At 36.7% G+C, this 144,179-nt stretch overlaps 5 protein-coding genes and 1 long non-coding RNA gene across 10 annotated transcripts; 3 read left to right on the top strand and 3 right to left on the bottom strand.

Annotated features, from left to right (window-relative positions):
* Window positions 1-600: 600 nt before the first annotated feature.
* LOC115921460 lies at window positions 601-14,084 on the bottom strand. Its single transcript, XM_030978959.1, has 3 exons — window positions 13,679-14,084; window positions 2,837-2,967; window positions 601-964 (listed from the first exon to the last, which is right to left on the bottom strand). The coding sequence occupies exons 1-3, from the start codon at window positions 13,740-13,742 to the stop codon at window positions 842-844; spliced, it is 318 nt and encodes a 105-aa protein (XP_030834819.1). The 5' UTR covers window positions 13,743-14,084; the 3' UTR covers window positions 601-841.
* Window positions 14,085-25,166: 11,082 nt separating this feature from the next.
* On the top strand, window positions 25,167-27,777 carry LOC115920902. Of its 2 annotated transcripts, none has more exons than XR_004062604.1 (2): window positions 25,167-25,819; window positions 26,120-26,214. XR_004062604.1 is itself a non-coding variant. In XM_030977650.1 (2 exons), exons 1-2 carry the CDS (start codon window positions 25,657-25,659, stop codon window positions 27,718-27,720), a joined length of 1,440 nt encoding a protein of 479 aa, XP_030833510.1. In that variant the 5' UTR covers window positions 25,167-25,656; the 3' UTR covers window positions 27,721-27,777. The 2 variants fall into 2 exon arrangements, 1 of the variants encoding a protein (XP_030833510.1); XM_030977650.1 differs by lacking the exon at window positions 26,120-26,214 and adding an exon at window positions 26,444-27,777.
* Window positions 27,778-34,527: 6,750 nt separating this feature from the next.
* LOC115920901 lies at window positions 34,528-37,148 on the bottom strand. Of its 2 annotated transcripts, none has more exons than XM_030977649.1 (2): window positions 36,500-37,148; window positions 34,528-35,865 (listed from the first exon to the last, which is right to left on the bottom strand). In XM_030977649.1, the coding sequence occupies exons 1-2, from the start codon at window positions 36,660-36,662 to the stop codon at window positions 34,589-34,591; spliced, it is 1,440 nt and encodes a 479-aa protein (XP_030833509.1). In that variant the 5' UTR covers window positions 36,663-37,148; the 3' UTR covers window positions 34,528-34,588. The 2 variants fall into 2 exon arrangements, 1 of the variants encoding a protein (XP_030833509.1); XR_004062603.1 differs by lacking the exon at window positions 34,528-35,865 and adding an exon at window positions 36,096-36,200.
* A 16,585-nt stretch (window positions 37,149-53,733) lies between these two features.
* On the bottom strand, window positions 53,734-57,140 carry LOC115920903. 2 transcript variants are annotated; one of them, XR_004062605.1, is made up of 4 exons: window positions 57,018-57,140; window positions 55,148-55,314; window positions 54,332-54,460; window positions 53,734-54,055 (listed from the first exon to the last, which is right to left on the bottom strand). It is a non-coding gene; the product is annotated as an uncharacterized LOC115920903 (long non-coding RNA). The 2 variants fall into 2 exon arrangements; XR_004062606.1 differs by lacking the exon at window positions 54,332-54,460.
* Window positions 57,141-59,760: 2,620 nt separating this feature from the next.
* On the top strand, window positions 59,761-65,054 carry LOC115918416 (centrosomal protein of 164 kDa-like). 2 transcript variants are annotated; one of them, XM_030977652.1, is made up of 6 exons: window positions 59,761-59,860; window positions 61,929-62,020; window positions 63,362-63,476; window positions 64,038-64,257; window positions 64,531-64,591; window positions 64,679-65,054. In XM_030977652.1, exons 2-6 carry the CDS (start codon window positions 61,957-61,959, stop codon window positions 64,921-64,923), a joined length of 705 nt encoding a protein of 234 aa, XP_030833512.1. In that variant the 5' UTR covers window positions 59,761-59,860; window positions 61,929-61,956; the 3' UTR covers window positions 64,924-65,054. The 2 variants fall into 2 exon arrangements, with proteins under 2 accessions (XP_030833512.1, XP_030833511.1); XM_030977651.1 differs by having other exon boundaries at window positions 64,531-64,585; window positions 64,673-65,054.
* Window positions 65,055-65,700: 646 nt separating this feature from the next.
* LOC100892989 (centrosomal protein of 164 kDa) lies at window positions 65,701-109,396 on the top strand. Its single transcript, XM_030978507.1, has 25 exons — window positions 65,701-65,805; window positions 66,777-66,839; window positions 68,425-68,502; window positions 69,757-69,852; window positions 71,468-71,584; window positions 72,255-72,394; window positions 74,344-74,583; window positions 75,275-75,406; window positions 78,185-78,356; window positions 80,076-80,198; window positions 81,174-81,293; window positions 82,439-82,561; window positions 84,060-84,221; window positions 86,104-86,238; window positions 88,273-88,445; window positions 88,786-89,027; window positions 91,229-91,445; window positions 95,787-96,003; window positions 96,968-97,075; window positions 97,463-97,595; window positions 98,678-98,827; window positions 100,798-101,184; window positions 102,437-102,515; window positions 103,677-103,844; window positions 108,000-109,396. Exons 1-25 carry the CDS (start codon window positions 65,701-65,703, stop codon window positions 108,133-108,135), a joined length of 3,816 nt encoding a protein of 1,271 aa, XP_030834367.1. The 3' UTR covers window positions 108,136-109,396.
* The last annotated feature ends 34,783 nt before the right edge of the window (window positions 109,397-144,179 follow it).

Consider the following 144,179-nt stretch of genomic DNA (forward strand, 5'->3'; position numbering starts at 1 on the left):
TTAATTATTATTTTGTTATTAATTCTTATGTTTTTTTTATTTGGTTTCATGCGTCCGCTAATTTGTTGTTGTTTTTGTTTTCAAAATTTTAAGACCATTCTTTGAAACAGATTTGTGGGTCGGTGGAATTGTGTGGACGCGGTAACTTTGGGTAGGTCTATAACACACTCGGTTATGCTTCGTGTGTTTAAATCATGCCCAAAGTTACCTTGAGCAAACGATTCGGGATTTCAATAAGTAATAAGGAAACTGAAAAAGAGCAAAAACAAATGACAAACAAATTAAAACTAGTGCCAAACACAGAATCATATTAACCATGGTAGTACCATGGTAGTACCATGGAAGAACAGTAGTACCATGGTAGTACCATGGTAGTTCCATGGTAGAATCATGCTTACCATGGTAGTACCACGGTTATTATGGTAATACCATGGTAATACCATGGAAGTACGGTAGTACCATGGTAGTATGGCAGTACCATGGTAGTACCATGGTAGTACCATGGTAGAATTATGCTTACCATGGTAGTACCATGGTTATTATGGTAATACCATGGTAATACCATAACAACCATGGTAGTACCATGGTATACCATGTGTTTTTTTTTGTAAGGGTATGTGTGAATGTCTAGTCCCCCTCCTCCCCCTGTATCTCTTTCTTTCTCTCTCTCTCTCAAATAATCTATCTGAATCTCTTTTAACCGCTCTGCATATCCATGCTTTTCCCCATTTCTTCCTGCATCTTTGATGAACAAATATTATTTCGAACAACGACTTCATTGTTAGCATACAGCGAAAGTTTTAAGTAGAAATTAACATCGACTCTACATGGCCAATAAGATCTAATCAAGTACAAATGTGATACAGCACCTGAAATAGACATCGCCGATGATATCGCCTTGAGACCTACAGAGGATATCAATGAATGCTGAGTCAGTGAAAATATACCCAGCAGTACCAGATACCTGCATGTCAAGACAAAATAGTATACAAATAGTGTAATAGTATGAAAGAATAACAAATTATTTTACATACAAGCCTCTTTTCTCCCAGAGAATATAATCATGTAGTTTATTCCCTTTTATTGGTCGAGTTCAATATTGTCATCATATTGCTTTTCCTCCGTACAACACGTCACTCCACCGATGGACAAACGGCGTGCATTATCTTTACAATATTGCATGCTGAGCGTTATAAGCATGCAAGTTTTGATGGACCATGTGACGTCGCAATGTTTATCAGTTTTTTTTTTGCCTTAAAGTCGACTTGCTTCAGTAAATTGCTAAGATATTATCTGAATACGAGAAAAGACATATAACTTAGTCAAGTAAAGTTCTAATTAAAATACAAACTTAATGTACCCCTGGGGGAAAATACACAAACGGGGGCTCGGGGCGAATTAGCCCCCAAAATGCCCAAAAGAGCACACGAAAGTAACAAAAGAGCCCCCCTAATTTGCATAGAGTTCAATGCAAACAAATTAAAGAATGTTATTTTCATGCAAGCAAGCTTGAAATGTAGCCCCCGAAATTTTTTTATCAATTGTTTTCCTGACGTACCCACTGAATTGAATAGAACCCCATTATATAAAAAATGCATTGTTAGTATTGCGGAGATTTTTTCTTCCTTCTCATTTTGAATTGCAAAATTTTGCTTTATAAGACCAGCCGAGACACTGTTGGAATATGATTTGATAAATTGATCTTTTTTTAATCCATTAGATTTCACTGTAGTTTGATTTGTTTTATGTATATGATACCGGTAATAATAATAATAATATTGACTTTCTTTCTTGGCATATCAAACATGTATATATTGCATTCTGCTAGTATAGGAATGCAATATATATGATATAACACTCAAGGACAGCCTATTAATATATATATATATATATATATATATATATATATATATATATATATTAGGGCTGTGCAAAACAGTGTAATGAGGTACTCGAGTACACTCCCAGGCTTACAAGCGAATACTTGAATATTCGGACGCCATGTTTTTTTATAATTTTTTTGAATTTTTTTGCGGCCGAATATTCGAGTACAAGAAATCGTACTCAAGTAGTTGTCAACGGTGCGGGTACTCGAGCATTCGACTTCTCGTCACAGCCCTAATATATATATATATATATACATAAATGTGAACCGAGAAAATGCAGTATCTGCCCAGTGGTGTTATATTTCACTGAGGCCGCAATCCTAGGTCGAATTATAATAGCACAGGGTAAATTCTGGATTTGGAGGTCAATATATGTTATATTGAACAATAAAATGCATGCAATATTTGTCATATGAAATTAAGGGTATCAATTTTGTGACCCTTTGGATTTAGGCCCTCTCGATTACATACAGCAGGGAGGTGGGAGGGACTCCTACATTCAGGTTGCCTTCACCTCGGATGCGCACGGCTAAGACAATTAAGGGTATCTATTTTGTGATCCTGTGGACCCTCTTGAGTACACTACATTCAGCAGGAAGGTGGGAGGTTACGCGCATTGAAGAGATGTGGGCAGTCTAATTTACTTTTGTACACGTCATACCGTGCAAAAAAGGTGTGTTTGTGGGCAAAGTGGGTGTGTATGACAATAATATATGCAAACAATTCCTTACATCGAAACAGAACAATCAGCACTCCATGCCATGATGCATATTGACCCCCCCCCCCCCCACACACACACACTTGACTTTATAAAAACAAAATCAAATGTTGAGAGGAGGAGAGAGAATCAAGACGCGTTAAATGGCATTCCGGAGAGTGGGAGGCAGCTAGAGAACGTGGTTCCATATTATTATACCATTAGCAATGAATGAAGTCTGTAGTAAACTTACAAATATTGTGCTGTAGTTCTTCCCGTTGGTCTTGAAGGGATTGGTCAAAGAGATCGGTTTATCCACATTTAGATTAACAATCGTCGAGTCGGTAAACTCTGCTGAACTCTCATACTGGAAGAAGAAGGCGCCTACATAAAATGCAAATCAGAGGATAGAGAAATATATACTCCTAGAAACAAACAAACAAATGCATTATTTTGCAGTACGTCTTACAGTACCACTTTACCGACATCCTATATGGTTAATTAATGCTTAGAAGATTTTCTTTTTGTCCCAAGACAATCTTTAAATTCTCCAAAGTAACGGGAAAACAATAGCAGTTGCTCCCTAGCTCTCCTCCATCACATCCCCGGCAAAATAAAAGAAAGACAAGTCAAGAAGAAAGAGAGAGCTCGAGGGGGGGGGGGGTGGGAGAGGGGACATGGAAAATGGGAGAAAAGATGATAACTATCCTACACACTCTCCCTCGACTGGATGGTCTTGATTCTATATACACGTTTACTGACCATCATAACTTAGAAATAAATTTGTACCATTAAACATTTTGTTGCCATTAAAAAGAAAATTAATAAGCCCTTTATGTCTTGATGAATTCATAATATTCTGGTATGATACTTTTTTTTTTAAATTTATCAAACTTGGATTTTCAAACATTTTACGCAGATCAATGTTTCAAATTAAAAGTAGAAAAGCCACTTGGCTATATTGCAAATTTCAACTCGACGTAGATTAAGACATGATATCAAAAAATGATTAAGTCGCTAAAGCCTGCATAAAACCTGGTTACATATCGTATTTTCCTAAGGTTGATCTGAAAATTTGTTATTCCAAAGGTTCGTAGTTCTGAAAATGAATGGAATCATAATCCCAAAGGTTCATAATTCCGAAAATGAAATAAGACCTTAATAAAGGTACATATTTTTTTCTTTTTTTTCTTCGGAATTACGAATCTTTGGAATAACCTTTGTCTATTTTCGGAATTATGTACCATATTTCATTTTCAGAATTACAAACTTAAGAAATTGCAAACCTTTGGATAAACAAGTGCCTCCCTAAAGGAGTTATGCTTTAAATAACTTCAGAATCAATGCCATTATCCAAGTATTCATTTATGAAACAAATAACACTTGAAAGGATGCACAGGTATGAAATCATCATAACCAGAAGATGCAGGTTGTGCAGAACTCAGCAGCTCGTCTTATTTATCGTATTAGGAAACATGAATCTGTGTCTCTTATTTTAAGAGACTTACACTGGCTACCCATTCACTCTCGCATTTTATTCAAAATATTGTTGTTAGCTTATGAATGTTTTTATGATTTTGCGCCTCCTTATTTGATTGAGCTATTAACATTGTACACACCTTCTAGAAATCTTCGTTCTAATAAGAAAAAATTGTTTGTTATTCCACCAGTGATGACCAGGTCATATGGTGAACGCAGCTTCGCTCACACTGCCTCAACTTCATGGAACAATCTCCCGGAACATCTAAAAAACATTGACTCTATTGTTAAGTTTAAGATTGCTTTAAAGACGCACTTATTTAACATTTAATTCATCCATTTTGTCCGTTACCCAGTATGTCTTGTCTTTGTATTCTGTTATGTTTTTTTCTCTAGAGCGCATAGGGACATTTTTTAATACTATGTTTTATGCGCTATACAAGAACGGTTAATTATTATTATTATTATTATTCTGTATCTCAATCAACAAACAAACAAATGATGGAAAATGCCGGTAGATTATGCCACAAGGGATGATAAATAAGAGCCAACAATGATGAACGACAAGTGGCGGTGCCTGGATTGTTAAAGTTGAGATTGGAGCAAGTTCAAGGGAATGAACAAGAATTTTGTTTCGGGAAAGAGCAAAAAATAATTCAGAATGTTTTCTCCATTTCACAACGATGCAGGCCTTCTGGATTTATTTTGTTTATAAAGATTCTTTTTTTGAAGTGAAAGTGGTCTTGAAGAGGGATAATCATGCCAAAAACGTTTTTCGTTTTTTTTTTTTCTTCTTCTTCTGATATTCGGCCAAATGTTTTTAAAGAACCCCTTTTCCGAAATAAACGGCCCCTCTAAGCTATTTTTATCCTGCACCAGTCCCCCAAATGTCCATAGTGTTTGGACTGAGCAGAGGCGAATATGGGGATGCAAGAGGAACAATCCGATGACAACCCTTGAATGGACACAACAAGGTGCAAAGGGTGAAGGAGCCATAGGCTTTGATTTCCTCTCTCGTGTTAGGGGGTTTCGCCCCTCGCCTCCCCTCCCTTAAGTTCACTGCCACAGGGTCACAGGGTAAAGTTTTTACTCCAGTGCTTCTTAAATTGAAAACTGACAACATTTTATTGGAGATTTTGATATTAATGAAGGAAAGGGTTAAATATGAAAGCTGAACAATTTTGCAATGTTTGGGTATGCAGCAACTAACCACTTCACCAACATTGTGGAACTAAAAACAACTACCTCTCGTATAGACCATGTGTAATTGCGTATATACCAGCGTTTTTTTTTACTGGGGTGCCGCCAGAGAAATTTAGTAACATCAAAAATTTATCTGAGCAACGTCGGTTTCGTTTTCTATGAGAAAATAGCATATTAAAGACAAAAAAAGTGTATTTCTTCCAAGCTTGCTTCACTCGCTCGCATCATTTAGAAGCAGGCAGATTGCAGGTAGTGAAGTGCCTGAATAGCTACATATTTGGCAAGGAGTTGTCTGAACCTCATTTTATATGACAGCAAAGATATGGTATAACTTCTACATAACAATTATATTTTTACTGCTCGCAGAATTTAGAAATGAAATAATTCCGGGCAACGGGATGCCCTAAAATTAGTTTTTTCCTAACATGCAAATTTTTGTCGTTATAGCCTAATCAATTATGCAAAATGCTAATTTTATGCATTTTACAGAAAACTCTACATATTTGTCCGTAGACTTGTGAAGAATCTTGAAAATGTATTGAATTTTATGATATTTGAAAATTCATAGGTTAATTTGCATAAATTATGAATACGCAAATTACGCATTCATGAATATCAAATCTGGAACTATATTTAGGGAACTAGAATCATTACAAAAATTGTCAGACTCCACTTTTTGAATATTGAAACTCATTATTCATATGAAACTTCTTTTCTAACACAAAATAGTTATTTGATGTAATTAATAATGATAATTTATGCAAATTTGATGCGATTTTCAACTATTTATTTACTTATGTATTTTATTGTTGTTTATTTCTTATTATATCTATTGTTTTATTTCTAATGTATTATTTTGTTCTGGAATACATCAAGTTACTCTGAGAAACATATAAAAGCAATTTGATATCAATTCATATCTTCACATTTCTGCTTGTACATGAATATATGCAATTATAGCATTTTTTTTATGACATGCGCATACTAATTGTTATGTAACACCTTACAGGTATATCCGATTTTGACGAAAATGGTATCAAAATGTGCGCAAGACTTGAGGGAAAAAAGTCATGAAACGACAATTCAAAATTCCAAGCGATTGCGGCACGATCTCTGAAAATGTCGAGGGGGGCCTCCCAGGCCCCCCCCCACCCCAGTACAGTAAGGGTTAATATATTAAAGATGTAATGGGGAGGGGGAGAGACTCTAATAAAAAAATAAGTATGCCCGTTAGTATGTACATGAAACTTGACGAGTTTCAGGGTGATGTACAAGTAATATAATCTGATGAATTCGGGATTAGGGTAACGCGAAACCATTTATTTCCGAAAAGGCCGAGGTGATTGCCCCCCCCCCCCCAAAAAAAAAAAATAAATAAATAAAAAAATAAAGGTTGAAAAACGCTGGTATAACAAATTCTTTTATTCATGCAGGAGTTATAATATAAACTGATATTTCAGATCATTTTCCTATCCTTGGTGCCTTTGAACATCTTACATGTATGAAGGCTAGTGTATCGTACCTTCATACATTTTTATATTAATACATTTCAGAAAGATCTAGGTAAAATTGATCGTGATTATGTAAGAGGTTGTACAAAATGTATTGAGTCATACTCTGTATTTTACGAATTGTTTGCGCAAGTCTATGACAAGCATGCAACAATGATGTCACTAACTTCGAAGAATCTGAAAAGGGGGGGGGGGGGGGGGAATGGGAGTAAAACCGTGGATGACTAATGCTGTTTTAAAATCGGACGACAAGAAGCACAAGTTTTTATTCTGAACTAAAGGCATCAAAGTTCAACAGAAAGACGAGGAAGAATACAAAAGAGTGCAGAAATGTTCTAACTGCAGGCCTCCAATTCATTGAAGAGCTTTTCTGTAGTACGAAATAAGAGCGATAATATCCGATAATAGGTTAATGCCTCATACGATATCGTTCCATCAGACCTGTAAGAATGATTTGAAAGAGTACTCGTTCGTCTATGCTAATACATGCTGGATCGTGCAAATAACAAATATGCTAAACGTGGTTTCATGTACACGTCTACAGACCATACCATCTTACAAAAAAAAAAGATTATACCATTACAAATTTCTTGTCATTCATAATGGAAAATCAATAAGCCCTTTAAGAATTTAAAAAAAATTATGATAATCCGGTAACACACAATAATTATATTTTTTATCATACTTAGATTTCTAAACATATTTGAGAGATTCATGTTTCGAGTTAAAAGGTAAAAGACGCCATTCGACCATATTGCATATTTTCAACTCGTAGACTTAGACATGACACACACACACAAGCTGAATAAGTCGTTTAAGCCTGCATAACACCCTGTCACTTTTTCTATTTTCCTAAGGTTAAAAATGAAATACGGTTCGCAATTTTGAAGATGAAATATGGTTCATAATTTAGAAACAAGATAGGATTCATAATCCCGAAGGTTCTTAATTCCTAAAATGACATAGAAACTAGATGCGGGCCTATTGTCTTCCGGAATTACGAACCTTCGATCACTGAACCCTTTTTCGGAATTATGTACTCTATTTCATTTAAAGAAACAAACAAACGTGTTTTGGGGCGGTACGCCAATACAGTACCGCCTTACCGACTTGGTTGGGTAATCTCTTTGGCAGCTCACTCAGGAAGCTATACTGGGATGTATCTATAGGGTTCATTAATCGTTAAAAGTCTTTCGATTTAATTTCCCAGATAATCTTTAAATTCTCCAAAGGAAGAAGCGAAGTAACAGAGACTCAGAGGCAGTTGCCTACTTCTCCCCCATCACTTGGCAAAATGAAGAAGAAAAAAAAGAATAGAAGATAGAAGACCTAGAAATATCGCGATGCGTATCCCCCGGCAGAGGCAGCGAGTTTGTGTCATCCTTATGGTCGAAGGAGGGACAAAGATCCCCTCTCCCCTCCCTGAAAAAAGGGTGACGTAGAGATCGCCACTAGAGGTTCAGACTATTGTCAAGACTATAAGAGCAGCAACACCAAAACAATATGTGTGTAGATTAGAGTATGATGCATCTCTGTAGAAAATTTGAAAGAAATCTGTCAAGAAATGTGGCAGTTAGAGCGCACAAAAGACAGCGACCAAAATATGACTAAAGATGTGTCATACATCGACTACTTCAAAAAAAAACCATAGATATCTTCGTGGTTTGAGAATGTGTTCAGGATTTTTTGCATGTCAGAGGGTTAGTACAGTAGAAGGAATATAGTAAGTAACATTTTATAAAAAAAATTAAGCAAATTTTTTCACCAACCTTCAATAATGTTACCACGTCACTTTAAAACAAGTTTTGAAAATATTAGAGTTGATATAATTTTGTTTCTTATTAAAGGTCATTTTTTAGTCCGTTATACTTTCATCATGCTTAAAATTCCATCACGATTGTTTTTTCCTTTTTCAATGATGTTGTATTTCCAACCGTGTGACCTCACAAATCTATAACTTTATTGTTCGCTCGCTTGGATCGCTCATAAATGAACATTCAGACCATCATACCCAACTGCAAAGTAATATCTTGGACCGAGTTAAGAGAGTAACAAATATTAAAATCATTCCTGATAATGATATAACAATACCAATGTCTACAAAATGTTTGCATTCAGTTTTTCCCTTGGAGTATTGGAGGTGCCATTTTCCCCCATAAACTCCCACTTGGGAAGACACCCCCCCCCCCTCTCTGTCCCTGTTTGTTTGTTTATCCAGTAATTTGAATTCATTGGAATATTAGATGCTCTCTTTCAAATACACTCAAGACTGCCGAGCCACCGATTATCTACTGCTTCTTGTCCTAAAACCAAAGTGTGGTTATAGAGCGCTACTTGCAGCGGGCCTCGCTATGTCCAATTTGTACAGCATTCAAGATTTCCTTCTAGCCAGTTTTAAATCATTTTTTTTTCTTCTAATTTTCCCCAAACCTTTTCAATCAGTGTCAAGATTACTTTTTGTTGCTCAATCTCTCTACCGTCCCATCCATACATTTTCCAGCCTAACTGTAAACTATTTTACAATGTGCAAACAATGAGAGTCAGACAACTTCATGCAAGATGTAAATTTTCATTAATTTTTTGTCACAACATGTGACAACGAAATGTTGTGTGGCCCCGCAAAAGATTGCCCAATTTGGCAAACTTGGTCTCAAAAGTTGCGAGACCCTTAAAAGGAAAAATAACGAAAAGGCAATTCGCAATCTGAAGCAGTTTTGCAGCAGTCGTGGATTTTGTAAAGTGCGGTGGGCAGGGGGGGGGGGGTCAAAATACCCCTCAGTGAGAATAGAATCAAAGAGTATCTGAGGGTTTGCGTCATATCACCATATGGTAATATAACAGCTTCGCCAATCTTCACACGTTGATAGTGGAAAACACCCAAATACCCTATATATAGTCATCTGGGTGTAAACCCTTTGTTGTTTGAAGGCTCGCAATGTTTTGTGCGTGAAGCCGTGAACGTGGGAAGAAACACTGGGAAGCAAAAAAAAAAAAAAAAACACATGTTCTTTTATTGTTCCCTCACAAAAGTGAGTACACAATATTTGTCTGTGTCCACATTTCAATCAAAATTTCTTCTAGACATTGCACTTTAAAGATACTATGTCCCTTTTGCAGCCAACATCCAATTCTGTAGAACTTTGCAGGAATTATGTACCGTACATGTATATGTCATGTATGTCGTATCCGTGAAATTTAAACATTAGCAGCGTCCTAGCAGGGATATGTGAATTTAACTCACATATCCCTGGTCCTAGTATTCAAATTATGCAAGGATACCTGGTTACCTTCTAGACTTTATTGTCTGACACTATTGAGTGACCGACTAACATTTCTTTTTCTTTTGTAATAACATAAATGAACTGTTACGGGTACATGATCATTTGTCTACATCAATAACCCACTACTTGTGATGGCCAACATAACTTTGAGCAGCACAAAGCGTGCAACCTTTCGGTACAAGCGTCTGCAAATCAGTCGATTTGAAAACTACATGTAATAGTCGTTATTATCCCACTAAAAGCCATTTTTCAAGTACTTTCGTTTGAAGGGATGTTCTAAATTAGCATTGTCTTTCAAATGCCGTTGGAATTTAACCTTTTCATTTGTTTGGCCTGCAAATGGGACATAATCCTGACTACAAAACACAACAACAAAACCAGTTTAAAAGGATTATTGACTTTTCTGTCAAGACTCAAGGACAAATGATAGATTCATGCGAAGTGATCTAGATATGAAATTATAAACTTTTTAAAGAACTAATTTAGAGAAAAAGGTCATATCTTGAAGTATCTAAATCCAAAAAAGGGGGCGGGTTTGGCCAGACACGATGGAGCTACGGCCACAGAAAGAAAGCCATTTTTAGGACCTCTAAAAAATTACCCCCTTAATGACAATTCCCCCTCTCTGGACAACCAAGGACAACCATCCCCCGGGACACTTACAGCGTGTCCACACACAAAATAATTTATCCCGAAACTCTATAACGAAATGTCGTATAAAGAATCATCCTATAACTTTCAAAGTGTCCACACACAAGAAACGTCGTATAAATAATCATCGTATAAATTCCAGGATGTCCACACACAGAAGAAAGTAATCCTGAAACTCTACAGCGAAATGTCGTATAGGTGCGCAGTTTGCTACTGCGGTCATGAAATGGAAGCGAAAATGAGAGGTCTGGTCTCCTTTTGCTCGAGGTCACGTTAAGCCCCGCCCAGTAAGTTACACTAGTTACACTCCCCCTGTCCACACACAACATTTTCCGTGATTAGGCGTGATTCTTTATTGAGTTTCAGTTCGAAACGATGCCCAAACCTGCGTTTCGTTAGACTAGTTTCGTTATACGACGTATCGTTAGTGAGCGTCCACACACACAATTTTCATCGTAAAACTATTGCGAAACTGTATCACTATCGCGAAACGGTATAGCTAATCACGCCTAATCATGGAAAATGTTGTGTGTGGACAGGGGGTTACTCCTCCCCCTTCCCCCAAGCATCGCCAAGGACAACCACCCTCTCCCCAAAAAATTACCCTCCCTGTTCATTAAAGGGGTAGTCTACCCTGATAATAAGTTGGTTATAATACAAGTCATTTTCTTACTGGGGGTAATTTTCCAAGGGGAGTGGGCGGCTGATTGTCCGTGCGGTTAATTTTCAGGAGGGCGGGCGAAGGGGGGGGGGGGGGGGGCTAATCAAAGGTTTTTTAATCATTTTATACATAGTAAAGTGTGTTTAATAATGGTCTTGTCGATAAAATGAAAATGTAATTAATACTGAAATATAATTTACCTTTATCCTAGTATCTTACAGTGACTAATAAGTGTTTGGTATTAAGACCATGCTTTTTTGTATGAATTGTTCTGTTTTTACCATCCTCACCATGTGCCACAGATTCATCGCTTCAAATAAGTAGATTCCATTTATGGGCATTTTCTTTGTATGTCACTAACTTTTCCGAGCCAATTTATTGAAAAGCTTTTAATGTAGTACGAAATATGAGTGGTTAGTATCCGGTTATAGGTTAATGCCTCAAATAATATTTTCCACCAAACTAATTGTACAAAAGTTTTTAAATAGAACTCATACTAAATGATGCTACATTGTGGAAATAAAACACATGCCAAATGTGGTTTCATTTACACGTCTACTAACCATACCATCTTACAAAAAAAAGATTATACCATTATCAATTTCTTGTCATGTAATGGAAAATTAATTAGCCCTTTAAGTCTTAATAAAATGATAATAATCAGATAACACATCAAATTTGGATTTCTAAACATACTTGACAGCTTTATGTTTTGACTAAACCATATTGCATTTGTTCAACTCATAGACTTAGACATGACACACAAACAAAACTGAATAAGTCGTTAAAGCCTGCTTAAAACCAGATCACATGTCGTATTTTCCTAAGGTTAAAAATGAAATACGGTCCGCAATTATGAAGATTAAATAGGGTTCATAATTTCGAAACAAGATAGGATTCATAATCCTGATGGTTCATAATTCCTAAAATGATATAGAAACTAGATGCAAGCCTATTGCTTTCCGGATTTACGAACCTTTCGATCACCGAAACTCTTTTCCTTTTCAGAATTATGTACTCTATATTTCATTTTAAAAATTATTTAAGCATTATGCTCCTAGAAACAAACAAACGGCTTTTAGGCCGGTATGCCTTAAAGTACCACCTTACCGACAATCTATACGGTTAATTAATCTTTAAAAGTCTTTCTATTTCATTTTCCAGACATTCCTGAAATTCTTAAAAAGGAAGCAGCAGAGTAAAAGAGACTCGATGGCAGTTGCCTACTTCTCCCCGATCACTTGCAAAAAATGAAGAAAAAAAAAAAGAATAGAAGATAGAAGAAAGAGAAACAGAGAGAGGGGAAGGGAGATGGGAGATGGGAAATGGAACATGGGAGAACAGATGATAACATACACTCTCTCCCGACACGATGGTCTTGTTGATTCGTATTTCAGCCAATTATTAAGACTGATGTCCCACCCCCAGCCCCATGACGGACTCAGGCAACGGCACTATATATTATATATATGTCACCAATATCGGACACTTCTTAATACTGGAAATGTCAAACATGTTTCCATAAACACGTATACTGACCATACCAACTTACAACAAAAAACAGTTGTACAATTAAATATTTGTCCTCATTTAATTGAAAATTAATAAGCCTTTAGGTCTTTGTAAAATCAAGATAATCCAGTATTATACATAAATTAAATCTTCTATCAAACTTGGATTTTTAAACACTTTAGGCAGTTTTATGTTTCAAGTAAAAGGGGGAAAAGCCATTCGGCTATATTGCAAGGTTTAACTCGAAGACTTAGACATGACACCAAAGTGATTAAGTCATTAAAGCCTGCATAAGACTGTACGATTGATCTGAAAATTAGTTATTCTGAAGGTTCTATAATTTGAAAGGTTCGTATTTCCGAAAGTTTGTTCTTCTGAAGGTTCGTAATTCTGAATATGAAATAGGAATCATAATCCCAAAGATTCATATAATTCTGAAAATGAAAAAGAACCCTGATTCAGGCCTATTCTTTTTGGAAATTACGAATCTTTGGAATACCAAACCCTTTTAAATTTTGAAGTTATTTACCCTATTTCATCTTCAGAATTATTTTGAACCTTCGGATAAATGAACCTTTATTCTGAATATTGAACCCTATTTTATTTTTCGGAATTATGAACCCCTTTGCACAGGAAAATTTTGTTGCAGAATTACAAGCCTTGGGAATAACGAACCTTTGATAAATGATTGCCTCCCTAAATGTCTTTAAACTTTAAATAAATAAAGAATCAATAGCATTAAACAAAAATTGGATTGAATCATTCAAGTATTCCCTTATGAAAGAAATAACACTCACCATTATCTTCAGCAATGACAGCAATGGTGAAACAGGAAAGAAGGATGCACACGTATGAAAACATCTCGACCGTTCTGTACCTCGACAAGCAAGCAAATGATGCAAAATGCCAGTAGAATATGCCAGATGGGATGGTAAAATGGAAGGAAAATATTGATCCACGACAACTGGCGGTGCCTGGATTTTTAGAGTTGAGGTTGAAGCAAGTTCTAGGGAAAAAGCATGATATTTTTAGTGAAAGTGCAAAACTAAATCAATGTTTTTTCTCCCTTTCGCAATGACGCAGACCTTCTAGATTTATTTTGCTAGTCAAGATTTGTTTTCTTTAAAGTGTAAGGGGGCTGTAATAAGGATACGGTAATCATGACGAAAAGGTTCTTTGTAATAACGGGTACATGAGCATTTGTCTACATCAATAACCCACTACTTGTGATGGCCAAAATTAAATTAATTGAAACTTTGAGCCGCAAAAAACGTGCAATCATTCGGTACAAGCGTATGCAAATCAGTCGATTTGAAAACTAATAGTCGTTATTTTCCCACTAAAAGCCATTTTCAAGCATTTTCGTTTGGAGGGAAGTTATAAATTAGTGTTGTCTTTCAAATGCCGATGGAATTTAACGTTTTCATTTGTTTGGCCTGCAAATGGGACATAATCCCTTTAATAACAACAAAACACAACAACAAAACCAGTTTAAAGGGATTATGAACATTCTCTGTCAAGACTCAAGGACAAATGAAAGATTCATGGGAAATGATCTAGAAATGAAACTAAACTAGAGAAAAAGGGCATATCTCGAAGTATCCAAATCCACAAAAAGGGTGCGGTTTTGGCCAGACACGATGGAGCTACGGCCACAGAAAGAAAGCCATTTTCAGGACTTTAGAGGGAGCTATTTATATCATGCGTGACCATTGGAACTTGAAATTCAGTAGGATTGTGTGCTTCTATAAAAACAAGATACTGTAAGGATGTGAGACAAAACGGAATTGGTATCAGTTATGGCAATTACGTTTTTTAGCGTTCAATTGTTAAACAGTCATAGTGATTTTTGACGGATTTAATTTCGGATTTGAAGTTCCAGTATGAAGATGGAATTTTTAAGGGCCTGTTTTTACATGGCAGATGAAATAATAATCTCTTAAACTATCTGGAGGAATTTTATAAAAGTCTGTAGCATCAAGGATAGTGGAGATACGAAGGAAGAATGAAATGCCTTAAATGGACCAGAAACAAACAAAACGGCGACTGGATGGTTACGTATCAGTCACGGTGATCTTGGAAAACGAAGACTCAGGTGCCCTAGATTAGATATCAGAGATTACGACTACAAAATTTGAAAGGAATTGGGTTGGAGAATGGGACCTAGATTAGATTCAAAAGCGCTACGTGCAAAATGAAAGGGATTTCGGGGGAAAAGAAGAAGACTAAGACTTGAACTGCAATTGTATCAGAACGATGTGCGTGCATTGAAGCCTGCGTTTCTTCATGTTAAACAAAGAAGCATCTCTCAGACTATCGAGAGCCATTTGTTAGAAGTCTGTAGATCTTCTATGAAAGTGGAGATAGGTAAAAGAGATAGGTAAAAGAGAAAGAAAGGCCTCACAACGGCCCGAAACGGACAAAATGGCGCCTGGACCATCACGCAAGAGTGGTTTCGGAATAAGAAGAGTTCAGTGACCTTAATGGGATGCTAGTGTCGTATTCTAGCTTATGGGGGGGGGGCACTTGTCAGGACACAGGTCGCACACCATGAAGCCAAAAAAATAGAATTTTGTAGGACAAGTTGACTTTATTAGGTAGAATAAGAACAGAACAGAAAAACCATGCAAATACAAAACAAAATGACAATGCATAAATATTAGATCATTCTGTATAATTTAATCAAAGAACGACAATTTGCATCTACTACAAAGATAAATGATGAAACAGCAATGGAAAGAACAATAATGTGACTACTAACAATGACTCATACTCCTAGTAGTGAGCAATTATACAAAACAATGAAAGACTACATGTGTATATCGACATTTACATAAAAATAATAATTAGCTACTTAAATTTTCGCTTACATCGAAGTTAAAACAAAACTACCAATAGAACCTTTGTCTTTTACCAACACATTCACATAAAAGACTAAATCATCCTCAGCTGTGATCCAGCTCAACAACTCAGTAACGTACTGCTAACTGCTAGGAATCACTGAACACAGGTCTAAAATACTGCAGACCCCTAAAGATACATATCAATCATTTTGTATGTTCATTTAGCCAATACTAACTGGTTTGCTGAGGACAAAAAGACGACTCTCTGCACGAAATTGTATTATGGCGTTGATTTGTACTTTAATCAAATGACAAACGATGTGAGTCAAATGTCGTCGAACAACGCAGTTCAGATGTTGAAGAATATATAATTCAATTTGCATAAAAAGAACAAACAAATTGAACCGGAAATTAGACATGTACCTTCAGTACCTTGATTAACACTGAATACATATTTGTCTAGACTATGAAGCTCTGAATTGAACTTCTTATACAAATAATAAACTTGACTGAACCATCAAAACATGTCTCTCTGTGTCATTATTGAATAATAACTGTTGTATCCTATCTTGCATCATGACCACTAGTCATCAGATACATATGTAGTCTAAATCATAATTATCTTCATGAAATATCTGCAATAATTACCTTGCAAATATTAAAGTTTAAACTACTCCAGTAATCCTTTTGTATTGGAAAATAAATCTCAAGCCATGTATATCAAGTTCAACTTGAGCAAAATTCAACTTGCACTGTTATAATGCACATCACAACTCTTGCATAACTTTTCTCTAACCAAGTTAAAATAACCTAGCCCAGTTTGATTCATTTCAGACACTCAGTTAACATATAAATCCCTCATGCCTTTTTGATTTCTCCATTAATAATTGTTGTACAGATTTATAAGCTTTCATGAACATAAGCCTCTGACAAAAACACTCATTGATGTAAACAAACCAAAACTGAAGTTAGCACATCAATTTTTTTTTTCAGGCGCGGATGCAAGGGGGGGGGGGTGTCGAGCAGGCCTTGCCCCCACCCCCCCCCCTCAAAAAAAAGAGAGAGAGGAGGAAAAGAAGGGAAGGGGAAAAGGAGAGGAAGGGAAAGAAAGAAGAAAAGAAAAAAGGAAGAAGGAGACTAGGGGCGAAAGGGTCTTGCGTCACAGGCTGTTGCCTCTCCACCCCCCCCCCCCCCCTCATAAAAAAAATAAGAGACAAGGAAGGAAAGGGAAAGAAAAAAGGCAAAGAGCAGATAAAGGGAAAGAAATAAAGGAAGAAGAAAAGTAAAGAAGGGGGATATCAGTTGCAATTTTTTCGCTAACAAGTTGTGGGTCGGGGGGTGGGGCAAATGGCCCTTGCCTCCCCCCCCCCCCCCGCCTCCACTAAAAAAAGGGAGAAGAAAGGAAAAAGGAAAGAGGAGAGCGAAACGGGAACAAAAAAGATGAAGAAGAAAAGAAAAGGGTGTAAAGAAGGGGAGATCAGTAACGGTTATCCCGCCAACAACATGTGGATCGGGTGAGGCCGAAAGGCCCTTGCCTCCCCTACCCCAGCAAACCTAAAAGAGAGAGAAGGAAGGGAAGGGAAAGAGGAGAGAAAGGGGGAAAAAAAAGAGAAATAAGAACGGTAGAGGAGATCAGTTGCGATTTTTCCCGCAAACAAAGTGTAGATCGTAGGGGGGGGGGGTGTGGCACTGACGTACCGATAGGGGAGGGGGGACTTGGTATAAATAACATTCAAACGTTTATTAACGTTTATTAGCTTATCAACACTAGTGTGGCTAGGAGGGATTAGACCACACCGCGAGGTCACTGACAGGTGGCTATCTCATCAACTCAGCTCTCAAATAACACAAGAAATAGAGGATCATGAGGGACCAATAGGCACCGATTGGGGAAGTTTTCTATATAGAGGTACCACCGTTATTTCCATGACGGTGATTTACAAATAATGCTGAAATGACATCATTTTCGAGAGTTTTCCTCACTTTTTAGTAAATTATACTTTTTTATGCGTTTGATGGAAAATGGCAAATTCCGAAGTTTGCAGTCAGGCAAGAAATATGCTTTTTGAGATGCCTACATGTCAGGATCGGAAGCCTCGAGCTCCCCCCCCCCCCCCAACTTATTTTAAAAAAAAGTATATTGAAGGGAAATAGGAAGAAACAGAGCAAGAAAGAAAGAATAGTTATCATCATAAAAAGGACAGGGCCAGCGTGAGTTGGAACTGTGTGCGGATCATGGTTTAATTTGAAATAATTTTTTGTTTTTGTTTTTTGTAGACTATGACTAATATTATATTAAAATGAGATTGGAAAAAGAAAGAAATACAAAATAACTTTACCAAGTCATTAAAAGAAAGAGATGCGATGAAATTGGCAACAATAGTCAAATTTGACTAATAGCCATTATAATACCAAACGAAGAAGAAGAAGAAGAGACTATATGAATACGAATTTAGAAAGGAATCGGATTAAATGGAGGGGCCTAGACAGGACTAGCAGGCATTACGTGCAAAACGAATGGGATCGTGATGAATGATGAACACGTCATGGCGTGACCTGTTGCACTATATAACGCCCGTCCATACTAGAATAATCATAAAAAAGAGTGGCGTCTTATCCCTATTTAGCCCGGGGGGGGGGGCTTTAGAAGCCTCCCCCCTCGACATTTTTCGCGATAATTTTTTAACGCAAGAAAAGCTTGCACTGAAATTTTGTGACTTTTTTCTTTCCAGTCTTGCGCATCTTTTGACAGAAATTTTTCGAAAATCGGACCTACCATTACAAAGTCACGTGTCCTTTTGTCTTTGCATGTCAGCCCGTCAGCTCATTTTTGTGATTTGTGTACAAAACATATGGATATCTCATTTTTCAAATAAAGAGATAAAGCATTGGTTATTTGGTCTTGTTTATAGTTGAGGTGTTTATTTTGGGGTCAAAATAGTTGAATTATAGTTGGAAATGAAATAAAACAACAAAAATAATGAAATACATAAGTTAAAAAACAAAGAAATACATTAGAAATTATCAAAACAATAGATAACATAAGGAATAACCCTGGTTTTTCAATTTGTTGCGTTGTATTATTATTCCAAATGGTCTAACTAATGTATGTAGTGAGAAAGAATGCTTAAATATGAATAATGTCTGATTTATGGGCAAAAATGTGAATTGTATGACCTTATTTGCATAAATTACCATAAATATGCAAATGAGTGATTTTTCAAAAAATTGAAATTACCATAGTATTCTATACACTTCACTTGACATGTTTGCAAATTTTCGCGGCGATCGGGCGTTTCACGGCCGAGATCATAGGGGGGGGGCCTTAGAAGCCCCCCCCCCCCCCCCCCTGGGCTATGCAGTTTCAAAATAGCCCGGGCTAAATAGGGTTAAATGGCCCCCTTGACAGATTTTTTTTTAAATCCGGCTTTGACATGCCCTGTGGTTGGCTATTAGTCGTTTGCACAATTTCAAAGCGAAAAAATGACGGAAAGGGGGTAAAAAGCAGTCTGAAAATGACGTCCTAGCCGATGCGTGATATAATTTGGGGGAAACTTGGCAAAATTCGTATATTGACCTTTGTTCCAATGTGATTGACTTAAAATTTTCTGTGATATATCAGTCCAAGGGACAACTCAATATCAATTTACCAGTGGACAATAGTAAGAAGAGTTGTATTAAGTTGTTTTAAGTTGTTTTGTTATGCTGTGTCCGTAGCATAGCATTGCTTGTTATTTGTGTTCAATGTCATTATATCATTTGTATCCATATTGTATCGATTTTTGTAACTGTATATTCACTTACAAACAAGAGCAATTTCCAATATGGACAATAACTTTGAATTGAATTGAGTTCTCAGCTTATGTCCACATGCCTTACCCCACGTTACCCACCAGTAATTATATTTAGTATGTAAGCTCCATAGAGAACAACAAAATATTACACCAGTTTACGGTTGTGTGCGCCATTTAAACAAAGCCAATGGCCTAGAGGTCATGTATTTATGCGTAAATTAAGATTGCGCCCATGCAAATTATAATGATATCACTGCCTACGCGCTGCAATGACAATGACAATGACAATGACAATGACAATGACAATGACAATTTATTCTCATGTCAGATATGGTGTATCGGGTACTGCCTTGAATTGGTTTAAAACCTACTTTATGAATCGTTCACAATCTATTGTCATTAATGACTCATTATCCAAACCTCATGTTCCACTTGAAGGTGTTCCTCAGGGATCCGTCATCGGCCCTTTATCATTTACTCTGTACACTGCACCACTTGAAGATATTATTGAAGCGCATGGTTTAGGCCGAATGATATATGCAGATGACACCCAAGTTTATGTTGTTTTGAAACGTGATTCCAACCATTCTGTTATTACTAAACTTGAAAGATGTATAAATGATATCAAAGCTTGGTCCACTGCTAATGATTTGAAGTTAAATGAGGATAAAACCGAGGTTATACATGTAACATCTCGATTCAGAAAGTCCTCCCATTTACCATCTGTCGAAATTGCTAATGTTCCGATACAACCTGTCAAAAGTGCACGTAACCTTGGTGTCATCTTTGAAAACGATCTTAGGATGGATGATTATATAAAAAATATTTGTCGCTCAGCTTCATATGCCTTGTACAAGATAGGTGGTATTAGAAATTTTCTTGATAAAAAATCTACCGAAACGCTTATACATGCATTTATTACATGCCGTCTTGATCAATGCAACAGCCTTCTTTATGGCCTTCCGGAGTCGCACATTGCAAAACTCCAGAGAATCAAAAACTCTGCTGCCAGGCTTGTAACACGCACACGTTCTTGTGAACACATCACCCCAATACTTCGCGAATTGCATTGGTTGCCGGTGACGTACCGCATTATGTACAAAATCTTAGTTTTAACTTATAAATGCATTCATGAATTGGCACCAATTTATCTGCAAGAATTAATCGAGGAATACAAACCCTCACGCAATTTACGGTCATCTTCACAATTAAACCTCGTATCTACTTCTGTGTCAACTCTCTCTTATGGTAATCGCTCCTTTCGCAAAGCTTCTGCTGAACTTTGGAACAAATTACCTTTAAATGTAAAAAACTGTCAAACCGTTAACCTATTCAAAACTAGTCTCAAGACATATTTATTCAAAATTGCGTTCGATGATTAATTATCTCTGTTCACTTTGATGTGTATTCCATATGTATTGTTATTTGTAGGTTTATTTGCATTTTTAGTTTTGTATAAGATGTAATTGTATATCAGTCTATTTTGTGTGTATAGCGCTTAGAGACTTCGGTGGTAAGCGCTTTATAAGTAACGTTTTTATTATTATTATTATTATGTCACCCACATTGGGGTATTGGAGAAGTTTACAATCAGTTTGAATTTGTCAATTAAACACTGTGAAATATACAATACAAATATAATTAATGTTAATCCATACAAAATAACACTATCGACAATAGTGAGAAAAATTATGATGATAATGATAATAACAATATTGATGATGATAATAATAATAATAATCAAAAACAAAACGATAATATTAATTAAAACGATAATTAATGACGAAATTAATGGAAGCAATTGAAAAAGAAATTTACTGGCACCAGTAAATTGATATCTGAATTAATGAATTACTGAAAATATTCTTGATATCAATTTAATAAATTGATATAAGACAAAAAAGAGAAACATAAAGTTAATATTGAACTCATAACATGTTTTAGCACATTCTTAAATTAATTGTGCGCGCACATCATCATTTGCATGGGCGCAATCTTAATTTACGCATAAATACCACTGACCTCGGGTCATTTGCTTTGTTTCAGGGCCAATGACCCGAGGTCAACTGTCTGCGCATGCGCACTGATACAACCGTAAACTGGTGTATTGATTTATTAAGTAAAAGTTCAAAGTCACTGAACTTTCCAGATTGAAATGAAGTATTTTTCTCCTGAAGAATAGCCCATTGATTCGAAGTGTTATATTCATAATAAAAACAAAAAAATATTGTAGTATCTTAAAATGTATGCAATGTTGTAAAGTGGAGTCATAATTTCAATTGCATACAATTGAATTGACTGTGTTTTTGTTGTTACTTTTATCTCATTGATTTTTCAATTAAAAGAATAATTGCAACTTGTGTACCACAGCCATGTAGGCGTTTAAAAAAAAAACTAAATCAAGTTAGACCTATTTGAAGTGAAATTGCGAGTAATAATTTCTCCATAGCAAAAGGTTGCCAAATGCATTGCCAAGTTAGCATTTGTTAAGTGTTTGATCTGTAACCTTTTGGCAAATGATAAACCACACTTTTAATATGTTATTCCATCAAATTGCACATTTTAATCCACCATTCTGCGGATGAGGATGTAACATTTGTTATCTGTAACTTTTTCCAAAATGGTAATTTAACATTTAATAAAAACACACAAAAGCTAAACCTTGGCACAAGGTAAATTAAATGTTTGGAATGTTATTTCAACATATTACAAATTGTATTTCAACATTTTCAAAATGTTACACTTTTTAACAATTTCCAAATGATACATTTAACACTTTCAATCTAACATTTTCTGAAATATTAAATTAACATTTAAAAGGTTGTCACTCCTCCAACCTTTGCTTAACGTTAAATCTAACATTTAAAATGTTGGATTTAACATTTCAAAAAAATATAAAAATAAAAATGAATAAATACATTTAAAAAATTACATTGCAACTATAATTATAGTTGCAATGATAATTTTTTTCTCGTTTTGTTATGCTGTATCTGTAGCATAGCATTGCTTGTTATTTGTGTTCAATGTCATTATATCACTTGTATCCATATTGTATGTTATCGATTTTTGTAACTGTATATTCACTTACAAACAAGAGCAATTTCCAATATGGACGATAAATCTGCATGAAGCCTCGTCACACACACACACACACACACGGGTGTGGCCACTAATTGCAGACGACAGGCCTGTAGGTTTAACATAAAAGCACGCGATGTGGCACTATGGGGCATGGGAACCTGGTTTAGATAGAAGGATGATGCGTTCAAAAAAAGGAGATGAAGGGAATCAAATATTAAAAAAAAGAAAATGAAGGAAAAGCAATCTTGACATAAACAAGGAGGATCAAAGACAAGGGGATAGAGAGAATACAGTCAAACCTGTCTATAACGACCGCCCAAGGGAAGCACAGAATGGTCTTTGTAGACAGGTTCCTTTAGTACATGTCTCGATGAGAAACCATTTTCAAGGGAAACAAGAAATATGGTCCTTTTAGACAGGTGGTCACTAACGCAGGTTTGACTGTATATAGAAATACGTATGATGGAGAGGCCGGGAGCAGGAAGGGAAGCAGAGGGAGAAATAAGATCGGCAAATGCAAAATAATAGCTTGGATACGAAGAATTTATAACGAATTTATTGACGGTATGTGTTTTAACTCTTTTCCGAGCTCTGTTCCATTCTCAGATTGTAATTTTTTCCTATACGGTTATAGTTATTTAGAAAAGTATATCGATTTGATAATGAATCCTTTTTGGAAGGATGTAGTTTCTTTGTGGTGTGTTTTTGGAAGAGGAAATAGATGCTCCAGCAAAAAAGAGTTCGGCTCTGAATTCTTTTGCCACAATAAAGACATTGTAATAAATAAAACCCTTGTTAATTGTAGACAATGGAACTAGAAGGGTGTATATTTGTAAATGACTTAATTGGAGTAGATGATCAGGTTTTAAGCAGACAAAAAAATTACTGAAACTTACAATATTTCTATTGACTACCTAACATATTTAATTATAAAAGGGGAGATTGATGAAAAGTTGGAAAAAATTTCACAACCATCAATGCGTTTATGAAGTTGACCAACCCACTTAGACCATTATATTCTTAGTATTTTGATGAAGCAAAGACAAGGATGTAAAAATATTTACGTTTCAATGGTAAAAGGAAGGGTATCAGCTAATGTAAAAAGGAAAGAAAGATGGAAAGAGAAAGTCGGCAACAAATCTCATTCAAGAAATGGCGATGTTTTAATTCTATACCATACCAAACAATACAAAACGTTTCACTCAGATGGTTCCAATATTGCTTGATTAATTAAATTACTCCAACAAACTCTTATCTGTGTAAAATACAGGTTAAATCAAGCAGCGCATGTACATTCCGTTTATTGCATGCATGAAGAAACCATTGAACACCTATTTTTTTAATGTCACATAGTGAGGAAAGTAAGGGAATATTTCGAAAAGAAATTGTAGGAAAGGTGTAAACTTGTGTTGAAATTAACAGTCGAAATGTTCTTTTTGGGAATCACACCCAATAAACTTAATAAAGCTTTAAATTCACTTCATTTGGTTAAATTGGTATTATCTATAATAATACAAATTGGCTGGAATTCGCCTTTTACCATAAAAAGTTTTAAACGAGCTATAGATTTATTTTGGTTTTGAAAAAACAAACAAAAACAAACAAAAAATCTTTTGTGAAAATATGAAATAAGATTCATTTGAAAGATGTTGGCCAGGTCTTTATGATTAATATGTTTAATCAATGGTATGTTATGCGATGGCAGTGGCTGCACTCATGCCGCGCTCGGCAGGGGAGAGCAGTGGATAGTTACCGAGCCTGAACATCTGGACCGGATCTATTGTTCTTGTTTTTTGGGTGTTTGGAGTGTGATTGGTGGGTAGTCTGCAAGCACAAACCCTGGTCAGTCGTAAAAGTGAGTCTGCACTAAAAGACTACCATAGGCCATGCACTATAGCTGCTTCTGATACAGCCAATAGGTAGCTGGGCTAGGCTTCTCTCAAGGCACAATGATTTTTGGATAAAGTGACAAATTAGGGTCTGTGCTTGCAGACTAGTCGGTGGGTGCTGGCTGGTACTGCATCTTAGGTCATCTTACAATCTGTTATGTGTCTTATTATTACGTGTTCAATGTTGTATCCAGTCAATGTATGCAACAACGTTTTTTTAATGATAGCTAGATTGTCTATAAAGCACATTTTCGTGGAGATTTGTTTAATGCCCCACAGACTTTTGCGCATGAACTTAAGAATAACGGGGTCTTGAAAATGTCTTTAAGTGGGAAAATAACGACTCTGTAAGTTGTCGAATCGACTTAGGAGCTATAGAGCTAATAAGTAATAGTCTTGATTTTCAGACCATTGTACCGAATGGTCGTACATTTTATGCTGCGCAAAGATTCAATCAATCTAATTTTGGTCATTACAAGAAGTGGATTAATGATGTAGACAAATGCTCATGTACCCTTTACAGCTCATTTATGTATGTTATTGCCAAAGAAGACAAAAGCCAGTCAGTCACTCAATAGTGTCTGACAGTAAGGTCTAGCAAGTAAACGGGTTTCCTTGCATATTTTGAATATTAGGACACTGCTGACGTTTAAATTTCACAGAGAGGACATAAATGACATAAGAAGATAGGTACCCCTATATAGGAAGTGTTAATTGGCATTTCCGGTTAATTAGTTAATCCTTCCGGTTAATTAGTTAATCCTTCCGGTGACTTCCGGTAAACAATAGGGGAGTGTTAATGAGTTAATTGGGGTGTCCTTCCGGCGGAAGTTACGTAATGAGGGTACATCCCCTGGAGGAAGTTCTTTTGTTTACATCATTCATTCATTCATGGAGAGGTGGAGGATGGACGTGTGTAGGGTACGAGGGACAAGGACCAAATGACCAAACAATGGGCCACCCGGCATGTATGTTGAATGTGTGTGTTACCGACCAATGAGAATGCGAGGATTTTTTTAGAAAGGAAGTGACCCAAAGTTGGTACTTGTTTGTGATTGGACGAGAGAAAATGGTGAACCTATGGGCAAGTATCATATGACATCTAACTGTCGTTGAGTCAACATCGCTTTGTTTTTGTTGTAATACTGGCCAGATTCTATAATGTACCATGATTTCTACATGTGATTTAATGCACAAGCTTCGGGCATGTACATGCCTGGAAGAAGTATCGAGTTTTCGTGAGGAATATTATGAAGACCTTGAACCAGAACAACATGCTTTGGTATTTGCAAGGTCATCCTACTTTTTGAGTTTGCAGGACTTGGAAGATGGTAAGTGCTAATCATATTTATTTATTTATTTTCATATTCATAATTGAATAATTTTGTAGTGTTACCATATCGGGTTTGCATCTGGAATTCAAGAAGGAGATTAAGCATCGAAAATCCATAATAGGCAACGATGTGACATAATGAGTGTTTTTTTTTGTTCAATGCAAATTAAATAATGATTGATATCTCCATTTGAAACATAAACTCACGTGTAAGCAACAAAAAAAAAAGATTTATAAAGTATTATAAAGTATACGTTCAAATTATAAATTTAATTAAATTATTCAATTATACTTGTAGGGATTACCGATGATGATTTAGTGGATGTGTTCGTCGAGAACCAACAGCCCCCTCTGCCCCTAGCAACGCAGCACCAGCAAGGTCTTCCACATGACGCAGCTACTCCATGGCAACCAAATTTGGATGACGGTTAGTGTATACTTCATTTATATATACATCAATGCAAAGGATCATTGGATGAATGTTCATTTTTTTTTTTTCATGTATGAAGACAACACAATACATTGTAGCGGTTGAATGAAACTTTTTATCCGTTCTTATATATTTTTTATTTTTTTTTTTTTTTTTTTTTTTTTTTTTTTTTTTTTTTTTTTTATCTCATAGGCATTTCCGATGACCATTTAATGGAGATGGACATCAATACAAATAAGCCATGTGACGCAACATCAGTACCTGGCCCCTCTAACCGCCAACCAGCAGCAACAGCAGTGGCTGGACCCTCCCGCCATCCAGCATCAGCAGTGGCCGGACCCTCCCGACAACCACCAGCAGTGGCTGGCCCTTCCCGTCAACCAAGAGCAGTGGCCGGACCCTCCCGACAACCACCATCAGTAGCCGGGCCCTCCCACAGTCAACCAAGAGCAGCAGCAGTAGCCGGACCCTCGTCTTTTCATGTTGGGGGATCTAAGAAACGTGTTGTAGATGCACCGCCTGCAAGAGAACCCAATCTCCCTACTCATCACGTGACCAAAGTGAGTCAAAAACATGTACGCAAATACAATGCTAATGTAACTGATTACACCGTTTCTTTCCAACCCATAGAAAATAACGGTCCCATGATAGAAATGATGCCACGCGTAAATGAGATGTTTGAAAATATCATTGAAGAGATGGTTGAGGGGGTAAATGATAGAGATTTTGTTAGGATTGTTTTCATTTCCCCACAATTAGATAGACCCGTTAGTATGCCATTTGTAAGGAGGGATCAAATGAATCACGAAGCATTTGCAACCAAACTTGAGAATACTATTCAATCGAATGATAAGGTAAGCTTGGACGAAACAGTCTCTTTCAACATATTACACATGGCTATGCCAAATGGTGGTGGTTCCAATGTGAAGTGCTTAACCATCGAAGAGACATTGTCCAGAAAAAGATGCATCATCAGGATGAAGAATAAAGATAACATGTGTTGTCCAAGGGCTATCGTAACTGGCATTGCCCGGATTGAAAAACACCCTAATTTTGAGTCGATCAAACGTGGTTACAAACAGCAAAGGGAATATGCCATTGAGCTGTATAAACAGGCCAAACTTCCAGAAAATACCAAATGTGGCATCGAAGAGATTAAACTCTTCGAAAAGACGGAATTCATGGCCGGTTTCAGGGTGGTGGTTGTTTCAAAAGAGCACTTAAACTTCATTACGTATGCTGGCCCCGAAGACAGGCAGCATACCATTTATCTGTATGTTCATGACAATCACTTTGATCTCATTACATCAATGGCCGCCTTCTACAACAAGTCATATTTTTGCCACGAGTGTTTGGTAGGATACGACAAGAAACTCAGACACGACTGCATTTTCCGCTGCAAACTTTGCAAGGGAGATGACTGCCCCGCCTCCAATGACCCCGATTCCTACAAATGCATTAGCACCTGACTTGATGTACAAAGAGCATTAGCGCCTTTACACCTTCTTATTTTGTTTTCTTTAAACAAAAAAACTTTTTTTATCATTACGTTTTTTCTTTTTTCTTTTAAAAGTTTCATAATATTATTATTTTTTTTTATTTTTTTATTTTTTTTTGGTAGATCATTTTGCACGAACCGATCATTTTTTTGTCCACTTTGAAGACTTGATTCTTTAAAGATGTCATTTCTTTTTCTTTAAAAAAGGTGTATAACATTTTCTTTATTAGATAATTTTGCACGAACCGATCTTTTTTGTTTCCACTTTGAAGACTTGATGCAAACAAAAAAGTGTTTACGCCTGTACGCTTTTTTTTCTTAATTTATATTAACATTTTTTTTTGTGTGTGTGTGTGTGTTAACTTTCTGTCAAGATGATATTTCTTTATCTTTAAAAAAGTTTTATAACTTTTTTCTTTACTGATAAGTTTGCACGAACCGATCTTTTTTTCCACTTTAAAGACTTGATGCAAAAAAGTCTTAACGCCTGTACGCTTTTTTAATTTGTTTTAACATTTGTTTTTTTGTTTTTTGTTTAAATTTCTGTCAAGGTGTTATTTCTTTATCTTTAAAAAAGTTTTAAAACTTTTTCTTTAAAAGATAATTTTGCACGAACCGATCTTTTTTTTTTTTCCACTTTGAAGACTTCATGCAAAAAGATGTTAACGCCTGTACGCTTTTTTAATTTGTTTTAACATTTCATTTTTTTTGTGGTTGGTCATTTTGCACGAACGGATCATTTTTTTTTCCACTTTGATTCTCTCAAGACATTATTTCTTTTTCTTTTAAATAAGTTTTATACTTTTTTTTTTTTTTTTAAAGATCATTGTTGCACGAACCAATCTTTTTTTTTCCTTCCACTTTGAAGATTAGATAGAAAAAAAAAGTGTTAACGCCTGTACGCTTTTTTACAAATTTGTTTTAAATTGTTTTGATTTAACTTTCTGTCAAGACGTTATTTCTTTTTTCTTTATAAGATTATTTTGCAAAACTCGATCATTCCCCCCCCCCCCCCACCCCTTTGAAGACTTGATGTACAAAAAAGCATCAACGTCTGTACACTTTCTTTATTCTTATTTTTATTTTTTTTAAACTTTCTGTCATTACGTTATTCTTTTCTTTAACATTTTGTATAATTTGTTGGATCATTTTGTACGAATCGATATGTTTAACCCTATTTAAAGACTTGATGCAAAAAAGTATTAATACCTGTACATTTTCTTACTTTATTTAATTTTTTTTTACTTTACGTCAAGGGCGTTATTCCTTGTTTCTATACAGACTCGACATGAATTTTTCTCTCGTAATAATGTACAAGTTCCGACAAGATTGAGAACAACTTTTATATGGTTGCATGTTTAAGAAACGATTTGTATATATATATTTTTTTTTTGTCAATTTTTTTTTTAATGCACTGGACGGCCCTTTCAATATCGAATAATGATCTTCCAAGGGGGCCCTGTCTTTATAGTTCAAATGCATTTATAATGAAAAAAACATATTATATAAATTATAATACAATAGAAACAAGAATAAAGTACAAAAACATTCAAAACTAAGATTTAGAACAATGACACAGCATAACTCCCCAAAAAAGGTTTACAAAATATGACAATACTGTCATACAATATCAATATAAATATGAATCAAAAGACAGAAATCGTTTCTCAGAGGGCATTCACAATACTTATCTGTTCATATTACATCTTCAATGATAATAAAGATAATTTACTTGTACGTAAATCAGGCGATAGGGTACTCCACATGAGTGAACCTTAGTAGTGAAGGGATCTTGTAAAACAATCAGTTGTAGGTCTTGTGATTAAGAGTAGGGAATGTTCCGCATGTCTCGTATAAATGAACACTGGTACAAAATTCTCGGAATAATAATTGTTTTCAGCTCCAAAGGTATACATTTTGTTGTGTGTGGATTATATGCATATTATAGACAAAATGTGGTACTCCATTCTCCGACAAACCGATTGCCAAGAATTTTCAGATAACATAAAAAAAACATGAGGTGTAGAAATCTGCGTTAAATACAAGTCTTGCATAGTTGGGGTTTGAAATGTTTGAACTCTTGTTATGTTACATATTGCACCCGGCACCTCGCCACAGTATTTTCACAGTAGTTAATGTACGATTTACAAAAGAAAAGAGAAGAATATTATTATAGGTCATTAATAAAACACGTTTGGGACAAGAGATATCGATTGTGTCTGATAAAACCAATAGTTATTGGCAATGCAGTACATGATCTATAAATGCGACATTTCCAAAGTAGGGAAGACTTAATGATCAATACAAGTCCTGATTTATATTCGTGTTTCACTTGTTCGAGAAATGATGATATTACTGCTTCAAAGGCTGTAAAATCAGATCAATGCAGATTGTTACTAATATTCGATATTCTAGCAAGTAGTAACTGTTTGCTTCGGCAGTTTAGATGACAAGGGGGGTGGGGGTATCAATGATGATGATTATTACAAGTGGAATCTCGAAGGATAATAACATTTGAAGTAGATTGTAAAGGGTTTTTTTTCTCCTTTAAATTGGAGTTCTGCTTTAGAATAGAAGTCAGTTGAAGAACTAGGTGTTCGATAAACAATAGCAATTAAACGAAATTGTGGATATTTAAATCTTCCTTCAAACCTTAACATTTCAAGGTTCTCATGTTTTAAATCATGTTTGCAGTTGTAAATCAAATTCTAATTTCTAGTTAATATAACAAGCAACAACACTACCTGATATATTGTTATCTTTTCTTACAAGATTGTAACTACTTAAATCAAGCTCAGAATCAAGGCTTCTTGCAAGTCAAGTTTATCAAAAGGATTGTTAAACAAATGGTTTATGTGGTTAAATTCCCATCTAGTGCTATGTATATGTAAGTGAGCTATTGTAAAAAAAAAAACCTTTCTATCAAAATCCAGATTTCCCGGCGAAACATTTTATTTTAGTTTGTTTAGTTTATCATTATCATAAAACAACAAGAATATCTACAGCATCATGTGAGTTAAAAGGCATATATTCCTTCACCATTAACCATACACTACTATCATCACGATCCGCGACATGAAGGTAGCCATGATTCATTGATAGTGTTGCGTTGATGAAACAAATGATCTAATTGACTGTTGCTTGTGGAATACCGTATTGTGATAATGTCAAAAACGTTGTGATTGGATAAGTATCTCGAGTCAAGTGATACAAATGTATTTATGTTTTTCTCCGTTTTTCAAATAATGCGCGAGTTTTGTGCTTGTACGACTTTCAGGGAACGTTATCAGATATATATTTTTTTTAAACAATATCATGTAAAAAACAACAACATGTAGTTCCTTGAGATGGGTCACGAAAGTAAACAAGTTTCGGCGAGTGGTCACATCTCGCACGTAGACTGCGGTTCGATGAGTCTACGATTCGCGAAAAGTGTCCACTCGCCGAAACTTGTTTACTTTCGTGACCCATCTCAAGGAACTACATGTTGTTGTTTTTTACATGATATTGTTTAAAAAAAATATATATCTGATAACGTTCCCTGAAAGTCGTACAAGCACAAAACTCGCGCATTATTTGAAAAACGGAGAAAAACATAAATACATTTGTATCACTTGACTCGAGATACTTATCCAATCACAACGTTTTTGACATTATCACAATACGGTATTCCACAAGCAACAGTCAATTAGATCATTTGTTTCATCAACGCAACACTATCAATGAATCATGGCTACCTTCATGTCGCGGATCGTGATGATAGTAGTGTATGGTTAATGGTGAAGGAATATATGCCTTTTAACTCACATGATGCTGTAGATATTCTTGTTGTTTTATGATAATGATAAACTAAACAAACTAAAATAAAATGTTTCGCCGGGAAATCTGGATTTTGATAGAAAGGTTTTTTTTTACAATAGCTCACTTACATATACATAGCACTAGATGGGAATTTAACCACATAAACCATTTGTTTAACAATCCTTTTGATAAACTTGACTTGCAAGAAGCCTTGATTCTGAGCTTGATTTAAGTAGTTACAATCTTGTAAGAAAAGATAACAATATATCAGGTAGTGTTGTTGCTTGTTATATTAACTAGAAATTAGAATTTGATTTACAACTGCAAACATGATTTAAAACATGAGAACCTTGAAATGTTAAGGTTTGAAGGAAGATTTAAATATCCACAATTTCGTTTAATTGCTATTGTTTATCGAACACCTAGTTCTTCAACTGACTTCTATTCTAAAGCAGAACTCCAATTTAAAGGAGAAAAAAAACCCTTTACAATCTACTTCAAATGTTATTATCCTTCGAGATTCCACTTGTAATAATCATCATCATTGATACCCCCACCCCCCTTGTCATCTAAACTGCCGAAGCAAACAGTTACTACTTGCTAGAATATCGAATATTAGTAACAATCTGCATTGATCTGATTTTACAGCCTTTGAAGCAGTAATATCATCATTTCTCGAACAAGTGAAACACGAATATAAATCAGGACTTGTATTGATCATTAAGTCTTCCCTACTTTGGAAATGTCGCATTTATAGATCATGTACTGCATTGCCAATAACTATTGGTTTTATCAGACACAATCGATATCTCTTGTCCCAAACGTGTTTTATTAATGACCTATAATAATATTCTTCTCTTTTCTTTTGTAAATCGTACATTAACTACTGTGAAAATACTGTGGCGAGGTGCCGGGTGCAATATGTAACATAACAAGAGTTCAAACATTTCAAACCCCAACTATGCAAGACTTGTATTTAACGCAGATTTCTACACCTCATGTTTTTTTTATGTTATCTGAAAATTCTTGGCAATCGGTTTGTCGGAGAATGGAGTACCACATTTTGTCTATAATATGCATATAATCCACACACAACAAAATGTATACCTTTGGAGCTGAAAACAATTATTATTCCGAGAATTTTGTACCAGTGTTCATTTATACGAGACATGCGGAACATTCCCTACTCTTAATCACAAGACCTACAACTGATTGTTTTACAAGATCCCTTCACTACTAAGGTTCACTCATGTGGAGTACCCTATCGCCTGATTTACGTACAAGTAAATTATCTTTATTATCATTGAAGATGTAATATGAACAGATAAGTATTGTGAATGCCCTCTGAGAAACGATTTCTGTCTTTTGATTCATATTTATATTGATATTGTATGACAGTATTGTCATATTTTGTAAACCTTTTTTGGGGAGTTATGCTGTGTCATTGTTCTAAATCTTAGTTTTGAATGTTTTTGTACTTTATTCTTGTTTCTATTGTATTATAATTTATATAATATGTTTTTTTCATTATAAATGCATTTGAACTATAAAGACAGGGCCCCCTTGGAAGATCATTATTCGATATTGAAAGGGCCGTCCAGTGCATTAAAAAAAAAATTGACAAAAAAAAAATATATATATACAAATCGTTTCTTAAACATGCAACCATATAAAAGTTGTTCTCAATCTTGTCGGAACTTGTACATTATTACGAGAGAAAAATTCATGTCGAGTCTGTATAGAAACAAGGAATAACGCCCTTGACGTAAAGTAAAAAAAAATTAAATAAAGTAAGAAAATGTACAGGTATTAATACTTTTTTGCATCAAGTCTTTAAATAGGGTTAAACATATCGATTCGTACAAAATGATCCAACAAATTATACAAAATGTTAAAGAAAAGAATAACGTAATGACAGAAAGTTTAAAAAAAATAAAAATAAGAATAAAGAAAGTGTACAGACGTTGATGCTTTTTTGTACATCAAGTCTTCAAAGGGGTGGGGGGGGGAATGATCGAGTTTTGCAAAATAATCTTATAAAGAAAAAAGAAATAACGTCTTGACAGAAAGTTAAATCAAAACAATTTAAAACAAATTTGTAAAAAAGCGTACAGGCGTTAACACTTTTTTTTTCTATCTAATCTTCAAAGTGGAAGGAAAAAAAAAGATTGGTTCGTGCAACAATGATCTTTAAAAAAAAAAAAAAAGTATAAAACTTATTTAAAAGAAAAAGAAATAATGTCTTGAGAGAATCAAAGTGGAAAAAAAAATGATCCGTTCGTGCAAAATGACCAACCACAAAAAAAATGAAATGTTAAAACAAATTAAAAAAGCGTACAGGCGTTAACATCTTTTTGCATGAAGTCTTCAAAGTGGAAAAAAAAAAAAGATCGGTTCGTGCAAAATTATCTTTTAAAGAAAAAGTTTTAAAACTTTTTTAAAGATAAAGAAATAACACCTTGACAGAAATTTAAACAAAAAACAAAAAAACAAATGTTAAAACAAATTAAAAAAGCGTACAGGCGTTAAGACTTTTTTGCATCAAGTCTTTAAAGTGGAAAAAAAGATCGGTTCGTGCAAACTTATCAGTAAAGAAAAAAGTTATAAAACTTTTTTAAAGATAAAGAAATATCATCTTGACAGAAAGTTAACACACACACACACAAAAAAAAAAATGTTAATATAAATTAAGAAAAAAAAGCGTACAGGCGTAAACACTTTTTTGTTTGCATCAAGTCTTCAAAGTGGAAACAAAAAAGATCGGTTCGTGCAAAATTATCTAATAAAGAAAATGTTATACACCTTTTTTAAAGAAAAAGAAATGACATCTTTAAAGAATCAAGTCTTCAAAGTGGACAAAAAAATGATCGGTTCGTGCAAAATGATCTACCAAAAAAAAATAAAAAAATAAAAAAAAATAATAATATTATGAAACTTTTAAAAGAAAAAAGAAAAAACGTAATGATAAAAAAAGTTTTTTTGTTTAAAGAAAACAAAATAAGAAGGTGTAAAGGCGCTAATGCTCTTTGTACATCAAGTCAGGTGCTAATGCATTTGTAGGAATCGGGGTCATTGGAGGCGGGGCAGTCATCTCCCTTGCAAAGTTTGCAGCGGAAAATGCAGTCGTGTCTGAGTTTCTTGTCGTATCCTACCAAACACTCGTGGCAAAAATATGACTTGTTGTAGAAGGCGGCCATTGATGTAATGAGATCAAAGTGATTGTCATGAACATACAGATAAATGGTATGCTGCCTGTCTTCGGGGCCAGCATACGTAATGAAGTTTAAGTGCTCTTTTGAAACAACCACCACCCTGAAACCGGCCATGAATTCCGTCTTTTCGAAGAGTTTAATCTCTTCGATGCCACATTTGGTATTTTCTGGAAGTTTGGCCTGTTTATACAGCTCAATGGCATATTCCCTTTGCTGTTTGTAACCACGTTTGATCGACTCAAAATTAGGGTGTTTTTCAATCCGGGCAATGCCAGTTACGATAGCCCTTGGACAACACATGTTATCTTTATTCTTCATCCTGATGATGCATCTTTTTCTGGACAATGTCTCTTCGATGGTTAAGCACTTCACATTGGAACCACCACCATTTGGCATAGCCATGTGTAATATGTTGAAAGAGACTGTTTCGTCCAAGCTTACCTTATCATTCGATTGAATAGTATTCTCAAGTTTGGTTGCAAATGCTTCGTGATTCATTTGATCCCTCCTTACAAATGGCATACTAACGGGTCTATCTAATTGTGGGGAAATGAAAACAATCCTAACAAAATCTCTATCATTTACCCCCTCAACCATCTCTTCAATGATATTTTCAAACATCTCATTTACGCGTGGCATCATTTCTATCATGGGACCGTTATTTTCTATGGGTTGGAAAGAAACGGTGTAATCAGTTACATTAGCATTGTATTTGCGTACATGTTTTTGACTCACTTTGGTCACGTGATGAGTAGGGAGATTGGGTTCTCTTGCAGGCGGTGCATCTACAACACGTTTCTTAGATCCCCCAACATGAAAAGACGAGGGTCCGGCTACTGCTGCTGCTCTTGGTTGACTGTGGGAGGGCCCGGCTACTGATGGTGGTTGTCGGGAGGGTCCGGCCACTGCTCTTGGTTGACGGGAAGGGCCAGCCACTGCTGGTGGTTGTCGGGAGGGTCCGGCCACTGCTGATGCTGGATGGCGGGAGGGTCCAGCCACTGCTGTTGCTGCTGGTTGGCGGTTAGAGGGGCCAGGTACTGATGTTGCGTCACATGGCTTATTTGTATTGATGTCCATCTCCATTAAATGGTCATCGGAAATGCCTATGAGATAAAAAAAAAAAAAAAAAAAAAAAAAAAAAAAAAAAAAAAAAAAAAAAAAAAATATATATATATATATAAGAACGGATAAAAAGTTTCATTCAACCGCTACAATGTATTGTGTTGTCTTCATACATGAAAAAAAAAAAATGAACATTCATCCAATGATCCTTTGCATTGATGTATATATAAATGAAGTATACACTAACCGTCATCCAAATTTGGTTGCCATGGAGTAGCTGCGTCATGTGGAAGACCTTGCTGGTGCTGCGTTGCTAGGGGCAGAGGGGGCTGTTGGTTCTCGACGAACACATCCACTAAATCATCATCGGTAATCCCTACAAGTATAATTGAATAATTTAATTAAATTTATAATTTGAACGTATACTTTATAATACTTTATAAATCTTTTTTTTTTGTTGCTTACACGTGAGTTTATGTTTCAAATGGAGATATCAATCATTATTTAATTTGCATTGAACAAAAAAAACACTCATTATGTCACATCGTTGCCTATTATGGATTTTCGATGCTTAATCTCCTTCTTGAATTCCAGATGCAAACCCGATATGGTAACACTACAAAATTATTCAATTATGAATATGAAAATAAATAAATAAATATGATTAGCACTTACCATCTTCCAAGTCCTGCAAACTCAAAAAGTAGGATGACCTTGCAAATACCAAAGCATGTTGTTCTGGTTCAAGGTCTTCATAATATTCCTCACGAAAACTCGATACTTCTTCCAGGCATGTACATGCCCGAAGCTTGTGCATTAAATCACATGTAGAAATCATGGTACATTATAGAATCTGGCCAGTATTACAACAAAAACAAAGCGATGTTGACTCAACGACAGTTAGATGTCATATGATACTTGCCCATAGGTTCACCATTTTCTCTCGTCCAATCACAAACAAGTACCAACTTTGGGTCACTTCCTTTCTAAAAAAATCCTCGCATTCTCATTGGTCGGTAACACACACATTCAACATACATGCCGGGTGGCCCATTGTTTGGTCATTTGGTCCTTGTCCCTCGTACCCTACACACGTCCATCCTCCACCTCTCCATGAATGAATGAATGATGTAAACAAAAGAACTTCCTCCAGGGGATGTACCCTCATTACGTAACTTCCGCCGGAAGGACACCCCAATTAACTCATTAACACTCCCCTATTGTTTACCGGAAGTCACCGGAAGGATTAACTAATTAACCGGAAGGATTAACTAATTAACCGGAAATGCCAATTAACACTTCCTATATAGGGGTACCTATCTTCTGACATATTCATAATTTCTGCAAATTTCTACAGAATTTGAGGATGGCTTCAATAGGGACAAAGTATCTTTGAATGGTGATAAATAAAATTAAGTTTTCACCTTGAAGAAACAAAGTATTGTGCATGACGATGATGACATTAACAGTGCGAAAATAAATAATCAAAATACGGATGATGACTGTGAAAATTATAATGGCAATGACGAAGAAAGAAATAATATTTATGTTTTCTGCGTACTACAGAAAACCTAAATGATACATTTCTTAATCAATATTTGTCTTCAAACACATTTTTTTTTTTTTTTTTTTTTTTGGGGGGGGGAATCTTTGTTGAAGTATGTCTCAAATGACATCCTCTTTCACATTATGATAGAATTGAAGTAAAATTTAGCCATCTAATTTATGGCAAATTTGGGGAATTGGAGAAATGCATTAAATGAATGAATTGAAGTAAAGGTTTAATTATCATTTCATTGCGTCCGGTGGCTAAATTGTGAAAGACTTACAATATTGATAAAAACATGCAAACCATTCAAAATGTACACACTTTAAAACGATTATAAAGACATAGCATAAATATGATAATAAATCTATAGTGTAATATCTTTTATTATCCTATAGGAAAAAGTATTATTCGCATTGAATATGGAGTTAATGAATCTTTTTATAAATGGAAATGTGGCATGAAACATAATTAAATGAGTTGATGACAAGATAAATTATAAACATTATGATTATTCATTTATAGACAAATTTAGGCTTTGATATACTACAGATAATCAAATATGGACTTTAAAGAAATCTTAGCATACTTTAGAACAAAAATGAAGATTGATATTAAATTGAAAACCTTTTACATAACACTTCATAGAATGTGTAAAATGAATTCAAAAGAATACTTTTAACCTTAAATTTAGTATTTTTCGTCTCAAAATTTCTTAATATTTCTGGATTGCGAAATATTTCATGTGCATGGAAAAAATGCAGTTTTATTAGTTCTGTTCAAGAAACACCATTACTTTACTTTATTACACAAATCTAAATGGACTTTTTTGAAAGCTTTTTCTGAAACCACACATCCACAGTGCCAGATAAAACAAAACCTAGCGGGAAAAAAGACCATCCAAAAGAATATCATATATATATATAACAGGCATCGAAGAGGAATAGGCATTACAATCAACTCCATATATGGTAGCGCTTCAGAAATCTGTATCGGTATACTAGGAAAGGGCGTTCCACATACACCATCATTTCTAGCTATATCAAAAAAGCAAACATGTGGATATTGGACAGCTTTATCCAATAAAAACAGGCATCGAAGAGGAATAGGCTTACAATAAACTCCATATTTGGTAGCGCTTTGCGCCAGAAAGTGCGCTTCAGAAATATGTATCGGTTTTATTTTGATTATTAACATTCGTAAGAGGCAATGATAAAAAATACACCATCATTTGCATATTTGACATTTGCATATTTGACAGCTTTGACAAATAAGAGCATTCATGACGTACGAAAGGGCGCTACCTTCATTTGCATATTAATCTAGTACAGCCGATTGTAGGTAGTAATGACGTCTTTGCTTTGATTGTATTTACATAATGTAAAATGATGCGAGAGAGGCTTTTAAGAGTTTGGAGGTTTTACTTTTCCGGCATATCTTCTTCGCCTTGGGTTGCGCTCATTCTTGGCTCACTCCCCATGTACCCACACCACACATGAAGGGATGATAATGGGGAATGTGTCTTTTTATCCATCCCTCAGCCTTTGTGGGACTCAATCCCTTTCTGTCTTCGTGAGACTACAATCTTGAACATGTCAAATAATCCTTAAACATATCTATTTCGTCAAGTGCGAAAAATACTGTCTTCATGGGTGGGGCCTGTGCCTTTGAATGTTCTTTAATCAGAAATCTGTCGCCATATAAACGGTGTAAATTGTCATTATCATCACTACCATCACCATCATCATCATCAACAACATCATCCCCCCTTTTTTTTTAATTTTTCTTTTCCCCAAGCTGATACGCATACAAGAAAACAAATGGACATAACCGGATAACACAAAATTAACATTTAAAAAAACCGGCGAGAATTCGACCTTATTATAAAACTTAAATGTTACCGATTGAGCTAACTTGATTAACAATCTATATCATGTCATTTCTTATCATATATATCATATCCAAATACTACATCATACATATTTTATATCATAGCACATATATCTAATATGTTATGACTGTTATCATAATATATCCATATCATATATTCTCATAGTAATTTATTGTTGCTATCATAATCATACCTTGTCACATCATTATTATATTACATCGTATCTTTTCATACTATATCATATAATAATAATTATTATATCATATTCATATCATTTGTTTTTCTTCATATAAAACATTATCATAGCATTCTTGCATCACATGCTATCGTATCTTATAATAAATATATTGTTATCATTTCGTGCAATGTTAGTCAGGTGATGTCACATGAATGCAATAACATAACGATATCGTATTTAGATCATGATCATAATCATTATGTAATTTATTATCAATCATGTCGATCATATGTATCTCCTTTCAATCATGATATTCATAACTCATACGATTGTAGGCCCACCGGTAAAGTATGTCTGTGTTGAGGGCTGGTGTTAAATGTCGTCTGCTGAATCGAGTATAGCTGTTGGTGTTGATGATTTACGTGTAATTTTCCCATTCACCAACACCAGCCCCTAGGGATTGGGAAATTCATGATTTCAAGTTCGGTGTTGGTGTTGGTGTTGCAGTATACCGCAGGTAACTAGATGCCGACATCTGGCACGAATGTCACGATCAAGCTAGGTAAAATCCATTTCCAGTCAAAACAACTGTAAATCATGGGAGCTATATATATTTTTCAAGAGAAATTATATTTTCTCTATTCATTTGCATATATGGCGTCAGATTTTATATTCTGTATGATGTAATTTATTGGAATTTCTGACTGGATTATGCTTTTATCGCAAGATTTTTCGCCTGTAGAGTAGCACGTCACTCGGTGTTGAGGCTGGTGTTGAGCCATCGATAACGCGCACGCGTGATCGGTATCGTCATTCTAAACTGACCGTCGGTGTTGGAGCTCGGTTCAGCAGCCTTTCTGCGCTCTCAACACCAACACCAACACCAATACCGAACACCATACTTGAAATCACTCATTGGCGTTCTTAGCCAGTGACCCTTGTTCGATTCCCAGGGGAGTCATTTTTTCCACATTAAATTTCGCAATTAATTCCGAAAAGGGATGACAGCAACTGGCGTGGGAAAGGATCATGTACCCTAGCTATTGTTCAGGGGAAAAACAAATCCAATATCCGTCAAATTATTGACGTTTGCACGTCAAAAACAGGGCATATTTCGATTAGAAGCCTTTCCATCATGATGAAGGGCAGTGCTTACGTAAATAGACAGTAAGGTGCCAATTTCCTATTGTCTGGTAGTACAAACTAAAAATTCACTAACCAACAGATGGAGCGTTCTCTTCAAACAAAAATGGTTTTGTTAAAGGAAACCAAAACCTTCATACTAAGTTACTTTTATTGTAAAGCTTAAAATATTTGAATAAAATCAGTGAAAATTTGAACAAAATCGGGCAAGGAATAAGAAAGTTAGAGTGTGTGTGTGTGTGTATTGGGTTTTTACAGACGTGTATCAATCAGATATGATTATTTACGTCTGGGACCGACCTTTAAACGTCACCATCCGAAAGACGTGACTCAGTTTCGAACCTGCGTCCTCGGCTGAATCAGTTTGTAACTTCCACTTTTTAGCTGGATTACAGGCGCACGCCACAACGCCTAGTTGTGGCGTTGTGAAATGACATTTTGAAATGACTAGTCACTAGAGGGCGGTATTCAATTTGATGACATCATCTGTGAACAACTCTCCATGCCTTTTGTACATAAAATTTCACAATTTTTTTGTTTTCTTCGTATTTATTTGTGTTCTTGATCCGACTTCATAACTTGTGAAGTAGAATATCATTTTGCATTCTATATCTTGCTTTCAGGGGAGTACATTATCTCAATCTCAAGAAAGAAGGAAAAACATGAAATTTGATGTACAAAAGGCATGGAGAGTTGTCCACAGATGATGTCATCAAATTGAATACCGCCCTCTAGTGACTAGTCATTTCAAAAAGCTCTTACTTCCTTATTCCTTGCCCGATTTTGTTCAAATTTTCACTGATATTTTTCAAATATCTTAAACTTTACAATAAAAGTAACTTAGTATGAAGGTTTTGGTTTCCTTTAACAATAAATACTGTCTGTGCAACCCTCTCACTCCCTTACTGCACCAGTAGCTGATCTGTGTATTTAAAAGGTCGTTGCAATTAAACAAACAAATATTTTCTAATTTCATATAGCCTTTCAGTATTTTCAAAGTGAAATATCAAACTAAAGTGAAATTCAACCTCTGTATAATTGAATATCATTCTATTGAGGCAAACAAATCGGAGATCAATGCCGGCTTTACAAATTTATATATACCATATTAAAAAAAAGTATTTAGATATAGGCCTAAGATATGTCACAATTATAATTAATAAATGACACATATTTGTAAAGCTTAGATCCTCTTCTTTCATTAAGATGCAACTCACTATGATGCATACTTCACGTATGAGTGATTAAAAACAATTTAAAGAGAGGGTACCAAAAAGTCATTTGGCGGGCGGTATCTGAATTTCAAAAAGAAAATCACATATCTAGAAAGTTCATTTTTTACCCTTTCACATGACACCACTTGAAGTAATGCTGGCATTTCCATAATTTGATTTAACGAATTCGTTTTCACTGGCTGTCTGTCGTAGCAACAAACAGAGTTGACAAAAGACTTAAAGGTAAAGACCAGTATTGGAAACGCCCCAATTTCAAAAAATGAAATGGAAGCTCTTATTACCAATCATGTGAAAGAATATGTTTTGAATATTACATGACGATAAAAATTTTGACGGGAAACCGCCTACTAATTGATTATTTGGTAAATTAGTATATCTATATACTGTTGAGAGATGCAAAAATGCACGTGTCGCGCACGTGTGTGTAGTCCCATCTTTCTGTGTACAGTGCTTCTAACTTTATGAAGACTTGGCCAAATTTCTTATAATTTTGATGATTCCAGAACCTTGCAGTACATCTATGCTAGATGATCAACCTTTTCTGATCGATTTCACAACGTTTCTTTCATTATGCAATTGCATGACCATAACTGGTCTTTAGCTTTAACTCCGTTTCTTGGACGCACTGTATCATACTTCTCCCATGCATTTGCTTGAGACTTGGACGCAGTAAAAAAAATGTAGTGCTCCACTACCCAAACCGCCTCCCCACCCCTACACTTTTATTCGGCTGGCTGGCTGTGTCGCCGCTAAATATCTTCTTACGAACAAAAAAGAAGAAGATACTGCCCCCCCCCCCCTCGGCCGGTCGGAAGAGTCGCAGTTAAATATTTTATCACGAATTGGGCCTCCTCCGTCACCGCCAGCTTGATCCGCCCCTACGGTGGCCTCTACACCCCCCCACTGAAGATATTCATTTCTGCTTCTTGTATTATGATTATGTACAGCTGCATTCAAAGTGAGCATTGATGATACTGATTCATGGAGCATATTCTGCTTATGTTTAAAAATTAATATTGCACAGTAGTAAGAGTTGAGTTGAAAAGCAGTACGAACATTAACATTTAACACATAAATCTTCAGTGTGGGCTTGTCCCCAAGAAAATGAACAGATACGATTAGCCCTTTTTTGCAATGTATACAATGGTTGCAATTTCGTTGGCGAAAAGTGATTTGAAAATTGGCGTCATAGCCAATTTGTGTTGGGCAAAAGGTCAAGCGAAATCTGTATTGTGACATTTTTTCAATTGGTTTGTGTAAACAAATATTATGTTTGGTATCATTCGAAAGAGCATTTCATTGAAGTCATTGCTATCTCCGCGTAATGAAATACATGTGCATAACACGCATATTTATGGAATGCATAGTAAATTCATCATGACATCCCCAAATTTTACCAAACCTGGCAGACAGGTGTCAAGTTCATACATGTAGATGCACATGTCTGCCAAGTTTCATAGACCTATGTATAAACTTAGTTATTTCAAAGGAAGATGAAGTTAATTCAGAATTTTCCTGAAAAGCATGATTTTCAACAGTATTTTCACAGTTGGTAAGTTGAAGGGTATATCCTTTTTAATTTGGCTGGAATTATCTACATCCAAAAAGGTACAGCTTAAGCCAGCCATATGGAGCTGTTTGTTTTCAATGATACTTTATACATAAAATAATCTGCATGCTAATATTATTATATAGAATATGATTTTTCATTCACATCTAAATAATACAAATGAACTTTTACTATTTACATCAAATAAAGCATGAAACATGCATGCTTGAAGAAGGCATGAACATAAAAAGACATTAGAAAAGAGAGAGAGAGAGAGAGAGAGAGAGAGAGACCTTTAGAACTTTAGAGGGCGATATTGATATCATGCGTCAGGGGGTCTCAACTCCGCTTCTGCATCTGTCTAGCCATGGGGAGATTTTGGAGGGTCAAAAGTGCGCGCTGCTTCCACTTATCGTGTATTAGCCTAAGAAGACGACACATTTTTAGTGCACCAACTAAATGGGGATTTTGGACTTGGAGGCCTTTCACCCATCCCCTCCCCCACATAGGGAGCGCACTTTGCGCGCTCTTTACGTGATTCGCTTGCTCAATACCGCCCCTCCCTAAAATAAGGTCCTAGCTACGCGCCTGGGTTAAAATATATAGCTATGATGCTTATTAAGTTGACGAAATAATTGTTATATTTATGTCGTCGACGAAAATGACCATTTGCGCATAACAATTTAGCCTTCGGCCCCGGGTTTATAGGGTTAAATATGTAGATATTGGGACATTTAATTTTGTCGGTAGTTGGTGGCTTGTTTTGTCGGTAATCGTTGGCCTCTATAACCCCCCCCCCCCGACCCCACTGAAAAAGGTCTAGCGACGCCCCTGACCATTATACATCATTTTCTAAGTAATGGGACTCAAAATAAAGAGTTCGCATCTTCCTGACGAAATACTCAATCTTTATGTTACTACTTGAAAGTGTGTCGTCTTATTTCGGAGTTCATTATAATAAAACACTACAGTTTGCAGCTGTCAGTATTTCGAAATATGTCCAATTCTTTTACTTTACGGTTGTCAAATTTGGCATGTGCGTGCATGCATGCATGTATAAATTTATGTACATATGTTTGGGTATGTGTGTGTTTGTTGTTTGTTCGTGGTGTGTGTGTGCGTGTGTGTGTGCGTGTGGTGTTTTTGTGTGTGTGTATTTGTTGTGTGTTTGTGCGTGCGCGATCGCGCGCGCTTGCGTAAATTAGTGTGGGCACGGTGTGCTCGTGCTCGTATATCGCCGATCATCCCCCCCCCCCCCCCATTTACGCCCCTGGACTTCATGCATGGCTGAGTGTCAACGAAACGGAGTTAAGTCTTTTGTCTATTCTGCTTTTTGCCACGACAGGCAGCCAGTGAAAACGAATTTGTTTGCTAAAATTATGAAAATGTAATGGCTACTTTAAACAAACAGAACTTTGTCATTCCTTGCTCATTTTTCCTGATTGAGGTGTCGTATGAAAGGGCAGAAACTCAACCTTCTTTGTAGGGGGGGGGGGGGGGGAGGGGGGGGGGTAAGGTCACCTTTTTTAGGTCAGCCATGGGCATATATATATTTTTTTTTTGTATAATTAAAAAAAAAAAATCAAAGGGGGGGGGGTTAGAGGGGGTTTACACACATAAAAATACCGAAGGGGGTTCAACCCCCAACCCCACCCCCTTTGGAGACGCCCCTGCCTGCACCAAAGAAAAAAAACGTGTTCACATTAACTCCAGACATGATATTGATAAACTATAGGAACTGTTCGAGGCGTAGAATAATTAAGTATCCAAGTATTATTTGCCGCAAAAATGTATATAACAACCAGAATGCACTCCTTTGTGTCGATTGTACCAACTGGTGTCACCTTATATGCTCTCATGAAAATATGGATGTATTTTTAAGTGCCGATGACTGGATGTTTAAAGTGTTACTTTAACGAACTCCCTGGAAACATTTTTACTGAAGAACAAAATTTGAAATCACAGGAAAAAAGCTCGGGTAGAAGTCACAGAGAAAAAAAATAATCAGCGATGATCAATTGGAATCATTTCACATTGAGAAGGGAATGAAAATAGCTTATTTGAATCGTATATCGTTAACAAAGAACTTCGATGAAATACGATTACTAATGAAGAAAACTGACATGGAATTAATGACTCTTAGTGAGACACATTTAAATGAGAATATTTGTGATACTGAAATCGGTATAGATGGATTCGATCTCATACGTAAAGATATAAATCTGACTGGTGACGGTATAGCTATCTACATAAAAATTGCAATAAACTACATAGTGCGGAGTGATATAGGTGAAGGCGATCTGAAACTGATTGTTTGGGAGATAAAAACCAGAGATAAAAACCAGAGCAATATAACACTGAGTTCCTATAGGAAATCGATTTATTTAGATGGTCATATCTCAGCCAATACTTAACATATTCAATTGGTTTTGACATTTGGACATTATTTTTGTTGCCCTTTCGGAAAACGAAGAGAAAATGAAGAAATTCCAAAAATAGATTTTTATGATGTCACAGCTTCGGTACTCTATAGAAGGTAATAGGACAGTAAAGAATATGTATTTTGTTCAAAGTTTGGCAAGTCCAGATGTATGTAAGTCCACCAGTGTCCACTTCTTTAATCATCAATCTAATATCACACAAATTGTCATAATTTGGGGTTCAATGCTTCTCTAACTGGTCTTAAATCAGGATATTTTCCTGAAACTACACTCTGAGCCCTGGCCCAGCGAAAAGAATCTGAGGAAATGTAAAAAGGTTCCTTTGTCTGTGATGATTCGTGATTACATAATCAACATTGTCGCGTGACATGAATGTCCTCATCATCAGGTTGCGGTGGACATGATGTGATCAACGAAAGACTCTCAATATTAGTCCATCTGTAGTAGGGTCCATGCTTATATCATCGTTTTTTTTTAGAACAACTAATGATTTGCTGCCAAAAAATTTTAAGACTATGTTTTTAAAAAATCGCTCTTTTCATCAACATTCAACTAGACAATCGGAAGAGTACCATTTGCCATTACTTCGAACTTCCTTCGCTAAAAACACTTTTATCTATGATGGCCCAAATTTGTGGAATTCCTTTACTGATTCCTTGAAAAATGCCCCTTCATTATATACATTTAAGAAAAGATTAAAAATATTTTTGTTCTTAAAGTATAAAGTAAATTAGTTTGATTTACCCTCCCCCCCCCCCTGACACCCACACACACACACTAATACTTACACATTATACACGATGCATCATTGTCTTGGTCATTTTGAGGAGAATACGCGCATACTTTCCCCTTATTTTCTCTTTAATAATTATATGCGCAGTTATCGATTTATACGGTCTTACTTTTTACTGATAATCTGATTTGTATTGACAATAGTATACGGAATGTAGAATAACTGATTTGTTGTTTTGGAAATGTTACGTCCACGTCTGTGCTGTATATTCGTGTTTTTTTTGTTATTGAATGTCTTTCTCTGTCTTACATTGTCTCTACTTGTTACTGTTCTGTCTTCGCGGGCTTGTCATTGTCTTTACTTTATTATTATTATTTTTTTTTTTTTTAAAACAAAGAGCAAACTTTCATATTAATATATTTGTGTTTTTTGTTCTGTATAAGCTAATTTGTGTAATGCTACTTTGTCATTTTGAGGGACCCATAATCTACAAGTATCCACTTTTTAATGGGTCCCTCCATTTCCATAGAAAATATCAATTTTTGTTTGTATTATGTTATTCAAATTTTGTTTATATGCAGTTTAAGTATTTGTAAATGATATTATTCACATGTTATCTTGTTCAATTTTTTGTTTTGTTTTAATGAAATATTGTTCTGATTTCTGTGGAAATGAAAAATAAACTTGAATTGAATTGAATTGAATTAGCGAGTAAACTTGGTTAAGATTCAGAAATATAAAAATAAATGTATTATCATACACGTGTATATCTACTTCAGTGGGATTTCTTCGTTCCATTAGGGCTTCGCGTATTCGGGTTACACGAATTTCCGTAAATTATCAAGCCCTAATTCCAGAAAATTACGGATGTAACGTTTGTGAAATCCCCCCCCCCCCCCCCCCCCCCCTTATCGCCAAAGTCTCGGGTCCAGCTAAACTGACACTTTCTATTTAAAAAAAACCTAAAGCAAATCTACGAAAACTCGCGTATCCGCGATCCAATACTTTTATTCGAGATAAATAATCACAAGAGTTCATTAAAAGGCCAGCGATCGACACTTTGTTATTTTCAGATTGCATGGGCATTTTTCCACAAAAATGTGCATGTAAAATATTTGCTTTCCTTCAAGGACCCTCTATGAAAAATATGTGATTATTTGCGTTCAGTATACCTGACTTTTCGTGAATATAGGGGCATGTTTTCACGAAAGATAGTGTAACGCGACAACCCGACCCGACTCCAAGAACTGATGGAACGAACTAAGCCATTTCAATGTTTTAAAACAAAATCAAATGATGACTACATTGCAGTATATCCTTTCGAGTCTGAAAACAAATAACAATGGCGGATTCAGGATTCTCCGGCTGGGTTTTGAAGTATAAGCAAAAAGGAAAGGGTTTCAGGGACCAACTAAATTTACTCCAAAATTCTCAGACAAAAAGGTAAATCGATAATGTTAACAATAAACAATCAAATTAAAATTTACCGATCTTAATTTGTTAAGTTTAGCGGAAACGGTTACAAATAAAAGTTGTGAATGCATTTGATTGCTGATTTGATGACTTTGACCGGGACAAAGGAAAGTTAGCAGTATATAAAGTGAGAAAAGCAACAAATCACTTACTTTTCGATATTTATACGAAGAAACGACGACGGATCGGCAAAGTCTCAGTGGGTCTTAATGTCGATACAGATCTTTCGCGTTAAACTTACTCGAATGACAAATAATCTTTGCGATTGCCTATTATACATCAGCGGATGAAGCTGATATCAATTCCAAAGCCAGACAAAAGTGAAACTACTATCTGTCATTAAAAAATAAATTAGTAATAAAGGAATTTTCAATCACATATCTAATCATACCATGCACCCTCTCATAACTAATGTATTTGCTTATAAATGATTCAACAATTATTTATAAATGAAAGTAAAAAGCGCATTATGTATAATTGTGTGAAATTTCCAATTACATAAAATATATATGACTGGAATAAGAAATATATATGTAGTCGATATCGTGTTATCATTATAATGGTCCATTACTGACAAAGAGCACCACTTAAGAATAGGAAGGTTTCTGTTCAAAAGGAAATTAAAAGAGCACTAGTTGAAAGCAGGCGCGGATCCAGGATTTCTTAGGGTTTGTGACACTGACTGGCGTGGGCGGGGGGCTAGGGGCGAAGCCCCTGCGGGGGTTCAGGGGTAGAGCCCCCAGAACCTCAATAGGTATAAGCATTTAATTACGGTCAGATGAGCATATTTTGATACTTATTTGTGACACTGACAGGACAAAAATTGGTGTGGGGTCCAGGGGGCGGAGCCCCGGAAGCTCAGGGGTTTTGGGCAATAATTACGGTCAGATGACCATATTTTTATACCTTATTTGTGACACTGGCACAAATAAGCATTTTGAAGTGCAAAATCTACAGGGCTATCGTCCTATCCACTCTCTCTTATACGGTGCGGAAAGCTGGACTCTCTACACAAGTCAAGTAAAGAAACTTCACGCGTTCATGATGAGACACCTTCGAGCAATCATGAGAATCAGTTGGAAGGACAAGGTGACCAACAAAGAGGTACTAGAGCGAGCAAACCAGTCCTTCCTTCTATGGAGGACCTGCTCATCAGGAAGAACCTACGATGGACAGGCCATGTCATCAGGATGCCCTCTGAGAGGTTACCAAAGCAAGTACTATTCTCGCAACTACCCGCTAGCGAAAGAGGGATTGGTCGTCCACGGCTTCGCTACAAGGACACGATCAAGAGGAACCTTAAGCGGAGGCAAATTGAAACCAAGACTTGGACAACTGCTGCAGGTCAGCGAGCTGTATGGAGAACAGCTGTAAAGTGAAAATGAAGGCGGTCATTGTCGCTTCGCGACAGACAGCTACTACTACTACTGTGACACTGGCAGGTCACGAATTGGCATTGGGTCAAGGGGGCGGAGCACCCGGAAGCTCGGGGTTTTTAGGCATTTCATTACAGTCAGATGAGCATCCCTGATAGCAGAGACTGGTAAATATCACGTCATATTTACGTCTTGTACTACGTCTTTAAGACGACATAACACGACGTCAAAAAGACATGATTTTGCACCCGCGCACGTCGTCACGAGGACGTCATATTTTGACGTGATTTTTACGTCTTATTAGTCAAAGAAAGACGTCTTTAAGACGTCAACTTGTACTATAGGAAGACGTCATATGGACGTCATATTTACGTCTTTTAGTTAAAGAAAGACGTCTTTAAGACGACATAACACGACGTCAAAAAGACTTGATTTTGCACCCGCGCACGTCGTCACGAGGACGTCATATTTTGACGTGATTTTTACGTCTTATTAGTCAAAGAAAGACGTCTTTAAGACGTCAAGTTGTACTATAGGAAGACGTCATATGGACGTCATATTTACGTCTTTTAGTTAAAGAAAGACGTCTTTAAGACGACATAACACGACGTCAAAAAGACTTGATTTTGCACCCGCGCACGTCGTCACGAGGACGTCATATTTTGACGTGATTTTTACGTCTTATTAGTTAAAGAAAGACGTCTTTAAGACGTCAACTTGTGCCATATAAAGACGTTGTATGGACGTCATATTTACGTCTTTTAGTCAAAGAAAGACGTCTGTAAGACGTCAACTTGTACCATAGGAAGACGTCGTATGGACGTCATATTTTGTCGTGATTTTAACGTCTTATTAGTCAAAGAAAGACGTCTTTAAGACGTCAACTTGTACCATATAAAGACGTTGTATGGACGTCATATTTTCTTTTTAGGTCTTATTGGTTAAATAAAGACGTCTTTAAGACGTCAACTTTCACCCAAGAAAGACCTGTATACGTTGTATGGACATCAAATTTTGACGTGATATTTACACCTTACTGGTCATTTCGATGTACCTTTTATCCTTACATGATCTTTACGTCTTTGTTGTCCTCTAAATAACATCTATACGACCACCTGATCAAGGAAGAAAGTGTAAAAGTCACTTCATGTACACATTCTGAACAATCACACAGTAAAATCAAAGCAACAAATATTGCATCACATAATATATATATACATGCCAAACAGAAAGTAATTTTCATATTTTTAATGTACACGTATATGGTATGAAAACGGATAACAAAAATATAAAATACGTATTTCTATACCTTCTTATTCTATCTAACTTTGTTTTCCATTGGTACAAAATCTTTTCATCACTATCCTGACACTTCTTCCAAAACATGCTGTATAAATACCTAGTGTATTTCTGTCAGTCTCATAATTTATTTTAAGAAAGTTAACAGGCCATCACAAAGATATCTGTTTCGTTATAAATTGTGCTACAAGAAACTATGACATATTGGCTAAACTTATAAGTCTTACGGTTGTGGGAAGCAGGTTAGCAGCATAGAGACTAGGTAAAGCTATACTGATACCCGCAGTATTTTAGTAGACAAGCAAACAGCACACTGGGGAAGTTCCTCATATTCAGCAAAACAGCATAGTGGAAAGCTAGGCATTCATCAGTGCAGCTCTACCTCGTCTCCATGCTGCAAAACCGCTCCTGACAACCCCAAGACTTTAATGCAGATAAAGACTATCACATAAAACAAAAGGTTGTTGGAAAGAATTTCTGAGCATGAAAGATCAATTCTTGTTACATACAAGGGGAATATCTAAGTTCATGGCAAGAATTCAGTATAAAGTATAAAACTATACAATCTAAATCACACACAGGAGAAAAATGGCACAAATGATAAACACATGGCTTAGCTAAGTTATTTCTTACACTCAAAAGGAACAAGTTGGCAGCAAGGGGAACAGGGAGAGCTTCACTGATACCTGCAGAGTTTTCTGATGATGGTTGCTTGCCCGTCAAAACCATGATGTTCACATTTGGCGATACACCATATTAGAAAACTGTGCAGAAATCAGCTCAACTGTACCTATTCTCTGTGCTAGAAACCTGCTTCTTACGGGCACATGACTTAAATATAAGAAAAGGCATTAGTGGCAACATTCATCTTTATAAATATCAAAAAATTAGTTTTGTTGCAAATACAGAAGCTGAAGTTCCAGTATAAAATACAATTTATATCAGATAACATTCCCGCCAGTACGATTGGCTCAGTTGGGCAATTCCAAGGTGACGGTGGAATAATTATTCAGAAGATATTTCCCAGTTTAAGATAAAATAGCAAACATGCTGAAAAAGTTTAGCACAAAGAGATATATTCCATTGCTAATGTCACAACATTCATTTGGCAAGTCCCAGGAGTTTCACAAAAGAATTAAAATTTAACTTAAATTTTAACAGCAAATTCAATATACATGTAGGTAAGCCATATTGTGCTTTCAAAATCACAGATACAATCCAAGAATTTTATACTTTTAACTACCAATTTTTTTTCAAACCACAAGGTTTTTATGGTTTTCATTGAAGGCGCTACTGTGTGTCACTCTTTAATAACAGTTAATTCTCCCAACAAAATTTTCAATTTTCCCCAACCGTTTTTCCATGAAAATAAGATATAAAACAGGCCTTTAAAAATCTTTCAACGCCTAAATTTGGAAAAGGTATTGGAGCTAATTCGTTGCTTTGTGATGATTAACACTCACTTCAATTTAATCAAATTATAAAAATATAGTTGGGAGAATTAAGGAATGGATTAGATCAGTTTTCCCAATTTTAATCATCAATAGTGGTCTATTTTTAACTCAAATGTTCAGATTATCTTTAAGTGTACATACAGTATAGCATTGAAGTCAATACCTTAGCATCATTTTCTCTCATATGAACAATGTTACCAAGTCCCTTTAAGGCTCGTTCAGATATGATGCTGCAAAACAAAATCTCAGAGTTTTTTTTAATGTTGACATAGAGTTCAATATGCTTTACATTTCTGTATATTATTTTAAAAAAAGAGCTCACTGAATATGCGCAGTCCAAAACATACAAAGACTTGTTGCCATTCGCTTTACACATAAAACCAAACTGCATCATTTTCGAAAATTGTTGGCGGTTCACGTTCCGTATCTGAACAAGTCTTAGTTGCTTAATAATGGAATCGATTTGTATTGTACACTGTTGGTCATAATGGTGGAATATTTATTTTTACCCCAGTTTAGGGAAGGATTTTTAAAAATTATTTATTTCTAATAGATCTAGATAATGGCATACATTCTCAGATTTTATTGAATATTAATTCGCGAGTGTTTGTTTTGCGTGACTGCTTAATCATATGTGTGCTACTATGCTAATCAGCTAAGGGACCTACGTCCTTAAGTCATAATTGACAGTAATGAGGATTAATGCCTCACAAAAGGGCACTAATATATAGCTGATCGACACGATTTTTATCCTGGGGCCTCACAGTAACGAGGCCATTGCTTAGCCCCTGAATCATGACTGTACGCAGTGTTTGCTAAGGTACGCGGCCCCTTCCACAAATCCCCCAAAACGAAGAAAATGCAATAAATTGTCGAAAATTCATTGCATTTCCCCCCGGCCCCCAACAGGAAAAATTCCTCTGTAGGGCCATGCATTATGGTTCAAGGCATGGCCACACAGAGGAATTTTTCCTGTAGGGGGTCGGGGGAAAATGCAATGAATTTTTGACAATTTATTGCATTTTCTTTGTTTTGGGGAATTTGTGGGGGCGGCCGCGTACCCTAGCAAACACTGCGTACAGTCATGATTCAGGGGCTAAGCAATGGCCTCGTACTGTGAGGCCCCAGGATAAAAATCGTGCTGAACAGCTATATTAGTGCCCTTTTGTGAGGCATTAATCCTCATTACTGTCAATTATGATTTAAGGACGTAGGTTCCCTAGCTGATTAGCATAGTAGCACACATATGATTTAGCAGTCACGCAAAACAAACACTCGCAAATTAACATTCAATAAAATCTGAGAATGTATGCCATTATCTAGATCTATTAGAAATAAATAATTTTTAAAAATCCTTCCCTAAACTGGGGTAAAAATAAATATTCCACCATTATGACCAACAGTGTATTTAACTCACTCAATTTTTCTCTATTACCAACTTAATTTGCAACAGGTTTTAAGAACTGATAAGAAGCGGATGGGGGTGGGGGTGAGCATGAGACTGAGCATATCAAGTCTACTACATTTAAGCATTATGAAACAGGTCAACCTCATAAATAGTAATTACAAATATATGCAAAATACTGGAATCTTTTACTCAAACTGTTATTATGTCAGTTCGTACACCCTGTAATTCATTAAAATTGTAAGTGACATGAATGGGAATTTCAGTTCCACAGCTTAGCCATTCAGGTTTGTGGCTACACCTCACCTCTCCCCCAATCTCTCTCTATAAATTATAATGAAGTGAAAAAAAAACCTTTTTTCTAGCAGTTTAACTATCGGGTGAGTGTAGATCTACATGTAATTTTGGACATATTCCTCTTCAGCTTGGACTCATGGGTTAGCTTTTGGGTGGAATCTCTGGCATTATGCACTGCTTTCAGATCCAGGGAACATAGACGCAAGGAATTCTAGTGCATGAATAAAGCAAAAAGAAAGGAATACAATTTGAGACAAACTTTTATATATTTTAAAACTGGAACGTAAACAATGAATTAAATAATGAATTATGTCAGAAAAGTACTGCTTGGTAAGATTTATCAGAAATAATTTCTTATTGCTCACAAACATAAAGTCAACACACCTTTGGATTTTAAACATTTGTGGGCAATGCAAAACGTGATTCAGGATTTCGTTTGGTAAATTATCAATACAATTGTAGTTTGCTGATGAGGGCCATGACTCACCGATCGGATTAGTGGAGCCATCGATTTGGAAATATTCCTCTTCAGCTTGGACTCATGGGTTAGCTTTTGGGTGGAATCTCTGGCATTATGCTTTGCTTTCAGATCCAGAAAACATAGACGCAAGGAATTCTAGTGCATAAATAAAGCAAAAAGAAAGGAATACAATTTAAGACAAACTTTTATATATTTTAAAACTGGAACGTAAACAATGAATTAAATAATGAATTATGTCAGAAAAGTACTGCTTGGTAAGATTTATCAGAAATAATTTCTCATTGCTCACAAACATAAAGTCAACACACCTTTGGATTTTAAACATTTGTGGGCAATGCAAAACGTGATTCAGGATTTTGTTTGGTAAATTATCAATACAATTGTAGTTTCAGGGATGCCAGTTAGAATTGATCAGAGGGCCTGAAAAATCACCTAGAATGTGCTAGCTTGTACACAAAAAACCTAAACTATGGTATGAAAATAACTCGCCAGGGCCTGAATTCAGGCTATTGCCTGAAAACTGGCATTCCTGTAGTTTGCTGATGAGGGTAGAATGAAAGCTCCTTGACCTATGCTGAAGGGTAAAAAAACACTGTTTGAAACTCACATAATATTGTCGGTTATTGCAACATACCTGCAGGTTTTAGTGATCTAAAATTAATTGAATTATAAATATATTTGAAACTCATGACAAATAACTGAAATAAGCCTTTCAAATGAAATGAACCATTATGTAGTGTCTAATTGGTCAGTGTCTCAGTGATCATGCACAATATGACAAATAAATGTACAGAAATAATACAAGTACATGTACACATTTACCGATAATGGCTTCAACTGTTTCAAGAGGCTGCTGATCCTTAGGGAAGTAGGGAACATCCACAAGGTTGAGAGAGAGTAGCATTTTCTGCATGGTTTCACATCAATATACTGAGGCCACAATGTGCTTTGAATCCACTTCTTTGACGAAAGATGTTAAAAAAGGATGCCTACAAATAAATGAGAAAATGAATAAAGAACAAAATGAATGGTTGATAATGTATGCATGTGCAACACATATACTACAAACTTCTTTGAACAGCCTGTGGGGAAAGAATTTTGTTTACCATTTACAGGTCTAACCGATTATTTCCAGATAAAGATTTCTGTATACGCGGTAGCCTATAAGATAAATTTGCTGTCTAAAGACTATAGAAACGACTTGTTTAAGGTTACATGTTTGTGACACAAGTCACTGCTTTATTCCTCTACGTATCGACACGTAATGCTCAATTTCCAGACATCTGGGCCCGGGCCGGTAGTACACTTTCTCACAGGTTTCACTTTCACTGCAAACCGCTGCACATTACAAGTGCATACCGATGGTGGTTGCGGGCGGGCGCACGCCTGTGTGAAGTTATCTACCGTACAATGAGGAGGTAGATCACTTCACGCAGACTTACGTGCCCCCGCAACCCTCCATCTGTATGCACTTGTATTGTGCAGCGGTTTGCCATGCAACCTGTGAGAAAGTGTATACTACTATCAATGTTTTTCCGAAAAAATACTCCCCCCAAAATAAGAAAATTGACCAGAAACAGGTTAGAAACATAACGACTTTTAAATCATGACCGGCATTATTTGAACATTTCATGAATATTTGCTTGATTTGGGGTAGGCCTAGACCGAATTTTCCGTCTCTTTCGTTCGTTAGCCTCTTATTGGGGTAGGGTCGGCCGACTCTCTCTTTAGAGACGGAAACCGTCTATACACATTCCCTTGATAACGCCACGGCCATTTCAGGTCGTAGGGTTATGCCCCCAAAATCCCCCAAAATGTCATTTTACCTCGTCCATATCCAATTGTAAATTAGGCCTAGGCTATAATACATCGGTTCCACTTACTAACTTGATTGAAATAATCCGTTTAATGGTCCCTTTTAAGGAAATTATGGGTCAAAATCGACATCCATGTTGAAAATCTTGCAAGCCGTGTTAAACTCTCGCTGCCGGAGTCATCTAAATCAATCTCATCCTTTCTAGTCTACGCCGAAGGCAAAATGATTATGAAGGAAAAACTGTGCGCCATCTAGACGTTCGTAATGGCGTTAATTTACATCTGATTTAGAAATCAGGAAATTAGATCTAAGTTAAACAAAGAAAATCGGGGAGAAAATGTCGTGGACGAAAATATGTACATAGCCACCCCCACGGTACGAGATCTCTGGGTTGCCATCTGTATTGGGGAATGACAACAAATGTCAGTTTTATTAAAGAAATGACCCAAATCAGATGGTTATTGCTGTCTAATCTAGACGAGTCTACCTAGATCTAGTGCCAAAGCTTTCATCAGTTTGCTTCTCTTATTTTTCTGCTTTCTTTTAGTTTTAGTCTTTTAGAGCAGTTGTATATTCGAGTTAGATTTCCCTTTAAAGCCATGCAGCCCATGTGTAGGCAAATGAGTAAACTGTTTTGCTTTAAATGATGCCCCATGCCATGCATACCTTCAATCAAGACCCTACATAAAAATACATATATGGGATCATACATTCCAAATCTTGTCACCAAGTGTTGAAAGTCCGAGCTCACTATCACTGACATTATAGTGACATAAGATCATACATTGAGTCTACATATCAACTTTTCAGAACAAAAAACAGTAACTATAGATTCATGTACTTTTTGTAAATAAATTAGGTAATTCTAGGACTTACCCATACTGTAAATTTGCAGGAGAAAACGAGAGTATTCAGGAGGATGATACTTGATGCAACGGCTTTTTTACTCTGAATTCAAATACATTACATACACATCGCATAGTGCATGTAGTCCTATACGCCTTGCATGCCTTGAGTACTATGCATCTGTACACACACGTACACACTCCCGTTTGAACTAGATGCGAGCATGTTTAGTCTTGATCGATATTGCAGACCTTGGTGCGTGTTAAGATGTTGCACAATCTATAATGACTAATGACATTTGAGGGGGGGGGGGGGGGGGGGGGGGGGAGTTGTTCCCTAATTTCAATTCTGATAATTGCCCTATTTACTTTGACTTATGCTCATATTAGATGTTGTAGTCTTTACCCGATTATTATCTTGGAAATGATTAGGCTATTAGAGACGTCATAATGACGTCGTTTTAACGTCGTCCTTACGACAAAAAATATCTTGGAAAAATAGTCTTTAAAAGAGGTCATAATGACGTCGTAATGACGTCGTCAATACGACAAAAAATATATTGGAAAAAATAGTCTTTTAAAGACGTCGTAATGACGTCGTCGATACGACAACAAGTATCTTGGAAAAAATAGTATTTTAAAGAGGTCATAATGACGTCGTAATGACGTCGTCAATACGACAAAAATTACATTGGAAAAAATTAGTCTTTTAAAGACGTCATAATGACGTCGTTAGCACGTCGTCAATACGACAACATTACATTGGAAAAATAAGTCTTTTAAAGTCGTCATAATGACGTCGTTAGCACGTCGTCAATACGACAACATTACATTGGAAAAATAAGTCTTTTAAAGTCGTCATAATGACGTCGTTAGCACGTCGTCAATACGACAACATTACATTGGAAAAATTAGTCTTTTAAAGACGTCATAATGACGTCGTCGATACGACAAAAATTAGCTTGGAAAAAATAGTCTTTTAAAGACGTCAAAATGACGTCTTTATGACGTCGTTAATACGACAAAAATTATCTTGGAAAAAATAGTCTTTTAAAGACGTCATAATGACGTCGTCGAGAAGACAAAAAATATCTTGAAAAAATTAGTCCTTTAAAGACGTCATTATGAAGTCGTTATCACGTCGTCAGTACGGCAAAAATTAGCTTGGAAAAATAGTCTTTTAAAGACGTCAAAATGACGTCTTTATGACGTCGTTAATACGACAAAAATTATCTTGGAAAAAAGAGTCTTTTGAAGACGTCATTATGACGTCGTCGAGAAGACAAAAAATATCTTGAAAAAATTAGTCCTTTAAAGACGTCATTATGACGTCGTTATGACTTCGTCAATGCGACAAAAATTATCTTGGAAAAAATAGTCTTTTGAAGACGTCATAATGACGTCATAATTACGTCGTCCATACGACGTACGACGTGTTTACCACTTTACGACCAATTTATGACGTCTTTAAGACGTCAGTCTGCTATCAGGGATAATGATACCTTATTTGTGACACTGGCAGGTCACTAATTGGCTTGGGGTCCACGGGGAGAAGCCCCAAGGATTTCATACATTATACTCAGATATAAATTATAGTTTATTTGTGACACTGGCAGGTCACGAATTGGCGTGAGGTCAAGGGGGCGGAACTCCCGGAAGCTCAGGGGTTTTGGGCAATAAATTCGGTCAGATGAGCATATTTTGATACCTTATTTGTGACACGTACTGGCAGGACACAAATTGGTGTGGGGTCCACGGGGCGGAGTCCCCAGAAGCTCAGGGGTTTGGTACGCAATGGTGACACCGACAGTGGCGAAATGAGCAAAAACGTTTGGGGACGGGCGGGTGGGGGGGGGGGGGGGGGTGGGGGGGGGGGGGGGGTAAACAAAAAAATCCGTACCACCCCACTCTTCGTTAGCCCCGGATATCGTGAATGTTATGATTGGACAGTGGGCTCCTTACTTCGCATCTGGCCAGCTGCGATACGCTCCATTGCGTAGCAATGGAATGATCAATTATAATTGATCATAGTGCAGCTGGGAAAGGATGACACACGCGAAAGTAGTGACAAGAAGTCTTAAAAGTTTGATATGAGAAAGAGATAGAGAGAGGGAGAGAGAAAATTGAGAGAGAGGGGCCGAGCAGCTATAGGTCATTACAGTCATGATCGGAGCTACGGTACTATACATGCGGCGCGCTATATGTAGAATATATAAATTGTATTTCTGGTGTAATTATTTCAAATATTAATTGGCTGTATAAGGCGGCGGGGGGGGGGGGGGGAGGTGTCTTCGAGTTAATTTAGCAATTCAGAATCTTGAAGATATATCATATAGCCGCGTATATATAGGGATATAGGAATTAATTGAAATAGCTGCCCCTATCCGTTGGAATTCTCTCTCTGTTTTGACCAGCATGCACGCACACACAATATCTCCCTAAGCCTATAAGGACACTATCATTTTTTTAAAGGTTTTTCAGTGAGGAATTACCCGTATTTCTTTCTCATTTTCGACGGCCGCGCGGCCGATATTCGGGCCCCACCTGGATCCGCTTATAAGTGTATAATTACTCTCAAGTAACTTTCTATTTTTATTTATCATCTATTGATTTAACGGGGTAAGCTTAATTCTTTTATACAATTTGCAGCCAAAATTAGTACATGAATTGGACGGTCACACATTTATGTGCGGGATGGAGGTAGTTTATCGAGGAGGCCGCGCCAAGGGCGGTAATTATGCCGGGATCATTGATGCGTACAGATAAAACTGGAGAAGAGGTTAACATTTAAAAATGAAAATGTAAACAGACGCGCACGGACTTCTACTGGCGAATAAAAAAATAATCAAGAATTTGCGTTTTGGGTCTTCTGTGGTAAGTTTACAGTTAAAGATGAGTATTTAATGAAGTCTTATGCCGAATTCTATCATTTTGTGCCGTTTGTTGTTGTAATTTAACTCTTCGTCTGCCCTCGAAAATCCTGGATTTTTTTTGAACGTGTGGGACTGGAGCTAGCTAGCTAACCAACCGGCCAAAGCCAAACGTCATTTCAGAATCTGATTTCGAAGAAATTCGATATTGGACAAGTGTCATTGCTTTGTATTGATGTGTAAGCATATGAGTGAATCAGTATATGCATCTTACGCTAATGTAATAGCTGAATCCCCTTCATTACATTTTTAAGGTTTTTTCCCTTCATTTTTTGTCTTTGTTTTTTAATTTGATTTTGAATTTTGTTTGTTGATATTAAGTTAGATCTAGGAATAACTGTTAGATTTAGTCTTCTGGCCTAGTAAATTCTATTCCTAATCCTATTCTAGACCGAATTTTCCGTCTCTTTCGTTTGTTAGCCTCTTATTGGGGTAGGGTCGGCCGGCTCTCTCTTTAGAGACGGAAACCGTCTATAGATCTAGATCTAAGTTACACATTCCCTTGATAACGCCACGGCCGGCCATTTCAGGTCGTAGCGTTTTGCCCCAAAAATCCCCCAAAATGTCATTTTACCTCGTGTATATCCAAATGTAAATTAGGCCTAGGCTATAATACATCGGTTCCACTAACTAACTTGATTGAAATAATCCGTTTAATGGTCCCTTTTAAGGAAATTATGGGTCAAAATCGACATCCATGTTGAAAATCTTGCAAGCCGTGTTAAACTCTTGCTGCCGGAGTCATCTAAATCAATCTCATCCCTTCTAGTCTACGCCGAAGGCAAAAATGATTATGAAGGAAAAACTGTGATAACGCCATTACGAACGTGTAGATGGCGCACAGTTTTTCGGGGAACCCTACACCTGCAGAATGTCTAAGAAAAAAGAGTTCCACAAAAATCTGTGGATGGTCCTTATTTTTTAGGACGTGTTTTGTCTGAGTATACAAGGAAATCCTTGTTTATGCAGACGATCCAAACTGTAGAACTTTCCGCATTGAGTGCTGCACAGTGAGTTTAGGCTCTCCCCATTGGTTGATCCGCTCAAGCGGCTTTGAATTTAATTGAGAGAGGGCCCGCTTCAGCAGAGAGCGCAATGGCAATGCCAATAAAAAAATGAACGTAATGAGCATGCGCTAAATGTAAGCTAAAGTTCTATGTGCGATCCTCATTATCGTACTAGCGACCCTACTGATCAACTAGCCTTAACTTTAAATCGGCACCCATGTGGAATATACCCCTTGCCCTGGGTAAAGAGGTAGGGTAAACAAAACCTAAAATGCCTTTGTAATCGCCCCTTCCCGCACCTGATGAACATTGCACACGGGCTTCGAAACTCGCGAGTGAACTCTTCTTTCTTCTTATACAAAGCACTTTGAAATAGGTCAAGAATTTAACAAAATTGAGAGATTTTAATACCGCTGTGATAGCGATTTGCTTACCTTCTAGTTCTATGTGTTCCCGATGAATAGTAGATGTATTATTATGTGGTTTACATTCCAAAAACGTTGCCCTCTTACGAGCGGTCGCTTTGTTGGTTCTGGCTGCAATGCAAAGACACCCGTTGTAGTTTGTACACAGGAAAAATATGTTTTTGCGTTGCCAATTTGGTACTTTTACGATAATAGCGATTATCGGTAGTGTAAAAATGCCTGTGCGCAGGGAGCACGCTGAATTCAGCAAACTCTATCCATCGCCGTTATACGTAACTGATCGATATCATTGTCATGTAGTAAACTTGTACCAAATTGGCAGCGCAAACATTTGTTTTTTGTGTGTACACTGCATGTCTTTACATTTCACAGCGGGACCAAAAAAATCAAACTCATGAAATAGGCCAGCATGTTAGCAATGTAAATTATCTAATTTCAGTTACTGGTAATTCATCTCCTAGCTGGGTCCTAGAAATAATACTCTTTTTTTGTCAGTAAACATCACATGCTTTTTGAAGTTTCAAAGGAAACCACCTACAAATTAACATATTTTCCATGTGCCTTTTCTTCTCTTCTGTAGATGGAGTGACCAAAGGCAGGTGGTCAAGATGATGGGAGATCAACTAATCCTAGAAGAGGATTATGATGAGAATTATAACCCCACAGAAGGAGGTAATTCATCTCAAATGTGATCAATGCTCTGAATATCCAATAAACTGGTAGTTACTAACGGATTCATAATTTACGCATATTGTTTAAAGAAAGGTTAATCTTGGCAATCTGTAAGCTTGCCCAATGCTTGCCCGACATGGCAACAAGTAATGTATGCAGACTGGATTCCAAGTATTGTACTTTATTTATTAATAACAGGTTAACTCGTCACTAGGTCCCCAGGAAAGAAGAAACAGCCGTAAATTTGAATATATGTTAGGAAAGCGGTCTAAGGGTACATAAGAACTTAACCTTTCTTTACTGATTCTGAACCTCGGGGAGTTACAAGTAATATTTTGGTTTTTCTCAAAATGGTACTCAAAAAGTGGTTAGAATATTAGAATCCTACTTCAATTATCCATATGATAATGAGATCTGTTCATCAGAGGTAATGGATGAACACTTTAAGGCAATTTAATCATTAAAGGGAAGGTCAACCTAGGTAGCAAACTACTCTAGAGGAAAGCAGAAAAACCAGAGAAGTAGACTGGTGAAAGTTTGAAGAGAATCGGACAAAAAGAGAGACAGTTTTGAATTTTTGAAAAATGTACATGGGTTCTTCAAATTGGCTGAATCAGTAATGTCCTTGTGATGTAGTGGTGGACAACTTTCCCATTTGTTCTAAAATTCAAGTTACAAAAATATCAATTTTTCAAATATGTATGACTCAGGATTGTCTATTCTCTTTAGGAGACCTAGAATAATATGCTATCCATAATATATTTTGAGTAGTGCCCCCAGGCCAAAGAAAAAGGCATCTAGGAGAAAAACAGAAGTTAATTATATTCTTGTACACGATTTGTACACTATATCTCAAGAACAACTTGAGGTATGAGCTTCAAACATTGTTATACATGTAGTTTGTATCATCATAGCATAAGAAGATGACCTAGTTAGATTTTAGGGTAAGTAGAACAAAGGTCATAGAGGTCAATTTGTTAAATTATAGGTATTACCCTTGTTATTCACAATATGTCAGCAACTTATTTAGGTGTGAGCTTCAAGCATGGTGATGGTATTATTATAGGAAGATGATCCAATTACATTTTTGGGCTTGTAAGTCAAGATCATCATCGTCGTCAGTTGACTTTTGATTATAGGCTTTTTGTTTTAATCGTAATATGTCACCAATAATAATAATAATAATGATAATAATAAGTCCATCCATTTCCTATACTACCTTTAGAGAGGCGACATAAAGGAGATGCTATTAGGTTTGTTTTGTTTAGCGAGATGTCATCATTTTGATCATTAAAAAAATATCAGATATTGTGATGGAATTTATTTATGTTCCAATTGCAGAGATTGTTGAATATGCCACCACAGTGATAGGCATAGACCCAGACACAGAACCTCATTTGATGTGGATTGCTAGGGAAGGCATCAGTGCACCACTACCAGCTGATTGGAAACCATGGTAACAACAACATCAATGCTTCCAGTTAAAAGGGGAAATGAAGAGTAGACAAAATGAGAGAAACAGATTCATGAAAGTTTTGGGAAATCTGAAAATAGATATTGAAGTTAAAGAATTGATTAGTCCAACACAAATTTGTCAACTCCATTACTCCATTACTGCTCTTGCAAGCAGTTTTTTTTTTATTTCTTGTCTACAGGTAATTTCATTTTTTTTTTAAAGAAATGTATGACCATTCATGTACCCAACAAATATAGTTGGTCACTTATTTTCATTACAGCTCCGTTTTGTAGCTTATCAAAAGTGAACCTGAACAAATTTTCCCATTTCAGATTATTATTGTGGACTGCTGCAAGACGGGGGGGGGGGGGGGGGGGGGGGGGGGGGGTCCGGACATTGCAATGATTTCAACCCTGAAACAATGCTTGTCCATTATCTTTTTTATCAATATTTTTGGACAATATTTAGGCAATAAATATGGGCCCTTATAAATTAATTGTGTTATTTAATCAAGATATTATAGAAATTGGTATTTATTTTGATAATGTATTTGTATTGCAGTCAAGACACATCTGGAGGGGACATCTACTATTTCAACTTCACCAGCGGTGAGAGTACCTGGGACCACCCTTGTGATGAGTTCTACCGGAAGATGGTCCAGGAGGAGAGGGATAAACCCAAAGCCACAGGAGGGGCGTCGACTGGAAAGAAGGAGGGGAAAAAGAAGAAGGAAAAGAAGGAGAAGAAAGATGGAGGAAAGAAGAATCAAGGCCTATCTTCCGTAAGTAGTGAATTCTTCTTGATATAAAGGGATGAATCTGACAAACGATGCTTTGGCATCATGCAGATGATAGTCTCTTTTCAGTTCACAGTTAAAGCCTATTCAGGAAGGCTGCGAGGAGTGCTCGCACTGTTGACAACTACTCGAGTATGAGCTTTTTAATGCGACTTCCCAGACACAATTTTATTGTATATTATATCTTTGTATTTGATGTAGTTAATGAATTGAACTGCAATTGAATGTCAGTTCTTCTCTTTTTGCTTTGCTTGACAGTCTCTTGGTCCCCTAAAGGACAGTGCTTTAGGATCCCCCCTTGGCAGTCTGAAAGGCACAGGTCATCTTAGTACTCTAGGGATAGGGACACTCCAAGATCCAGGAAGCACACTAGGTTCTACAGCAGGGGTAAGTCTGAAAGGCACAGGTCATCTTAGTACTCTAGGGATAGGGACACTCCAAGATCCAGGAAGCACACTAGGTTCTACAGCAGGGGTAAGTGGGAAAGGCACAGGTCATCTTAGTACTCTAGGCATAGGGACAGTCCAAGATCCAGGAAGCACACTAGGTTCTACAGCAGGGGTAAGTGGGAAAGGCACAGGTCATCTTAGTACTCTAGGGATAGGGACAGTCCAAGATCCAGGAAGCACACTAGGTTCTACAGCAGGGTAAGTCTGAAAGGCACAGGTCATCTTAGTACACTAGGGATAGGGACACTCCAAGATCCAGGAAGCACACTAGGTTCTACAGCAGGGGTAAGTCTGAAAGACACAGGTCATCTTAGTACTCTAGGGATAGGGACAATCCAGTAAACCCTTTCAGGACAGGATTATATTTCTATGGCTCAATGGATCACATATTCTTCTTCAAATTGACGACAATGATATTTTCTCTTTTATTGCTACAATTATAGAATAAAATGCAATGTCTCTGAAAACGATATTAATATCGTCGCTGTTTTCACGAAGTGACGGTAGTGAAAAAAAATTGCATTCACTTTGCGTGACGATTTTCCTCACTACCGTCACTTTGTGAAAACAAGGACGATATGCTAGAATTTTGTCAAAATGTCTTTAAAATTGCGCATCTTTACGCGTTGCCAATTCAAGGATTTTAGAACTTCATATATTCATGGAACATATTAAATGGATGCAGTGTGTGGAGAAATATTTCCCTTTCTTCTCCTGTATCTGGTATATTTTGTAGGGCTCTGAATAAAAAGTTATTGAGCCAAACCATAAATTGTGGAATGATTGTTGTGAAAAAACTATTACTATCAAAAGTGTCCCATCCCTGTTGATTTACACTACAAAAATAGCTGTTTGACATTTCAATACTTCTCACAAGAATTCATGGTTCTGTATTTGAAGACTTTTTATTTTGATTCGGAGAATGCAAATATGTGTTTGATTGAAAGTACATGTGTATCATTTTTTTTTTTTTTTTCAGATGAAAGACAAAGGATTTCTCAAGAAGTCATTGGATAGCAAGCCATTGTCTATAGCCGGTAACAGGGAAGAGAACATACAGATGTTACCAGACTTCTCAGAAGATGTAAGTTAATATGAATATTTTCAGGGCCCTCTTTCACAAAAACTTGTTACCGATAAAAAATACTGAATTTCTATGACGAATATGCTCTCGGCCACTCAAATGCCACGATTTCATATGACAGTTACCGGTATTGCAACTTGTTACCAAGAACAAATGCTGAATTTCTATGACAAAGTTGCTCTCGGCCTATCAAATGCCACAGTTTCAGTAGCTTGTGACAGTTATTGTAACTTGTTATTGATAACAAATTTCATGGAATAGCCACAGGGCCCTGGTTCATTTATGTTTGAGACATTTATTTCAGCCTTTATTTTGTCAAAAGTGTAGAGTTAGAGTTAGTGTTGCAATAAAGTTTTTTTTTTTCTAATGTAAGATGGAATATAGTTTTTTGGTCTGAAGTTGAAGTTAGGAATTACATTTTTTGTAATAATCGGGGCAGCGCCAGGAGCGTCACAATGTGACGGACATGTACGCTATATAAGAAGCCACCATTATTATTATTATTATTATATTTGTATGCTCCATATATGAGTTGAACTTTAACATATGACAGGCACCATTGGTTTGAATAAGTTGAAAATTACACAATTTTCAGGATACACTACATGTATGTCATTTAACCGTTTGAAAATTGAAGATATTTTCATCACAGCATTCTTAAGTTGGTGGAATGATTCCTATTTTCAGGCCTTGAAATTTAGTTTCGTCTTTTCAAAAAAACATTGTAAAAAGTATACAAAAGAAACTGTATTCCTAATTTTTGCTGTGAAAGTAAGGCAAGTGTGTATTTTTTAAGCTAGAAAGGTATAATCGTATACAGTAACTGCTTATCCGTACATGTGTATGTTCAGTGGAGGAAAGTTTGACTAAAAAACAAAATAAAATTCATGCATTATTCATGAGAAATTTCCCCCACTTGTCTACATATCTACAGTTATTATCACATTTATTTATGTTGCTTTGTCAAACAGGAGCCGACGCCAAGACTAAATCTCTCTCTTGACCTTCAAGATATTGGTCAGCTTGGTTATGAGGTAGGAATGACCTAATTTGTTTTCTTTCTATGTCTGTCTCCTCTTTTTTATTGCTGTATATAGAGCCGTTAAAGTAAAATACGTTAACAGGGCTCGACAATATGATACACAGGTGCCTAGGTGCCTGAAATCTTAATCTGGGCCTGTCTAATAAAGAGATGATATTAATCGCAACTATGTAAATGAGAGATAGGAGACTGTAAACTTGCAATTGATATCAATTGCAACTATGTACATGTACATAATAATAATAATAGTGGTTTCTTGTATAGCGCTCATGTCTGTCATACATGACACTCCTGGCGCTCCCAATTATTACCCTGGCTTTAGCTCGGCTGCCATACGGCGCTCTAGCATTTCAAGGAATTACTTCCTGCCAGGTACCCATTTACATCACCTGGGTTGAGTGTGGCAAATGTAGTTCAATGTCTTGCCAAAGGACATAGTGCCGAAGCGGGACTCGAACAGCGGACCTTGTGATCGACAGTCCGGTGACATATCCACTCGACCACAACACCTCTACATGAGAGATAGGAGACTGTAAACTAGCAAATGATTGGAGGACATGTGAAAGATTTGATTCAATCGCGACTAAGACGACTCTTAAAATTTCAGAATTTGTAACATATGGTTCATGAACACAGATCATAAAACACTCACTTTGGACTCCCTGCAGGGTGCAGGCAAGCTTAGTGTGGGGTCCTTGAGTAATTAAAATTACATATCAATGTTGGGGAGTTCATGTTATTCTTTCTCATCTGTTTTATTGCCTTAAAGGTAATACAAAGTTTTGGTATGGGGTCATGAATTCGGTTCAAATGAACAAATTGGAAGCATATGCGATCCTACAATATTCAGCGATCGTTGTCGCGGTTGAAATCGAGTCTAAAGTTATAAATTGTAAATTATAAACTCTTTGTGTTGTATAGCTCCCTCTCAAGGTCAAGATATTAATTAAGCTATAAAACTATGTTTTTTGACTAAAATTGACCGATTAGCTATTCCCGTTGGGATATTATACATCACAACTACATATTCTGAGATTGTCATGGTTGCAGCTACCATTGTACGGCCGTAGGCACTATTTGAAATTTATCAAAATTTACCGGGAGCACCGTTTTTTATATTAAATTTTTCTCGAAAGCAGAAGTGTTTTAGAGGCTAAATTTTCTAGTGCTTATAATACATCCACAGGTGCATCCAAATATATCAAAATTGTAAAGAATCACTGTCCACCCAATTTTCAAAATTTCCCAAAACTTTGTATTACAGGTGTAAACCTTTTAAAAAAGCGGGTCAAGTACAATTTTGCTTTAAAACATAAACTGATAATGTGGACTATTTTTAAAAGGTTTAGTGCAACAACAAAAAACTGTCAGATTCAATATGTCACAGTCATTTTATGTGACAAGTACTTACATGTACTCAATTGCATACATATCTTTTGATGAGAAGAATTCCCTTAGTCCCAGGAAAATTGATGCTGATTTTGGGGTGCTCTTGTTTTATAGCATTAATGTGGTGCTTGTGTTTTTTTTTTTAATTACATATCAATATATCAATTGGCTGTTTGTTTTGTTGCTAGGAATCGGAAGCAAGTGAGCCAGCATTGAAGCATCTGCAGCCCTCCGATGATGACAGTGATGAAGATGATGTCAATGTGGTAAGAATTATCCCTTTTAATTCTACTCACTCATAGCTCATAGTCAAAGTATTGCCTAGCTGCCAACCATTCCTAATTGTTGGTCTTTAAAGATAAAGTTGAGTTCTGGTCATGCGATTGCATTGTTTAAGAAACAGTGTGGAAATTGATGAGAAAAGGTTGATCATCTAGCATATAAGTATTGGTGTGTACTGCAAGGTTCTGGAATCATCAAAATGATAAGAAATTTGGCCCAGTCTTGGACTACACTAACATGTGGCGTAAAAATCTGTCCTGATTTTTATGTTTTTACATGCCATATTTTGAATATGAAAGCATTTGAAGAGCCATGCCTTTCAGGGAACATATCTGATGTTCTTCCACACTTTCATAATAACAATGATAACGCTCACAAATTATTTTTCACCTCTCCCCAGAACTCAACCTCCTCTTTAAGCTCCTGTTTTGAACTCTAAATTTCTCTCTTTTTCTCCTTGAGATATTCCTAATTTTGCTTTGAAAGATTGGCAGGTATCAGATTGGTTAAATGCAGTCGTGTCTGATTCATTTATGAAGATTATCAAGATTATGTAGCAAGACTCATTGTTGTTACTATCTTCATTCTTTCTATATATGTATTTGCTATTGTTGAGCCTGTGCACATATCTCACTGATAGATAAGTACAGTGAAACCTGCTTAAGCAACCACCTTTATATAAAGACCACATTTTAAAGGTAAAGACCAGTATTGGAAATGCCCCAATTTCAAAAAATGAAATGGAAGCTCTCATTACCAATCATGTGAAAGAATATGTTTTGACTAATACATGATGATAAAAAATTTGCTGGGAAACCGCCTACTAATTCATATATTTGGTAAATTTGTTTCTCTCATGGTCTGTGAGAGATATAGGGTAGATACATCTTTCTGTGTATAGTGCTTGTAACTTAAAGAAGAATGGGCCAAATTTCTTATCATTTTGATGATTCCAGAACCTTGCAGATGCTAGATGCTAGATGATCAACCTTTTCTGATCGATTCCACAACGTTTCTTTCACAATGCAATCGCATGACCATAACTGGTCTTTACCTTTAATATCTCCCTTGACAATTATTTCTCACACAAACTTGTACTAAAGGAACCTGTTCATAAAAAAACTCTGCCAATAAAGACCACTTTTCTTGTCACCCTTGAGTGGTCTTTATGTAGCTGTACAGGTTTCACTGTACAGGCATTGCAAGCTTTTGTGTCCTTTTTTGACCCTGTCTCTCAGGACTTTGGTATTGATGCTAACCTGTCCAAACGTCTTGGTCTAATGGATGCTGACAGCCTGATGCCTTCTACCAGTCCAGATCCCCCCAAATCAATGGTAAGTGTATGCTCTTCGGTTCTGAGTACAGTTCTGTATAGCCACAATGTATTTACATCTAATCAGGGGGGTGTTTCATAAAGAGTTTGTAAAGTTACGCATGACTTTAGGAACGACTTGTATATGAAAAGCCAAACGGGATGCTCAATCATTCTTGATTATTATTTATTAACTTGAACTGTGCAGATGTAGATTAACATTCTTATTATAACAAACATTTTTAATGCAAAGTATATTTTTTGCCATAATTTAATTGAGGTTATTGGAAATATCAGAAAAAACTTTGGGCATCCTCTCTGGCACTTCATATACAAGTCGTTCGTAAAGTCATGCATAACTTTACAAACTCTTTATGAAACACCCCCCGGGTTGGTTATCTAGGCAGGGATCCATTGCATAAAACTTTCAATTGATGGTAACTTTGCCATCAATGGCAACTACCATGGTAATAGGGCTCAAAAGCCAATCAAAATCAAGGTTTCCATCTGATGGTAGTTACCATCAATGGTAAGTTTTGTGCAACAGGGCCCAGATCATTTCAAACTGTATGTAACCAAGTGTACATGCAAGTTGTCTTGGACATTCCTATTGTATTGGGTCTGTGAGGTCGAAGGTCACAGGATCATGTAGGCAGAGGTAATAGGGCTCAACAGGCAATCAAAATCAAGGTTTCCATGGCAGAGGCATACTAGAGACGCAGTCTTATTCATCTTGTCCTGATTTTGCATGAAATTGATTGTAAAGAAAACTTTTGATATATTATTTTGTTTTATACAACACCTACGTGGATCCTTGTCATTTGATTGGAGGATTGTTGGTCACATGATATTCAATAGATGTTATATTGCACGGTCGTGCATTTTTGGTTATATGCGGCGTGCATTTTTGGTTATATGCAGACTGCGTACCTCTCAGCCGTGCGCGCGCGTATCCCTGCGTGTATCTGACGCGAAGGCAATCTGAATGTAATTGAGAAGGCTTGACTCCAACTTTAATTTATCTTTAATATAAGGAGTAAAGCATAATTTGTGGATTAACGTTCTATTAGATCTTCTTCGATGTTGTATAAAACAAATAATGAATGTTTTTCATTCGTCCAATGGTGCGAATATTTTCATTCGTTGAAAGATTAACGTTAATTTTATTCAACTCGGCTGACGCCTCGTTGAATAAAATGTTAATCTTTCAACTCATGAAAATATTCGCACTATTGAACTCATTCATTATTTTTGTATTAATCACTGATGATCCCCATTTGTTGTTGTTATGAAATGTTAGCAGATTTTGCCTCACACAATCACCCAACATCTGGGCCCTATTTCATAAAAATTATTACCAATAACAAATTACTATAACTGTTATAAGCTACTGAAATCGTGGCATTTGATTGGCTGAGAGCAAATTTGCCATAGAAATTGAGCAATTTCTATTGAAAAAGTTTTATGAAACAGGCCCCTGGATACAGATGATTCACTATAATTATATAAAACATTCTTTGTTAGATATGAGTTATTAGATTTCATACACACTTCCTAATAAAGATGGAAATGTTATTTTCATAACTCTTTTAATAGTAAGAGATTGAATAATATTTGTTGAATTTCTCCCTCTCCAGTATTTAAAGAGTTCAAAGAAAGGAGCTGAGAAAGGACCGTCGTCTAGACCTCCTCTATCCCTGGACTCCTCCTTAGACAGCCCTCGAGTACCAGACCTAGGCTACTCAGGATTAAAGGTAAATGACACAGTTCATTGCCGTTTGGTCCACACCCAGCCTGTCTGCTAGCCACATGGTCTAATAATCATTTGGTCTAATGACTATTATTACTTATGATTAAATGATTATTAGTCCATATTGATAGAAGACAAAATGGTAATTAGACTGACTGGATTGGATGTTGGACTAAATGAGCATAGACCAAATAGGTTGTAGGCTTTTTGGAGATTGGACCAAATAGTGATTATACCTTATTTGTTTCTTTCGTTGTAAATATTGTAATATTTTAATTTACCATGTCTAGGAGAATTTCAAATTTTGTTTTTCGGTTTATTGTGTTTTTTCTTTTTTATGTCTGTTACATGTCCTTTACTCTAAGTGCCATGAGCACCGAAAAGTGGACCTGTGCGCTATACAAGTAGCCACTATTATTATTATTATTAGCCTTAATGGTCCAATTAGACCAAGTAATAAGTAGTCAAAATGATTATCAGCAATGTTGATAGTTGATGGGCTGGATGTAGACCATATAGGAGTAGACGAACTGTATGTAGACCGAACGGCAATTCCAGACAAGTCACAAGTTTAATAAATCTTTACACTCACTAAATGAACAAATATTTCATGCACATAGGAGTTACTGGTTTTAGACCGACTTCAATCATTCTTTTTTTTTAATTTCCATCAGATGGGTGCAGTGCCATTCGGATCCTCGGCCCCGTCATCATCCGCTCTCCTTCCTAAACTTGACACTGTGAAACTGCATAGAGAAGCTAAGGAGGAAGAAGAGAAACTCAAGGCTGGCATGGAGGAGAATTTAGAGTCAAAGTAAGCATAGTGTCCTGTCAATGGGATGGAAGTCAAAACTCTATGTAGTTAATGGAGGCTTTACTTTTTCTCTCCTTTTTTTAAACAATGTCTTGAGTTTGATGTTGAGCTGTACTTTCCATGAAGTGATTATCACGAAAGTATTTTATAGCTGCCAACCATTCCTATCCTTAAAGGTAATACAAAGTTTTGGTATGGGGTCATGAATTTGGTTCAAATGAACATATTGGGAGCATATGCATTCCTACAATAATCAATGATCGTTGTCATGGTTGAAATCGAGTCTAAAGTTATAAAATTGTAAATAATAGACTCTTTATAATGTATAGCTCCCTCTCAAGGTCAAGATATTAATTAAGCTACAAAACAATGTTTCTTGAATAAAATCGACCGATTAGCTGTTCCCGTTTGGAAATTATATATCACAAGTACATATTCTGAGATTTTCATGGTCGCAGCTATCATTGTACGGCTGTAGGCGCTATTTTAAATATATCAAAATTTACCGGGAGCACCGGTAAATTTTTATATTCAATTTATCTCAAAAGCAGAAGTGTTTTAGGGGCTAAATTTTCTAGTGCTTATAATGCATCCACATGGGCATCCAAATATATCAAAATTGTAAAGAATCACTATTCACCCAATTTTCAAATTTCCCAAAACTTTGCATTACCTTTAAGAATGATTCCTATTTACTATTACTGTTTGGAACCCCAGATTCCTCTCTTTATCTGAAATATTCTGTGTGAAAAGTATATAAAATAGGCTGTATTCCTACTTTTGCTTAGAGAGGTTCCTAATTTTTGCTGTGAAAGGTTGTCAGGGAAAGTTGAAGCGGTTGCTGTACAGGAGATAGGAGATGAAGAAGGAAGAGATCGTGATGGATCTGGAGGTATAGGAGATGAAGAAGGAAGAGATCGTGATGGATCTGGAGGTATAGGAGAACAAAGTAACAGAAGAGCAGAACTGGTTCAGACCAATGAGGGAGGTCTAGAGGTCCAAGGAGCTTGAAGTTCATTGTTTCTTTGTTTATTCCCTTCATTACAGTGGCCTCTACACCACTTTAGATTGATTTTCGCATCATGTATTATTTTTTTTCAGGAGTAAGGAGATAAGGAAGAAAAATTGAGAAAAGGTTGAGAAGACAAAGTTAAGGAAGGAGCAGGAGAATGAGTGTATCTGTAAAATGTTTGTTTTCTTCTTGAATACTTTTACACTTTAGACTGATGTTTGCATCATATCTCTTTTTTCCTGGAGAGAGGAGATGTAGAAAGAGATCAAGAAAAAGTTAAGGAAGGAGCAGAAAAAGTCCCTAAAACTGATGAGTGAACTTAAAGGGGAAGTCCACCCTGAAATTAAGTTAGTTTTAATAGGAGTAGAAAAATGAGAGAAACAAGGCAGTGAAAGTTTGAGCAAATTCCGATTAAAAATAAGGAAGTTAGGATTTTTGAAGTTGTGATCAATCAAACACAAATTGGCAACTCTATGACGTATCATGCGAGCTCAACTTCCATTTGCTCAGTACTAAAAAAATCTAAAATTTTCATTTTCCCTCAAGAAAAATTTCAACCATACATGCACCCTAAATATAATAATTGCAAATATGTTTCTATACTCCCCCTGCAAGGAACAAATATATATTCCGTCATCAATAACGAAGAAAACATGATTTTATGGAATATTATGCACAAAGCAAATGAAGGAGAGCTCGTATAATAAGTCACAGAGTTGCCAATTTGTATTTGATTGATCACAACTTCAATAATTCATAACTTTCTTATTTTCATTCAGAATTTGCTCAAACTTTCACTCACCTGATTTTCTTATTATTCTGCCTCTATCGAAACAAACTTATTTTGGGGGTGGACTTTCCCTTTAAAGATGTCAATATTGGTTTTATTCTTAATACCTGCTTAACTACGTTTTGCATCATGTCATTATTTTTTCAGGAGAGAAGAGATGAAGGAAGAGTTGGAGAGGGAGCTCGAAGAGGAGGAGACAAAGTTAAGGAAGGAGCAGGAGAAATCTCTCAAACTGATGAGGGAGCGTTTGGAGAAGGAGCTTGAGGATGCTAAGCTGGAGCTCCTTGAAGACAAAGAGGATAATCTAAGACAGCTCAAGGAGGACGCTCATAAGGAGGAGGAGAGAGAAGAGGAGGCACTCAACAAAGAGAAACAGAAGAGCATCAGGTTTGTAAATAATAATAATAATAACATTTAATTTTTATCAAGCGCTTAATACAAATGTCTCTAAGCGCTTTACAAATAAACTATTACCCCGGTCATTGGATTCAGTGCTTGCCCGAACACAATGTGTGCACAATCTCCACTCCCTGGGGAGCATTCCAGCCAGGCGTTACATGACGCTCAAAAACTGTTTGACCAACAATGACGGTCGCATCCTACTGGGTACCCAATTAACACCTGGGTGGAGAGTAGCAATTGCAGGTTAATATCTTGCCAAAGGATATTAGTGCCATGTCGGGATTCGAACCCTCGACCTTCGCATCTCCAAGTCAAGCGCTCACGACCACGACACTCCCGATGAACAAATAAAAAAATTAAAGACCATAGTAGTGGGCTCTCATGGGAAATTTAACACCATTCAGGTGTTTATCCAATAACAGGTGTTGTCCATCACCAGGATTAGCCTATAGTTTCATGACGAACAAGCCTTATGTAATCCTCTGCATTTTCTAGGTCTACTTTCTAGGTCTCCTGTAGAAACACACTGATTCTTTTGTTCAAGGTCTGGATTTAAGGTGGCCTCAATCCATGTTCTCTCTCTCTCTCTCTCTCTCTGTCTGGAACATATGTCATAACAAGTAACTAGTGAATCATGAAGATAACTTTATAACTGTATGAATCTTGTGTTTGATAGTGACTTGAGGAAGAGCGTAAAGGAGGACACAGAGGAGGAGGAGGCCATGTTGATGGAAGGAAAGTCAGATGCAATCAGGAAACTTAAAGAAAAGATCAAGAAAGAACAACAGGTTGCAGAAGACAAAATCAGGTCAGTTGTAGCCTAGGCGAAATAAATTGATTTCTGGCTTCCTGTGCTTTCTTTTGTATGAAGAGGAAGGTTTTTTTATTTTAGTTAACATTGACATTTTTCTTTCACATACAAATGAAACCATGTCAAGGTAAAATTGCAGTAAATTATTTTATGGATCCTCCTTTAATATACTTCAAAACAAAAAAAATTGTTTATTCAAAAGTAAAAAAGAAAGAACTTTGAATGACCTTTACTTGGCTTTATGGCTCATTTCAATTGCTTTCTTTTCACAGTTTTTTTGCTGCCATAGTTGCTTTTATCTCCCTTGATGAATATTGACTGAGATAATGGTATCAGGCCTTAAATTTCGTCATTTTTAGGGCAAGGCCAGTTTGGCCTCGAGTACCTCATATTTTTAAGGGCACCAAGGCCAAAATATTTTTACAAAAAGGGCATCGAGGCCAAAATATTTTACAAAAAGGGCATCGAGTATGAGGCCAAAAAAATTGATTCTATTTTTGTTAGATGTCATGTGTATTTTATGAAACTTGTGCAGGATCAATTTCCCATGACTTTTAGCACCAGCTTCTTCACAGAATGTATAGAGGTCTACGGTACATACAAACAAGCAGGCGCGTAGCCACGGGGGGGGGGGGGGGGGGGGGGGGGGGCACGGGGGGCACATGCCCCCCCCCCTAAAATTTCCAGGATCGGTTGAAATTTTGTAGACCCCTTTTTTTGACCTCGATCAATTACATGTATGTGCCCCCCCCCCCCCCCAAACACCAAACTCTGGCTACGCGCCTGCAAACAAGGCGGCGGCCCGCAAGCCTTAGATTTAGCAGCCAGGAGCAAGGGGCAATTTTTTTTTTAAGTTGCCCTTTGCCACGGGAATTTACCAGAGCAAGGGGCAATTTTCCAAAAACAGATAGGCCGCTTATCTAATCATAAGTTCAAAGAGAGTCTACAAATGTTAATTTCATAATGTGAATAGATCGAACGATCAATTTAATAACTTTTTAATCTTAACAATATGAACAGGAAAGATTGATTAAGAACATCAAACTTGCACATTAAACAGTAGATCTATTTAAAGTAACTAAAAATATTGATGAGCAAATGAATAAATAAATTGTCAATTTCACAAACATCGAAAGTCAGAAGGACTTAATTGGCAAGTTTACCGGGCCGGGTATTCCAAATCAAAATCGCACCTCACACACAAACCTTCCGCCACTCTCTCGGTAGTAGGAGCAAATTTGAAGAAATTATCTTTTTAACTGTTGTATAGAAAGGTCTACATAGGCCTAACTAATGAAATAAGATGTAAAAATGTCCTTATAGACATTCGACAGCTGAAAGTGACACGCTCAGCTCAGTTGCGTAACGTGCATTCACGAAACCAAAATCGTTCCTCGCACACACACTCTCGCCACTTTTGGTGGGAAGCTGTCGGGCTGGAAGTTTGCCAGCGAAACCGATGCACCCTCGGAATTTTACCGGGACTCGAAACGTTCGTCTTGGGAAGCTGGCTTGGTAGCTTTTTGAAGCGAGGTCGGCTGGTGGCAAAATGAGAGTAACTACGATCGAGAACATCGTAGGTGTTCTTAACTTATTAATAAGATAATTCTAAATTCTATTTGAGATAAAATAATAAACTAGGCCTACAAACAAACCTCGACAGATCTCTAATGACTATTTGAATGCTTGTTTATTTCTCCATTTGACGATTTGTTTTCTTGATCCTGGCCTTCGATTTGTACGTACGTGCGTGCGTCAAGAGCATGCACCATATGCATATCATGCGATCGCATGAACGTACGTACGTACGTGCGCTAGCGCATTGCCTATATAATAACAAAGGGCGCATTTTCACGGCACTTGCGCCTTATTAAAGCACTAAATACGAAGCTAGAAGAGAGCTCGTGGGCGGCAAACTGTTCGTGATTCGTGTATTTTTACTGTTCGTGATTCGTGTATTTTTACTGTTCTAATAATTTATGGGCGCATTTTCACGGAAAACACTTGCGCCTTGCCGTCTAGTTTTAGATGATTATGGGCGCAATTGGTGGTTTTATGTGCGCAAATTTAAAATAAAAAGGGCACGTCCAGTTGGAAAAAAAGGCACGTCGGCCAGTTGGAAAAAAAGGGCACGGCCTTTTTGGCCGTGAATATATCTTTTTTTGGGAGGGCACCGCGGCCAGTCATAGGGGCATCGACGGCCTGGCCGTCGATGGCCGTCGATTAATTTAAGGCCTGTGGTATCATATTATAATTGAACTTGAAATAGGATTCATTTTTTACTTATTAAGCATCTGTTGTGCAAAAACACGCTTTCTGTACTTGGGGCGATGCTTAATAGCATATAACCCTTTATCTTATTCCCGAACTTGTGCCTAATATGAGTGATGCTTATTGAAAATGATATAATCTGAATTAATATAGCGCTTAATATGAAGAAAAAAATGTGCACCGTCTCCACTCCCTGGGGAGTATACCTACCATATGGTCACCATGAGTGCATATTGCAATTACTAACACAAAAGGCTTTGGTCATCCTACCGGGTCCCCATTTCTCTGCTAGCTATGGAGTGGCAAATATAGATTAATACCTTACCACAAGACATTAGTGCTGTGTCGAACCCACAGCCTTTGCATTTCAAACTACAAAACCTCTAAATAGTGGATATATAGTGTTAATTTAATTGACTGGCTCAATTTAGTATCTTTTTCCTTATCATTATTGGTGATGATAATATTGACTATTTCCTTATATGTTGTACCATCATCTATCAGGGAAGACAAGGATAAAGCACTAAAGACTCTGAGAGATGAGGTTAGAGAGCTAAGAGAGAAAGAAGAAGAGAAACTGGAAGAAGAGAAGAGGAAAGCAATGGATAAAATCAAGAAGGAAGTGGCATCCTACCAGGAGGAAAAGATGGCTGATTTGAAGAAGGATCATGAAAAGGTACATGTAATAATAATAATAATATTTAGATTTTATATAGCGCTTAATACAATGTCTCTAAGCGCTTTACAAATATACTATTACCTCAGTCATTGGATTCAGTGCTTGCCCGCATACACTGTGTGCACAATCTCCACTCCCTGGGGAGCATTCCAGCCAAGCGTTACTTGACGCTCATAAACTGTTTGACCAACCATGACGGTCGCATCCTACCGGGTACCCATTTAACACCTGGGTGGAGAGTAGCCAGTACAGGTTAATATCTTGCCAAAGGATATTAACATTCATGCCAGTATTCAGAAAAGCATATGAACCAGTGTGTGTGTATATTGGGTTTTTACAGACGTGTATCAATCAGATTTGATTATTTACGTCTGGGGACCGACCTTTAAACGTCACCATCCGAAAGACGTGACTCAGCTTCGAACCTGCGTCCTTGGCTGAATCCGTTTGTAACTTCCACTGTTCCACTAGTTAAACCACATCATGACCCCATCTTATAAAGATTTGTGATTGATCCTGATCGATTAAAGTCTTAAATTCAATTGTAAACCTTCAAAATCCTCTCTCTTTAGTACAGAGTTGCAAATGAGAGATTGATGAAAGTTCTAAATTCAATTGTAAACACCTAAAATCCTATCTTTTTAGTACAGAGTTGTGATAGATTGATGAAAGTCCTACAATCAACTATTAACTCACAAAACCCTGTTTCTTTAGTACAGAGTTGGGATTGATTAGATTCAATCGTAGCTCTTTAAAATAGGGGGCCCGGGCCGGACCAATAATCAATTACAGTATGTAGGGTCCAGTAATTCAAGAAGCATGAAATACCAGTGTCATCCTCGTCATCCCATGAAACTACTTGATTAGGTAACTACATGTAAATCAATATTAAAGGTATATATTAAAGAAGAAAAAAATATTAAAGACCAGTTTTGGAAATGCTCCCCTTTCAAAAAATGAAATGTAAGCTGTTATTACCATTCATGTGAAAGAATATGTTTTTGACTAATACGTGGTGATACAAATTTTGCCGGGAAACCGCCTACTTATTGATATATTTGGTAAATTATCATATCGATCCCATATACATCTTTCTGTGTACAGTGCTTGTAACTTTACCAAGACTGGGCCAAATTTCTTATCATTTTGATGATTCCAGAACCTTGCAGTACACACCAAAACTTATATGCTAGATGATCAACCTTTTCTGATCGATTCCACAACGTTTCTTTCACAATTCAATCGCATCACCAGAACTGGTGTTCATTCAATTTCAAAATGGTCTTTCCTTTTAATTCAGAATTTAGTTTACCATGCGCTCCACTCTCCAACTCTAATTTCATTTTGGAAGACATAATTGTGCAATATCATGAGATTAGAAAATATGATTATAGGCTACATGTATTTCCTAGGTTGAGGGTTTAGAAACATCTGTTAGAAAATGCTATTTTTATAATTTTATATGGCAGCCAGTTCATTTTTTATTATGTGTGTGTACCTATAAATGGGAATTACTGAAATGTTAAGCCAATCAATTCGTACATGAACATGTATTGGTAAAAAAATAGGGAGTAAAGATTCATGCTAAAACAATAAATGTGCTTTAAATTTCTCTTGTCGTGCAGTATATTAATACATGTTAAAAAGCAGGAAATGTCCATAGGGATTCATACTTGTATTGCAACTGTACATTTTATGATTTGTTTTTTCCTTTAGGATTTAGATAAGCTGAAAGAAAAGCTCCAATCTGAGCAGCAGGCTTCACTAGACGACTTGAAGAAGACGTTTGATGAGGAGATAGAGAAGAAGAAGACTGAAGCTAGTCAAAGACACAAACGGGTTTGTTCCAAAACAAATGCTTTTTTAAAAATTATGTTGACAATAATTGTTGTTGTTATCGTTTTTTATGATTGAGACAAATAAAATCACCCCCACAAAGTTATCTCTTTAGAATCTACTTGCAAAGTTATACTGTGGAACATTGGCCCTGTTTTATAAAACTTGTTATCAATAAGAAATGCTAAAAATTCTATGACAAATTTGCTTTCGGCCAATCAAATGCCACGATTTCAGTAGCTTATAATGGTTATTGTAACTTGTTATTGATAACAAGTTTTATGAAACAGGGACCTTGTTTTACCTGCAAACTTTGCACTATAGATTTTAATTTGTTACATCAGGCCCCATCTTATAAAGACATCCTCCAATCAGTTGCAAGTTTACAGTCTCCTATCTCTTGTGTACATAGTTGGGATTGATATCAATCAGATAGGCCCTTGGAATATAGAATTCTACCACAGTTGCATCAGGGAGGGGGGTGTTCAATCAAGAAGTTATTTTTGCATCAATCTTTTTATCTTGCCTCCACACTGACACATTATCTAGTACTGCTAATTAATCATTTTATTAGGCAGGACCTGGTGTCCTTTTTCTATCAGAGTTAACACAGATAATAATAATCGTTTTTAAAAACATGCAATATAAAGAGTGGAGAGCAGCGAAAGTACCTTCTTTTAATAGGATTTGTTATAATAATAATAATAATAACAAAATCCTATTAAAAGAAGGAACTTTTGCTGCTCTCCACTCTTTATATTGCATGTGAAACCTGCATATAAAGACCACCCAAGGGAAACAATAAAAGTGGTCTTTACAGGCAGGTGGTCTCTTTGTACAGGTTCCGTTAGTTTATGTGTAAATGAGAAATCACTTTCAATGGAGACAAAAATGTGGTCTTTATAGATGGGTGGTCGCTAAAGCCGGTGAGAGTTCTTTGTAATGAGGTTTCACTGTATTATTTATTTGTATGTGTAGGAGATGGATGATATTTTATCTGCTCTGCGTGAGAATCAGGATGAGGAGAAAAGGAGAGAGGAAGAGAAGCTGAGATTGAGTCGTGATAATCAGGCTGCTATTAGAGACATGGAAACAGGGGTAAGATTCATCATTCTCTACTACATTTAGTATTTCATTGTAATATAAATGATTTGGTTCTTGTATAGTGCATATTGTTTGTTTGTTTGTTTGTTTATTTTATTTTAGCACAGTGGCATACTTCAGCTAATGGCTGCCTTCAGCCTGGCCGTGCATATAAAAAGCAATCGCAATTTCACAAAGTAACATACATTATAGATCAACATGATTTACATACAAAGTTAAATAAGCATACACATATATATAAACAAATAGGTTAGAAGGCGAGAAATCCAAACAAGCCCTAATTAAGAAAAATAATATGAACAGAAAAAAAACTATATAAAAGAAAACATTTTTGATAAATATAGAAGAAAAACAAATCAGTTATTTTTGTTTGCTATTAAAAGTCAAACATGATATGACAAATATTATAAACTGCTTTTGAAAGTATAGTAAGTTGGTTTATATTTAGTTTCTACCGGCATATACATTATAACGTCTCTATGCGCTTCCAAAGAGCATTGGGAATTATTACCCTGGCTTTAGCATGGCTGTCATTACGGCACTTAAGCATTTCAAGAAATTAATTCCTACCAGATACCCATTTACCTCACCTGGGTGGAGTGTGGCAAATGTAGATCAATGTCTTGCCAAAGGACATTAGTGCTGCGGCGGGACTCGAACCGCAGACCTTGTGATCCACAGTCCGGTGACATATCCACTCTACCATGACACCTCTATTATCTATTATATGTTAATGATAATAATAATGGTAATAGTATGTCTTGTTTATGTCTTGTTGCTGCCCCACCCCCCCCCCCCCCCCCCCCCAGGGCGCTGCAATCATATGAATAACCATGCTTTTGCCGAGCTGCCATGAAAAGGCGCTCAAGCATTAAAGGAATTTCTTGCTACTGAGTACCCAATTACCTCACCTCGGGGGAGTGTGGCAAATGTAGATTAATGTCTTGCCAAAAGACATTAGGGCGGTGGCGGGACTTGAACCGTTGGTTCAGTACACTTCAGACATTAATTGATGTCAATGATTGTCTTTTTCTTATTCTCTGAGACAAAAATTGATGGGCATTTCATTCACTTTCATATTTAATAGTCATCGCTGTATGGGCTGTGATCATGTTCCCCTTTGTGTTTTGAATGCGTAGATGGATAGCGTTCTTCAGGAACGTAGACAAGCAATGAAGGAGGAGCATCAGAAGGAGATGGAGAAGATGAAGAAGGAGCATGAGAAGAAGATCAGAGATATGACCAGAGAGCTCCAAGATGCAGTAAGTTTAAAGGCCATCTGTACTAGTTCGGCCAGAAGGGATTAGACCACCCAGCAAGGTCACTGACATGTGACTATCTCATCAATTCAGCTCTCAACGAACATAAGAAAAAGAGGATCATGGGGGACTAACAGGCACCGATTGGGGAATTTTTTTATATACAGGGAGCAATTAGCTTCAAGTAGTACAGTGGGGCGTTAGTATACATGTACTTTGATTTAGGCCCTGTTCACAATTGGATAAACACCTAAAATACAGCTTTAGCAAAGTAAAAACTGTTTGATGTGTGAATGAATCCCAAGGAAAGTGAAACAGCTTTCTAAGCATACTACCCTTCTATGTGTAAATACATAAGAAATTTGTTCTAAGTTTAGTTACATTTTTGCCATTTTAGTTCAATTTTCTTCTTCCTTCTTTTTTTTAAATTCTTTTTTTTTATTGTTGGTTATTTAGCCTATGATAATGATAACAAGACTTTAGAAATTAGTAGTTTTTAGCATTGTGAAATATTGAAACGATCTCTTATATTGATCATTGTATGTCTTATTGTTTTCACCTGAGCTTAATTTTAGTTTATAGCCAAGGTACTTTTATTTTTTCATGTATGGGTAGTAATATAGCTATATTTCATTTCACAAAAGAGATAGTACGATAGGAATATGTTAAGTTAGATTTTTCAGTCTAAAAGCGGCCTTGTCCAATAATTTGTTTTAAAATGTAACATTTTGTTAGACAAGGAAAGACTTTTGATTATAAGTATTGGTAAGAATTTTTTTTAAAGAGCATATATCGTCGGTGGGTGACAAAACCATCTCAAAAATCATGAATTTTCAGGAGAGAGAAAAAACTTTCCTGTCTCAACAAATTAAGTGCTGTGACACAGTCCTTTCTTTTTAAAACTGGGATATTTATACAATTTTTAATGTCATTGTTGAAATACAGTAAAATAATTGTTTTTATATTTGAAAGTGAGTTACAAGGTTTTTGCGTTTATCTACATTGAGATACAAGTTTTCAGTTTTATTCAAATTGAGATATGAGTTCTTACTTTCAACTCTGAATGAGTTACGAGGATTTGGTTGAATAAGTTACAAAGATTTGAATACACTAACTTCGGTACTGTTAGGCCGACGCCGTGTGTGAGTTACGAGGAAAAGGAATTACGTATCTTATGTTACGAGGTTTTGTCAGTGCAGCTTCAAAGGGGGTTAAACTAATGAGGTTTAGTTTAAGGGTGTTTGTGTGGAATTTGTGAAAAAACCTAGAAGGAGGCATTCCATGGATTTATCAGGTGGTGTCGTAGGCCATTGGGTTAAAAATTATGCAAAAAAATCGAAATCTCAAAAAATTGAGATACAAGGTTTTGTCACCCCACCGACGATATCTTTATAGTGATTATTGATTTTCTGCTATTTGTTTCACTCTCACTCTCTCTCTCTCTCTCTCTCCATCTCTCTCTCTCTTCCTCTCTCTCTCTCTCACCGTCTCGTCATTTTAGGAACAAGATGAGAAGAAAGCCTTGCAGAAGCAGCATGAGGCAGAGAAGGAGAAACTGGTGAAAATACATAAATCAGGATTCAAAGTGCTGAAAGAGGAGTTTGAACAGAAGAAAGAAGTGTTTCATACCAGTCATGAAGATGAGGAGAGGGCTTTGAAAGAGGTAAGAAAGAGGTTTACATACCTTCCAACTCTTCCAAATAATCCAGAATATTCTGATTTCCCAAATTTGGAATATTCTGATTTTTCCAAATTCCTTTTTTTTTGTTTTTGTTTTTGTTGCTAACGCCTAATTAAGCTTCTTTAATCCTGTGCCGCGATTTGAGAGTTCACGTATTGCGTGCCTTGAATGGCTGCATGAACGAGCAGCAAATTTGTATTTGCTTTTTATGCCTCCATTACGAAGTAGCCGGAGGCATTATGTTTTCAGGTTGTCCGTCTGTCCGTACGTCCCGATCATCATTTTTGACTGCGCGCAGTCAAAGTTCCATCTAGTTTGTACAGATTTACCGCGTGTTGCCAGTTACACTGCAGCTTCATGTGTTAACGTCTATTAAGGATACAGATTTCTTATTTTCGAAATTCCTAATTCTTATTTTCAAATGTTGGCAGGTATGGATTTATGCAATATCTTATATTAATAATTATATCAATTTATGTAGCTCAGCTAGTACATAAATATACTTTACTGCACTGTAATGAAAACAAAACTTCTAACAGTGCTACTTTACGGACACACAATATCAAATATAAACAATCCATTCAAAAGCTCCTGAAAACAGGTACGTCTTCAACAAAACTTTGAAGACTGCATTAGATGTCGTGGCACTCCCAACATTATAACCCAAGTCATAGCCAAACGGCCAAATATGAAGTTCTCTTGCTTTGGGTACCCATATTTAACCTGGAGAGTAGCAAATGTGGATTAATGTCTTTTCAAAGGATGTTGGTGCAAGGTTAGGATTCAAACCCTCAACCCTTTGACTGAGATCCAAATCCTTGGCAGTATTATGAATCAATGAGTCTGTCATAAAGAGACTTGCCAACCGTTCCGTTTCTAACGGAACTGTTACGTTTTTGAAGTTTTTAGAGCCATGAAAAACGGAACGTTCCGATTTGGGGGAATTATACATGTAGTATAAATACCAGTTGGCTTTCCATAGTTTCGATCCGATGAGTGCTGGAAGGATTGTATTGCACAAGATGCGTGCAGCGTGCTTGTTGCGCGCCACGCTGATCTCTATTTGCCACGTGTAATAAGGAGCCCGCGTGTCTAGTGCCCATAGAGTGCCATGCACAATCCCTCAGTCATAGGCACCGCACAGCGTGCACGCGTCGCGCTAGCACTATCGCTCATGATCACCGCATGACTCCGGCCGTATATGCGAGATACATATTTCACATGTAGTGCACAGTGCAGTCGCAGCGTACGGCACATGATTTGCGATGTGCGTTCCGTTTTCTGAATTTCAAATGTTGGCAAGTATGCATATATACTGTATATGGATTTGTTGGTTCATAATAATGCCGACGAAGTAAATAAACCACTACATGTACACCAAGTCACCTCCAGTGGATAATGAAGAGAGTTCATCTTTCTTCCTTGTAATTTAAGAAATAAGTCGAGAAATCAAGTACCCATTCATTGTAGGCTATGTGATTGAATGGAAATTTGAACGTCTACTTATTTTTGTAGAGGTATCATGGTCCAGTGGATACGTCACCGGAGTGTGAATCACATGGTTCATGGTTCGAGTCCCGGTTCAGCACTAATGTCCTTTGTCAAGACATTTATCTACATTTGCCACTCACTACCCAGGATGTGAAAGTTGATGTGGCATGTGTACGTTCGTGAAATGGCGCCTGGCTGGAATACTCCCCAGGGAGAGGAGCATGAGTACTTTTAGTTGCAGATCAGCAACTGAATCCAATGACCGGGGCTATCAAGATTACAATGAAAAACTAAAACGCTTTAAACGCAATAGAAATGTTGTATTAAGCACTATACAGATGTGACTGTTATCATCATTTTACTTATTCTACAGGTAAGTGAGTCCCTGAGTGGGAGAAAGAAGGTCCTAGAGAAACAAAGCAAGGAGCTTGAAAGAGAGGAAGAGAAGATCGCTAGAAGGAGAAGCAAACTGGAGGAAGAGAAAGAGAAGCTGCAGCACGATCAGGAGGTAACTTCATACAGTTGACAACTTAATTTTGTTTTCACCCTTAAAGGTAATACAAAGTTTTGGGAAATTTTGAAAATTGGTTGGATAGGATTCTTTACAATTTTGATATATTTGGATGCCCATGTGGATGTATTATAATCACTAGAAAATTTAGCCCCTAAAACACTTCTACTTTCGAGAAAGATTGAATATAAAAATTTACCGGTGCCGCACAGTGGTAGCTGCGACCATGAAAATCTCAGAATCTAGTTGTCAAGAAACATTGTTTTATAGCTTAATAAATACCTTGACCTTGAGAGGGAGCTATACAACATAAAGAGTTTATTATTGACAATTTCATAACTTTAGACTCGATTCCAACCGCGTCAACAATCACTGAATATTGTAGGATTGCATATGCTTCCAATATGTTCATTTGAACCAAATTCATGACCCCATACCAAAACTTTGTATTACCTTTAAAGGGCCACCAAAACGGGCTATAAAATGAAAAAAAGTCATGTAGAACAATTTTTGACAGAGATTCCGAACATGACAATGATTTTTCTTAGAAATCATTAATAATTCTGGAATCTAGCTTTAAAAATGACGACTCAGAACGCGCAGAAAAAAGCCCAGTTTCAGGGATGACGCATTTGACGCCACTGCAGGCGCCTCTCCGGTGAAAAGGAGGGTGATTTAGGCATTAAAATGTCTTTAAAAAGGCAAACTATGATATTAAATGTGAAAAAAAGACATTTATCCGAAAAATAATATGCAATTGATAATCCCAGTATGTTTCTGGCAATTTCGTCATTCCTAATTATGAAATTATCAAATCGGACATGCCCGCAATGCAACAAATGAGTCATCAAGCCACATGACCGTATTACCTTTTTTCGAGGGGCGTAGCCCAGCAAGCGTGAGAACTGTGAAAAATAGATGGCTGTTATCATTTTTTTTGGTCAATTTAGAGATTTTCTGAAAAATCAGAGGCTGGAATATTAATAAGTAGAGGTGTATTCATGTTTTGAAAGGCTATGTTAGTTGGGTTAGAGTGGCCCTGTAACAAGTTTTTTAATTTTTGAAGTATGTGAAAAGTATTAAAGCTTACATTATTCAACGGAGGCCCTAATTCAACCAGTCTACCTTTCATTCTTGAGTTATGAAAAACACAAAAAACATAAGATTTACAAGTAGTATGAATGATTTAGTTGTTAATTGGATGTACTGAGCATATGGACAAACATGAGCTACATATATGCTGTAGATACAATAACATTTGACAACCGATTAAAAATATGAAAGTTATGAATTGTTGAAGGTGCAATCAATTAAAAACAAATTGTCAGCTCTCTGAAGTATCTTGCGATGTCTCCTCCCATATGCCCTGTACGAAGAAAATTCAAAAATCTCACTTCTTGTTAAAAGAAATTTTTCAGTCATACATTTACCCTAAATACAATTTTTACAAACATGTTTTTGTCACCCCTGTATGAAAAAAAATTATGTCATCAATAAGGAAGACAAAGAAACTTTATGAAACTTTTTGTAAGAACGAATTGGAAAGGAGCTCGCCAGATACACAACAGTGTTTTTATAACATTACAGTCTATTGGGGAAAATGAGTATAATAAAACCGATCACTCAAAGATTTTAACTTTTTCGAGACACTTCATGATCATTTTGAAGCGCAATTCTGTTAGGGCTTCAATATTACACCATATCACAGACACTGATGACACGTGGGGCCATGCATCTCTGATTTAACATTGTTAAAACATGCCTTTGAGTTAAAAACCGATAGTGTATGAAACTGACCATGGAGCCATCATCGCCATTTTTTCATTGAACCTGTTCTTGATATATTGTATTCTGGTGGGCGTTTCACAAAACTTGTCATCAGTTACAAATGACAGTTTTTCTTATAAGCTACTGAAATCCTTGCTTCTGATTGGTTATCAGCAGATTTGTCACTGATTTTCGTCATTAGTCATTGAAAAAAGGCTTTGTGAAACTTGCCCCTGATTGTTTGTTTGCATTGTCTGGCTACAGGAGGTTCTTGAGATGAAAGGAAGGAGTGGAGACGTATCTTACATGGAGGATATGCAGAAGGAGAGAGCCGACCTGGTTGCAGCTATCAAGAAGGAGAGAAGGATGCTACAAGAACTGGAGATGGAGAAGAAAGAGACGGAGGGAAAAGTGAAAAGTCTGCATGCACAGTCCAGGTTGGTAACAACCAACATATTTGAGAGAAAGAGAGAGAGAGTGAGAAGGAAGGAGAGAGAGAGAGAAAGATAGAGAAAGGGAGTGAGAGAGAAAAAGAAAAGGATTTTACAAGAACTGGAGGAGTTGAAGAAACAGACGGAGGGAAAAGTGGACAGTCTGCATGCACAGTCTAGGTTGAGAATCTTATATTTTTGTATTGCCTGTGATGTTGGGTATTCTTCCATATTGTTTGACTGTTCTGCTCTTCTATGTATTTCTAACTTAACTGAAATCCAATTCATTTTGTATGATTGCAATGAATCCCCAAGTGTAGTATGTGTATCTTTATCTTTATGACAGACATTTGAATTCAGGACTTGACCGAGAGATGACCAACGGTTACCATGACAACCCCTCCACACCGCACCATGCCCGCTCCAGGAGGAAGGCAGACGTTCCTGACACACCCGATGTGGATGTATTAGACCTGAATGAGCTTGACCCACTCACGCCCTCTCCTACCAAACATGTTCGTCAGATGGTACATCCCAGAGACCTGCCAAAGTCACCCGCTGCAGAACGCAATGCTCCATTCTCAAGAGGTCAACATTTATTCTTCTTCTTTTGTATGCCTCCGCTACAAAGTAGCCGGAGGCATTATGTGTTAGGGTTGTCCGTCCCTCCGTACGTGCGTGTGTATGCCATACTTGGGTCATGTATGTATCTTGCAGAGCCAAGTAACTCTTTCTCCCTTCCTTTCTCCCTCTATCATGCTTATCTCTCTCTCTATCACCTTTGCGAGGTCTAGGCAGGGTAAATTAGATTGCATAGCGCTAAGGTTTACTTCAGGCTTACTGCAATCTCAGCTCTTGAAGTGGTGAAAGTCTAATGGGGGTTTCAATTTTAAACGACAAGTTTTGATTGTGGATTCCTTTAATTTTCATTGAAAACAGACATCAAGTTTTTCCTATTGCTAACATTTGTTAAGGATGTTTGTTTTGAGGATTGCTTTACTTGACTGCTAAGAAAGCATGGATATGCTTGTAAGTAAACAACCTGGGGACCGACAGCTTTAAGTCCTCTCCGAGGGACTTGGCAATGCAGATTAATGCCTTACCAAAAGGCACAAGTGCATCGACTTGATTTCAAACTTGGGGCTTCCCGATTATGAGACCACTGTTCTACCACTGAGCCATAGCGCCTCCTCTTTAATCATTTTCTCAAAAGTTTCAGGGTTATATCTTTCTTGCTTTCTAAGACAAATCAATTAACAGTTGAAATATTTTTAATTTTGTCTAGATGTTAAATAGTACAAAGAAAATGATCAAGAAGAAGGTGAATGAAAGAACACAAGCCTGGAATTGTCTTGTTTTATATGAAAATAGCTTAAAGCCCCTCTAAAGGGTTGGGAGCCCAAAAATTTGATAGAAAATTTACTAAAATGATATCTTTATTCTACATATATTCTTTTGTCATGTGTAAATTTGCAATATTTGTTTGTTATATATTTATAAAAATGCAAAAGAAAAAGAAAATCACACAGAAATAAATAAATCAAATCAAATCAAATCAAATCAAATAGGATTTAGTATTAAGACACATTTCTACAAGGATGAAAGAATACAAAATTCAAAATGACGTCCTCTTTCACATTATGATACAATTTAAAGGGATCATTTAACAATGTTAAATCTGAGATACACTGTCCTACATTTTACCAATGTCTGTGATATGGTGTAATATTGAAGCCCTAAAAAAAAAAAAATCGCGCATCAAAATGATCAAGAAGTGCCTCAAAAAAGTAAAAGTAAGTGACCGGTTTTACCATACTCGTTTTCCCCTAATAGACTGTAGTGTTATGAAAACCGTCAGGTGAACGGTTTTCAAAATTTGTAATTTCAATCATAAATATCTTGATAATCAGACAGGCGATCGGCTTGTAAAAGTCATGGAGTTCCTGACTGACCTAAAGGTTTATAATTATCATTGCATCATGAGCTAAATCCAGAATTTTGTTTCAGAATCTGAGACAAAGTTACCGGATCCCTTTAAGTGAAATTTGCCATCAAATTTTTGGCGAATTTGGGGCTTCCAACACTTTAGAGGGGCTTGACTGGTGATGTTATTAATATGTTCAGAGATGCCAGTCTGCAGGCTTTTGCCTGATTTTAGGCCCTGACAACTTCCCATTTCAGACTTTTTCAGGTTTTATATTGAACACCGGAGTGTTGGCTCAGTCAGTAGAGCGTCAGTAGAGCGTCCGCCTCACAACCGGGAGGTCGTGGGTTCGAATCCTGGCCACGTCATACCAAAAGACGTTAAAAGATGGGAGTTGTTGCTACCTTGTTTGGCGTTCAACAATAAGGGGATAGAGCAACGTCGATCTGGCGCTGCTCAGTGGCTGCCGGGCTCACGATCTATTGGGAAAAAAGAATTTCTGTTTCGGTTTAATAAAATTTGGAGTGGACTATTAGGCTATTATTATTTATTATTAACAGTACATATGGGGCTTTAACGTGTTCTGGCTTCTTATCAGGCCCAGTGAGTAAAACTGACCGGCATCCCGTATGTTATTGATGACTACAATTTTCTTAAAGCCCCACTGTCCTATTTGTAGCTACTTGCTCCCTCTATATAGAAGACTTCCCCAATCGGTGCCTGTTGGTCCCCCATGATCCTCTTTTTCTTATGTTAGTTGAGAGCTGAGTTGATGAGATAGCCACCTGTCAGTGACCTGGCTGGGTGGTCTAATGCCTTCTGACCCAGTAGTATTGACGGTCTTTAATGTCATGCTTTCTTACAGAGCTTGATGATGAGGATGACTATGATAAGGTGCTTGGAGGGAGGAGACACACTACTCACCGGTCAAGAGGAAAGAGAGCTACTTATAATGAGGATGATCAGAAGTATAATCCCCCGCTCCCATCCAGACATAGAGGGCGCCAGGCATGGCAGTATCTGGATTCGGACGCATCAGAGGAGTTCGATGAAACAACAGCCAGGCATCAGATGGTCCAAAGGTTAGTACATGTAGATAGGATGGTATCATTCCATTTTATGTAGAATCTGAGCAATCAGATTGGTCAATTGACATCACTTGGGCGTGTATTAGTTTTTCCCACTGTGCAAAAAAGCTCCCATCAAAAATTGATAACAGGCTTGATACCTGCGGATATCGCTTTCACGTAACTCAATCTTTTTCTTTTGCAGATTAGCCTAATGTATCTAGATCTAAAGCTAGAATATTCTAGGCCTAGATCTAATATGTATCTACACTCTAAATCTGGACTATAATGCACTGTTGCGAGTGTGTTAGGGCACGGCCAGTGCACTCAGTTTAGTCAGTGCGATATCGATAACACACTTGCCCTGCGGGCGCGTGCATTATTACCCATGTGCACTGACTAAACTTTGTGCACTGGCCCGCCCTAACTCACTCGCAACAGTGCATTATTTGTATACTATTATTCCCAACTTGATATAGGTAGCTTAGTGAAATTTCATTGCACAAAAACACAAAAAAGGCATAATATTTGTTGATGTTTGTTAATTAAGGGTTCTTTTTTTATGCCTCACAAAGGAATTCACAAAGGAGGTATAATTTTAACCCATGGTTTAAACCATCATTAACATAACCCACGGTCTAAAATTAGCGCTAAATAAGCGTACCTTGCCTTGCGCAGGTCTAATATTGGACATCTGACTGTTTTGTGCTTATCTTGCGCCAATTTTAGACCATGGGTTAAATTGAAACCTCCTTTGTGAATTGGGGCCATTATGTTTTCTGGTTGTTTGCCCTTCCGCACCTCTGTGCGTTTTCTTTTTTTCTCTTTTTTTTACATACGGCTTGTCAAACAACTGACCTAAAATGTTGATTTGATCACAAATTCAATAGAAAACTGAGGTTAAAACATACTTGAAGAAAAAAATATTCTCAAAAGAATGAAACGCTGATAATACAAAAATAACAACAAAAAATACCTAATTGTAAATAAACTATACATTATTGGCAAGACTTCATTGCCAATACAGAACTCCTAAATTAATAATTAGGTCGTGCGTGAAAAAAAATAATCTTAGAACTATTTCATCATAAAGTTAGACTTTTCCGAAGATTAGTTTTCATTTTAGGACTAAAATCATGAACAATTTCAAACCTAAAAGAAGAAAATTGAAAAAGCAGGCATGCATGATCCAGATAATCTTCAAAAAGGGAAAACAATCAACGTATTAATGAGGAAAACAAAATAGTAATGGGAGAGTCATTTTTAAAACATACCCGCTTTTTACTGGCGTTTTGAACGGAATTGAGCGCTGTTGTAATACTGCCGTACAGAATATCGCGCCTCTTTTCTGCCGTAGAGGACAGTATGCGCATTATTATGATCAACAGTGATAACACATTACAAGAGCTCGTGATCGCGCTCATAGTCACGCATTTTGAGCGCGATCAAGTGCGTGCGATCAGTGTGACGTTGATCGCAGGCGAAACTGTAGGTCCTAATATTTTTAAAAAAACAGCATGAGGAATGGACATTTCTGCATTGGAAGTGTGTCGTGCGTGGTTGTAAGTTTCATTAAAATGAATTCATCTTGAATTTCTTTTGTTTTTGCCATCATGGTTCCTTTTTCTGGTCGCACAAGGTTGGCAGCTCTGTGTATTCAAAAATAGCTCGTTATCGCAAGGACCGATTGATGGATTACCGCCAAACTCGGGTCATGTATGTATCTTGTAGAGCCAATGAACTGATTAGATTTTAGGGTCATGAGGTCAAAGTTCAAAGGGTCATACATGTATATGAGAAATAGCTTGTAATCATGATATTCTAAGAACCTGTAAATGGATTACAATCAAACTTGAATTTTTAAAATTGCTTCTGTTTTGGTTTATAAAATCACTCTATGGCGGAGGCATCATTTTTGACTGTGTGCAGTCGAACATCCATCTAGTTTATATATCTCAATGAAAATTCAGCTTACATAAAGCCTAATGTAGATAGTACATGTTTCTAACAGCTCTATATCTTAACAGTGTCGTCTTACTTCTATTTGATAAAAATTGTGATTTACAAAATATTTGAATTTTGCGTACCGGATGTGTCTTTTTGGGCCAGCGTATTTTGCTAAGCTAAGTCCAATCAGGGCTTGTAATAAATGGATTCCGCATCTTAGAGGGCCCTTTGAAGCAGTCCGTTGCACCGAGAGTCTTTTTTCCCCCTATCATAATCCCGTTAATCCCCCACCCGGACCGCACAGCTCGTAAATCTCACTCCCGAAACTGAGTGACATAGGGCTCGCGAAATGCATTGTTGGAAATACACATCGGCTGCTATCGACAAAAATGGCGGCGTACAGTAGGGAAGAGTATTTGGTAGGCGACGATTTAGACTTTCTGACTGATTTTGAGGAAGATTTTCTTGAGCCTGGTGTATGGGAAGTTGGAGACCAATACAAGTTATGCACGTGTGAAATTCCATCAACGGAAAATCTTATTCGTTGCAGCGAACCAGAATGTACGGTTAAATGGTTTCATCGTGAATGCGTAGGCCGCTCCATGTAAATAGGCAGCATTTGAATACATGAATAGTCAATACACTCACAACATACAGTACAAATGCACATAATCATCCCGATGCGGTTGATCGGCAAGTTTGACAGTAGACTCACAATTTTAATTTTTAAATTATTCTTTCTAACATCAGAAAGTTGAACAAATTGTATTTTAATGCTCTTTAGGTGTCATCAATCGTCACTATAGTACTGCCTTTGAATGAAATCAGTTGAGTTTTGTACAGTGGTGTTTGAAATGTTGAGAATCAATAGCACAACTTTCAATACACGGCCAGGGTAGAAATGCAGCTATGTGTGTTTCCACCAACAACATCCAGCATGTACAGCCCAGCGAGCACGGCGGCTTTCGCGTCGCCGGCCCGTACTCGGGGTGAAAAGTGGTGATGAATTGACAACTTCTAACCCTCATTAAACCAAATGCGCAATTATACAACACAGTTTCATTTAGTTATTTTAAGAGATAAACTTATGGACTACCTTCCTAGCTATGTAAAAATTTCGGAAACTTTCGGAAAATGTCAATAATTAGAAGAGAACGTGATGATGATGAGAAACTTGCATTCACTCTAACTCACGATTTCCTTGGTCGATTTCGCTGGTTCAGATGGCTACGTCTTCAGAAGAGTTATCCGAGCACAGCGAAAGCATTTGATAACCAATAGCAGGTTGCCTTGTGCCATAAGTTGTCGATTTTGTATTTTTGTCTGTTATAGCTATATACATCTTCAATGAGTATGACGTCATTTTCTCGGTGACTCGCATGGCTTCAAAGCCTTTTTTTTACGACCAAGTGTTTGGAGAGCTTAGGGAAGCAGGCCGCGTTGCGTAACACTTCGTAACATTTGGATCGCCAGAGGGCATCTGTGGTCTGATAAGGGCGGCTGTTGATGGATTTGATGGCTGAAGAGGGTTACATTACTTGTTGTTAAGCCAAGTTAATCTTGAATATCTTTCCCTCGGGAAATTCTTTCGAGACGGAATCTCCATTTAAAGTCTCACCTCCCTGGTCCAATCTAAAAATACTACATTGTTATAAGTTAAAGGGCAAGTCCACCCTAAAAATAATATAGAAGCAGAAAAATCAAACAAATCGATCAAAAAAAGTTTGAACGAAATCGGATAACTACTAATAAGAAAGTCATGAATTTTTAATGACATGAAAAACTTTGAAAATCACAAGACAAATTGGCAACTCAATCAAGAGTCTGTGACGCATTGCCTCACTTCCCTATCCAGTAATTGTTTTCTTTATATTGATAATATAAATTTCCAATTTTCCCCCTAAAAATCTTATTTCCCCTCACACCAGCATCCAAGTTATATTGATAGTAATCCGTTTTGTGTGGATGCACTAATATAGAGTAAATATTTTTGCAATATTTAGTGATGATCGTTAGTCAATATTTTAACTTATGTAACTTATTTATGTAATAGTTACTGCTATTTTATTATGTATACTTGATTTAATTTTTATATTGTACCCAAGACAGGTTTCAGTCTTTGGACCGTTTGTTCTTGGTTTTTGATATAATTTGATTTCAATAAATCCTAAATATATTTTCCTTGTGAGACAATCATTAGAAAGATGTAGACTTGAATCGACCTCAGAAATATGATGCTCATGAATGCAGTGAGAATGATGAGGACTTAACCATTCTTTGTGTATACCTGTAGTTTCAAGTTGATGTTCATTTAATATGTTTATTTCCTATTCATTCAATTTGTTTCAAATTTATTAAAAAATTACTAGTGGTTTTTATATTTTAATGACAATATTTGATCTGCTTCAGTGATCTTCGTCTACGCCTAACGGAAGAGAATGGTGCCATTCGACGGGCGAAAGATTTCTTGAAGCGTCAGAAGAGACAGCTTAACCAGCAGAAGTCTGCTTTGGAGGATGCTAAAACGGAATGGAGGAGGGACCTGAGACATGGATACGAGGAGAATGGAGATCCTGGGAAGGGTTCGACAATGATCTATGAGGATGTGAGGCTTGGATTAGAGAGGGTAAGAATGAAGGAAGGAATGGATGGAGGGATGGGAGGAGAGAGGATGGAGGAGGTATCTGAGACATGGATACAAAGAGAATAGAGATCCTTGGAAGGGATCGACAATGATCTATGAGGATGTGAGGCTTGGATTAGAGAGGGTAAGAATGAAAAAAGGAATGGATGGAGGGAGCAATGGAGGGATGGATAGAAAGAAGAAAGAAAAGAAAATGAAGGAGGGATCTGAGGAGGGATACAAAGAAAACAGAGCTTCCAGGTTAGGGAGCATTTACCGATCTATAATGATGTGAAGCAGGATTTGAGAGAGTAAGATTTAGAGGATAAAATGGATTGATAGATAGATATTGAGTGATAGATTATTGAATGGATGGAAGGATTATTGATTGAAAGGAGAGATAGGAAGGAGGAGAGACAAACACTGATCCTAGAACGGGAGCAACATTGATCTGTGAAGATTTGAGGCTGGGCGAGTGTAAGAGAAAAGGCTAATAGAACAGGAGCAACATTGATCTGTGAAGATTTGAGGCTGGGCGAGTGTAAGAGAAAAGGCTAATAGACAAACGATGCCTGGTAATTTAGTTGTGGCTATTTCACCTGACTGCTAGGTAAGCATAAATGCTTGTAAGTAAGCTACCAGGGGATTGACATCTCTATGTCCACTCCGAGGGACCTGGTAATGAGGATTAATGCCTTACTAAAGGGCACTAGCGCATCAACTTGGTTTCGAACCAGAGTCACTGGATTACAAGACCACTGCTCTACCAACTAAGCTACCACGCCTCCATTCAATGTACAATTTATCAGCACTTGAGTGGAGGCTGTTTGCCTCTATCGTCCAAAGCCAAATACCCATCACGCTGGAAGATGTTATCAGTCAAATTTATGATTCATACAATTAAGCCAAAAAGAAAATCTCATAATAATTTTGATTAATCGTCTGTTCCTCATTTTTCCCTGAACAGGAAGCACTGGAGATTGACAAAGCCCTGGTGAATTATACAACAGGAAGTCGTCTTGTGAGAGAGAAGGAACATAAGCTGAAGAAACTAGAAGAGTCTCTGAATGATAAGGTAGGTCCTTCCTATACATCATACTTTCCTATGTCTGCGTGTAAATCCATATCTTTCTATGTTCATGATGATAATATGCTGTGTATGATTGTCACATTATGATATCACACATCTAGCTTCAAGTTTCTTAAAGATTTAATTCATACGAGGTACACACATAGTAGACCTGGGTTGAGTGTGGCTAATGTAGATAAATGTCTTGCCAAAGCTTATGTAAGCCATTTCCAGTTCAAGGTTAATCCTTCTACCAATTGGTACCTATTGTTTTGTGCAAAACTTTACGTTTGGAAAACAAGCGACCTTGCAGAGAGGCAAAGAAGACAACTGAAGTGTTAAAAAGTGTGAATTTGATTCAAAGGTCATTGTGTATAAAATTATCATTCTCAGGATATGTACCGGGGTAGAGACCTAGGTCAGCATTCGGAGGCAAACCAAGACACCATGTTTCTTCTGAGTGATTCCTCAGGGAGCAGTGCTAGGACCAATACTAGCATCAGTGGTGATGAGTCTTATAAACCAGGTAGATTTTCCATTCTTCCATTGACAGACATTATGCTAACCAATTTTGTTTGGGTTGTTACAATATCTCACTTACATGTAGCTGTTTGAATATGTACATATTGTGCATTAATTGTAAACTGATTGTACAGTAGGGGGAACGTGCTGTTTTCATAGAAACAACAGTAAGTCTGATTTGATACGGATGGTGGATAATAACGCTCATACTGACCATAACAGGTGTGACATGTAGGTGCACCCAATATTAGCCCAACTCTAGCTTACTGCATTCAAGGAATTCATTCCTACCAGTTACCAATACCAATGCAACACCTGGGTAAAGAGTGGCAAATTTAAATGAATGTCTCGTGAATAGACATTTTCATTCGTGCTACATTGGGGCTTGAACCTAGGACCGCATATATATTTCACTTCATTAATTAATTTCCACATTCAAAGATAAAAACATGAAAATGCAATATAACTCATAAAAATACCTGATAAACAAATTACAGAAAAACAAATATGTACTTTTAAAAATTAAAAAAATTAATCTATAAAAGTATATACGAACGGGAGAAGGTAAGAACTACCTGTACACTTGGATATTTGCATGTGGGGCAGGGAATAATTTTCCTGGTATCGCATCGCAATTTGCTATGCATTTTTGCATGACTGCTATACAAAATATCTTTTGTGTAGCAGTTTTCTTCCATAGAAATGTACAGAATTTCATTTGAAATATTTATCCATTGGCTGAAATTGCTAATCAAAAAATTTGAGGAAAATTATTCCCTGTGGGGGATCACCAAAAGCCAAATAAAGGCTTATCTTGGGCAATCCCACTGTCAAATGATATTAGGTAAATCATGGAGGAGAGAGAGAGAAAGATACATAACAATAGAAAGAAAGTTTACATGCATGACCTGGGTTTTTAAGTGCCATTGCAAAGCAGATAAGATTTCTATTTCTATTTTAAATTTAAAGTTGTTTGACACAACTTCAAATCATTTGGGACAGTATTCCAGCATTTTGTTCCAATGGATGTTATATAGTGCTTCTTGAAAAAAAACTGTTTATTGTGTATAAATCTTTGTCAATCAGATACCGGAGGTCACAAGTCTAAGAAGAAAGTGAAAGGGATGAAGCAAGATGAATCATCTAAAATCTTCTTATCTCTCAACAATCTAAACACTCAGTTACAGAATGTTATGACTGTGCTCAATCAGCGTGAGCAACTCTCAGATGCACCAGGTAACTAATGTTTAAATTTCTTTTTAAACATTTAAAAAAAAACAAGGGAACGCTCTCGGCGGTCTCGCCTACATAACGCAATTCAATATGATAAACCAGAACGTCAATGACGTAGCGCTCATCCGCATCTTGCAACAACAAATATCGTAAATTTTATGTGGTACACTTTTGAACTGGTCAAAAAATAAAAATTTGATGCCCTGGAAGGGACATAATTTCATTTCATTTGCATAAAGTACCATAAATAATCAATGGAGCAAAATCTCACAATTCTGTGTAGAAGTTTAGTGTTCCAAATTTAGCTCTACCAGATAAGGCAAACCAAATCAAAATCGTTCAAGAAATGAGGGAAAAGAAGCAATTTTTTGTTATTTTTGGAATAAATTTGCATAAATTACCATAATTAATTAATGGAGAACAATTTCAAAATTCTGTGTAGAAGTTTAGTGTACCAAAGTTAGCTCTACGATGTAAAGCAAACCAAATCAAAATCGATCAAGAAATGAAGGAGAAGAAGCCTTTTTTGTGATTTCAAATAAATTTGCAAAAATTAGCATAGATAATGAATTTCACGATTCTGTGTAGAAATTTTAAATCCCCCTCCTAGCCCTATCATATGAAACAATCAGAATCAAAATCGGTTGAAAAATAACGAAGGAGCATTTTGAAAATCTGGATGTTGATGCCACAACAAAGTCTAAGTTTTCTAAACTTAAATGACCTTTGACCTTAACTTAGTGACCTGAAATTCTACTCACATGATTAGGGAGACTTGATAACCCTATAGTCCAAGTTTCATTGACTAAGAACGTATACATTCAAAATTATATCAAAATTTCAAAAACTTAACCTTAGGTAAGTTTTCGATGATGATGCTACAACATAGTCCAAGTCTGTTGACCTGAAATGACCTTTGACCTTGACTTTGTGATCTGAAATTCTCCCCACATGATTGGGGATACTTGATTACCCTATAGTCAAAGTTTCATTGACTAAGAACTTATACTTTAAAAATTATATCAAAAATTAAAAAACTTAACCTTAGGTTAAGTTTTTGATGTTGACGCCACCGTCGTCGCCGTCACCGGAAAAGCGGCGCCTATGTCTCGCTTTTTGCTACGCAGGCGAGACAAAAATTAATTGGGTGTATGAATTATTTGCAAATTTTTTGAGGGACCCTGTCTCATAAAAACTTGTTATCAATAACAAATGCAAAATGTCTATGATAAATTTGCTCTCTTCCAATCAGATGGCATGATTTCAGTAGCTTATAACATTTAATGACTTGTTATTTATAACAAGTTTTATGAAACAGAGCCCAGATTTGCGGATGTTAAAATGCCTTGAAATGTTTCGGTTTAATGCGTTGGATGTCAGTCCAATATTTTACACCGTCAAGTAAATTTCCTTGCACCGGTACATGTACGTATGTATAGATCTAGCGCACGGTCACTGATAACCGCAAATGCACGTCCAAATTTAATGAAGCCTGTTTGATTTTGTAAAACTCCCACAAATGTTGATATTCGAGTACCTTTCAAGAGCTGCTTACTGAGGACCTAATTCCTTGAATTCATATCGCAGTCATTACTTGTACGGAGGAGAGCAAGTATTGGCCATGGCCAAAGTTTTAATTTAACAGTATTACATCAGTGAGTAAAGCTTTAGGCTTGGTGGAGAAAAAGAATGTTTTACAGGGATTGCTGGGAAATTTGAAGAAAAAAAAGATTTTATTTGTTGTTGCTTTGTATCATTTATTGAATAGAAGTGATATACAGAAGGAGACAAATTGCAAAGAGGAAGATAGATACTGGACTACCTGCAAATCACAAAAAGAGCAAGGTCACTAGTCTTCATGAATAATGTGATTTAGATCCATATTCTGAGTAGTGATACATTTGTGTGAACTTACTGACATGGTTAGGTTAAGATATGATGTAACCCGTTATATTTTTTTTTCTTCAATACAGCTGGTCCCACACAAAGTTCTTACCCACTCTCCACTCCTCGGGGAATCCCCCTTCAGAACGGTACCCATGTACCCTACTCCCACCCTCCTCATGAATATGCAAACCCTCATACATTATATGCACCAGCCCCACAGTCAGCATTACCTCGTACCTCATATTCAGTGCCTTCCACTGGCTCTAGACCCGCCCACTATGGCCAGCCAAGCCCGTACCATGGTCCTGGACAGGGCTATGAATATTCATCAGCTGGTAGGCGTGGCCTTGGAGGGGGTGGTGCTGAGAGGCCGTATACAGCAGGAGGGGGTGTGTTTGATCCAGTCAATCCACGATATGGGGCGGAGTCTGCCGAACAAGCCATGGGCAGAAAGTGGAGGAACTATTTTGGAGGTAAGACACAGATAAATAGTATACAAATAATGAATGGTTATGAGTTCAATAGTGCGAATGTTGTCATGAATTGAAAGATTAACATTCTATTCAACTAGGCGTCAGCCGAGTTGAATAGAATTAACGTTAATCTTTCAACGAATGAAAATATTTGCACTATTAAACGAATGAAAAACATCCATTATTTGTTTTATACAACATCGAAGAAGATCTAATAGAACGTTAATCAACAAATTATGCTTTACTTCTTATATTAAAGATAAATTAAAGTTGGAGTCAAGCCTTCTTGATTACATTCAGATTGCCTTCCCGTCAGATACACGCAGGGATACGCGCACGGCAGAGAGGTACGCAGTCTGCATATAACCAAAAATGCACGGCGCATATAACCCAAAATGCACGCCCGTGCAATAGAACATCTATTGAATATCATGTGACCAACAATCCTCCAATCAAATGACAAGGATCCACGTAGGTGTTGTATAAATAATAATAATGATAATAATTATGATTAAATAACAACAACAGCAACAACAATAATATGTCTTTTTTACGCAGTATTAATACTGTTCTCCCTGAGGGCTGAGGACGTGCAATCATATTATTATCCCAGCTTTAGCCGAGCTACCCGGCATGATAAGGCGCTCAATTGAATTCATGTTTTGTCAATGACAGCCTGATATACCTTTGTATCTGTGGTTGACTTCATTATCTTGAGAAATGTGAGATACATTCCCTTTGAATTTACCCCATGCAGTTGCACATATAGACCATATAGCCTCCAATCATTTGATTACATGTTTTTGAATGGTCTTTTGATGTCTTAAAAGTTTGTAAACTGTATTCTTCTACTTCATTTTGAGACACTGTGTGTTCCCCAGGTGTTCCCAGTATGCCTTTAAATGTAATATGTTGAGGTGTCGTGGCCGCGAGTGGTTGTGGGTTGTGGGTTCAATCCCTGATACAGCACTAGTGTCTTTTGGCAAGGCATTAATCTACATTCGCCACTCCATACCCAGGAGAGAAATGGGGAACTGGTAGGATGATGAGAGCCTTTGTGTTAGTAATTGCCATATACCCTCACGGTGACCATATGGTAGGAATACTCCCCAGGGAATGGAGAGCACATTGTGGGTGAATGAAACCGATAACCGAGGTAATAATGTATATTAATGCGTTTAGAGAAGTTATTTCGTATTAAGCATCATATAAATCCAGATTATTATGACTATTATTATTTCATATTCATTAGATGAGAGAAGAACAGGTGCTCCCGGATTTCCCGTGACAGGCAATGAAAAACCAAGCTTTGGAGGCTACGTCTCAGCTAGGTATTCTAATCTATTTATTCTTGTGTAATGAAAACCACAGACACCAGAAGTACATTTCATTTTTGGTTTAGTTGCATTTTTTTGTAAATTTCGTTTTTTACAGTGTTTTTACAACTCACTGAATTGTTAACGGTAGTAGGATTTCAAGGATCTTTTGTATATTATTTATCTAGCATTTAATACATACAAAGAAAATTAAAAAGTTGGCCAAAGTTTTTGTACATGTAAGGACCCAGGCTCCTAAAAAGCATACCTTTTTAATAAAGTACATTGCAGGGATTTGCATGGTGAAAATTTCCAAAACTTCTTAAAGTGCTAAAATGTTGTAAAACATCATCATTGAAAACTTTCCTAAAAGAATGGTGGCAAAATATTCATTATTAGAAAAAATTTAAGTCATTTTTCTTTTTCAAATTTGAATTTTGCAACTGGCAAGGTTTTATTTACCACATTTGTTGTGTACAAAATGAAAAATTATCCCAGATTTCCCTCAGGCAACTGCCTGTACCTAAGGGGTACTTTAAAGTTAATACAAAGTTTTGGGAAATTTTGAAAATTGAGTGGCAGTGATTCTTTACAATTTTGATATATTTGGATGCCCCTGTGGATGTGATAAAAGCACTAGAAAATTTAGCCCCTAAAGTACTGCTTTCGAGAAAAATTGAATTAAAAAAATTACCGGTGCTCCCGGTAAATTTTGATAAATTTCAAATAGCGCCTACGGCCGTACAATGGTAGCTGCGACCATGAAAATCTCAGAATATGTAGCTGTGATATTTAATTTCCAAACGGGAATGGCTAATCTGTCGATTTTAGTCAAGAAACATTGTTTATAACTTAATTAATATCTTGACCTTGAGAGGGAGCTATACAACATAAAGAGTTCATTATTTACAATTTCACAACTTTATATTCGATTTCAACCGCTACAACGACCACTGAAGATTGTAGGATTGCATTATGCTTCCAATATGTTCAATTGAACCAAATTCATGACCTAATACCAAAACTTTGTATTACCTTTAACTCTGCTGGCGATTTTCCTCTTGGGATCGCTTTAGGGGTAGTTTCCTAGAATCAAATCTGAACAGCTCTTGAACATTTCATGACCTTGAAAGTTTCGTGTTTGACAGTAATGAGTACCGTATGTTTATTATTCAGGGACCAACTGAAAAGTTTCAGGACGCAAGGACCAATCACCTCCAGACCAGTTCCCACATCGACAAACCAAAGTTCTGAAACTCACAACAGAATGGTAGAACTCAATGAATGGTTGAAAAAACATCGGATGAGTGGGGCATTGAACCTAGCTGACCTAGACCCTACCTTGTATCCTTTTGTAATCAAATTAATTTCATGGCCATGGTTTTTAATGGAAGTCCAACATTGGAGGTGTGGTGGTCTGGTAGACACCTCATCAGACTGTGGATCACTAATGTCCTTCAGCAAGACATTAATCTACGTTTGCAGGGAATAATTTTCCTCAAATTTTTTGATTAGCAATTTCAGCCGATGGATAAATATTTCAAATGAAATTCTGTACATTTCTATGGAAGAAAACTGCTACACAAAAGATATTTTGTATAGCAGTCATGCAAAAATGCATAGCAAATTGCGATGCGATACCAGGAAAATTATTCCCTGGTTTGCAATACTCCATCCAGGTGAGGTAAATGGGTACCTGGCAGGAATTAGTTTCTTGAAATGTTAGAGCGCCACTATGGCAGCCATGCTTAATAAGCCAGCGTAATAATTGTGGAGCGTCAGGAGTGTAAAATCTGACAGACATGAGCCCTTTACAAGAACAGACTATTATTATTATTATCATTATTAGCATTAACATTATCATTATTATTATTATTATTATAATCATTATTATCATTATTATTATTATTATTATTATTATTATTATTATTATAATCATTATTATCATTATTATTATTATTATTTTATTATCATTATTATTATTAGTAGTAGTAGTAGTAGTAATAGTAGTAGTAGTAGTATTATTATTATTATTATAGTAGAGGAAGATCAAGAGTAAAATGGTTGGATAGTCTGCAGAGATGGCTCGAGGAGAGAGGAGTGAAAGATCAGAGTTTAGAGCTAACTGTGAATTAAACAGAGAGTTGTAGAATAACATGATCGTCAAAATCAATAGATACAGCACATAGAGAGAGGAATAAAGTAGGATTTCAAATTCACTAGTAAATAAACTCACTGTGATATCATGCCAGACAACTCACCCATTTGTTCAAACCCATAAAATGACTAATAATGTAATATAGTTCATTAAATTAATAACTATTTGGTATGCCTTTTTATGTCTCTGTTACGAAGTAGCAGTTGCCATTTTGTTTTTGGGTTGTCCGTACGTCCAGTTCTCGTGATCTCAAGAATCGATTGATGGATTCCTGCCAAACTTGGGTCATGTACAGTATGTATCTTGCAGAGCCGATGAACTGATTAGAATTTTGGTTCATGTGGTCAAAGGTCACAGGGCTCATGTATTCAAAAATAGCTTGTGATCGCGTTATTGATCGATGGATTCCTGCAAAACTTATGTCATGTATTTAGTTTGCAGAGCCGATGAACTGATAAGATTTTGGGGTCAAAGGTCACAGGGCTCATTATGTATGCCAGGGGTGGTATTCTGAACATTGTTGTAAGTTTTGTGTTATCTTTTGTTGTATCTTCCAGAGATAACACAGCGCTAATATTGTTGTAAGTTGGTATTCTGAACATTGTTTTATCCCTGTGTTATCTCTTGAAGGACCGCCTCTATCTTATCTTTGACCATTGATGACACGCCCATTTTTTGTGGACCCTACCAATCAAAATCTATTTTATATAAGCATGATAAGTAGGTCAACCAATAGGAATACTTTATGCCATATCTGAAGATGCGTCTAGCGCATACTAATCTTGGGCGTAATTAGTTATTTGAGCACTTATTACGCGCGTCATCATTATGCGCTGTTGAATGTGGATCATGAAGACAAATCACACTTTCACTATATTGGTTAAGATGAGAGCATTAAAATCGTCATATCCTAGCATGTAATATCTTAGAAAGTTCTCATCTGTGATGTTTCCGGTCAACACACAATCTTCTTCTAACTCGTCTATTGGCACGAAGTTGGTTCTGGGCAAAAAATATTGCCGCCATTATATCACCACGAAAGATACAACAACCCCCTACCTGTTGTAAATATTGTTGTAAATACCATGCGAGATAAGATAAGATAAAAGATACAACAACTTTCAGAATACCAATTATCTCGACATATTATCTCCCGTGCGCATATGCAAATGAGGATTAAATGCCACTTTATTAATAATATGCACAATTACAAGCGCACCAAAGTATGAGCGCAGGCGCGGCCAATAAGCTGAGAGAAAAGATACAACAAAAGATAACACAAAAGTTACAACAATGTTCAGAATACCAACTTTATCTTATCTTCAAAGATACAACAATATTATAGATAACACAGGGTTCAGAATACCGCCCCAGGCCTGTTATTTACCCCGATTTAAATCAGTTTCCTGATTATTATTTTTTCCAGATATTTTTTCTTCTCCATATTTTCTTTTTTCTTCCCGATTTTACACCTATTGTTCCAATTTTTCCCTTATTTGCATATTTTTCTCTATTTACCATATTTTCCCTATTTTTTCCCCAAGATTCTTTACCCAAAGGGGCGGAATGTTGTAAGATGCCATTTTTATGCCTCCGTTACGAAGTAGCCGGAGGCATTCTCGTGATCACGTTATCTCAAGAACCGACTGATGGATTCCTACCAAAATTTGGTCATGTATGTAACTTGCAGAGCCAATGAATTGATTAGATTTTGGGGTCACAAGGTCAAAGGTCACAGGGCTCATTATGAATGCAAAAATAGCTTGTGATCACATTATCATTAGAACAGATGGACAGATTACCATGAAACTCAGGACATGTAAAAGCGCTATATAAGAACTAGCTATTATTATTATTATTATTATGTATGTATCTTGCTGAGACAATGAACTGATTAGATTTTGGGGTCATGAGGTCAAGGTCAAAGGTCATGGGGCTCATTATGTATGCAAAAATAGCTTGTGATTGCATTATCATTAGAATCGATGGATGGATTACCATCACACTCAAGACATGTATGTATCTTGCACTTGGGGTCATGAGGTCACAGATCAAAGGGTCATACATGTATACTGGTAGGGGAAAAAGCTTGTAATCACGATATTCTGAGGACCTGTTAATGGATTACAACCGAACTTGAATTTGACAAATTTCTTCCGTTTTGGTTTGTAAAATTGCTCTATGACGGAGGAATCACTTTCGACTACGCGCAGTCGAAGTTCCATCTAGTTTTCCCCCCGAATCCCCTTTTGTTTTTTTCAAGGGGGGAGGGGGGTGGAAAAAAACACCCATTTTTTTTTGTAGTAAGCAAATAACTACCGTTGGTGAAAGTGATGGGACAAACTATCACTTCCGAGGCTATCTGGATGTAGCTATTCGCTTCGGAAAGATAGCGTATACATTCAGATCGCCGAGGAAGTGATAGTTTCCCCTCGCCTGAATCCAAAACGTTTCACTTCTTCCGTTATTTTAGAGCAACAAGTCATCAATTAACAGCTAGCAAACGATGTACGATCCGTACAGTGCATGCAATATGGCGGTGTGACCATATAGTTCGCGCGTGACCAAAGTTTGCGTAATGACACTTAAAGCGCTTAAAGAGGAGAGCAATACGCAGTGTAAACAATTAAAGTGCGTTGCACTGTGTAGATAGGACTTCTATCTTCAGTGAATGTGCATTGCACTGTGTAGATAGTAGCCTATCTACACAGTGTAACAAACTTTTTGCTTCTCCCAGCAATGATGAGCCAACTATCTTTCCTCACATGATTTACTTTTGACCAATTGTAGAGCAAGATTCTTAGTGTGTGGAATATAATGCCCACTATCACCCCTGGTATGCAAAAATAGCTTGTGATCACATTATCATTAGAACCTATGGTCAGATGACTATCAAACTCAGGAAATGTACCGTATGTATCTTGCAGAGCCAAATGAACTGATTAGATTTTAGGGTCATGTGGTCAAAGATCAAAGGGTCATTCATGAATATGAAAAATAGTTTGTACTGACGATATTCTGAAAACCTGTCAAACTTGAATTTTTATAAAATTGCTTCTGTTTTGGTTTGTAAAATCCCTCTATGGCGGAGGCATCATTTTCAACCTGTTGAAGGTCCATCTAGTAATCAATCCATAATGTATTCTTCATACAACTCTAAATGAAAAGGTATTCAAAAGAGACCCCGGAATTACTCTTGTTTTTGTATACAACAAACAGATCCTTCATATTCGTTCATGAACAAATCTCCACCTTCTGTATTGTGTTGAGAAGATAGATCACTCTGATAAATCGTGCTGCAGTATTTATCATTTGTTTTCCTTAATACTGGCAATGTTTAGATCAGGGAGCGAGAGTCGGCGGTCAGCAAACCATACCAACACAGGGACCAGCACCTTGCCCGGTCAGAAACCAGCTGCACAGACAAGGCTAGAGCTGGACTCTAATAACCAGATCAGAGTCAGAGAGGTCAGGTGATTCATATACCACCTGATATTTCATCTTGTGATGGATCATGTGACCACGCCATGCCAGGTCAGAGGCTAGATCACACCAGACTAGATTTCAGCATTCAAATGAGAGTCAGAGTGGTCAGGTGATTCATATACCACCTGATATTTCATCTTGTGATGGATCATGTGACCACGCCATGCCAGGTGAGAGGCTAGATCACACCAGACTAGATTTCAGCATTCAAATGAGAGTCAGAGAGGTCAGGTGATTCATAACCCACCTGATGTCCAAGTCATGTGATAGATCACATGATCAAGCCAACCATTCCTGTGATTTCAGTGCCATTCTCTAATATAGACCAGCCTTCAGATGAAACCAAATTGTTTGAGCTACCTGTGCATGTGCATTTTTGTATGCTGTTTGTTATCCAATATTGCTAATGGTGTGCTTTGATTTATTCATATATACATACAGACATACTTCACATAAATCATCAATTACATTAAAATTACACATGAATGGATTGTTGTAAGCTTGATAGAGATGCCAACAACAACTAAAGAAAGTTATACATTGACAGTATATGATATCAGAGGAACTCCACTATCATATTGGTCAATGGATTGCATTGTCAAATTATTAAAATCGTCTGTTTTAGATGGGTCAGCTGTTAGAAAGTATGTTGCTCATGCACAATTTATAAGGGGAAAATTCTTCATGACAAAATTAATATAACTAATGATGAAAAGGTGATCCCTTTGCCAAAGGAAATTAGCATCGTACACGCGGCATGATGGTATTCATGATGAAAATCATTCTCATGAAGTTATATACTGGGAAACCTGTATATAAACACCACTCAAGGGAAACATAAAAATGTAGTCTAAACAGGTGGTCGCTTAGGCAGGTTTGACTGTAGAGTTACAATTTTTGCAGGACCTGTGGTAGTCATTTGCACAGTGCATTGATTTCTTGTTTACATCCATTAACCCTGTATGGCCTGGGGGAAGGCTTCAGAATCCCCCCCCCCCCCCCCTCTACATTTTCCACAATAATTTTTTTTAACTCAAAAGAATCTTGCTCTGAAATTTGTTGACTTTTTTTCTTTCAAGTCTTGCGCATCTTTTGATACAAATTTTTGCGAAAAATCGGACCTACCATTACAAAGTCACATGACTTTTTGTCATTGCATGTCAGCCCGAAAATCGCTCATTTTCGTGATTGTGTACAAAACATATGGAAATATAATTTTTCCAACAAAAATTGGTCTTTGTTTATAGTCTAAGTGTTTGTTTTGGGGTCAGAATAGCTGAATTATAGTTAGAAATGAAACAAAAAAACAAAAACAAAAAATTACATAGGTTAAGAAAACAATGAAATACATAAAAAATTATCAAAATAAATAACATAAGGAATAACCTGGCTCTTCCAAATGAGTAAATTTTTGTATACACTTTACTTGACATGCCCCCCCCCCCCAGGCTATATAGGGTTAAAGAGATTGGGTATTTTTGTCTTTCATTCTGAAACAAAATCCTGGATTTTGCTCATGCTGCAACGATAATCATTAACCTTTAGGTCATGGTCAGGAACCCCATAACTTTTAACAAGCCAATCGCCTATCTGATTATCAAGATATTTATGATTGGAAATTTTTGTTGGACTTCAATATTACACCATATCACAAACACTGATAACACGTAGGGCCATGCATCTCAGATTAAACATTGTTAAACGATGCCTTTAATGCTTTTCACAGGATACAATTTAATCTGCTATTCTAATTTACCTTTGAAAATTCAAATTGCATCCAAATATTTGATGAACTAAGCTGTAGACAAATTTACATGATCAAAAGTTCCTTTTTTGTTGTTGCAATTGTGCAGTTTGGCATCTTAAAAAATGAATAGATAAATAAATAAGATAAAAAGAATGCTACTGGGGCTCATTCATGCACCATGCAGAAAACTGCCTCAAACAAACCTCACATGGCAATATGAAACTATTTTGTGTGTAAAAGATCGGCAAGAGGGTTTGTAAAAAGAGTAATCACTTAATCTGTAACGGCCCATAAGTGATATTGATCGGTGTAATGAGATACAGGCCGACAAGGGCGGGCTCCATTCTAAATTGCGAGTAACTTTGTTTCATGCAGCATTCAAAGTGCATGTGTCAATACGATGTGAACGCGTAGCGCAGGCAGTGACGCAATAATACATGCACTTCTGAAAATATTAATGACGCAATGTTAAGTTTCAAATTAAAATTGGGGCCTTAACCGTGAATACTTTAGGTGTATGCATTTTTTTTTCATAGGTTCCTGTGTAATGTGTAAATGGGGCTTTAAATGAAATTCTATGAAAGTAAACCTAAATGATTATGATTGGTTGAGAGTTATTATGCATTTCATCTTTCAAGTTGACTTCCCCGGCCGACAGTTTTTACCCTAAGATTTCCAAGAAGTGTGGTGTGTTGTCAAATTTGCATTGTTTCTGAGATATGCAGATATATATGCAACCATATTTTTGTCTTGCAATGCAGTGATCATTTGTTAGGTTTTATCTTTGGAGTACTAAATATCAGAAACAGGAAAGGGTTTTTGTATTCAGTAAATATTGACAGTATTACAGTGCTATTTTTCATTATGATCTTGCTACAGGTTTGTATATATTTCATTTTCGGATTTACAGTGTCTTGCCATTTTCTATGTATTCAGTACATTTGTTTGTTTAATTTAGTCAAAATGTATATTATGTCTGCATCTATGGTGTTGTCAATAATTCTTCGTCACATGAATATAACTTTCTGAATACATGCATTTGAATTTAATTGATGAGAATATACATGTAAATGCAGGATTAAATTTGTTAAGTTGTTTTGTGTTGTTTTTACATAAATACCAATCGACAAGTCCTCTGAAATATAAATTAATTTACTGCAACATATAATAGTTCCTAGTAAACTAGAGTTTGGCAATAATAAGAGAGTCCATGAAGTGAAGTTATTACAAAGCAATGATTGTTATAGATCATAATCATTGCCAAAAGGATTGAGTGCTGCTATATTCTTGTTGGGGCACATGTTATCTTATTTTTTGAACATCCATCCAAGTTGCGCATTCCATGATTTGTTTGCATCAAAACATTCATCATTCCATTCATGTCAGTAGTGAGGTTCTCATAGTCTATGTTGTTTTGAGACTTTACCAAGTGTGAAATTACTACCGCATGCATGAAGTCGATTTCCAGCTACACAGTATAATAGGTCTCATGCTTAATTGAGTCTACCAGACTTTTCATAAAATGTTGCCTCGAGTAGAAGCAGAAAAATCAGTTAAGTGGGAACTTATAAAAAGAAAACCTCATATAATTAATGATCTCAATTTTTACAATTCTAAACCTTTCTTCTTATTTTTTCATGAATTTTTTTCTGATGTATTTTTCTGCTTCTACTTTGCCAACTTTCAATTAAAGGTTAATGCTATTTTTAAGTATGTGATTGATATAAATTATTTCATTCAAATATTCTTTATTTAAAGCCCAAGTCCCCTCCAAAAATAACTTACTTTCAATAGAACCAGAAAAATCAGACAAACCAGTCAAAAAAAGTTTTAGCAAAATCGGATAACTAATAACAAAGTTATACATTTTTAATGACATGAAATAAATTGAAAATCACTACACAAATTGGCAACTCACTCATGAATCTGTGACGTATGGTCCTCACTATCCACTAATTATTTTCTTTATATTGATAATATAAATTTCCTATTTTCACCCTAAGAATCTTATTTCTTCACACCAGCATCCAAGTTAGATTGTTAGTAATTTGTTTATGTGGATGCACAAATAAAGAGTAATTTTTGTCCAGTTGAATCAAGAAAAATTGAATTTTGATAAACTATTTATATTAAAATCAATAATTATGAAATACAATATTCAGAAAAAGTATAAATTCTTTAAAATTCATAAAAGTTTTTGGGAAATGTCATGCACGCAATATGATACAAATCATATAACCTGGGCTAAGGCATTGGGAAATCAAGTTTTGGGGGATAAAAAGGGAAATTAATGGGATTTAACTATATAAAGCTATTGATAATTTGCGAGGACATGATGTCACAAACTTATAACCATCTTGGCAAATTGTGCTGTGATTTCATCGTTCCATAGTTTTACATACTTTTTCAAAAATTCATAACTTTCTTATTAGTGATCCGATTTTGCTCAAACTTTTTTTGAATGTTTTGTCTGATTTTTCTGCTTTTATTGAAAGTAAGTTATTTTTGTTTGGAGTGGACTTGTCCTTTAATATGATTATATAAACTTTCGCAAAGAATTTGATTAATAGTGGATTTTGTATATCCCAAGACTATAGTTTGTAAGTGAGAAACTACTAGTGAACTAGTTAAATATGCAAGAATACTGGTAAATGACAAGGGGTTTATAAAAACAAATGTGATGTGTCAAAGTTAGATTTGACTCTTAAAGACCATCAATACTACTAGGCCAGAAGGGATTAGACCACACAGCAAGGTCACTGACAGGTGGCTTTCGCATTAAGTCAGCTCTCAACTAACATAAGAAATAGAGGATCATAGGGGACCAACAGGCACCGATTGGGGAAGTTTTCTATATAGAGGGAGCAAGTAGCTACAAGTAGGACAGTGGGGCTTTAAAATAACTCTTTAAATATTACCTCAGTGAGAGGCTTACCAACCTCCTAAAGTTAGTGACAAGAGAAACAGAATAATTCATGATAGAAGCAGAAATATGTTACAAAAAAAATTTCATCATTATACATGTACATTTGTTTTCTGTATGGAATATTAGAAGTGTGTCCCGAAACTAAGACTGTGCACAACAGTGTAATGAGGTACCCGAGTATACTCCCAGGCTTACAAGCGAATACTTGAATATTCGGACGCCATGTTTTTTATAATTTTTTTGAATTTTTTTTTTTTTTTTGACACTTTGATGCTTGTTATGCATCCCCTGAATTGCATAGAAATGTCATTGAAATTGGTATGCATATTATCCATGTTGGATATTGACGTTAAAGATAAAGACCAGTCATGGGCATGCGATTGCATTGTGAAAGAAACGTTGTGGAATCGATCAGAAAAGGTTGATCATCTATTGGTGTGTACTGCAAGGTTCTGGAATCATTAAAATGATAAGAAATTTGGCCCAGTCTTGGTAAAGTTACAAGCACTGTACACAGAAAGATGTAAATGGGACTACGCACACGTGCGCGACACGTGCGTTATATCTATCAGGTCCAAATAGATATAATAATTTACCAAATATATCAATTAGTAGGTGGTTTCTCGGCAAAATTTGTATGGTCACGTATTAGTCAAAACATATTCTTTCACATGATTGGTAATGAGAGCTTCCATTTCATTTTTTGAGAGGGGGCATTTCCAAAACTGGTCTTTACCTTTAATCTGTGTATTACACAAGACTGGTAAGGAACAGTCATACACAGTGTCCAGTTTACAAGCAAATGATTCATACCCTTACCAAGTTTTATAATGATTTAACTTAGTACAGTATGTGAAAGATTTATTTATACAGATTTATGTTTCTTGAGAGTGACATATTAAACCTTACATCCTTATTCAACAAAGGCCCTAATTTAAACAATCCCCATTTCATTTTTATTTATTGAAAAAACATGAATTTGCAAGGGTTATACAAATTGACTCTGAACAGCACCCCCACATTCTCTTGTCCCATGCAATGCTATGACTGTTTGGATCTTATGCTGAGGAGAACAACCCCTTCATGAATCTCTTCTCAGCGGGCAGTCATCATAAGGGGGGCGTTTCACAAAACTTGTCATCAGTGACAAATGACAGTTTTTGTTATAAGCTACTGAAATCCTTGCTTCTGATTGGTTATCAGCAGATTTGTCACTGATTGTTGTCATTTGTCATTGAAAAAAGGCTTTGTGAAACGGGTCCCTGGAGTTATTGCCATCCTGTCATAGGACTAAAGGGCTAGTCCAAGGTATTGGGTCATTTGGTCTTCCGTTTGTCACCAAGTCTTGAAAAGTTCTCAACGTACTACATTGACATCAAATGTATCTTTTCACTTAATTGTAGAGTAGAGGTGTCGTGGATACCTCACGGGACTGCGGATCACATGGTTCGAGGTTCGAAAATCTATTGTTGTTTATGAATGCACATGTTTATAAGCAATGTATTGTATAATAATAGAAATGTTTACACTCTTAATAAATGTATCTATATGCATAGCTCTATGTTTTGATAGGAAAAAGGAGGTACTTGCATCGCTTTTTTTTTTGCTGTATATTTTAGTGCTGTATTGTATATAAGTTTGCCACATCAAAAAGAAAAACAAATAAAAAGTTCACAAAATCGAGGTAATTCAACTTGTCAGTCTATTTTTATTGTCATGTAGCTCTTGATTAGATGTGTTACAAATACATTTACATTACAAGTCGGGGTATGTGAGGGGTTAAAGGTCATCCTGGTAGAGACATCAACTGAACATGTGAACCTCAGCAACATATAGGTACTCATCATCAACATCATCACTGCCATTATCAGGTGTGTTTTGTTATTATGTAGATATATCGCCTGCTGTGAGAGGCTTTAGTTGACTATGTGAAAAATACTGTTGAAAATCATGCTCTTCAGGAAAATTCAAAAATAACTTTGAAATAACTAAGTTTACACATAGGTCTATGAAACTTGGCAGACATGTGCATTGAACTTGACACCTGTCTGCCAGGTTTGGTAAAATATGGTAATGTCATCAAATGATGAATTTACTATGCATTCAATAACTATGCGTGTATGCTTGCACGTGTGCGGGGATAAGAATGACTTCAATGAAATGCTCTTTAGAATGATACCAAACATAAGATTTGTTTACACAAACCAATTGAAAAAATGTCACAATACAGATTTCGCTTGACCTTTTGCCCAACACAAATTGGCTATGACGCCAATTTTCAAATCACTTTTCGCCAACGAAATTGCAACCATTGTATACATTGCAGAAAAGGGCTATTCGTATCTGTTCATTTTCTTGGGGACAAGCCCACACTAAAGATTTATTTGTTAAATGTTAATGTTCGTACTGCTTTTCAACTCAACTCTTACTACTGTGCAATATTAATTTTTAAACATAAGCAGAATATGTTCCATGAATCGGTATCATGAATGCTCACTTTGAATGCAGCTGTACATAATCATAATACAAGAAGCAGAAATAAATATCTTCAGGTGGGGGGGGGGGGGTGTAGAGGCCACCTTAGGGGCGGATCAAGCTGGCGGTGACGGAGGGGGCCCAATTGGTGAGAAAATATTTAGCGGCGACTCCTCCGACCGGCCGAGGGGGGGGGGGGGGGAGGAGACAGTATCTTCTTCTTTTTTGTTCGTAAGAAAATATTTAGCGGCGACACAGCCAGCCAGCCGAATAAAAATGTAGGGGTGGGGAGGCGGTTTGGGTAGTGGACATTGGTGTCGATCCCGGGGGGGGGGGGGGGATATCCCCCCAATATTTCAGGTGTGGGGGATGGCCTGTACAATCATCCCCCCCCCCCCAATAATTCACCATCACAAAAAAAAATGAAGAGAAAAATTAATGATGAGAGCCCGATGAGAGTAGTTAATGGTTATTACTCGCAAGATGACCATCAATATACACATTTTGCTATCTCATTTTCATAATACATACATATATAAATAGAAAACGAAGTAAATGAGACAACCGTATATGAGACAAAAATTAATTGAATTCTCGCTCATACGGTTTCATCAGGAGTTGATAGATTTATTCAATTCATTCAATCAACAGCATCATAGAAATGCAGTGCGCCAAATGCAAAGGCATAGCGTTAAAAAGCAACGAGCTAAATGTTAAGCGCGAAGCGCAAATGTGCCAAAAAGAAGTAGAGAGTGGGAGAGAGAGAGATAATAAAAGACAGAGAGGATACAGGCGCGTAGCCAGGGGGCGGGGGCGGTGGATTAAGAGTCGAGAACGGTACAACGAATCGTCTTGTTTCTCTAATAATTTAATGAAACGTCAAAGCTACCGCGCTTCGCGCGGGAGGGGGGAAACTGAATTCAGACAAGGATTAAGAGTTGAGAATGGTACAAGCAATCGACTTCTTTCTTTAATAATTTAATGAAACGTCAGAGCTTCCGCGCTACGCGCAGAGGAAGGGGAACTTAATTCAAACAAGGATTAGAGTCGGAATGCATGGTACAACGAATCGTCTTCTTTCTTTAATAATTTAATGAAACGTCAAAGCTTAGGGGGGGGGATAAAACTGAATTAAGACTTTGATAAAGAGTCGAGAATGGTACAACGAATCGTCTTCTTTCTTTAATAATTTAATGAAACGTCACAACTTCTGCGCTTCGCGCGGGAGAGGGGATGAAACTGAATTAAGACATTGATTAACAGTCGAGAATGGTACTACGAATAGTCTTCTTTCTTTAATAATTTAATGAAACGTCAGAGTTTCCGCGCTTCGTGCGGGAGGGAGGGGGGGAGAAAACTGAATTAAGACTTTGATTTAGAGTCGAGAATGGTAAAACGAATCGTCTTCTTTCTTTAATAATTTAATGAAACGTCAAAGCTTCCGCGCTTCGCGCGGGAGGGATGGGGGAGAACTGAATTCAGACAGGGATTAAGAGTCGAGAATAGTACAACGAATCGTCTTCTTTCTTTAATAATTTAATGAGCTCACTACCGCCCCCTAAAATAAAATCCTGGTTACGCGCTTGAGAGGATAATAACCCAGGTAGCAAGCCTATGTGGGCCCCACATGGGTCCCATATTCTCTGAAATGTTATCTTTATTGAAGGTGACTTGAAAAAGTTAATAACCTGGAAGGGAGGGGTACAACCTGCCACACGCTTCTACCTATTGGTTGCTTTGATCCATTGCCGAAAATATTTTGGCACCTATCATCCCCCCTCCCCCCAACCACGGATACAAATCGACACCCCTGCTAGTGGAGCACTACATTTTTTTTACTGCGTCCAAGTCTCAAACAAATGCATGGGAGAAGTATGATTATACAGTGCGTCCCAGAATAATATTGATGCATGGCTGGTCGTCAACGAAACGGAGTTAAGTCTTTTGTCAACTCTGTTTATTGCTACGACAGACAGCCAGTGAAAACGAATTCGTTAAATCAAATAATGGAAATGCAAGTATTTCTTTGATTACTCCTGGCTCATTTTTCCTGATTGAGGTGTCATATGAAAGGGTAAAAATGAACTTTCTAGATATGTGATTTTCTCTTTGAAATTCAGATACCGCCCGCCAAATGACTTTTTGGTACCCTCTCTACAAATTGTTTGTAATCACTCATACGTGAAGTATGCATCATATGAGTTGCATCAAATGGAAGAAGAGGATCTAAGCTTTACAAATATGTGTCATTTATTAACTATAATTGTGATTAAGTTATGATAAAACATCGATAATTATCGGTTTCGTTTTTGGGGGACGCACTGTATAATGATACAACAAAAGATCAGCATATTTAATGACGGATCTCTCCCCCATGCATTTGCTTGAGACTTGCTCCAGACATAAACATGATAATTCTTAATGTTATCGTTAAAGGCATGCAGGTATTGCTCGTATCATAATTTGTGTACATAATTAAGAACAATCCGATAAAATATTAACGAAGAGATATATATTGATACTTTCATGTACTAGGAACGCCCACGATCGATCAACCAGTTAGCCGATATCAGTTTTGCGATATGTGTTCTCTACTCGGAAGCATTTAGACATATCTTAGGCCTATATCTAAATACTTTATTTTTAATATGGTATATATAAATTTGTAAAGCCGGCATTGATCTCCGATTTGTTTGCCTCAATAGAATGATATTCAATTATACAGAGGTTGAATTTCACTTTAGTTTGATATTTCACTTTGAAAATACTGAAAGGCTATATGAAATTAGAAAATATTTGTTTGTTTGATTGCAACGACCTTTTAAATACACAGATCAGCTACTGGTGCAGTAAGGGAGTGAGAGGGTTGCACAAACAGTATTTATTGTTAACACAACCTTTTTTGTTTGAAGAGAACGCTCCATCTGTTGGTTAGTGAATTTTTAGTTTGTACTACCAGACAATTAAATTGGCACCTTACTGTCTATTTACGTAAGCACTGCCCTTCATCATAATGGAAAGGCTTCTAATCGAAAGATGCCCTGTTTTTGACGTGCAAACGTCAATAATTTGACGGATATTGGATTTGTTTTTCCCCTGAACAATAGCTAGGGTACATGATCCTTTCCCACGCCAGTTGCTGTCATCCCTTTTCGGAATTAATTGCGAAATTCAATGTGGAAAAAATGACTCCCCTGGGAATCGAACAAGGGTCACTGGCTAAGAACGCCAATGAGTGATTTCAAGTATGGTGTTCGGTATTGGTGTTGGTGTTGAGAGCGCAGAAAGGCTGCTGAACCGAGCTCCAACACCGACGGTCAGTTTATTTTTGTTTGTAATATTCTTTATTGTATTCACTCAATAAATAATATTAATTCATACAAATTGTAATATATAACATATTGAAACCAATTGTAATTGGTTTCAATATGTTATATATTACTCTGTAGAGTACAAAATACAGTAATCTCAGTTATATTGAATGAATTAATATTGTTATAACCCCCCCCCCCTCTATATTTTGTTCTGTAGTACTAGTATCCCTATTACATATTATAATTTATAACATATTGGAACAAAGTACAGACTACAATCAACTTAGTTATATCGAATGAATAAAGTTTGTTATATCCCCTACCCCCGTTAAAAACAAAACCAACAACAACAAACACAAAAAAAAAACAGAAAAAAAACAAAACAAACAAACAAACAAACAAACAAAAACAAAACAAAACAAAACAAAACAAAACAAAACAAAAGTTTAGAATGACGATACCGATCACGCGTTGCGTTATCGATGGCTCAATTACACCAGCCTCAACACCGAGTGACGTGCTACTCTCCTGGCGAAAAGTCTTGTGATAAACGCATAATCCAGTCAGAAATTCCAATGAATTACATCATACAGAATATAAAATCTGAAGCCCTATATGAAAATGAATAGAGAAAATATAATTTCTCTTGAAAAATACATATAGCTCCCATGATTTACATTTGTTTTGACTGGAAATGGATTTTACCTAGCTTGATCGTGAGATTCGTGCCAGATGTCGGCATAGTTACCTGCGGTATACTGCAACACCAACACCAACACCGAACTTGAAATCATGAATTTCCCAATCCCTATAGGGGCTGGTGTTGGTGAATGGGAAAATTACACGTAAATCATCAACACCAACCGCTATACTCGATTCAGCAGACGACATTCAACACCAGCCCTCAACACAGACATATTTTCCGAGGTCAACCTGAGTCCTGAACACCAGCATGACTTCAAATTCGGTGTTGTAGCTGGTGTTGGTGTTCTCACAACACCTACACCAGCTTTCAACACCGAACTTGAAATCACTAAATGTCTTGACCACTGGACCAAGGAGACGGGCCAGAATATAACAGGCATAAATACACTGCATATTCATATTTCATAATAATAAATTTGAGATATAATTACGGCAATACTTGTACAGTAAAAATGAATTAACTCTTAACGATTGAAGAAATCAAATTAACACTTACCGGTACAATCGTATGAGTTATGAATATCATGATTGAAAGGAGATACATATGATCGACATGATTGATAATAAATTACATAATGATTATGATCATGATCTAATTACGATATCTTTATGTTATTGCATTCATGTGATATCACCTGACTAACATTGCACGAAATGATAGCAATATATTTATTATAAGATACGATAGCATGTGATGCAAGAATGCTATGATAATGTTTTATATGAAAAAAATAATAATATGAATATGATATAATAATTATTATTATATGATATAGTATGAAAAGATACGATGTAATATAATAATGATGTGACAAGGTATGATTATGATAGCAACAATAAATTACTATGAGAATATATGATATGGATATATTATGATAACAGTCATAACATATTAGATATATGTGCTATGATATAAAATATGTATGATGTAGTATTTGGATATGATATATATGATAAGAAATGACATGATATAGATTGTTAATCAAGTTAGCTCAATCGGTAACATTTAAGTTTTATAATAAGGTCGAATTCTCGCCGGTTTTTTTAAATGTGAATTTTGTGTTATCCGGTTATGTCCATTTGTTTTCTTGTATGCGTATCAGCTTGGGGAAAAGAAAACTTAAAAGGGGGGGGGGGGGGGGGTGATGTTGTTGATGATGATGATGGTGATGGTAGTGATGATAATGATAATTTACACCGTTTATATGGCGACAGATTTCTGATTAAAGAACATTCAAAGGCACAGGCCCCTCCCATGAAGACAGTATTTTTCGCACTTGCCGAAATAGATATGTTTAAGGATTAATTGACATGTTCAAGATTGTAGTCTCACGAAGACAGAAAGGGATTGAGTCCCACAAAGACTGAGGGATGGATAAAAAGACACACTCCCCATATCATTCCTTCATGTGTGGTGTGGGTACATGGGGAATGAGCCCAGAATGAGCGCAACCCAAGGCGAGGAAGATATGCCGGAAAAGTAAAACCTCCAAACTCTTAAAAGCCTCTCTCGCATCATTTTACATTATGTAAATACAATCAAAGACGTCATTACTACCTACAATCTATCGGCTATACTAAACTGATATGCAAATGAAGGTAGCGCCCTTTCGTATGTCATGAATGCTCTTATTTTACAAAGCTGTCGATTATGCAAATGTAAAAATATGCAAATGATGGTGTATTTTTTTATCATTGCCTCTTACGGATGTTAATAATCAAAATAAAACCGATACATATTTCTGAAGCGCACTTTCAGGCGCAAAGCGCTACCAAATATGGAGTTTATTGTAAGCCTATTCCTCTTCGATGCCTGTTTTTATTGGATAAAGCTGTCCAATATCCACATTTTTGCAACACCTTTGTCTATTTCGTGCGTGCTTTTTTGATATAGCTAGAAATGATAGTGTATGTGGAACGCCCTTTCCTAGTATACCGATACAGATTTCTGAAGCGCTACCATATATGGAGTTGATTGTAATGCCTATTCCTCTTCGATGCCTGTTATATATATATATATATATATATGATATTCTTTTGGATGGTCTTTTTTCCCGCTAGGTTTTGTTTTATCTGGCACTGTGGATGTGTGGTTTCAGAAAAAGCTTTCAAAAAAGTCCATTTAGATTTGTGTAATAAAGTAAAGTAATGGTGTTTCTTGAACAGAACTAATAAAACTGCAATTTTTCCATGCACATGAAATATTTTGCAATTCAGAAATATTAAGATATTTTGAGACGAAAAATACTAAATTTAAGGTTAAAAGTATTCTTTTGAATTCATTTTACACTTTCTATGAAATGTTATGTAAAAGGTTTTCAATTTAATATCAATCTTCATTTTTGTTCTAAAGTACGCTAAGATTTCTTTAGAGTCCATATTTGATTATCTGTAGTATATCAAAGCCTAAATTTGTCTATAAATGAATAATCATAATGTTTATAATATATCTTGTCATCAACTCATTTAATTATGTTTCATGCCACATTTCCATTTATAAAAAGATTCATTAACTCCATATTCAATGCGAATAATACTTTTTCCTATAGGATAATAAAAGATATAACACTATAGATTTATTATCATATTTATGCTATGCCTTTATAATCGTTTTAAAGTGTGTACATTTTGAATGGTTTGCATGTTTTTATCAATATTGTAAGTCTTTCACAATTTAGCCACTGGATGCAATGAAATGTTAATTATAACCTTTAGTTCAAGAAATTCATTAATGCATTTCACCAATTGATTTTAGTTATTATTTAGATTGGCTGCAGTATTTAATCCCTTTTTTAGTGTGTAGAAGATGGAATCCTCATCAATGGATCTGGAGAAAATGTCAATATCCCGATAGAACTAATGAATAGAAGAAGAGCACTAGCCAAATCTGAAAAGGTATTTGAACATTTCTTTAAAGCGCCTCTAAAGTGTTGGGAGCCTCAAATTTGCCATTAAATCTTTCACAATTTAGCCACTGGACGCAATGAAATGATAATTACAACCTTTACTTCAATTCATTCATTTAATGCATTTCTCCAATTCCCCCAAATTTGCCATAAATTAGATGGCTAAATTTTACTTCAATTCTATCATAATGTGAAAGAGGATGTCATTTGAGACACACTTCAACAAAGATTCCCCCCCCCCCAAAAAAAAAAAAAAGATGTGTTTGAAGAAAAATATTGATTAAGAAATGTATCATTTAGGTTTTCTGTAGTGCGCAGAAAACATAAATACTATTTCTTTCTTCGTCATTGCCATTATAATTTTCACAGTCATCATCCGTATTTTGACTATTTATTTTCGCACTGTTAATGTCATCATCGTCATGCACACTGCTTAAAGTAAGTGTTAGGCGCTATATAAGCACTGTAATTATTATTATTTGTTTCTCCAAGGTGAAAACATAATTTTATTTATCATCATAAAGATAATTTGTCCTTATTGAATCCATCCTCAAATTCTGTAGCAATTTGCAGAAATTATGAATATGTCATTTATGTCCTCTCTGTGAAATTTACGCGTCAGCTGTATTTAAAAAAATCTCCACGAAAATGTGCTTAATAGACAATCTAGCTATCATTAAAAAAACGTTGTTGCATAGTTGACTGGATACAACATTGAACACGTAATAATAAGACACATAACAGATTGTAAGATGACCTAAGATGCAGTACCAGCCAACACCCACCGACTAGTCTGCAAGCACAGACCCTAATTTGTCACATTATCCAAACAAAAATCATTGTGCCTTGAGAGAAGCCTAGCCCAGCTACCTATTGGCTTTATCAGAAGCAGCTATAGTGCATGGCCTATGGTAGTCTTTTAGTGCAGACTCACTTTTACGACTGACCAGGGTTTGTGCTTGCAGACTACCCACCAATCACACTCCAAACACCCCAAAAACAAGAACAATAGATCCGGTCCAGATGTTCAGGCTCGGTAACTATCCACTGCTCTCGCCTGCCGAGCGCGGCATGAGTGCAGCCACTGCCATCGCATAACATACCATTGTTAAACATATTAATCATAAAGACCTGGCCAACATCTTTCAAATGAATCTTATTTCATATTTTCACAAAAGATTTTTTGTTTGTTTTTGTTTGTTTTTTCAAAACCAAAATAAATCTATAGCTCGTTTAAAACTTTTTGTGGTAAAAGGCGAATTCCAGCCAATTTGTATTATTATAGATAATACCAATTTAACCAAATGAAGTGAATTTAAAGCTTTATTAAGTTTATTGGGTGTGATTCCCAAAAAGAACATTTCGACTGTTAATTTCAACACAAGTTTACACCTTTCCTACAATTTCTTTTCGAAATATTCCCTTACTTTCCTCACTATGTGACAATAAAAAAATAGGTGTTCAATGGTTTCTTCATGCATGCAATACGGAATGTACATGCGCTGCTTGATTTAACCTGTATTTTACACAGATAAGAGTTTGTTGGAGTAATTCAATTAATCAAGCAATATTGGAACCATCTGAGTGAAACGTTTTGTATTGTTTGGTATGGTATAGAATTAAAACATCGCCATTTCTTGAATGAGATTTGTTGCCGACTTTCTCTTTCCATCTTTCTTTCCTTTTTACATTAGCTGATACCCTTCCTTTTACCATTGAAACGTAAATATTTTTACATCCTTGTCTTTGCTTCATCAAAATACTAAGAATATATGGTCTAAGTGGGTTGGTCAACTTCATAAACGCATTGATGGTTGTGATTTTTTTTTCCAACTTTCCATCAATCTCCCCTTTTATACATGTAATTAAATATGTTAGGTAGTCAATAGAAATATTGTAAGTTTCAGTAATTTTTTGTCTGCTTAAAACCTGATCATCTACTCCAATTAAGTCATTTACAAATATACACCCTTCTAGTTCCATTGTCTAAAATTAACAAGGGTTTTATTTATTACAATGTCTTTATTGTGGCAAAAGAATTCAGAGCCGAACTCTTTTTTTGCTGGAGCATCTATTTCCTCTTCCAAAAACACACCACAAAGAAACTACATCCTTCCAAAAAGGATTCATTATCAAATCGATATACTTTTCTAAATAACTATAACCGTATAGGAAAAAATTACAATCTGAGAATGGAACAGAGCTCGGAAAAGAGTTAAAACACATACCGTCAATAAATTCGTTATACATTCTTCGTATCCAAGCTATTATTTTGCATTTGCCGATCTTATTTCTCCCTCTGCTTCCCTTCCTGCTCCCGGCCTCTCCATCATACGTATTTCTATATACAGTCAAACCTGCTTTAGTGACCACCTGTCTACAAAGACCACATTTTTGTTTCCCTTGAAAATGGTTTCTCATCGAGACATGTACTAAAGGAACCTGTCTACAAAGACCATTCTGTGCTTCCCTTGGGCGGTCGTTATAGACAGGTTTGACTGTATAACTATATCTCTCTTCTCTCTATCCCCGTGTCTTTGATCCTTCTTGTTTATGTCAAGATTGCTTTTCCTTCATTTTCTTGTTTTCAATATTTTATTCCCTTCATCTCCTTTTTTTGAACGCATCATCCTTCTATCTAAACCAGGTTCCCATGCCCCATAGTGCCACATCGCGTGCTTTTATGTTAAACCTGCAGGCCTGTCGTCTGCAATTAGTGGCCACACCCGTGTGTGTGTGTGTGTGTGTGACGAGGCTTCATGCAGATTTATCGTCCATATTGGAAATTGCTCTTGTTTGTAAGTGAATATACAGTTACAAAAATCGATAACATACAATATGGATACAAATGATATAATGACATTGAACACAAATAACAAGCAATGCTATGCTACAGATACAGCATAACAAAACGAAAAAAAAAAAATTATCATTGCAACTATAATTATAGTTGCAATGATAATTTTTTTAATGTATTTATTCATTTTTATTTTTATATTTTTTTGAAATGTTAAATCCAACATTTTAAATGTTAGATTTAACGTTAAGCAAAGGTTGGAGGAGTGACAACCTTTTAAATGTTAATTTAATATTTCAGAAAATGTTAGATTGAAAGTGTTAAATGTATCATTTGGAAATTGTTAAAAAGTGTAACATTTTGAAAATGTTGAAATACAATTTGTAATATGTTGAAATAACATTCCAAACATTTAATTTACCTTGTGCCAAGGGTTGCTTTTGTGTGTTTTTATTAAATGTTAAATTACCATTTTGGAAAAAGTTACAGATAACAAATGTTACATCCTCATCCGCAGAATGGTGGATTAACATGTGCAATTTGATGGAATAACATATTAAAAGTGTGGTTTATCATTTGCCAAAAGGTTACAGATCAAACACTTAACAAATGCTAACTTGACAATGCATTTGGCAACCTTTTGCTATGGAGAAATTATTACTCGCAATTTCACTTCAAATAGGTCTAACTTGATTTAGTTTTTTAAAAAACGCCTACATGGCTGTGGTACACAAGTTGCAATTATTTTTTTAATTGAAAAATCAATGAGATAAAAGTAACAACAAAAACACAGTCAATTCAATTGTATGCAATTGAAATTATGACTCCACTTTACAACATTGCATACATTTTAAGATACTACAATATTTTTTTGTTTTTATTATGAATATAACACTTCGAATCAATGGGCTATTCTTCAGGAGAAAAATACTTCATTTCAATCTGGAAAGTTCAGTGACTTTGAACTTTTACTTAATAAATCAATACACCAGTTTACGGTTGTATCAGTGCGCATGCGCAGACATTTGACCTCGGGTCATTGGCCCTGAAACAAAGCCAATGACCCGAGGTCAGTGGTATTTATGCGTAAATTAAGATTGCGCCCATAATTTGCATGGGCGCAATCTTAATTTACGCCAAAATACATGACCTCTAGGCCATTGGCTTTGTTTAAATGGCGCACACAACCGTTAACTGGTGTAATATTTTGTTGTTCTCTATGGAGCTTACATACTAAATATAATTACTGGTGGGTAACGTGGGGTAAGGCATGTGGACATAAGCTGAGAACTCAATTCAATTCAAAGTTGTTGTCCATATTGGAAATTGCTCTTGTTTGTAAGTGAATATACAGTTACAAAAATCGATAGCATACAATTTGGATACAAATGATATAATGACATTGAAAACAAATAACAAGCAATGCTATGCTACGGACACAGCATAACAAACCAAAAAATACAAAAATATAAATTAATAAATAAAAAAAATAAAAAAATCATAATTGCAACTAAATAGAACGCGGGCCCCGGAAAACTAAAATCATGAAACGGTAAGCCTCCCCCCCCCCCTCTTCTTACTATTGTCCACTGGTAAGTTGATATTGAATTGTCCCTTGGACTGATATATCACAGAAAATTTTGAGTCAATCGCATTTGAACAAAGGTCAATATACGAATTTTGCCAAGTTTCCCCCAAATTATATCACGCATCGGCTAGGACGTCATTTTCAGACTGCTTTTTACCCCCTTTCCGTCATTTTTTCGCTTTGAAATTGTGCAAACGACTAATAGCCAACCACAGGGCATGTCAAAGCCGGATTAAAAAAAAATCTGTCAAGGGGGCCATTTAACCCTATTTAGCCCGGGCTATTTTGAAACTGCATAGCCCAGGGGGGGGGGGGGCTTCTAAGGTCCCCCCCCCCCTATGATCTCGGCCGTGAAACGCCCGATCGCCGCGAAAATTTGCAAACATGTCAAGTGAAGTGTATAGAATACTATGGTAATTTCAATTTTTTGAAAAATTCACTCATTTGCATATTTATGGTAATTTATGCAAATAAGGTCATACAATTCACATTTTTGCCCATAAATCAGACATTATTAATATTTAAGCATTTTTTCTCACTACATACATTAGTTAGACCATTTGGAATAATAATACAACGCAACAAATTGAAAAACCAGGGTTATTCCTTATGCTATCTATTTTTTGATAATTTCTAATGTATTTCTTTGTTTTTTAACTTATGTATTTCATTATTTTTGTTGTTTTATTTCATTTCCAACTATAATTCAACTATTTTGACCCCAAAATAAACACCTCAACTATAAATTAGACCAAATAACCAATGCTTTATCTCTTTATTTGAAAAATGAGATTTCCATATTATGTTTTGTACACGAATCACAAAAATGAGCGATTTTCGGGCTGACATGCAAAGACAAAAGGACACGTGACTTTGTAATGGTAGGTCCGATTTTCGAAAAATTTCTTTCAAAAGATGCGCAAGACTCGAAAGAAAAAAGTCACAAAATTTCAGTGCAAGATTTTCTTGCGTTAAAAAATTATCGCGAAAAATGTCGAGGGGGGAGGCTTCTAAAGCCCCCCCCCCCCCCCCGGGCTAAATAGGGATAAGACGCCACTCTTTATTATGATTATTCTAGTATGGACGGGCGTTATATAGTGCAACAGGTCACGCCATGACGTGTTCATCATTCATCACGATCCCATTCGTTTTGCACATAATGCCTGCTAGTCCTGTCTAGGCCCCTTCATTTAACCCGATTCCTTTCTAAATTCGTATTCATATAGTCTCTTCTTCTTCTTCTTCGTTTGGTATTATAATGACTATTAGTCAAATTTGACTATTGTTGCCAATTTCATCGCATCTCTTTCTTTTAATGACTTGGTAAAGTTATTTTGTATTTCTTTCTTTTTCCAATCTCATTTTAATATAATATTAGTCAGTCTACAAAAAAACAAAAACAAAAAATTATTTCAAATTAAACCATGATCCGCACACAGTTCCAACTCACGCTGGCCCTGTCCTTTTTATGATGATAACTATTCTTTCTTTCTTGCTCTGTTTCTTTCTATTTCCCTTCAATATACTTTTTTTTTTAAATAAGTTGGGGGGGGGGGGGGGGGGAGCTCGAGGCTTCCGATCCCCGCCATTTCGCGGGCCCTGACATGTAGGCATCTCAAAAAGCATATTTCTTGCCTGACTGCAAATTTCGGAATTTGCCATTTTCCATCAAACGCATAAAAAAGTATAATTTACTAAAAAGTGAGGAAAACTCTCGAAAATTATGTCATTTCAGCATTATTTGTAAATCACCGTCATGGAAATAACGGAGCTACCTCTATATAGAAAACTTCCCCAATCGGTGCCTGTTGGTCCCTCATGATCCTCTATTTCTTGTGTTATTTGAGAGCTGAGTTGATGAGATAGCCACCTGTCAGTGACCTCGCGGTGTGATCTAATCCCTCCTAGCCACACTAGTGTTGATAAGCTAATAAACGTTAATAAACGTTTGAATGTTATTTATACCAAGTCCCCCCCCCTCCCCTATCAGTACGCCAGTGCCACACCCCCCCCTACGATCTACACTTTGTTTGCGGGAAAAATCGCAACTGATCTCCTCTACCGTTCTTATTTCTCCTTTTTTTTTCTTCCTTTCTCTCCTCTTTCCCTTCCCTTCCTTCTCTCTCTTTTAGGTTTGCTGGGATAGGGGAGGCAAGGGCCTTTCGGCTCTCACCCCGATCCACATGTTGTTGGCGGGATTACCGTTACTGATCTCCCTTCTTTACACCCTTTTCTTTTCTTCTTCATCTTTTTTGTTCCCGTTTCGCTCTCCTCTTTCCTTTTTCCTTTCTTCTCCCTTTTTTTTAGTGGGGGCGGGGCGGGGGGGGGGGGGGGGGAGGCAAGGGCCATTTGCCCCACCCCCCGACCCACAACTTGTTAGCGAAAAAATTGCAACTAATATCCCCCTTCTTTACTTTTCTTCTTCCTCTATTTCTTTCCCTTTATCTGCTCTTTTCCTTTTTTCTTTCCCTTTCCTTCCTTCTCTCTTATTTTTTTTTATGAGGGGGAGGGGGGGTGGAGAGGCAACAGCCTGCGACGCAAGACCCTTTCGCCCCTAGTCTCCTTCTTCCTTTTTTCTTTTCTTCTTTCTTTCCCTTCCTCTCCTTTTTCCCTTTCCCTTCTTTTCCTCCTCTCTCTCTTTTTTTTGAGGGGGGGGGGGCAAGTCCTGCTCGACACCCCCTTGCATCCGCGCCTGAGAGACAGAGAGGGGTGGAGCTTTTATAGGATCAGCACAGAGTGCCACAGACCCATGCAATGAACCATCTTATTTCATGTGTTTCTTTTTATTTACTGATTTAATTCTTATAAATGCCTGATCTGCAAGACTACGCAAAGAGTAGTTTCAATTTTGACTATTTCAATTTATAAAACGACATTTCTTTTCCTTAAATATTTTAAACGACTGATGTGAAAGACTAGTCGAATCACCCTTTCGAGAAAAGACCCCCCTCTTTTCTCGAAAGGGTGTGCTAAGCGATCCTCCGTTCTCAACGCACCCTTTCGAAAAAAGCGGGGGGCCTTTTGGTCCGTTGAACTCACCATGTGCACCGCGCCGCGCCGCACCGCACCCTTTCGATGTGAGCTCTCACACTCTGCCGTGTAGGCCCACCGTCCACCTGCCGGGCTATTAAAAAAACAACAGAGTCCAGAACGTTGGGTTTTGAGCGAACTCGTCCCCGGCCGCAAAAAAAAATCATAAAATTAATCTTTTCACCGTTTCGTTGCCATCTTCTGACCGTTCTCACCGGGCGCATACCGGGTGTTGAACGTGCTTCTACCGTCTTCACCGCCCAGATTGACTTTTGTTGAAAATTTTGGCCGTTTCTATACCGGGCCCATACCGGGTCTCGAACGTGTGCACCGGGTTTGTAGCAGCCACCTACCAGTCACTTAGCGTCCCCTCACCGCTCGGAGCGTCCTGTCGGAGCGAGTCCCCGGACTGCTGACGTCATGACACGACTGCCATAAATACCCCGATTTGAACGGCAACGGTCAGTCCGCTCTCCATTTTTCGTCACCGTTCTGTAACGGGTTATGAGCGTGTTGTGAACGTGTTCATACAGTGTGACCGTTTTAATAATGTATGCATACCGTCCTCATACCGTTCAACACCGTCCTCTTGCCGCTTACTTGCGGCCGGTGCCAGCCGGCCAAAGTTTTGAACATGCCCAAAACTTTCGCCGGGTCCCACCGGGTGTAAATAAGCGCCAACGCCCTATTAACGTGTTGCCCGCTTTGATAACGAACCACCCTGTGCCCTCGCCATTCTCCACCGTCCGCAGACATTTTCGCGCACGGTGGCACACGGTAGGCCTACACGGCAGAGTGTGAGAGTATCTAGTAGGGGCCTAGAGGCTAGAGCAGTAGAGGAAGGTGAGGAGGTTCCGAGTTTAGGAGAGAATTGTAGTGAATCTACTGTATTTTTTAGGTATGTACATTTACAATCACATGTGATTAAGTATCAACTTTGAAATTGTGAAGTTCCTATAGCCCGTAGTGTATTATATAAATGTATAAAATTTGAAAGTTTGCTGCACTATGAGTGGCTAAAAGTGTATTGTTTATTCAAGGCACACAGCTTGCTCGAGCTTGCTGCACACAGACAATGGATTTTGCTCCATGAGTGTGAGTTTGCTCGCGTGTATAGAAAGTTTTACTCCTCAAGTAGACAATTGAGTTTTGTTCAATGAGATATAATATGTCAGTAGATTAATAACAGGAATTCTGTAAAGATATGAGAAGTATCTGTTTATATTGTTAAGTGATTATAGTACATGTAATTGAGTGTGGGGTGTTATAAAGTGATTTAGTTACAGGGTGCAAAGACAAAGTAAAGCACATTGTTGAAATTTACTCGGCATGGCTTTGTTTTGTTGTTTATATGGATGAACACTAGCTAGTCAAGGTGTCAGACCTTATTTGGTCAGAACCAGCTCATGAGCATTGCAAATTATATGTTTTTGATATTTACAACTAGGCCTATGTAATACAATAATAGCATCAATCGAGATATGGTTTGGGTTTGTTTAGAAGAGGATGGATTATTGCAGTTAGTATTGGCTAAATGAACATACAAAATGATTGATATGTATCTTTAGGGGTCTGCAGTATTTTAGACCTGTGTTCAGTGATTCCTAGCAGTTAGCAGTACGTTACTGAGTTCTTGAGCTGAATCACAGCTGAGGATGATTTAGTCTTTTATGTGAATGTGTTGGTAAAAGACAAAGGTTCTATTGGTAGTTTTGTTTGAACTTCGATGTAAGCGAAAATTTAAGTAGCTAATTATTATTTTTATATAAATGTCGATATACACATGTAGTCTTTCATTGTTTTGTATGATTGCTCACTACTAGGAGTATGAGTCATTGTTAGTAGTCACATTATTGTTCTTTCCATTGCTGTTTCATCATTTATCTTTGTAGTAGATGCAAATTGTCGTTCTTTGATTAAATTATACAGAATGATGTACTATAGTAGTCACAGTTAAACAAGAAGTTTTTCCGGAATATTGATTATGTCACTATACCAAATACACTGTATGATGGTTCTTCATTATCATCACTTTATCAGTTATTTAAGTTCAGGATACATTGTTATTATTGAGTATTTTATCTGAAACAGCTTCAAAGACTTGTTTTTTGTGGATACACAAAATTCATTTCAGATATTGTTGTTCACTGTAGTTTACAGCTATTAGTACTTACAAATGTAGGGTAATTGTGTTTTGTTTTATAGAGTTCACATAGTTCCAGAAGAGTGACCGGATAGAATGGCACGGTGTGAGGCTACGTCAAACAGTGGTTGTTGTTCTAGTTAAATCTTTGTTGGGTGAGTAAGTCAGAATGGCCGAGTCAAATTGAGTGATTTTATAATCAGTGATCTAATATTTATGCATAGTCATTTTGTTTTGTATTTGCACGGGTTTTCTGTTCTGTTCTTATTCTACTTCATAAATTTGTTTGGCTTCATGGTGTGCGACCTGTGTCCTGACAAGTGCCCCCCCCCCCATAAGCTAGAATACGACACTAACTCTTCTTATTCCGAAACCACTCTTGCGTGATGGTCCAGGCGGCATTTTGTCCGTTTCGAGCCGTTGTGAGGCCTTTCTTTCTCTTTTACCTATCTCCACTTTCATAGAAGATCTACAGACTTCTAACAAATGGCTCTCGATAGTTTGAGAGATGCTTCTTTGTTTAACATGAAGAAACGCAGGCTTCAATGCACGCACATCGTTCTGATACGATTGCAGTTCAAGTCTTAGTCTTCTTCTTTCCCCCCGAAATCCCTTTCATTTTGCACGTAGCGCTTTTGAATCTAATCTAGGTCCCATTCTCCAACCCAATTCCTTTCAAATTTTGTAGTCGTAATCTCTGATATCTAATCTAGGGCACGTGAGTCTTCGTTTTCCAAGATCACCGTGACTGATACGTAACCATCCAGTCGCCGTTTTGTTTGTTTCTGGTCCATTTAAGGCATTTCATTCTTCCTTCGTATCTCCACTATCCTTGATGCTACAGACTTTTATAAAATTCCTCCAGATAGTTTAAGAGATTATTATTTCATCTGCCATGTAAAAACAGGCCCTTAAAAATTCCATCTTCATACTCGAACTTCAAATCTGAAATTAAATCCGTCAAAAATCACTATGACTGTTTAACAATTGAACGCTAAAAAACGTAATTGCCATAACTGATACCAATTCCGTTTTGTCTCACATCCTTACAGTATCTTGTTTTTATAGAAGCACACAATCCTACTGAATTTCAAGTTCCAATGGTCACGCATGATATAAATAGCGCCCTCTAAAGTCCTGAAAATGGCTTTCTTTTTGTGGCCGTAGCTCCATCGTGTCTGGCCAATTAAAACCGCACCTTTTTTTGGATTTGGATACTTCGAGATATGCCCTTTTTCTCTAGTTTAGTTTCATTTCTAGATCATTTCCCATGAATCTTTCATTTGTCCTTGAGTCTTGACAGAGAATGTTTATAATCCCTTTAAACTGGTTTTGTTGTTGTGTTTTGTTGTTATTAAAGGGATTATGTCCCATTTGCAGGCCAAACAAATGAAAACGTTAAATTCCATCGGCATTTGAAAGACAACACTAATTTATAACTTCCCTCCAAACGAAAATGCTTGAAAATGGCTTTTAGTGGGGAAAATAACGACTATTAGTTTTCAAATCGACTGATTTGCATACGCTTGTACCGAATGATTGCACGTTTTTTGCGGCTCAAAGTTTCAATTAATTTAATTTTGGCCATCACAAGTAGTGGGTTATTGATGTAGACAATTAAATGCTCATGTACCCGTTATTACAAAGAACCTTTTCGTCATGATTACCGTATCCTTATTACAGCCCCCTTACACTTTAAAGAAAACAAATCTTGACTAGCAAAATAAATCTAGAAGGTCTGCGTCATTGCGAAAGGGAGAAAAAACATTGATTTAGTTTTGCACTTTCACTAAAAATATCATGCTTTTTCCCTAGAACTTGCTTCAACCTCAACTCTAAAAATCCAGGCACCGCCAGTTGTCGTGGATCAATATTTTCCTTCCATTTTACCATCCCATCTGGCATATTCTACTGGCATTTTGCATCATTTGCTTGCTTGTCGAGGTACAGAACGGTCGAGATGTTTTCATACGTGTGCATCCTTCTTTCCTGTTTCACCATTGCTGTCATTGCTGAAGATAATGGTGAGTGTTATTTCTTTCATAAGGGAATACTTGAATGATTCAATCCAATTTTTGTTTAATACTATTGATTCTTTATTTATTTAAAGTTTAAAGACATTTAGGGAGGCAATCATTTATCAAAGGTTCGTTATTCCCAAGGCTCGTAATTCTGCAACAGAATTTTCCTGTGCAAAGGGGTTCATAATTCCGAAAAATAAAATAGGGTTCAATATTCAGAATAAAGGTTCATTTATCCGAAGGTTCAAAATAATTCTGAAGATGAAATAGGGTAAATAACTTCAAAAAGACCTAAAGGCTTATTAATTTTCAATTAAATGAGGACAAATATTTAATTGTACAACTGTTTTTTGTTGTAAGTTGGTATGGTCAGTATACGTGTTTATGGAAACATGTTTGACATTTTCAGTATTAAGAAGTGTCCGATATTGGTGACATATATATAATATATAGTGCCGTTGCCTGAGTCCGTCATGGGGCTGGGGGTGGGACATCAGTCTTAATAATTGGCTGAAATACGAATCAACAAGACCATCGTGTCGGGAGAGAGTGTATGTTATCATCTGTTCTCCCATGTTCCATTTCCCATCTCCCATCTCCCTTCCCCTCTCTCTGTTTCTCTTTCTTCTATCTTCTATTCTTTTCTTTTTTTCATTTTTTGCAAGTGATCGGGGAGAAGTAGGCAACTGCCATCGAGTCTCTTTTACTCTGCTGCTTCCTTTTTAAGAATTTCAGGAATGTCTGGAAAATGAAATAGAAAGACTTTTAAAGATTAATTAACCCTAAAGATTGTCGGTAAGGTGGTACTTTAAGGCATACCGGCCTAAAAGCCGTTTGTTTGTTTCTAGGAGCATAATGCTTAAATAATTTTTAAAATGAAATATAGAGTACATAATTCTGAAAAGGAAAAGAGTTTCGGTGATCGAAAGGTTCGTAAATCCGGAAAGCAATAGGCTTGCATCTAGTTTCTATATCATTTAAGGAATTATGAACCATCGGGATTATGAATCCTATCTTGTTTTGAAATTATGAACCCTATTTCATCTTCATAATTGCGAACCGTATTTCATTTTTAACCTTAGGAAAATACGACATGTGATCGGGTTTTTAGCAGGCTTTAACGACTTATTCAGTTTTGTTCGTGTGTCATGTCTAAGTCTATGAGTTGAACAAATGCAATATGGTTTACTCAAAACATTAAGCTGTCAAGTATGTTTAGAAATCCAAATTTTATGTGTTACCTGATTATTATCATTTTATTAAGAATTAAAGGGCTAATTAATTTTCCATTACATGACAAGAAATTGTTAATGGTATAATCTTTTTTTTTGGTTAGATGGTATGGTTAGTACACATGTAAATGAAACCACGTTTGGCATATGTTTTATTTGCACAATGCAGCATCATTTAGTATTAGCGAAGGCTAATGAGTTCTATTTAAAAACTTTTGGACAATTAGTTTAATGGAAAATATTATTTGAGGCATTAACCTATAACCGGATACTTACCACTCATATTTCGTACTACATTAAAAGCTTTTCAATAAATTGGCTTACAAAAAATTGGTGACATACCAAGAAAATACCCATGAATGGAATCTACTTGTTTGAAGCGATGAATCTGTGGCACATGGTGAGGATGGTAAAAACAATAGAACAATTCATACAAAAAAGCATGGTCTTAATACCAAACACTTATTAGTCACTGTAGGATACTAGGATAAAGGTAAATTCTTTTTTAGTATTAATTACATTTTCATTTTATCGACAAGACCATTATTTTACACACTTTACTATGTATAAAATGATTAAAAAATCTTTGATTAGCCCCCCCCCCCCCGCCCTTCGCCCGCCCTCCTGAAAATTAACCGCACGGACAATCAGCCGCCCACTCCCCTTGGAAAATTACCCCCAGTAAGAAAATGACTTGTTTTATAACCAACTTATTATCAGGGTAGACTACCCCTTTAATGAACAGGGAGGGTAATTTTGGGGGGAGAGGGTGGTTGTCCTTGGCGATGCTTGGGGGAAGGGGGAGGAGTAGTCCCGGGGGATGGTTGTCCTTGGTTGTCCAGAGAGGGGGAATTGTCATTAAGGGGGTAATTTTTTAGAGGTCCTGAAAATGGCTTTCTTTCTGTGGCCGTAGCTCCATCGTGTCTGGCCAAACCCGCCCCCTTTTTTGGATTTAGATACTTCAAGATATGACCTTTCTCTCTAAATTAGTTCTTTAAAAAGTTTATAATTTCATATCTAGATCACTTCGCATGAATCTATCATTTGTCCTTGAGTCTTGACAGAAAAGTTAATAATCCTTTTAAACTGGTTGTGTTTTGTAGTCAGTAAAGGGATTATGTCCCATTTGCATGCCAAACAAATGAAAAGGTTAAATTCCAACGGCATTTGAAAGACAATGCTAATTTAGAACATCCCTTCAAACGAAAGTGCTTGAAAAATGGCTTTTAGTGTGATAATAACGACTATTCCATGTAGTTTTCAAATCGACTGATTTGCAGACGCTTGTACCGAAAGGTTGCACGCTTTGTGCTGCTCAAAGTTATTTTGGCCATCACAAGTAGTGGGTTATTGATGTAGACAAATGCTCATGTACCCGTAACAGTTCATTTATGTTATTACAAAAGAAAAAGAGATGTTAGTCGGTCACTCAATAGTGTCAGACAATAAAGTCTAGAAGGTAACCAGGTTTCCTTGCATAATTTGAATACTAGGACCAGGGATATGTGAGTTAAATTCACATATCCCTGCTAGGACGCTGCTAATGTTTAAATTTCACGGATACGACATACATGACATATACGGTACATAATTCCTGCAAAGTTCTACAGAATTGGATGTTGGCTGCAAAAGGGACATAGTATCTTTGAAGTGCAATGTCTAGAAGAAATTTTGATTGAAATGTGGACACAGACAAATATTGTGTACTCACTTTTGTGAGGGAACAATAAAAGAACATGTGTGGTTTGTTTTTTTGCTTCCCATTCCCACGTTCACGGCTTCACGCACAAAACATTGCGAGCCTTCAAACAACAAAGGGTTTACACCCAGATGACTATATATAGGGTATTTGGGTGTTTTCCACTATCAACGTGTGAAGATTGGCGAAGCTGTTATATTACCATATGGTGATATGACGCAAACCCTCAGATAGTCTTTGATTCTATTCTCACTGAGGGGTATTTTGACCCCCCCCCCCTGCCCACCGCACTTTACAAAATCCACGACTGCTGCAAAACTGCTTCAGATTGCGAATTGCCTTTTCGTTATTTTTCCTTTTAAGGGTCTCGCAACTTTTGAGACCAAGTTTGCCAAATTGGGCAATCCTTTGCGGGGCCACACAACATTTCGGTGTCACATGTTGTGACAAAAAATTAATGAAAATTTACATTTTGCATGAAGTTGTCTGACTCTCATTGTTTGCACATTGTAAAATAGTTTACAGTTAGGCTGGAAAATGTATGGATGGGACAGTAGAGAGATTGAGCAACAAAAAGTAATCTTGACACTGATTGAAAAGGTTTGGGGAAAATTAGAAGAAAAAAAAAAAAATTAAAACTGGCTAGAAGGAAATCTTGAAAGCTGTACAAATTGGACATAGCGAGGCCCGCTGCAAGTAGCGCTCTATAACCACACTTTGGTTTTAGGACAAGCAGCAGTAGATAATCGGTGGCTCGGCAGTCTTGAGTGTATTTGAAAGAGAGCATCCAATATTCCTGATATCAATAGGTACCCTGTCAATGAATTCAAATTACTGGATAAACAAACAAACAGGGACAGAGAGGGGGGGGGGGGGTGTCTTCCCAAGAAACTTCGCTTCTTCCTTTGGAGAATTTAAAGATTATCTGGGAAATGAAATCGAAAGACTTTTAACGATTAATGAACCCTATAGATTGTCGGTAAGGCGGTACTGTATTGGCGTACCGGTACCGCCCCAAAACGCGTTTGTTTGTTTCTTTAAATGAAATAGAGTACATAATTTCGAAAATGAAAAAGGGTTCAGTGATCGAAGGTTCGTAATTCCGGAAGACAATAGGCCCGCATCTAGTTTCTATGTCATTTTAGGAATTAAGAACCTTCGGGATTATGAATCCTATCTTGTTTCTAAATTATGAACCCTATTTCATCTTCAAAATTGCGAACCGTATTTCATTTTTAACCTTAGGAAAATACGACATGTGACAGGGTGTTATGCAGGCTTAAACGACTTATTCAGCTTTGTGTGTGTGTCATGTCTAAGTCTACGAGTTGAAAATATGCAATATGGTCGAATGGCGTCTTTTACCTTTTAACTCGAAAGATGAATCTCTCAAATATGTTTAGAAATCCAAGTATGATAAAAGATATAATTATTGTGTGTTACCGGATTATCTTAATTTTTTTAAAGTCTTAAAGGGCTTATTGATTTTCCATTATGAATGACAAGAAATTTGTAATGGTATAAATTTTTTTTTTGTAAGATGGTATGGTCTGTAGACGTGTACATGAAACCACGTTTAGCATATTTGTTATTTGCACGATCCAGCATGTATTAGCATAGACGAACGACTACTCTTTCAAATCATTCTTACAGGTCTGATGGACGATATCGTATGAGGCATTAACCTATTACCGGATATTATCGCTCTTAAATTTCGTACCACAGAAAAGCTCTTCAATGAATTGGAGGCCTGCAGTTAGAACATTTCTGCACTCTTTTGTATTCTTCCTCGTCTTTCTGTTGAACTTTGATGCCTTTAGTTCAGAATAAAAACTTGTGCTTCTTGTCGTCCGATTTTAAAACAGCATTAGTCATCCACGGTTTTACTCCCATTCCCCCCCCCCCCTTTCAGATTCTTCGAAGTTAGTGACATCATTGTTGCATGCTTGTCATAGACTTGCGCAAACAATTCGTAAAATACAGAGTATGACTCATTACATTTTGTACAACCTCTTACATAATCACGATCAATTTTACCTAGATCTTTCTGAAATGTATTAATATAAAAATGTATGAAGGTACGATACACTAGCCTTCGTAAATGTAAGATGTTCAAAGGCACCAAGGATAGGAAAATGATCTGAAATATCAGTTAATATTATAACTCCTGCATGAATAAAAGAATTTGTTATACCAGCGTTTTTCAACCTTTTTTTTTTTGGGGGGGGGGGGGGCAATCACCTCAGCCTTTTCGGAAATAAATAGTTTCGCGTTACCCTAATCCCGAATTCATCAGATTATATTACTTGTACATCACCCCGAAACTCGTCAAGTTTCATGTACATACTAACGGGCATACTTATTTTTTGATTAGAGTCTCTCCCCCCTCCCCATTACATCTTTAATATATTAACCCTTACTGTACTGGGGGGGGGGGGGGGCGTGGGAGGCTCCCCCCTCGACATTTTAGGAGATCGCGCCGCAATCGCTTGGAATTTCGAATTGTCGTTTCATGACTTTTTTTCCCTCAAGTCTTGCGCACATTTTGATACCATTTTCGTCAAAATCGGACATACCTGTAAGGTGTTACATAACAATTAGTATGCGCATGTCATCAAAAAAATGCTATAATTGCATATATTCATGTACAAGCAGAAATGTGAAGATATGAATTGATATCAAATTGCTTTTATATGTTTCTCAGAGTAACTTGATGTATTCCAGAACAAAATAATACATTAGAAATAAAACAATAGATATAATAAGAAATAAAAAACAATAAAATACATAAGAAAATAAATAGTTGAAAATCGCATCAAATTTGCATAAATTATCATTATTAATTACATCAAATAACTATTTTGTGTTGGAAAAGAAGTTTCATATGAATAATGAGTTTCAATATTCAAAAAGTGGAGTCTGACAATTTTTGTAATGATTCAAGTTCTCTAAATATAGTTCCAGATTTGATATTCATGAATGCGTAATTTGCGTATTCATAATTTATGCAAATTAACCTATGAATTTTCAAATATCATAAAATTCAATACATTTTCAAGATTCTTCATAAGTCTACGGACAAATATGTAGAGTTTTCTGTAAAATGCATAAAATTAGCATTTTGCATAATTAATTAGGCTATAACGACAAAAATTTGCATGTTAGGAAAAAACTAATTTTAGGGCATCCCGTTGCCCGGAATTATTTCATTTCTAAATTCTGCGAGCAGTAAAAATATAATTGTTATGTAGAAGTTATACCATATCTTTGCTGTCATATAAAATGAGGTTCAGACAACTCGTTGCCAAATATGTAGCTATTCAGGCACTTCACTACCTGCAATCTGCCTGTTTCTAAACGATGCGAGCGAGTGAAGCAAGCTTGGAAGAAATACACTTTTTTGTCTTTAATATGCTATTTTCTCATAGAATAACCTCAACTAGCAGTTTCTGATTTATAGTGTCCAACGAAACCGACGTTGCTCAGATAAATTGTTGATGTTACTAAATTTCTCTGGCGGCACCCCAGTAAAACAAAACGCTGGTATATACGCAATTACACATGGTCTATACGAGAGGTAGTTGTTTTTAGTTCCACAATGTTGGTGAAGTGGTTAGTTGCTGCATACCCAAACATTGCAAACTTTCATGTTTAACCCTTTCCTTCATTAATATCAAAATCTCCAAGAAAATGTTGTCAGTTTTCAATTTAAGAAGCACTGGAGTAAAAACTTTACCCTGTGGCCCTGTGGCAGTGAACTCAAGGGAGGGGAGGCGAGGGGCGAAACCCCCTAACACGAGAGAGGAAATCAAAGCCTATGGCTCCTTCACGCTTTGCACCTTGTTGTGTCCATTCAAGGGCTGTCATCGGATTGTTCCTCTTGCATCCCCATATTCGCCTCTGCTCAGTCCAAACACTATGGACATTAGGGGATTGGTGTAGGTGAAAAATAGCTTAGCGGGGCCGTTTATTTCGGAAAAGGGGTTCTTTAAAAACATTTGGCCGAATATAAGACGAAAAACAAAAACAAAAAACGTTGTTGGCATGATTATCCCTCTTCAAGACCACTTTCACTTTAAAAAAGGAATCTTTATAAACAAAATAAATCCAGAAGGCCTGCATCGTTGTGAAATGGAGAAAACATTCTGAATTATTTTTGCTCTTTCCCGAAAAAATTCTTGTTCATTCCCTTGAACTTGCTCCAATCTCATTTTTAACAATCCAGGCACCGCCACTTGTCGTTCATCATTGTTGGCCCTTATTTATCATCCCATGTGGCATAATCTACCGGCATTTTCCATCATTTGTTTGTTTGTTGATTGAGATACAGAATGGTTATGATGATTTCATACCTGTGCATCCTTTCAAGTGTTATTTGTTTCATAAATGAATACTTGGATAATGGCATTGATTCTGAAGTTATTTAAAGCATAATTAACTCTTTTAGAGAGGCACTTGTTTATCCAAAGGTTCGTAATTTCTAAAGTTTGTAATTCTGAAAATGAAATATGGTACATAATTCCGAAAATACACAAAGGTTATTCCAAAGATTCGTAATTCCGAAGAAAAAAAAGAAAAAAAAAGTATGCCTTTATTAAGGTTTTTATTTCATTTTCGGAATTATGAACCTTTGGGATTATGATTCCATTCATTTTCAGAACTACGAACCTTTGGAATAACAAATTTTCAGATCAACCTTAGGAAAATACGATATGTAACCAGGTTTTATGCAGGCTTTAGCGACTTAATCATTTTTTGATATCATGTCTTAGTCTACGTCGAGTTGAAATTTGCAATATAGCCAAGTGGCTTTTCTACTTTTAATTTGAAACATTGATCTGCGTAAAACGTTTGGAAATCTAAGTTTGATAAATTTAAAAAAAAAAAGTATCATACCAGAATATTATGAATTCATCAAGACATACATGTAAAGGGCTTATTAATTTTCTTTTTAATGGCAACAAAATGTTTAATGGTACAAATTTATTTCTAAGTTATGATGGTCAGTAAACATGTATAGGATCAAGACCATCCAGTCGAGGGAGAGTGTATAGGATAGTTATCATCTTTTCTCCCATTTTCCATGTCCCCTCTCCCACTCCCCCTCTCTCTTTCTTCTTTCTTCTTGACTTGTCTTTCTTTTATTCTGTCATGTGATGGGGAGAGGGGGCAACTGCCATTGTATTCCGTTACTTTGGAGAGTTTAAAGAATGCCTGGGGGAAAAATATATAGTCTTTTAAGGATTAATTAACCCTATAGACTGTCGGTAAAGTTATACTATAATATCAGGCGTATTGCAAAAAAAAATGCGTTTTTTTGTTTAAAGGAATATAGTTCTCTATGATCTGATTTGCATTTAATGTAGACGGCTTCTTCTTCCCATATGGGAATTCAGCAGAGAACGACTTGGTGTTAAACGGAGAAAAAACTATAATATTCAACAATAACTTCACGATCGCCAGGGAAAGCTCCAACTCGTTTAATGTAAGTTTACTACTTCATTCATTTTTTATGGAATAATAATATGGAACCACGTTCCTTGCCTCCCACTCTCAGGAATGCCATTTAACGCGTCTTGATTCTCTCTCCTCCTCTCAACACTCGACTTTATTTAAGTCAAGTGTGTGTGTGTGGGGGGGGGGGGGGAGGGGGTCAATTTTCATCACGGTATGGCGTGCTAAGTGTTCAGTTTTGATGTAAGAAATTGTTTGCATGTATTAATGTCATACACACCCACTTCACACACAGACGTATCTTCTTCTTTTTTGCACGGTATAACATGTACAAAAGTAAATTAGACTGTCCACCTCTCTTCCATGCCCTTAACCATGAATTGCAATTTTTACATGCGCACATCCGATGTGAAGGCAATCTGAATGCAGGAGTTCCTCCCACATCCCTGCTGATTGTACTCAAGAGGGTCCACATGATTGTCTTAGCCGCACGCATCCGATGTGAATGCAACCTGAATGCAGGAGTCCCTCCCACATCCCTGCTGATTGTACTCAAGAGGGTCCACATGATCTCAAAATAGATACCCTTAATAATCTTAGCCGCGCGCATCCGATGTGAAGGCAATCTAAATGCAGGAGTTCCTCCCACATCCCTGCTGCAGGTACTCAAGAGGGTCCACATGATCTCAAAATAGATACCCTTAATTGTCTTAGCCGCGCGCATCCGATGTGAATGCATCCTGAATCCAGGAGTCCCTCCCACATCCCTGCTGCATGTACTCAAGAGGGTCCACAGGATCACAAAAGATACCCTTAATTGTCTTAGCCGCGCGCATCCGATGCGAAGGCAATCTAAATGCAGGAGTTCCTCCCACATCCCTGCTGCAGATACTCAAGAGGGTCCACAGGATCACAAAATAGATACCCTTATTGTCTTAGCCGCGCGCATCCGATGTGAATGCATCCTGAATGCAGGAGTCCCTCCCACATCCCTGCTGATTGTACTCAAGAGGGTCAACATGATTTCATAATAGATACCCTTAATTGTCTAAGCCGTGCGCATTCGATGTGAATGCATCCTGAATCCAGGAGTCCCTCCCACATCACTGCTGATTGTACTCAAGAGGGTCCACAGGATCACAAAATAGTTACCCTTAATAATCTTAGCCGCGTGCATCCGATGTGAAGGCAATCTGAATGCAGGAGTCCCTCCCACATCCCTGCTGATAGTACTCAAGAGGGTCCACATGATTTCAAAATAGATACCCTTAATAATCTTAGCCGCGCGCATCCGATGTGAAGGCAATCTAAATGCAGGAGTTCCTCCCACATCCCTGCTGCAGATACTCAAGAGGGTCCACATGATCTCAAACTAGATACCCTTAATTGTCTTAGCCGCGGGCATCCGATGTGAATGCATCCTGAATCCAGGAGTCCCTCCCACATCCCTGCTGCATGTACTCAAGAGGGTCCACAGGATCACAAAATAGATACCCTTTATTGTCTTAGCCGCGCGCATCCGATGCGAAGGCAATCTAAATGCAGGAGTTCCTCCCACATCCCTGCTGCAGATACTCAAGAGGGTCCACAGGATCACAAAATAGATACCCTTAATAATCTTAGCCGCGCGCATCCGATGTGAAGGCAATCTAAATGCAGGAGTTCCTCCCACATCCCTGCTGCAGGTACTCAAGAGGGTCCACATGATCTCAAAATAGATACCCTTAATTGTCTTAGCCGCGCGCAACCGATGTGAATGCATCCTGAATCCAGGAGTCCCTCCCACATCCCTGCTGCATGTACTCAAGAGGGTCCACAGGATCACAAAAGATACCCTTAATTGTCTTAGCCGCGCGCATCCGATGCGAAGGCAATCTAAATGCAAGAGTTCCTCCCACATCCCTGCTGCAGATACTCAAGAGGGTCCACAGGATCACAAAAGATACCCTTAATTGTCTTAGCCGCGCGCATCCAATGCGAAGGCAATCTAAATGCAGG

The sequence above is a fragment of the Strongylocentrotus purpuratus genome, unplaced genomic scaffold, assembly GCF_000002235.5.
Source record: "Strongylocentrotus purpuratus isolate Spur 01 unplaced genomic scaffold, Spur_5.0 spur5_scaffold_1, whole genome shotgun sequence".
Taxonomy (NCBI): domain Eukaryota; kingdom Metazoa; phylum Echinodermata; class Echinoidea; order Camarodonta; family Strongylocentrotidae; genus Strongylocentrotus; species Strongylocentrotus purpuratus.

Coding starts and splice junctions, on each gene's coding strand:
- LOC115921460 (XM_030978959.1), bottom strand. CDS start 13,742: ATGTTTTCATACGTGTGCATCCTTCTTTCCTGTTTCACCATTGCTGTC. Junction 2,968..13,678: donor TGTCATTGCTGAAGATAATG/GTGAGTGTTATT, acceptor CATTTTATGTAG/GCGCCTTCTTCTTCCAGTAT. Junction 965..2,836: donor AGAACTACAGCACAATATTT/GTAAGTTTACTA, acceptor CTTGACATGCAG/GTATCTGGTACTGCTGGGTA.
- LOC115920902 (XM_030977650.1), top strand. CDS start 25,657: ATGATTTCTACATGTGATTTAATGCACAAGCTTCGGGCATGTACATGC. Junction 25,820..26,443: donor TTTGCAGGACTTGGAAGATG/GTAAGTGCTAAT, acceptor TTTATCTCATAG/GCATTTCCGATGACCATTTA.
- LOC115920901 (XM_030977649.1), bottom strand. CDS start 36,662: ATGATTTCTACATGTGATTTAATGCACAAGCTTCGGGCATGTACATGC. Junction 35,866..36,499: donor TTTGCAGGACTTGGAAGATG/GTAAGTGCTAAT, acceptor TTTATCTCATAG/GCATTTCCGATGACCATTTA.
- LOC115918416 (XM_030977652.1), top strand. CDS start 61,957: ATGATGGGAGATCAACTAATCCTAGAAGAGGATTATGATGAGAATTAT. Junction 62,021..63,361: donor TTATAACCCCACAGAAGGAG/GTAATTCATCTC, acceptor TTCCAATTGCAG/AGATTGTTGAATATGCCACC. Junction 64,258..64,530: donor AGAATCAAGGCCTATCTTCC/GTAAGTAGTGAA, acceptor TTTGCTTGACAG/TCTCTTGGTCCCCTAAAGGA.
- LOC100892989 (XM_030978507.1), top strand. CDS start 65,701: ATGAAAGACAAAGGATTTCTCAAGAAGTCATTGGATAGCAAGCCATTG. Junction 86,239..88,272: donor AGCTGCAGCACGATCAGGAG/GTAACTTCATAC, acceptor GTCTGGCTACAG/GAGGTTCTTGAGATGAAAGG. Junction 103,845..107,999: donor GCTGACCTAGACCCTACCTT/GTATCCTTTTGT, acceptor GGCAATGTTTAG/ATCAGGGAGCGAGAGTCGGC.